This window comes from Ammospiza caudacuta, chromosome 12 (genome assembly GCF_027887145.1).
Source record: "Ammospiza caudacuta isolate bAmmCau1 chromosome 12, bAmmCau1.pri, whole genome shotgun sequence".
NCBI classification, from domain to species: Eukaryota; Metazoa; Chordata; class Aves; order Passeriformes; family Passerellidae; genus Ammospiza; species Ammospiza caudacuta.
Window position 1 is genome coordinate 4,037,011 of NC_080604.1, and position 135,206 is coordinate 4,172,216.

Sequence of the window (135,206 nt, forward strand, 5' to 3'; positions counted from 1 at the left end):
CTGAAATATTATCAATACAGAAGGATGTGTTTTGGTTTGGATCCTAAGGAATAATAGCGTGGCCTGCTTAGATCACCTAACTGTGGTGCTTCCATTTTCAGGCAAAACCTCATCAGTCAGAGATTGCAGGGCTGAGGTAATTCTGTGCCTTGCTGACATTTCCCTTGGCAGTCATGGTGCTTAGCCCAGACATGTGAGCCCTGGCAGGGAGCTGCAGCTGGAGGGGAAAGGCTGAGGTGCTTCTCATCAGCACAACTGCTCTGAGGCACCATTATGTCATATGAGCAAGTTCAAGCTGATGCTGCACACACCAGTGCTCTGCTACACTGCAGGAAAATGAGAAAGTTTGGTACTTGGGGTCCTTTGTGCATTTGAAGAACCTGGAACAGAAAATGTGCAAGGAAATTTTGCAAGCTCCCTGAGCACAGCAAAAATCCCCAGGAAACCTGGGAGCCACTAGACATGAACAGGGGAGCTGAGGCAGCTCTCAGCCTGATTTTTGTGGGGGAAACGAAGCTCCTGGGTGCTGCAGGTCTCCAGGGACAGCCTGGGATGAGCTGCACCTGGACATGGAGCTTTCAGCTTCTCTTGGGCTGGGCTGGAGCAGCAAAGGGCTGAAAGCTGGGTCTGGGAGCAGGAGCAGGGCTGGAGCTGCACACAGAGCAGGTTGGAGCTGCACACACAGCAGGGTTGGAGCTGCACACAGAGCAGGGCTGAGCTGCACACACAGCAGGGTTGGAGCTGCACACACAGAGCAGGGTTGGAGCTGCACACACAGCAGGGCTGAGCTGCACACAGAGCAGGGCTGAGCTGCACACACAGCAGGGCTGAGCTGCACACAGAGCAGGGTTGAGCTGCACACACAGCAGGGTTGGAGCTGCACACACAGCAGGGCTGAGCTGCACACAGAGCAGGGCTGGAGCTGCACACAGAGCAGGGTTGAGCTGCACACAGAGCAGGGCTGGAGCTGCACACAGAGCAGGGCTGGAGCTGCACACAGAGCAGGGCTGGAGCTGCACACACAGCAGGGCTGAGCTGCACACAGAGCAGGTTGGAGCTGCACACAGAGCAGGGCTGAGCTGCACACACAGCAGGGCTGAGCTGCACACACAGCAGGGCTGAGCTGCACACACAGCAGGGTTGGAGCTGCACACAGAGCAGGGTTGAGCTGCACACAGAGCAGGGTTGGAGCTGCACACAGAGCAGGGTTGAGCTGCACACAGAGCAGGGCTGAGCTGCACACACAGCAGGGCTGAGCTGCACACACAGCAGGGCTGAGCTGCACACAGAGCAGGGTTGAGCTGCACACACAGAGCAGGGCTGAGCTGCACACACAGCAGGGCTGAGCTGCACACAGAGCAGGGCTGAGCTGCACACAGAGCAGGGCTGAGCTGCACGCAGAGCAGGGTTGGAGCTGCACACAGAGCAGGGCTGAGCTGCACACAGAGCAGGGCTGAGCTGCACACAGAGCAGGGCTGAGCTGCACACAGAGCAGGGCTGAGCTGCACACACAGCAGGGCTGAGCTGCACACAGAGCAGGGCTGAGCTGCACACAGAGCAGGGCTGGAGCTGCACACAGAGCAGGGCTGAGCTGCACACAGAGCAGGGCTGGAGCTGCACACAGAGCAGGGCTGAGCTGCACACAGAGCAGGTTGGAGCTGCACACAGAGCAGGGTTGGAGCTGCACACAGAGCAGGGTTGGAGCTGCACACAGAGCAGGGTTTAGCTGCACACAGAGCAGGGTTTGAGCTGCACACACAGCAGGGCTGAGCTGCACACAGAGCTCTGATGGTGCTGTGCGTGTGTTTCTGTAGCAGACTGGGCACATCTTCTCAGCCCTGCACTTTAAACCCATCGCAGAACACATAAAAATATTCTCTCCCTTTTGTGACCAAAGCATTTTCCTAATTTATCAATCTGGGTAAAGGCCAGGCCAAGCCATTTGGGAATCCTACAAGACAGAGCTGATTACTGAAGTTGAATTGTGTTGTCCCAAGATACTCTGCTACATCAACACAATTTGTTTCCCTTTCCTATTCCTACCCCTCACATGATTTTACAGTGGAATATTGTATCCTTACTTACACATGGGTTGTGCTAAGCTTTGTTCTTCAGTGTGGATGCAGGATTTAAAAATATTTGAAATTTTATTGAATGGGCCAATGCAGACTGTGTCAGTTTGGAAGATTAGCTCTGAGACTGCTGCAGCTCTGCATTTCTTTCAATTATTTAGTGATGTAAATAGTTTTGTACATATCAATATGCTTTTATGTGAGTTAGAACAAATACAACTTCATAGTTCTGAAAAAAAATTAAGATTTCTTTTTAAACTGTTCTATTAAGAACCCCTGGACAATGACAGCTGAATGTGCCACAGTGCAGTGATAAACAAGCCTTATCTCCAAAAGCTGTAATTTAGGAAAGCCAGGAAAGAGCTGCACCATAGAGGTGTCTCTGCTTGATCAGAGAAGTGCCAAATCCCAATTTCATGTTGAAGTAAACAGGGAGGATCATTTGTTCTGCTCCAGAATGTTAATTTACCTTAGATGAAACAACTCTGAATCCTTTGTGGTTAATCATCTTAGCAGAGAGCTAATGGGAACACTTAATAAATGGGTTTTATCAATTCCTACTGCTTGTTGTCTGTTTTAGTACTGATTTGGGATTTTTTCTATGTTACATATAAAATAAATTAAAATAGTTTAGGGAATACTTTTAATTAGTATGAAAAAGCAGAGCAAACCCAAATTTTCTCAGTGTATGCTTTACTTTCAGGCTGGCTTGGTTGTATAAGTGGAACAATATTTAACTTGTGCATGGTGGAGGGGCAAAGAATCCCCACACAAGTGCTGGACGGGTAACATCTGTGTGCTTTTCCCTCTGCAGGCATTTCAGCAATTGTGAGATCCTCCAGTATAGTGCAGAGTGCTAAAACCATCCTGACAGCTGGTAAGAATGTGTGGGGTGTCTGTCAGTGTGGGCCTGCTGATTTCACACAGCAAAAATCTTACAGGGGTTTAAAGAATAAAATTTTTATGTGTTTCGCTAAAAGTCGCTGGAAAATAAAAGCAACATTTAAAGCAGAGGCTTTCTTGCAAAATTATAAAATGTTGAATGAGGCTGGAGTCTGTGTGACTTAAATTAACAAACCAAACAACAGCATCAGCTTTCATTTTCTCTGTTCTGGAGCTGGGCAGAGGAGATTTTGTGGAGCAAAAGAATTGGAAGAGAGGGATAAGACCCCTCCAGTGTTATTCCTGTTGAATTTAAGTTATTCCTTTAAATTCAAGGTGTCCCAGAGCCAGGTAAGTGCAGGAGTAGAACAGAAATGGTTAAACTGTGGGGTTATAAATCACCTCTGAGGCTCTTTAGCTCCCCTTGTGTGATGCACTCAATCACTGACACTCTGGGGAGTCCTCATGGATCTTTGAGTAACACTTGGCATTTTTATCTTCATTTTTTATCATTTTATCATCATTTTATGATCATTTTTATAGTAATTTTATTGTCATTTTTTATCATTCTGCTTCATGCACCTGAAATCAGTTCTTTGGGAGATGTTTCTATTTCCCTTGGTCTTAACTGATTTTGATTTGTATATAGTGGCTTTTTTCTCCTTCAAACAAAGTGTAGTTTCCTTCTAATCAGTTGTGTAGAGTTGCATGTAAAAACTATTTTCTACTAGTGGTTTTTGTGGTGCAAACATATTTTTGGGATTTGGTTTAGGTAGAGCAAAGCAATTTTGGGCCTTTGCCTCCAGCACAAGCCAAATTTAAGCAAGGAGGCTTGGGAGGGTGGATTTTTCTTACTTTTTCCATTATTTAGTTTTTGGGGTTTTTTGGGTTTTATTTTTTATGTATTTACACTTGTCTGCCGGAATCTGCTCAAAACCATGAGTGACAGAATTCAGGAGTGAAATTTCACTGCTCAAGGATGTCACCTCACTGTTTTTGAGGTGTGGTGTTGGTGTGATCTGCTCTGGAATTGAGCAGGGATGGTGTCCATGGCTTTAGAGTTAATTAGCAAAAACATTTTGCAATTTTTATATTTTTTAAAATATTTTTCTCCAAACGCTTATGAGTTTACATTAAATCTGCATTTATTTTAAATCTGTCCGTATCTCCTAATGAAGATTTTCTCCCAGTCATGGTTTCTTAATTTGAAATGCATCACTGGGGCAGCTCCTGGGGCTCTCCATGTTCATAGGATACAGAATTTACACAGAGAAATCAGGAATGTGGCTCCTGCATGGAAATATTTGCTTGACTCAGGCAAGGAATGTGTTTTACAGGGAAATGTGGAGCTTTAAATCCAGTCCCTAAGGATGCTGCATTTCTTTCTTTACTCTTTTTCCAAATCTTGTCTAATATTCTGTTCCCCCAAGACCTATTTTCACACTTTGTAGTAAAGACTTTAGGAATAATATAAGGCTCTGACCTTCTGCAGTGCTTATGTCAGGAATAGTAGCTTAAAATAAAAGAGAATGATGAAATCTGTGGCTCCATTGAGCTTTGACTTTTTATTGCTGTTCCTAATAACTGTACAAGTACTTTGTAAAGCTGCAAAAAAACGTTTTCATTAGCTGGCCATGACTCTTCTTGAAGTGTTCTAGGGAACACAGTCTGGTTTCTTTAGCTGATTATTTTATCTTAACACCACCAGCAAAGGTGAGATGCCTGCTCAGGGCCACAGCAGGGCAGTGCAATGTCCAGCATTTCTAAATTCAGAGGTAAATCAGCAATAGCTGTGCTCAGATGCCATGCTGGGTATGAACATTACTGGCAAGGAGCACAAGAAGGAATTTCAACCCATTTAAGAGAACTTTTCTCATCTTTCTCTGCCAGTGTGGTTTCCAAGTGGAGCCCCAGCTCTGTGTTTTTGTTTGTTGTTAAATGCCCTATTTAGTTTTTGAGAATGTGCCTGTGTGTTTCTTTGAGGCTGTGGTGAGGTTGCCTCTCTGTTTCCCATTAGAGATGGCACCAGGCTTGCATTTGTTTTCCCACATAGCCAGAGCCTGCCTGGGCTTTGGGAACTCACTCTGCAACTCTTATATTTAGCTCCTCTGAAAATGTTGATACTTCTTTAGCTTCTTTCTTCTTTATATTTCACTCAAGGAATGCTGCAAGCTTTGAAAATTTTTCTATAAACACAGTCTTACAGCATAAATCACCAATTGAAGCATTTGTCCAAGATATTTTTAAGGTAGCACAAATGTTCTGAGTAGCATTTATTTTCAAGAATTCAAGGATTTCCTTTTTTAAAGGAGCAGGTTTCATTTGTTCAAGATACTTTTAAGTTAGGACAAATATTCTGAGTAGCATTTATTTTCAAGAATTCAAGGATTTTTTTCTTAAAGAAGCAGGTTTCATTTGTCCAAGATACTTTTAAGTTAGGACAAATGTTCTGCAGAGCATTTGTTTTCAAGGATTCAAGGATTTTTTTTTAAAGGAGCAAGTTTGATTTTTTCAAGATACTTTTAAGTTAGGACAAATATTCTGAGTAGCATTTATTTTCAAGGATTCAAGGATTTTTTTCTTAAAGGAACAGGTTTCATTTGTCCAAGATACTTTTAAAGTAGCACAAATGTTCTGAATAGCGTTTGTTTTCAAGGATTTTTTTTTTTAAGGAGCAGGTTTACATATCAGATATTCAGTTTTTGTGATAACTGCTCTCTTCATCAGCTGTCTGAGCTGATAACTGCTGGCTTCAGTGTAAATATCTGTAAATATGCATACATCTGTGCATGCCACACTACAAATATATATATGATTTGCTCCACATGACATATATTTTACTCAAGGAATGCTGCAAGCTTTGAAAATTTTTCTATAAACACAGTCTTACAGCATAAATCATCAATTGAAGCATTTGTCCAAGATACTTTTAAGGTAGCACAAATGTTCTGAAGAGCACTTATTTTCAAGAATTCAAGGATTTTTTTCTTAAAGGAGCAGGTTTCATTTGTCCAAGATATTTTTAAGGTAGCACAAATGTTCTGAAGAGCATTTGTTTTCAAGGAGTTTTTTTAAGGAGCAGGTTTACATATCAAATATTCAGTTTTTGTGATAACTGCTCTCTTTATCAGCTAAAGTCTTGATTTCACAGAATATATGTGTCCTGTAAGAGGGATCCATACAGACAACTCCAAGAGCTACTTGGAGCTCTAGTTTGAATTCTAATTTGAATCCTCACATAGACCTATAGAGATTTTCTGTGACAATTTTCTCCCCAAACAGAAATTTTTAGGTCATAATAGCCAGAAAACTACCCAGATCTTGGGTGAAAGGCAAAAAAATCCAAATCTTTCCTTTTTCTTTCCTTCTGTATTATCAATCCACACTGTTATCCCTCTGTGTTCCATCACTTTAAGTGTTGTGGCATGACTTGTAGGCAGGAAGAGATGTGCTGGCTTCAGTGTAAATATCTGTAAATATGCATGTATCTGTGCATGCCACACTACAAATATAGAATTATTTGCTCCAACAAATAATTATATATTTGTCTAGCAGCACATCCATCCAAAGGCAGTCCAGGACACTGCAGCCAGGTAGTCCTAGCAGGACACTTTTGGGGACTCCCAGACAAACCCTGTCTTGCAAAAAACTCAGTGTGGATGGTTAAGTGAAACCAGACACGGGTTGTGTTTACACAAGCACTGTGGGCTCCGTCCCATGTGCATGAGGGCTTTGTTCTGTGTCCTCCAGTGGAAAAATCTAAAGGGGAGGTGCAACCAGCGAGTCACAGCTTCAGAGCTGAAGTAACAGACATTTTCGTGTGGTCCAAGTGCTTCAGATTCTGAGAGAGAGCTGTAATTACAGCCATTAACTTTTCTTGCAGCTGGGATTCATCGGCCTGAGGGCTGCTCTGGGGAGAGGCTGAGCGGGATGGACAAACCTGTGCTGGGCAGTGGTGGGGCCAGCAGCTCCTTCTGTGCCCTGGGTGGAGCTCTGAGGGATGGGAGGGATGTGCTGGTGGGCAGGCCAGAGCAGCGATTTATCTCTCTGCAGCTGAGAGCAGTGATGTCCCTGCAGTGCCTGCACCATTCCCTGCAGCTGAGAGCAGCAGTGTCCCTGCAGTGCCTGCACCATTCCCTGCAGCTGAGAGCAGCAGTGGCCCTGCAGTACCTGCACCATTCCCTGCAGCTGAGAGCAGCAGTGTCCCTGCAGTACCTGCACCATTCCCTGCAGCTGAGAGCAGCAGTGTCCCTGCAGTGCCTGCACCATTCCCTGCAGGCTGAGAGCAGTGATGTCCCTGCAGTGCCTGCACCATTCCCTGCAGCTGAGAGCAGCAGTGTCCCTGCAGTGCCTGCACCATTCCCTGCAGCTGAGAGCAGCAGTGGCCCTGCAGTACCTGCACCATTCCCTGCAGCTGAGAGCAGCAGTGTCCCTGCAGTGCCTGCACCATTCCCTGCAGCTGAGAGCAGCAGTGTCCCTGCAGTGCCTGCACCATTCCCTGCAGCTGAGAGCAGCAGTGTCCCTGCAGTGCCTGCACCATTCCCTGCAGCTGAGAGCAGCAGTGTCCCTGCAGTGCCTGCACCATTCCCTGCAGCTGAGAGCAGCAGTGTCCCTGCAGTGCCTGCACCATTCCCTGCAGCTGAGAGCAGCAGTGTCCCTGCAGTGCCTGCACCATTCCCTGCAGCTGAGAGCAGTGATGTCCCTGCAGTGCCTGCACCATTCCCTGCAGCTGAGGGCAGTGATGTCCCTGCAGTGCCTGCACCATTCCCTGCAGCTGAGAGCAGTGATGTCCCTGCAGTGCCTGCACCATTCCCTGCAGCTGAGAGCAGTGATGTCCCTGCAGTGCCTGCACCATTCCCTGCAGGCTGAGGGCAGTGATGTCCCTGCAGTGCCTGCACCATTCCCTGCAGCTGAGAGCAGTGATGTCCCTGCAGTGCCTGCACCATTCCCTGCAGCTGAGGGCAGTGATGTCCCTGCAGTGCCTGCACCATTCCCTGCAGGCTGAGGGCAGCAGTGTCCCTGCAGCTGAGAGCAGCAGTGTTCCTGCAGGGGGAGAGCAGGAATCTCCCTGCAGGCTGAGAGCAGCAGTGTCCCTGCAGTACCTGCACCATTCCCTGCAGGTTGACAGCAGCAATGTCCCTGCAGCTGAGAGCAGCAGCAGTGTCCCTGCAGGCTGCAGTACCTGCAGCATTCCCTGCAGTCCTGCAGCAGGGAATGGATCCTGGATCTCCCACACGCTGCACTGCACTTCCAGAAGCAGCTGGAATTCACTGCATTGGCAGAGCAGCAGTTCTCTCTCAGGGGAGCTGCATCCTGCAGCTTGGGCATTTCCAGAGCCACACTTACACAATTCTAACTTCTCTCATTGTGCTGTGCCAGAGCCCAGCCTGGCTTTGTGCTGCTGCAGGAATTGTTGCTCTGTGTGCAATCTCCATGCAGATTTCTCAGGCACTTGGTTATTTATTTGTTATTTGAGATGCTGCAAGGAAAAGCCTGTCATGACTTCATTAGTGCACTTGATTTTACAAAAACCTGGTAAATATGGAAAAGTTGGAGCTTGCACATGGGATACACATGGATTTGTCAGTTCAAAATACATGGATGGATGTGTTCCTACCCAAGGTGAAGCTGAGTTGATTTAAATTTCAGTTGGAGGCAAGAGAAGTGCAGAGCTGTTTCTCTGCAGTCTGTTTGTTATCAGGGGCTTCTTACTGTGCCACATTCCTTCAGAAATGAGTGTGCCCCTTTCCTTCTTGCTGCCAACTCATTTGTCTTCTTGCAACTTGAATTTGAATGCATCTATCACTTAAAATATTATATCTTTAATTGATTTCTTTCTTTCACTTTCCTTTTTCTTGAGGTCTTTCCAAATCAGGTTTCATTATACCCTTCCCACTCATCCCCCAAAAAATTAAAGACAGTGCAGCACATGGCTAAACTTGGGTTGAGGTTCCTTGTTTGTTGCAAATCTTTCCTTGTGTTCTGGGCTGTGATGTTGTGTGACTTTTGGCTAAATCCCTTGTGTGTTTTCAGTCAGTTTTGTCAGGTGTTCAATTAAATAAACATAGGAGAGATTGTAGTAAATATAATTTACTACACCTTAAATCTGTGCACGTGTCAAAATTAGAGCTTTCTGTGCATTACTAAAAAGTTGCCTTTTCAGTTCTGAATTTGTGAGGGTGTGATTAGACTGTGCTGTAATCTGAGCAATCACTCTGTGTAGTTTTGGGTTTATTTGTTTGGTTTGGGGTGATTTTTTAAACAAAAAAGGAAAAGCAAGTTGCTGCACTGGCTGGGATCTCAGAACCCCCTGAAATGCCAAGACTAACAGTGATTTGTTGTAAAATTTATAAATGCTCTGTGACTAAACCCAGCAAAAGGCTGTGGGTTTTTACTCTAGGTCTGTAAGAGAACTTCAGAAATTATTCCAAGGATACATTTTACAAATTTTGTAGGAGTCATCCTCGGTCCCATCATATCTAAAACTCATAAATGCTTGGAGGCCACAACTGCTGCTGCTCTGCAGATTGTCTGCCTTTATTGTATGCCATGGCATGGAATTTACCAGAATTCTGCTCTATTTGCTCTGCTTTGATGGCATTAAAAGTATTTTTGGTGGCATTATTTACTGTGCTGTGCCTGTGACAGGAAGGTTATTTGCATGTCTGCCTGCTGCATTAGGCTGTCATTCCCCCGGGGAAATCCTACATTTGATGCACTAAGCACCTTCTGCTAAATGTTGATTTTTTTTTTTCTCTCTTTTTTCTTCTTTTTTTAGGGGCAAAGAAATCTGTGATCTACAGTTTGAAGAAATTATATAAGATGGCAAAAGGAGAGTTAAAGAAGCCATCCTGAGTCTGTACATACTGTGTATGGGTAAATAAATGGTACTTTTTCTCTAAATGTTTTGCAGATGTGACTTTGCATACTTGAGAAGATTCCAGTGTATTTAAAAAGTCTGTTCTGATGATTTACATGCCCAATTTTCTTAATGAAATAAGAACTTTTTTAATGGAGGTTTGTTGGCAATAGGGCAAAGGAATTATACTCTGTAAATACTGAAATGAATTTTCCTGTGGATTTTGAAGAACATTAAGTAAAAAAGATTGATTGTACAGATGGATTAAAACCCAAAGTGATTAATTTTCTATGTGGTGGTAACTTTACTTCCCAAAATACCCTCAGAGTCTCAAAATGATCAATATCCCAAATTTAGTTCTTTCAGGGATTTCTAGAACTGAAGAATCCATTGAGATTTTAGTAGATATGAAACTGGCCTCTGACATTCCTGCCCTGGTTCATTCCTGCTCTCATTCCCCCAGGTTCATCCTTGGAATTCCTCTGAGGATGCTCCCTGTGGCATCTTGAATCCCAAAATCTGCCCCAGTGTGGGAGAGGGAAAGAGCAGCTTGGCAGGTGTCACATCCCTTGATAAGGATATTTAATAATGTTAATTAATAAGGATATTTAATAATAATAAATTTGTGTGTTCCTCTCGTGAGGCTGAGATGAAAAGTGCCCAATTCTTGGGCATTGTCATGAGGGCCAGAGTTGGAAGGAAAATCAGAATTCTATGGATCTCTTTAGGCAGACTTAAGCAGTATTTGTTGTTTGGCAGATTTCACCAAAACACTTGAAAATTTGGAATATTATGAACAAAAGCACAGCTTGGTTAATTCTTTGATTATCTTTTTTTTCCCCTTAAAATACTGCCCACAAAGATGAAACTTGAACTCCCTTTAAATGAGCTAAACCAAAGAGAATTGAAGTTTTACATGACTTGTTGCATTAATCATGCCATGGAAGAATGGACATGTCTGGTGCTGTAAACTGGGAGGATCTTTTATAAATAGAATATTTTTCACACTGACTCAGGTGGGTTTGCTAATTTGGGAAATTTTCCTTAATAGAAATAAACTCAGGTAAGGTTTCATTTTCCTTGTGAGACTGTCAATGATAAAAATAATTTAATGGTTAAAAAAAAGGAAATAAAATGTATCTTTCGTGATCAGCATGTTTGGGTTTTTTCCTTGTGTATTATGTGATCACCAGGGCCATCTCTCAAAGCTACATGTGATTTAGTGATCTCACTTTAAAAAATACATTATTTCAGTTGGAATTGTCTGATAATTGTTTCCAGAGAGAATTTCAGAGCATAAATTTAAGAAAGACAATAAAAAATAAATTGTTGTATGGAATAGGACTCATAGAGACTTGCTTTAATCACAGGGAAACTTTTAAGTATTGATTATTTTTAAATATTTGAGTTTGAAATTTTAACCCAGACTCAGGAAATAATTACTCTGAAATAGGAAATAAATAACTGGGAAACTTTCTAAGGTCAGAGGCAGGTTCCTCACACTTTGCATTATCCATTGGTGATAGAATGTGTGAAACAAATCCCCTCAAATGTCCCTTTGCTGATGGCACAACCTTTTTATGGGGGCAAAGAATGTTTGTATGGCCCTGGCATTCTCTGGCCCTATTAGTAAGAGGCCACAGTCCCCAGTTTGAAAAGTTTCTATTATAAAAAATGGAACTAGGGGATTTAAGCCATTTCCAGGTAAATCTGGAAATTTTAATGCTGCAATGCAGTTGGTAGCATTTCAAAGCAGCTTTCTTTTAAAAGGCCTTTGGAATACAGTTGAAGAGAATGTTCTGGATGTTAAAGCCACACTTAAAAGTGGGGTTTGGTGCTTCTGAAGGCTGCTGAAATGGAGGTTCAGAGCGTGAGAGGGCAGTGACACACCAGGCTGGTGACATGAGCGGGGCTCCCTGCCACAGTGAGAGCCCAGGCTCCATCCTGCACCTTGCTGCCTGAGCATTTACCCAGAAATAAAGTTCTTGTGGGGAGAAAGGAAAAGAGTGAAGCCCTGCTGGCTGTTTAGCAGCCAATTAACCCTTTTTATGTGCAGCAGATGCTGTGTGGAGTCGGGCCCAGCCCTGAGCTGTCACTGTCACCGTGCCAGAGGATCCCTGTGTCCTGCACAGGTGGGACTTCACTGCACTTCCTGTAACCTGAGCCGCCTCTGTTTGCCTTGTGTTGCTAGATACCCACAGCAGGGCTCGGCTTGGCTTTATGAACTCTGCGCACAGCAATAGAAGAAGTCATTTCTTGCTCTTTGGAGTGAGTTTTGCAAATCCCAGCTCGATAGTTCCATCTGTTGATGCACTGCCAGTATCCAAGACTGTGCGTTAAATCTTTGGGAGATGTAAAAAAGTCCTTCCTCCTCATCCATATGGGCTGAAAAGTGGATTCTGCTCTGTAAATCATTCATCTTGAGCTTTTTAAGAGTGGCCTACCTTTCCCCTCGGGGCCACTGGGCTTGAATGTATTTATTTTTCTGGCAGAGAGCCACGAATGAATCATAGCCCTGAGCAGCTCGTTGTGAACTCCTCACCATTGTTAAGAGACTACTTGGGGCAGTTGTTACAGAGCTTTGCTATGTAAAACTTTTAAGGGAAGAGAGATTGATTTCAGCCTTGTTAGCTGCTTTTGAAGTCCCCAGCAGTTGTGTGGAAATGATTTTTTGTGCTCTTACAGCTGTAATCCAGTAAAATAACCGGGGATTGTTGCACGGGAAGCTGGGACATGGGAATAAGTTACTGCCTCTTTGTCCTGATGAGGTGTGGTTGTTCTTTCACCAAAAACAAGTCACTTCAGCCTTTTATTCCATTTGTAACTTTCCTGTTTACACCTTCCTGCTCCATTTCCATACTTTATTGTTTCTCTTCTTGACTTGAGAATTAAGTCTTTTATTCTGTTCTTCAGACATCCCTCTTTTCTGCCTTGGCTGTTCCACCGTGGATATTGTTTCATGCTCCCTCCCCCTTTTTCCTGTGTAGCAGAGCTTTCATTAAAGGCAACCAGGCAGATGATTTATTTCTGATGTCTTAAAAGGCTTCTTTGTAATGAAGAGCCTGGACCCAATCAAACTGCTGAGGGTTTGTGTAGGTGAGTCAGCAGCATGGGCCTCACTGCCTCTGACATCCACAGTGCCAGGGGAGTGTGGAGCAGGGAATGAACTGGATGACACAGGAAGAGGAGGAAATCAAAAAATCCAAAATGTGACTGCATACATAATCATTTGGCTGCTCCTAAACTCGGTGTGGGGAGGGCACAAAGCTGAAGCACACAGGCTGCTGCCCTCCATCAGCACATGGATGATGTGTTCCTCACTGCCTGCACATTTCCCCTTCTCCATGTGCTGGAACAGGGAGTTTCTCCAGGTGCCTGACTGTGGGACCCTCCAAATTCCAGCTGTGAGTGCAGAGCCTGAATTCTCACCTGTGCTTCCCTGAGGCCTCTCTGTAGGTTTTGTTGATCTTCAATGGAGTCAACACTGCAGCCTGAGCACAGGGAAGGTGCAGCTGAGCTGGGATCCCTTCCTGGCAGAAACCCTTTGCAGCATCCCAGAGCTCCCTGATGTGTGCAGCAAACATCTGTGCCAGAATTGGGAAGATCAAGGTGGGCACAAAATCCAGGATTCCTGGCTGGAATTCCTGTTCTTCACACTGAGGTGCTAAAGCAGGAGCTGCTGCACTTGGGAAAGTTCAGAATGAGCACAGCCCTTGGTGAGTGTCCAGTGCAGGGGATCCAAGCAGGGCTGTGACTCATGCCTTTTCCCAGCAATTCATTTAAAAATAGAATTGAAGTTGAAATATGCTCTGAAGGTCAGAATATCAGGGCAGTGTGTTTCTGGTGATTTTTCCTGGGTAAGGTGTTGAGAGAGGACAAAATATTCTTAATTTTCAAATTCACTCTGCTGGCTGTGGAGTCTGTGTAGAAAATGAATTTTTTTGTATTCTTACTGCAGGAAAGAGACATTCCCTCCATGGAGCTGTTTTCTGCTCTGCTTTTTGTTTGGCTCGACAGTTGCTCTGTCACGTTTGCTACTGTGGTTTCACAGAGTTTTGTGACTTTATTTACCTGCTTTTCTAGATAAAAATCTCCACCACAGTTGCTAGCTGATCCTGAACTTTATTGACTGCCTTAGGGAGAGGCAGTAATCACCTTACTCCTGCATGTTTTAACCTCTTACTCAGCCTGCTTCAATCAGAAATGTTTAGAAATGGATTAAGTTTTACTATATGAACAGGAAGCTTCAGACTATATATTCTGAAATTATTCATGCAAATTCCAAATATTTTATTTACATCCTTAGTCTAAGAACTTCCATGCAGTTTTTACCTTCATAATCCAGCATTCTGCCAAGTCCTTTCCAGTAGTGGTGGGGACTGTTTGGATGGTTTTGCACAATTTTTTCTGAGATATGGAAGGTCTTGCAAAGACAGAATGAAAATCTCTACAAGTGTAGTGGGTATAGAGGGCTCTTCCTAATTTTAAATTTGATCTTGAGGAGTTTGCAGCCACAAGGAGCTGTCTTTAAAAGCCAAACAAAGCAAAAACTGACCAAGAACAACCACTCGGTGTTTTGGTTCCTTCACTTCCCTTTGTTGTACTGATACCCTCTTTAAAAGCCTTGAACCTGGTATTTAAGATACCTCCCCTACTCAATTAAATAAGCCAAGTAAATAGTAAAACATCTCATTATTGAATTAATTTGTGTTACTTCTCTGTATGGGATCTCTTCAGCTCCACAGTGCACTTGGTAAATTGGAAAGCTTGTGTTCCCACACAGTGATTATTTACTTAATCTCTGCCTGCTGCCAAAGCTCCTCCAAACCTCCTATTTTAAAATTCATAGTGAACCATGGGAGGGGAGTGTTCAGTGGGGGTTTCTTGGTTTTGTTTGTGGTTTTGGTTTTTTTCTTTTAATATTGCCATCCTTGAGTTGCCTTGCTCTCAGCACTGGTGGAGAGTCTGGCTCACTCTCTGTACTGCAGTGAGAGCCAAGAAGTTTTTCCCTTCCTAGGATGCTTCAAGAGACACAGAGCAGCTCCCAGTGTCTGCCTCACCATGCTGTCACACTGCTTTGGCTTTACAGCCTGGGGCAAAGCTTTTTAAAACCAGATTATTTGCACAAGAAATTCTAGACAATTTTTTTTTTTCTCTCTCTTTCTTTCCCCTCCCAAGTCTGGGGCTGGGTGAGCTTGTGCTCATCCTGCACAGCCCTGTTAACTCTGTCCCTGCAGTCCTGCCTTAGGTGCTTGCCAAGGAGGAGACTGAGTCAGCAGCACTTTGGCAGTTTGAAGGTGAGTTCCCTGCAGAAAAATCAGATGGATGATGAAATCCATCACTGCACTTCCAATTCTTACAGCGTTTTTAACTGGATTATATTTAAGGTTTGTATTTGCACAGCTGCTTTTACAGCAAGGATTGGTTTATTTTCCTTTATGTTTTTGTTGTTTAAAGAGTGTCTCCTCTGTTGTTTGTCTAGTTTATCTGTGACTAATTTTAGCAGGATAGAATTGAAAATTGGTGTGTTATTTTTATTAGAGAATCACAGGATAATTCAGGTTGGAAAAGCCCTTCCAGAACCACTGAGTCCAGGCTGTGCCCCATGCCCAGGAGTGCCACATCCAGGAATTCCTTGGACACTCCAGGGATGGGCACTCCAGATCTCCCTGGGCACTTACAATTCCTGAGCTCCCTTTCCATGGGCAAGCTCCTCCTGATATCCAACCTGAGCCTGCCCTGGCACAGCCTGAGCCCTTTTCCTCTGTCCTGTCCCTGTTCCCTGGGGGCAGGAGCCATTTGGAAAAAAAGCCCACCTGGAAAGCTGAGGAGATCCCACTTGTCCTGAGGAGATGAGTGAGCTGAGTGCAGAAAGCCCAGTCAGGAAGAGTGCCAAGTCCTCAGTAATTAGCCTGTATTAATTAAATCAGGCTGCAAGAGCTGCAGAGCTGGCCCCAGGAGCAGTGTGGTGTTTGCAGGGTGTGGCCCCAGGACAGTCAGGGTGCTGTTTGCATCCAGCAGGTGTGACTGGGCTTGCTTCTTGCAGAGAGATTCCATGGGCATCCCTAGCTGAGAGATGGACATTCCAAAGGGCTTTGGGCACCATTTGGTGCCCAGTTCCTCTGTCCAGTGACCTGCTGAAGGTGGCTTTGGTTTGGAAGGAGTCCTGGTGATGAAGAGCCTTTGCTTACAGCCTGCAAATGTATGGAAGTTGTGGAGCTTACCATGAATTGATGTGGAAATTCTGAAAATAACTTTGCATCTCATCTTGAGCTGCAACCTGTTTGTGATTTTAGTGATCCCACATGGTCTGAAGTTTCTGGTCCTATGTGAGAGACAGGATACAAATCAAATAGGGAGTGAAATCTGTTATGTGGATGTTTACTGCATAAGGAAAAGTGCATAATGAAGAGGTTACTCTGCATATTTACCTTCAGCTGCGGATCATTCACTGTACTGACCTCTCCTTCACACTCAATTTGCCATTTAGAGTTCTGCTCTGAACCATCTGTGGTCTTTTTATCAGTGCTTAACAAAACTTTAACAAATTAAAACCAGTGGGTTGTGGCCAGGGATTGCTTTTAATTTGTTAATCTGACACTCCTTTAGCATTTAATTTTTTTCAGCTATCTTGTCTGTCTCCATCTTATGGGAACCTCCATGGGGTGAAATCTTTTCTAGAACAAAGCAAGCAAAAAGTACCTGTGGTTAAATGTTCTGAAAGAGCAGAGTTGGTGGTGTTCATGTTCTGTGTGAGTCTGAAAGTATCTCATTGTTTGCTTGAAGATGATGCTGCTGTTCTGACCCTGCTCCAACTGAAATTATTCTGTCTCTTTTCATCTTCCTTGGATGATGGGGCAGACAATTATGAAGAGGGCAAGCTTTGTCTTGAAGCAGGTAATAAATAACCATCTCCATCAACTTACAGTTTGGATCGACTTGTCTGGCTGGAATTACTGCAATTTAACACATTGTGGTGTCATGAATAATAAACTATCTTCAAAAAAAAAAAGAGATCTTACGTATTTTGAATTTTGGGTGTGTTTTTATGTAAGGCAGCTTTGAGCTGCAGTGCAGCTGGATGTGGATTTTAGCAAGGAAGAGTTTTAGAATCAAAGTTTAGGAGTTTTTCATTGCTGAAAAGATGTTTGCTTCTGAATCCACTTAATTTGTGTGTGCTAAAACGTGCTTTGAGCTTGATTTTAAAAGCTGCTGTCACTTGGTGTAAAATTAACCTGTTTTCTGAAAGAAGGTGTGGATGGATGGAAGCATGCACTGTAATTGGACTGACAGAGATGGCAAAGCACTGCCATGCCTCATTAAACCTGGGACAAATAATGGAGAAACTGTTTGCTTTTGGCACCAACTGCATCGTCTTTGTGCACAGTTTGGTCCTCACTGAACTTCCCTGCAGGCTCCAGGGAGCTCCAGGCATTCCTGGATGGTGGAAGAGAAGATTTGTTGTATCTGTATTGAGAAATATTGAAGTATCTGTATTGGTGCTGTTTGAAAACCAAAATGGGATGGCAGTAACAAACCGGAAAAACTTCCATAAATTCATTTTTTTTACATGCAGTGATGCCAGCTGGCAAATTCCTTAGATGGGCACCTAAGGACAACAGAGCTTTTTGCAGCTCTACACTTGCACTGTTGGTTGAAGCCACACAGCATTTGCCCTCTTAGAAATGCCTGAAATCACTCAGAAGTAGTTCAGCAGGCCAGGTTTGGGTCCTGTGGTGGGGGACACTGCAGCCTGTCCCAAAAGCGAGGTGTGCCACTGCTGGGGAGGGAGAAACTTGCCCAGGGCATTTGTAACCAACTCTTACTATAGTGGAGATGCTTTATTTTCTTGGTTGGAACAGATGTCAGGCAATTCCAATAAGAATTACAGGATTAATATTGAGTAGGGGCTGTAGGATTACAGAATTCACAGAATGACTGGGTTGGAAGAGACTGCATGGAGTCCAACCCAGCCCCAACAGCTCTACTAAAGCCTGGCCCCCAGTGCCACATCCAGGCTTTGTTAAACACACCCAGGGATGGGGACTCCATCCATTCCAGGCCATTCCAGAACTTTATCACCTTTCTGTAAAAAGCTTTTTCCTGCTATCCAACCTGTATTTCCCTTGGCACAGCTCGAGGCTGTGTGCTCTGTTTGTGTCAGTGCTGCTGGAGAAAGAGCCCAGCCCCAGCTGAGCACAGGCACCTTTCAGGAGCTGTAGAGAGTGATAAGCTCACCCCTGAATATCCTTTTAGAGAGATTAGGCCATGGGATCTCCCTGCAGACTGCACTTTGCTAGAATATGGGGTTTTGCCCTCTGGTTTCGGGACCTTTTCTGCCTCTATACTGAAAAAAAAACCCAAAAAAGTCATAAAATGTTGTCCTGAGGCAGCTGAGATCCACAGCCAGCCACAATCTCAGATCCCTCACACAGGGGTTAAACTTCTGTTGCATTGGCCATACTTTGTGAAGAATGTGATTGGTTAATTAATTTTTGGTGATTAACGTGCATTTGGAACAGGAGTGGCATCCCAGGATTTGCATCCTTACCTGGGTGCTGAAGCACAGCTTTGATTTTAGTTCAGCCACAAACCCTCAGCTATCTTGGTGACTTTTGGGTTTCAGCAAAGGAAATTTTTGCTGCTATCTGAGTCAGCAAAGAGCCTTTGATACCACTGGGTTAGAACGTTCCTGCTAAATGAAAACCAAATTTTAACACCCCAGCAAAACAAAATGCAGCTCATCACCCAAGAGTGGGTTTGCTTTCCTGATGTGTGAATTTGCCTGGTGAGCAGCATGTGTTGAGTTCAGCAGCCCCAACAAGGATTTTTGTGCTGTGTTAAGATCTGCCTTCCAAGATTCCCAACGTTTGACAAGTTGCACTTCATTCTTTCTGGTTTTTACAGATGTTGTCACCTCCCTGCAGTGGAGTAGGGAATGCTCAGGGTCACTGTTCCCAGCCGGCTGATGCTCCTCAGGCTCCTGAGATGTTTCATAAATATCCTAAAACTTCTGCTGGGAGCTGCAGCAGCAGCAGCTCCAAAGGATCAAAAGCTGTTTTGGCCTCTCCTTTCTCAAGCTCCTCCTCATCCCAGGAGCTCTGTCTGGTTAAACAAAGAAAACCCTTCCCACCTCTTCCCTCCAGCACTCAGAAACAGGAGTGGCAGGCTTTTTTCTCAGAGATACATATTGAAAAGCCTTGTAATTAGTCTGCAGCAATTAATTCTTGAGATATGTTCCAATGTCTAGTTCAGATCTCTTCTCAGTGCCTGTGGTTTTGTTTTCCACAGTTCATGGTGTTTTTCTTGTCCAGTATCTTGTTTTCTCAAACAAGTTTTACATTACTGTTTTGACTACTTTTTTTTCCCAAATATTAGATCATCAAACTCCTCTTCTTGCTTGCTGGCAATGAAAATAATCTCCAGTAGTCTATTAATACAATATCTTTTTTAAATTATATTTTATAGATGTCACAGATGAAGGTTTTGCAACATGTATAAAATTATGTCCATGGTTGTTCTGACAGTACATGCATTTAATTTGTTTTATCAACTGAAGTGTTCCTATTAGACATCCTGAGTGTGTGGAGTCTAAATCTGGATTTAATTTAGGTTTGGAATGTGCTTTTGGCTAGCTTTTGGTGGCCTGGAGATCTCATGACCTGTCCTTGCAAGGATATGAAAATACTTCGGTGTCAGCATGATTGTGATGGACTTTGAGATGGGAACTGGAGAGCTTGGAGCCTTCAGGGCTCTGGATCTCTCCAGGAATCCAAGCTCAGGGTGTGTGGGGTCAGCCTGGCTGCTCCCTGCCTGCACCTCCCACAGCCCTGGCCCTGCAGCCCTGCTCCTGCAGCATTTCCTGCACCAATCCCACTCTAAAGGAGCCCTGCTGGCCCTGCAGCCCTGCTCCTGCAGCATTTCCTGCACCAATCCCACTCTAAAGGAGCCCTGCTGGCTCTGCAGCCTTGCTCCTGAAGCATTTCCTGCACTAATCCCACTCTAAAGGAGCCCTGCTGGCTCTGCAGCCCTGCCCCTGCAGCAATTCCTGCACCATTCCCTGCACCAATCCCAGTTTCAGCATCTAAAGGAGCCCTGCTGGCCCTGCAGCCCTGCTCCTGCAGCATTTCCTGCACCAATCCCACTCTAAAGGAGCCCTGCTGGCTCTGCAGCCCTGCTCCTGCAGCATTTCCTGCACCAATCCCACTCTAAAGGAGCCCTGCTGGCTCTGCAGCCCTGCTCCTGCAGCATTTCCTGCACCATTTCCTGCACCAATCCCACTCTCAGCATCCAAAGGAGCCCTGCTGTTCCCCAGTGCTGCTTTTCCTGGAGCAAACCCTGCTTTTCTGTTCTTGTGCATTTATTGTCCCGGCCAGGGAGGAGGAGCTCAGGAGAAATGCCCTGAGCAGAATTGCACACAAACGTTCTCTGTTTCTGCTGCCCTGTGCTCTTTTTGGGTTCCACCACAAAGCTGCAGCCCTAAGGCTCTTCAAGGGGCTCAGATTGATTTATTTTCCTTTTGTTTGCCTTTGCAATGCACTCCAAGAGGTGCCTGGGGCCACCTCAGGTTCTCATGAGGATTTTATGCCCCATTCTGGAACTGTTTGGTGTGGTGGTTTTCACAGGGGTCCCAGGATGAGGGAAGAGATGAAAATCTTGACTCCATGTTTCAGAAGGCTGATTTATTATTTTATTATATATATTATATTAAGCTATACTAAAAGAATAGAAAAAAAAGATTTCATCAGAAGGCTAGCTAAGAAAGGAAAAGAATAGAATGATAATAAAATCTCATGACTGACTAGAAAGTCTGAGACTGCTAAACTGTGAGTAGCTATTAATTAAAAACAAATGCATAAAACCAATAACAGATGCACCTGTTGCATTCCACTGCAGCAGACAATTATTGTTTACATTTCATTTCTGAGGCCTCTCAGTTTCTCAAGAGAAAAAAATTCTTAGCATAAAGATTTTTCATAAAACATGTCTGTGACAGTTTGGTGACTGATGCTCAGTGTGGCCACCAGGAGATCGCTGCAGCACTTTCCTGTTCTGGAACTCATTTCTGCAAGCCTAGAACAGCATTCCCAGGTTCTTCTTGGAGAAACCTCACCTTGGCTTTGGGGAAGTGGCTCCTCCAGGTGCACAAGCTGCCCAACAGCTTGATTTGGTATTTGGATTAATAGGGTACCTTGGAGAAGCCTTGCCCTGGCTTTGGGGAAGTGGCTCCTCCAGTTCAGTGTGGCCACCAGGAGAGCACTGCAGCACTTTCCTGCTCTGGAGCTCATTTCTGCGAGCCTAGAACAGCGTTCCCAGGTTCTTCTTGGAGAAACCTCACCTTGGCTTTGGGGAAGTGGCTCCTCCAGGTGCACAAGCTGCCCGACAGCTTGATTTGGTAAAACCACACTACTCTACATAGCCTCACCCTCATTAAAGCCTACACTCCTAACTATCCTGCCTATCCTCTCAGCAGCCCTGGGAGGATGAATAGAACTCAACAAAACACAAATCTGAAAAATCCTAGCTTTTTCTTCCATCTCCCACCTAGGCTGAATAGCAATCATTACCATCTACAACCCTAAACTCACCCTCCTCAACTTCTACCTATACCCTATAATAACTGCAACCGTTTTCCTCACCCTAAACACAATCCAAGTCCTAAAGCTATCTACCCTAGTAACTGCATGGACCAAAATTCCAGCACTTTTTAGCAAGACTTGCTCCTGAATTGATGGAAGTGGCACCCCTGGCATGGGCACTCAGGCATGATCCTTCCCCAGCATCTGGGGACAGGATGGAAGTGGGAATATTTCAGCTTTGTGCAGCAGGGCCGGGATGGAAAATGGGAATATTCCGGCTTTGTGCAGTGGGGATGGGATGAAAATATTCCAGCTTTGTGCAGTGGGGGGATGGGATGGAAGTGGGAATATTTTGCTTTGTGCAGTGGGGACGGGGTGGAAATGGGAATGGGAATATTCCAGCTTTATGCAGTGGGGCCGGGATGGAAATGGGTATATTTTTGTGCAGCGGGGTGGGATGGAAATGGGAATATTCCAGCTTTGTGCAGCAATGCCGGGATGGAAATGGGAATATTCCGGCTTTGTGCAGTGGGGATGGGATGGAAATGGGAATATTTTGCTTTGTGCAGTGGGGACGGGATGGAAATGGGAATGGTAATATTCTGGCTTTGTGCAGCAACGCCGGGATGGAAATGGGAATATTCCAGCTTTGTGCAGCAGTGTTGGGATGGAAATGGGAATATTCTGGGTTTTTGCAGCAACGCCGGGATGGAAATGGGAATATTCCGGCTCTGTGCAGTAGGGCCTGGATGGAAATGGGAATATCCTGGCTTTGTGCAGTGGGGCTGGGATGGAAATGGGAATAGGAATATTCCGGCTTTGTGCAGCAATGCCAGGATGGAAATGGGAATATTCCGGATTTGTGCAGAGGGGCTGGGATGGAAATGGGAATATTTCGGATTTGTGCAGCAATGGGATGGAAATGGGAATATTCCGGCTGTGTGCAGCGGGGCCGGGAGCTCCTGCCCTGCGGGAGGAAGGGACAGGAGCACTTTGCTGACCAGGAGGGCTCGGCTGTGCTCTGGTGACCAGGAGGGCTCGGCTGTGCTCTGGTGACCAGGAGGGCTCGGCCCTGCCCTCCCCCGGAGCCGGCAGCTCCTCCCAGGCTGAGTCACGGCGGGAGGAGGGCTCGGTAAAGCCCCGCTGCAGGGCGAGCCGTAAACAGGAAAGTGCCGGAGCTGCTCCCAGCAGTTCCCGTCAGATTGGGTGTGAGCCCGTCCATTCACGGCAGCTCTGACGCTCCTCACTCGTGCGTGTTTCGGTGTGCTGGGGACACCGAGCCGCTCTGTCACAGGCTGTGACAGCGTGCTTTAATTTGGAACGCGTTTCTGCTTTGTAAAAGTGCTTTCCTCTTTAGAGAGGGGTTTTGTTGTTTCCCTGTAGCTTTCCTGCGCGGGGAGCAGGGGTGCAGAGAAGCAGCGTTTTCCCCTCCCGTGCTCTCCTGTCCCCGGTGTCGCTGCCGGGTCTCGAACCCGCGACCCTCCGGCCCCGCGTCCCTCCTCCCCGGGGGCGGGGCCCGCGCGCTCCCTACCTGCGAGGATGTGACGTCAGCGCCTCATTACCCTAATTGCGCTGACGTCACGGGCGGGCGGCCAATGGGGGCGGGCGGCGCTCCCCACCTGCTCGCCGCAGAATTCCCTCATTCCTGGGATTCCTCGGCGGGCCCGCGCAGCCGGCCGAGCCGAGCCGAGCCCAGCCTGCCCCGGGCCCGCACCGCCGCCGCTGCCTCCGCCCGGCCCGGCCCGGCCCGGCCCGCGGGGCGCCGCGGCCGCGCTGCCGGCACCGGCACCGCCCGGAGCGCGGTGAGTGCGCGGGGACAGCGCGGGGACAGCGCGCACAGGTGGCCGCGGGGGCGGAGGGAGCGGCGCTGGCGGGCGGGACGGGGCTGGGACGGGAATGGGACGGGGCTGTCCCGGCCCGTCCTCTCCGCGCTGCGGGGCTTTCCCCGCCGGAGCCGCGCCGGGGCGGGCGCTGCCGGCGGCCGGGGAAGCTCCCGGCGGTGTCGGGATCCGGGCGGGGAGGGACCCGCTCCCCATGCCCGGAAAGGGAGCCGGTCCCCGTGTCCGGAGTGGGACCCGCTCTGTGCCCGTGGCCCGAGAAGGACCCGCTCCCCATGTCCGGAATGGGTCCCGCTCTCTCCTGGAGCCGGTCCCGCTCAGTGCCCGTGGCCCGGGGCCGGTCCCGCTCTCTCTCTCCCCGGTGCCGGTGCCGGTCCCTCGGGCAGCAGCTCCCGGAGCAGCCGGCCCGGCAGGATCATTCCCCGGCTATCCCAGCCCCGCTGTCGCTACTCGGATCTCCCCGCTTGGCTCCCGCCCCTCTGTTTCTCCTGCCCGGTGAATCCCCGGTGCCGCTCGGGCAGGGAGGTGAATCCTTCCCGAGCGCTGTGCCGGCTCCTGGCGCTGCAGCTTCTCCGTTCCGTGGGCTGGGGTGTTTCTGTAGCCTTCAGCGCCGTGCTGTTCCCCAGATGGGATCAGCTGTAATTAATTAATGAGTTAAGCTGTCCATGCTGGTGCCAGTGCATCCCTTTGCTGAGAGTGCATGAATGGGAATTTAACGCTCATAAAGCCAGCTCGCTTCCTTTCTCTGTGTTGGTGCTTCAGGATTATCAGGAACAAGAAATTTTTTTAATTACACCTAAGAGGACCTGGCTGATCAAGAGTTCCAGGATTTCTCCTGCAGGGTGATTTATCTGGTTAGTTTTACTCTTTGTTTAAAGAGTGTTCCTCCCAGGGAAGCAAACTGCAGTTTGGGAAACCTGAGTGAAACTCTTTGCAGGCAGTGCTGCTGAGAACGCTCAGATCCAAAACTGTCTAAAATTGGGCAGCAATATCCCCCTCCTGCCTTAATAATAAACTTTTCAAAGCCTTGAAGGCCCTTAATTTGTATTTTCCTATCTGTGAACTTGCAAGACTTCTGATGTGGAATGTGTTTTGCTTAAATTCTCTACATCTCTTCTTATCGATACACAGTTATAATCTGGTTTTTGGGGGTCAGGCTGTGAGGCTTTCGGGGTTCAGGTACAAGAACTTTGATTCACAGGTGAGATACAGATCTGACCTCTTAACTCTTGGCAGAATTTGGGGCTGCCTGTTGTACATTTGCATTTTCCCAGTTGTTGGTGGAATTTGGGCCTGCCAGATTTAGTTTAGTGCTGTTTCCCTGCACTAAACTAAATTTGCATTTTGTTTGTACATTTGCGTTTTGGGGGCAGGGGATGGATGGATGGATGGATGGATGGATGGATGGATGGATGGATGGATGGATGGATGTTTTGGGGCAGGGATGGATGGATGGATGGATGGATGGATGGATGTTTTGGGGCAGGGATGGATGGATGGATGCTTTGGGGGCAGGGATGGATGGATGGATGGATGGATGGATGGATGGATGTTTTGGGGCAGGGATGGATGGATGGATGCTTTGGGGGCAGGGATGGATGGATGGATGGATGGATGGATGGATGGATGGATGGATGGATGGATGCTTTGGGGCAGGGATGGATGGATGGATGGATGGATGGATGGATGGATGGATGGATGGATGGATGGATGGATGCTTTGGGGCAGGGATGGATGGATGGATGGATGGATGGATGGATGGATGGATGGATGGATGGATGGATGGATGCTTGGGGGCAGGGATGGATGGATGGATGGATGGATGGATGGATGGATGGATGGATGGATGCATGCATGCTTTGGGGCAGGGATGGATGGATGGATGGATGTTTTGGGGCAGGGATGGATGGATGGATGGATGGATGGATGGATGGATGGATGGATGGATGGATGCATGCTTTGGGGCAGGGATGGATGGATGGATGGATGGATGGATGGATGGATGCTTGGGGGCAGGGATGGATGGATGGATGGATGGATGCTTTGGGGCAGGGATGGATGGATGGATGGATGGATGGATGGATGGATGGATGCTTTGGGGCAGGGATGGATGGATGGATGGATGGATGCTTTGGGGCAGGGATGGATGGATGGATGGATGGATGGATGGATGGATGGATGGATGGATGGATGCTTTGGGGCAGGGATGGGTATTTTGGGGCAGGATGCTCTTCCTTCCCTGCTCAGGAACCCCTCTGTGGGGTGGGGTCAGCTTTTAGACCCACCCTAGAGCAGGAGCTGAACACCCAGGCGTGCTGCTGAGATCTGACAACCCGCTATAAAATTAACCCAGTAACTAAAATAGGATAGAAAAGATCTGTACAGACAGGTTAATTAGGAGCATCCACACCACAAACCATCAGTTTCTTATTTACACATGAGCAGCTTTGATAACCTTCTGAGCACCTCCATATTTCAGGGGTTAATTGGTTTGTTTCCAGACACACCTGGAAGTTTTCTGTTGGAAAAGGGAGCTTTGGTTCAGTTTTTTTACTGTGCTTAAATATTTCATAATATCTTTGCAGCAGATTGGGTAACCTGTAGGATGCTCTGAGTGGTCTTGTAGGTACAGGCCAAGGTCAGCTTGGACTTTCCCACCTTCAATTTCTTAGTTTTCAAAAATTACTGATAGTTTGCTTCTTAAAATGTTGTCTTGTTAAGGTGGATTTATGTAACAAGACAACAAAAAGCATGAGGTAAAATACCAAAGCTCTGTTTTAAGCTTATAATTTTCTATGTGATGAGTTAAATCCTTGTTTCTGGCTGAAGATTTGCCTGTTCAAACGCATTTTCCACATGCATAACAAGCATGGTTTAAAGAAACCCCAAAACAGGGGATAAATACATTTTAAAAAATAAAATAAAATTGGTATTTAGCCAAATAGGCTGAAATTACTCTCAAGATTTGGAGTTGTAAATAGGGAATGATCAGTGCTGCTTGGTAATCATGATCTAAAATGAGCACTTATACATTTTATCTGAAGAAATTTACGTCTATTGTGCTTATTTGAAAAAATTATTGATTACAATGTGCCTGTCATTGTTCTCATTCATGGGGCAAATATGCCTTACTCTCTCCTGTCATAAAAATAAACAGTATTTGCCTATTTTGCATCAAACTTCTGCTTTTTCCTCCATCCCTGTGTGGATTTACTGACTGTGCTGATCAATTTTGTTTGAATTTCCTCTTCAATTTCTCTCTCTCCCATTGAAATCAGCAGAGTCTGTTTCTTTTTGGCATTTCTGGGGGTGAATTTGGGCAGATTTGGGGCTGTCTCTCCCCAGGTGGGAGCTGCTTTTGACCACTCTTTTCAATTAACCTTGTTTTCCCTGCTCTTATGTTTACCCGCACTTTGCTCAATTGTCTTTTTACTCATGAATTGCCGTAATTAGTGGCCTTTGTTTATTAATCCTGCTCTTCTCCCTTCAGTGTTATCTGTGTGATTTATGCAGATGGGAATTCAGTTTCCGGGTTTTTCTGTCCCTCTCTCTCTGCTGGCAGGTGCAGCTGTGTCTCAGCAGCTTTGAGGCTGCTTTTGGTGTCCCTCAGGTGTTCTGTCTGTCCCACTGCCACCCAGGCAGTGCCATTTGTCCCTTGCTTCTCTAATAGTTTTGGTATTATGTGGGTAATATTTTTGCTGTTGCCATTGACTTCTCTTTGGGGTTCCATATCTAAATTGTACCCAAATTCTTCTCTTTTTGTGGTTCCTGCACTCCCGTCTCTTCTCGTCACCCACTTTTGGCCCCAGGTCTGTCCCAGACCCATCGTAGCTCTGTATGAGATCACTGCCCAAACATCACCTTTGCTTCTCTTTCCTTTCTTTCCCTTTGGCACTCCCTTTTTAAAAATAAAATGTGAAGTTCTTCTCTTTGTTATACTATTATATGATATGATATTTATTGTATTCACTGCATGATATTCACTACATGATATTCACTGCATGATATTCACTACATGATATTCACTACATGATATTCACTACATGATATTCACTACATGATATTCACTACATGATATTCACTACATGATATTCACTACATGATATTCACTACATGATATTCACTACATGATATTCACTACATGATATTCACTACATGATATTCAATTCCATTCTATTCTATTCTATTCCATTCTATTCTATTCCATTCTATTCTATTCCATTCCATTCTATTCTATTCCATTCCATTCTATTCTATTCCATTCCATTCTATTCTATTCCATTCCATTCTATTCTATTCCATTCTATTCTATTCCATTCCATTCCATTCCATTCCATTCCATTCCATTCCATTCCATTCCATTCCATTCTATTCCATTCCATTCTATTCCATTCTATTCCATTCTATTCTATTCCATTCTATTCTATTCCATTCTATTCTATTCCATTCTATTCTATTCCATTCTATTCTATTCCATTCTATTCTATTCCATTCCATTCTATTATATTCTATTACATTGTAATATTAAACTAATATTTGTAATCTCACTTCTCCCTGACATCCCCCCTGTGAACGTGAACTTTGGTTTAATTAATTAATTAATTGTGTCTGTGTTTGGGCTGAGTGAGTGGAGCTCCGGTGACCTGAATTTCAAGCAAGCAACCTCAGGGTTTGTCCCTTGCTGATGCTTGGAAGGTGCTGCAGAAATCCCTGAAAACACTTTCTAAAGTTCGTTTTCTAAAGCTTTCACTTCCCTAGAGCCTTCCAAAAAACAACAAAAAAAACCAAAAAAAAACCAAAAAACCCAAAACCCACCAAAAAAACAAAAAAAAAAAAAAATCAAACAAACAAACAACAACAAAAAAAACCCACCCAAAAACGACCAAAACAAACAAACAAAAAACCCCACCAAAAATCAAAACCAAAAAACCCCTCAAAATATTAGCAACTATTTGTAAAGCTGAGAGTACACTTTGTGTTTCCGAGTCTGGCAAAAATGTCAGGAGAAGGGAAAATAAAGTGGAGGAGAGGGAAAATGAAGTGGAGAACAGGAAAAATGAATTGCTGTTTCTTCACACTGATGGATATTGTATTACATTAAAAAATGACAGGTGGGTCAGGGTTTAGATCAGCGTTTCAGGCATCTCTGATTTCCCATTTTTTGTCTTCACTGTTTGCAGAATGTTTCTTTGCTGCTGTGTAGGGAGAGGACAGAACAGGGCAGTGCTGAGTGGGAGCAGTGACTGATAAATAAGAGCACTTTGGAAGATATTAAACTAATATTTGAAATAACACTAGATAAAAATGCTTGTGAAAGTGCTTTTGGCCGCTGCCTGCTGGGTCCAGCAGTTAAGACTTTGTAACCAGTGAGATTGGTTACAAAGGGATTTGTGAGATTTACTGGGAAACTGTTTCCAGGGTGTTTAACTCCGCTGCGGCCAGGGGAAATCCACATTTGTCCTGAGTTTCGCTGCTCCTGCCTTTCCCTTACTGAGAGCTCTGCTTTGCTGGGGACACACAGAAATTCCAGGTTGGGCTGTGCTGCGCAGACAGGTTTGTGTCAAACTGGGAATCAGCTGGGTTTGGTCAGGAATCTCCTTATTAACTGGTTTGGTTTGGGATTTTTTTTTAATTCTTTTTTTGTTTGTTTGTTTTTGTTTGGTGGTGGTTTTTCTGTGTGGTTTTCTGTGTTTGTGGTTTTTAATTTCCCCTTTCCTTTTCCCCCTTTTCCTTTTTTTCCCCCTTTTCCTTTTTTCCCCCTTTTCCTTTTTTTTCCCCCTTTCCCTTTTTTTCCCCCTTTCCCTTTTTTCCCCCTTTTCCTTTTTTCCCCCCTTTTCCTTTTTTCCCCCCTTTTCCTTTTTTTCCCCGTTTTCCTTTTTTCCCCCTTTTCCTTTTTTTTCCACTTTTCCTTTTTTTCCCCCTTTCCCTTTTTCCCCCTTTTCCTTTTTTTCCCCCTTTTCCTTTTTTTCCCCCTTTTCCTTTTTTCCCCCCTTTTCCTTTTTTCCCCCCTTTTCCTTTTTTCCCCCCTTTCCTTTTTTTCCCCCTTTCCCTTTTTTCCCCCCTTTTCCTTTTTCCCCCCTTTTCCTTCTGTCCACATTTCCAGACCTTGTCCTGCCCAAACCAGGGATTTAAACTTGGACTCAAGAGAGGATCCCTCCCTCCCTCCCTCTCTCGTGAGCAACCTGCATTTCTTTCCTGAGCTAGAATCACTGATTTGTCAGTCTAATTTAGAGATAAAGAGATATTTAACCCTATTTGGAGAACAATCTGGCAGTGTGTTGCTCCTTGCAGGTAATTTTCGTTCCCTGTTCCAAATAGTGCCAGAATATCTGGGATTCCAGCCTGGGAATTGCAGTTTTTGAATGTACACAAGGCCCTGATGCCTCAGCAGCTCTCCCATGATGTGAAGAATTTAATAATAGAATTTAATAATAGAATTTAATAATAGAATTTAATGATACACAAAGCTGCAAAGCTCTGTTGAGGCCACTTTTATTCAAGTTGTTTGTAAAGTGTCCAATTTCCTGAACTGCACCAAGGCTTGGTTCCTGTTCCCTTCTCCCAGTGTGGGTTTCTGTCACCAGTTCGTTCTTACTGGGAGCACAGGCTGGCAAGGCTTTGGGCATCTGCTACTCCCATTATTTAAAAATTACTGGAAAGCTGAAAGAAAAAAAATAAATTGAAACTCCATTAAAAATTGTACAAAAAAAATTCTTAACTACATTAAGAAAATTGATGTAGTTAAGTTTCTTAATGTAGTCGTAACTACATCAATTTTCTTAATGTAGTTAAGAATTTTTAACTTAATGTAGTCAATTTGTTTTTAATAAAACCTCTTACTATCCTTTACATTGGTCTTTATCAAAGCTTGATTATTTTTATCCTAAAGACTTGACCAAAAAATATCTGTATTATTGTCTTTTTGAAGTGTAAGATGAATTTAGCACTGAATCCTGAGTTATCTCGGTCTGCTGTAGCTGCATCCCCTGATCAGAAAAATCAAAATCATTTTTCCAACTGGATTTTAACTGAATTAGAGGAGTTTTTTGTGAGAGGGTCAGAGAAGCCCAAGAAAACAAAAAATCTGAAAGAAATGGAGCATCAGGGTGTGAGGGATGCAAGTGGATGGTGCTGAAGGGATTCAGGGAATTCCCTCTCCAAATCTTTGCTTTGTTTTGGAGGACGATGAGGCCAGGTGAAGGAAGAAATGTTTAATGAAGACAAAATAGTTAAATAATCTAAGATCCTGTGTTCTAGAACCTCTTCCCTGCAGGTATTTTCTTCAAATTAGAGTTAATTGACTTTATTTTAACTGAACTTATATTCTTGAGCAACAGCTGATTCTGGCAGGGAGGGAGGAACAGTTTTTTAATCCTCAATACACTTGGTTATTTCAAATTTATCTCTTCTTCTTACTTTGCTCTATGGAAATCCTACTGGATTTCATTATTTAAACTTAAAAACACAAACTTTAACCTTAAAAGTACATTTTCAACCTATAAATGCTTCATAATCCTTTCTCTTGTGCTTTAAAATCTTTGATTAAAGTCTGAGTATTTAGGAAGAGGGAGAGAGGATGGTGAGGTTTATTGTTTTAGTGCAAAGTCACGGAAATTGCTTCCCAAACATGTGCTTGTTGTTAAGGCAGTCTACATGCTGGACGTGTGTTTGACATTTCTGCAGTTGCCACTACCTTATTTTTTTTTAAATTTTTTTTAAGATCATACTGTAAAGTGAGTTACAGTAAACAGCTCTTATGAGAGAAGTTTTTGTGGAAAAACCTCAACAAAATTTAGTTGTTCTGGGTTTTTTCTCTTCCTCCATTTTGAAACAGTTCTGCCTGTGCCTTTTTATTTGAAACACATATAAATTGTTGGCCTTGTAAAAAACATCTTGACAACATGTTATTCTCTTCCTTTTCCTTCCATATTTTTGGAATTTCATACTGAAACATCTTTTTTTTTTAGTTTTGAAGTCATTCATGTGAAACTTTGAGGAGCTGCAATGCAATCCTTGGATTTGTGGGAGTTTTATTGGTGTAGTGCTGGAATAAGTGCTTTTAATGTGGTGGGAATTCATTTTTTTAACTAGAATTTATAAGGGGCAAAATCCAGGGAAAAGCAGCTACTGTGGTGTAGCTGACTGAAAAAAAAATTGAATTGACTGAAAAAAAAATCCAGTTCTGTGGTTTCTCACATACCCTGCGTTATCTATTTAGATATATAAATGTTTATATAAACATTATGAAGTACTTAGATAACGTTTATATAAATAAGATGAGAAATAATGAATGATAAATTAATTTTAATAACTAGAATAATAAAATGATGGAAATTTGCTGTTCTGCCGTGTTGGGTGGGAAAGGCAATGCCAGCATTGATTTTGCTGTTTCAGCAGTGACACTTTGCGCCTGTCCTGTGCTGGTGTAACGAGAAAAGAGCAGCACAAATTTGGATTTTTGGGTTTTTTTGCTGTTGTGCGTTGCTGTAATCTGGGGCGTGTGTGCTCTGGGTGCTCTCTGAACCTTGGTTGTGAATTTTGCAGGGTCCAGAGAGGGATGGAGACTCCCTTGGATGTGCTGTCCCGAGCAGCATCCCTGGTCCATGCTGATGATGAGAAACGTGAGTTCCCTGCCCTGCTGGAGCCAGCAGCTTTGTGTTTGCCCAGCTGCAATTTCCCTGAGCCCAAAATGTGCAGCAATCTCTCTTCAGAGCCACAGAGATCTGCAAAAAACCCTCCAGAGCTTGTTTTCCCCAACCCCTTGCATTTGAAATGGCCACTGGGCACGAGAGAATGACTGGATTAAAAAAATTAATGTATACAAACAGATACAAAAATATGAATTTCTGTAAAAATGTGTTTAATTCAAGGTGCCTCCCTTTTCCCATTTGCATTGTTGGCAGACAAGAAGTTGTGGTGTCAAACTCAGGCCAGGTTGAGGCTCCCAGATAATTTTGGTTGGATCTCATTTAAAAACTCAAAACTGGGTGGGCGCCAGGGGCTGTGAGGATTTCAGTTGATAAAAACTCTCAGGTTGATTTTATCATTGTTAATGAGCTCTTCATTTGCCCTTCTCTGCCGGCAAAATGGAACTGGAGCAGTTTAATACTCAGAGGCTCACGCTGATCATTATTTGAGTAATATTTTGGTAATATTTTTTGTATTATTTGGTAATATATTGGTATTATTTGGAAATATTTTGGAAATGGCTTTGGTATTATTTGGGTCATATTTTGGGTAATATTTTTGGTATTATTTGGTAATATTTTGGTTTTATATGGCTAATATTTGGGTAATATTTTTGGTTTTATTTGGCTAATATTTGGGTAATATTTTTGGTATTATTTGGTAATATTTTGGTTTTATTTGGGTAATATTTGGGTAATATTTTTGGTATTATTTGGTAATATTTTGGTTTTATTTGGGTAATATTTGGGTAATATTTTTGGTATTATTTGGGTAATATTTTGGTATTAGTTTTGGTATTATTTGGTAATATTTTGGTAATCATTTTTTATATTATTTGTGTAATATTTTGGTATTAGTTTTGGTATTATTTGGGTAATATTTTGGTTATAGCTTTGGTATTATTTGGTAATATTTTTGGTATTACTTGGGTAATATTTTGGTTATAGCTTTGGTATTATGTGGGTAATATTTTGGAAATGGTTTTGGTTTTATTTGGGTAATATTTTGGTAATAGTATTGGTATTATTTGGGTAATATTTTAGAAATTTTTGGTATTATTTGGGTAATATTTTGGAAATAGTTTTGGTTTTATTTGGGTAATATTTTGGTAATAGTATTGGTATTATTTGGGTAATATTTTAGAAATTTTTGGTATTATTTGGGTAATATTTTGGAAATAGTTTTGGTGTTATTTGGGTCATATTTTGGTATTATTTGTTGGTATTATTTGGGTAATGTTTTGGTATTAGTTTTGATATTATTTGGGTAATATTTTGGTAATATTTTTGGCATTATTTGCATAATATTTTGGTAATATTTTTGGCATTATTTTGGAAATATTTTGGTAATAGTTTTGGTATTATTTGGGTAATATTTTTGTAGTAGTTTTGGTATTATTTTAGTAATATTTTTTGTTTTATTTGGGTAATATTTTTGTAGTAGTTTTGGTAATATTTGGGTAAATATTAAATCATATTTTTGGTATTATTTGGATCATATTTTGGAAATAGTTTTGGTATTATTTGGGCAATATTTTGATAATAGTTTTGGTATTATTTGGGCAATATTTTGGTAATAGTTTTGGTATTATTTTAGTAATATGTTAGTAATATTTTTGGTATTAATTGGGTAATGTTTTTGTAATATTTTTAGTATTATTTGGGTATTATTTGGGCAATATTTTGGAAATGCTTTTGGTATTATTTGGGTAATGTTTTGGAAATGGTTTTGGTATTATTTGGGTCATATTTTGGAAATAGTTTTGGTATTATTTTAGTAATATTTTTTGTATTATTTGCGTGAATTATTTGGTAATATTTGGGTAATATTTTGGAAATATTTTTGTATTATTTTGGTAATAGTTTTTGGTATTATTTAGGTGAATTATTTGGTAATATTTGGGTAATATTTTGGAAATATTTTTGGTATTATTTTGGTAATAGTTTTTGGTATTATTTGGGTAATATTTTGATAATAGTTTTTGGTATTATTTGGGTAATATTTTGATAATATTTTTGGTATTATTTGGTAATATTTTTGCTGTTGCCATTCATGGTAAGAGTTCCAGATGGGTTAACTCTTGTTAGAGTAATAATTTCAAGTCTGCCAAGCTGCAGTGCCAGTTCCACAGATCAGATTGTTCCCTGCATGCTCAGTAAGAAATGTCCTGGGCGCTTTCTGAGTGGTGTGTGCACTTTGGGTATCAGCCTCAGGAGAAAAATGGCATTTTGGGTTTCTGACGAGAAAAATGGCATTTTGGGTGTCTGATGAGGAAAAATGGCATTTTGGGTTTCTGACGAGGAAAAATGGCATTTTGGGTGTCTGATGAGGAAAAATGGCATTTTGGGCTTCTGACTAGAAAATGGCATTTTTGAATTTCAAACTGCTTTTGCAAGTCACTTCTGTGCCTAAAATCACCTTTTCCTTTTCTTCCTTTGTTCTGTATATATTTTTGAAAGTGATTAGCCTTGAATATTGGATAAAATAATTGTTTTGCTGCTGCAGATCTGCTTTGTCAGGAAGGTTGGTTTTGCTGTTCTTGCATGTTCTCTCTGGAGAAGCTCCAGGTTCCAGTGGTGCCACTGTGGAGGGATGCTTTGGTTCATTTGCCTCAATTCTTGACCATTTCTGGTAAAATGAACAGCATTGAAACTCCTTGAGGAAATAATTTCAATGATTTTGTACCTGGGGGAGGGGGAATTCCTGTTGGCTACATTTAAAAAAGTATATTTTGTAATTTATTCTCTCAAATTTCTTGAGCTTCAATGCGTTCTTTTTGCCTAAGACTGTAGCTTGATGTTGAGCTCCACAGGGTAGGGATGCTGGATTTGGGGAATCCAGAGGAAGTCTGTGAGGGAGCCGATGTGGATCTGCTTCTAATTTACATTCCTTTGGTCTTTCCACTTAGATTAATTAGATTTATGCCACTCTGCAGCTCCTGGCTTGTGCTGTGTGCAGCCTGCCCTGCTCCCTCCAGCCCAGAGTGGCAGCAGCTGCTGGGAAAAAGGGAATGGGAGGGATGTCCTGGGCCTGTGCCTTCCTCTGGCAACTCCTTCTGGGTGAAAAAAGTCAGTTTTAATCTTGAGTTTAGCAGTTTTCCTTGAGCTTGTTCTGGGTAAGAAAAAATTAGTTTGAAATTTTGAATTTAGCTGTTGTCCCTAAACTCGTTCTGGGTAAAATGAAGTAGATTGCAAGCTAGTTTTAACCTTGAATTTAGCTGTTATCCTTAAACTTTTTCTGAGTAAAAAGAAGTTGGTTTGAAATCTTGAGTTTAGCTGTTATCCTTGAGCTTGTTCTTGGTAAAAAGAGGTTAGATTGGAAGCTAGTTTTAAATCTTGAATTTAGCAGTTATGTTTGAGCTTGTTCTGGGTAAAAAGAAGTTAGATTTAAATCTTGAATTTAGCAGTTTTCCTTGAGCTTGTTCTGGGTAAGAAAAAGTTAGTTTTTAATTTTCAATTTAGCTCTTATCCTTAAATTTGTTCTGGGTTAAAAGAAGTTCGTTTGGAAGCTAGTTTTGATCTTTAATTTAGCTGTTATCCTTGAACTTATTCTGGGTAAAAAGAAGTTAGTTGGAAGTTAGTTTTAATCCTGAATTTAGCAGTTATCTTCAAGCTCATTCTGGGTAAAAAGTTGTTGCAAGTTAGTTTTAAATTCTGAATTTAGCAGTTACCCTTGAGTTTGTTCTGGGTAAAATGAGGTTAGTTTGGATGTTAGTTTTAATCTTGAATTTAGCTGTTATCCCTAAACATGTTCTGGGTAAAAAGAAGTTAAGTTGCAAGTTAGGTTTAATCTTGAATTTAGCTGTTATCCTTGAGCTCATTCTGGGTAAAAAGAAGTTAGTTTTAAATTTTGATTTTAGGTGTTATCTTTGAGCTTGTTCTGGATAAAAAGAAGATAGTTTGAAATTCCAAATTTAGCTGTTATCCATAAATTTGTTCTGAATAAAAAGAATTTAGTTTGGAAGTTAGTTTTAATCTTGAATTTAGCAGTTATCTTTGAGCTCATTCTGGGAACACAAGAAGTTAGTTGGAAGTTGGTTTTAAATCTTGAATTTAGCTGTTATCCTTAAAGTTGTTCTGGGTAAAAAGTTAGTTGGAAGTTAGGTTTAAATTCTGAATTTAGCAGCTACCCTTGAGCTTGTTCTGGGTAAGAAAAAGTTAGTTTTAAATTTTGAATTTAGATGTCATCCTTGAACTTGTTCTGGGTAAAAAGAAGTTAGTTTTAAATCTTGAATTTACTAGGTACCCTTGAGTTTGTTCTGGGTAAAATGAAGTTTGGAAGTTAGTTTTAATCTTGAATTTAGCAGTTATCTTTGAGCTCATTCTGGGTAAAAAGTTAGTTTTAAATTCTGAATTTAGCAGTTTTCCTTAAGCTTGTTCTGGGTAAAAAGAAGTTAGTTGGAAGTTAGTTTTAAATTTTGAATTTAGCTGTTATCCTTGAGCTTGTTCTGGGTAAGAAAAAGTTGGTTTTACTCTTGAATTTAGCAGTTTTCCTTAAACTTATTTTGAGTAAAAAGAAGCTAGATTGGAAGTTAGTTTTAAATTTTGAATTTAAAGTTATTCTTAACTTGTTCTGGGTAAAAAGAAGGTAGTTTTAAATCTTAAATTTAGCTGTCATCCTTGAACTCCTTCTTGGTAAGAAGAAGTTAGTTTGGGAGCTGGTTTTAATCTTGACTTTAGCTGTTATCCCGAAACTTGTTCTGGGTAAAAAGTTAGTTGGAAGTTAGTTTGAAATTCTGAATTTAGCTGTTATCCTTGAGCTTTCAGTGAGGTTCTAGCAGTGGTACTGGAAATTTTGTGATTTCTTGACCTGTGGAATGATAAATGGAAATCTTTGGATGTCTCTGAACTTTGTCTAAACCAGAATTCTGCCGTGTTTCCAATATCCCAGTAATGACCAGGAGTGCAGCAATATCTCCAATATTTATGAATTGAATGCTTTGAAATGTGAAGGATCCACTGCAGGGCTGAGTAACACCGGAGTGTCTCTGTGTATACAAATCATGGGCTCTTTCAGACAAACACCTTTCAACTTAGCAGCACTTAAAAAAATGAATTTAACCTCAGCCAGCAACCAAGGGCCACACAGCTCCTCTCTTGCCAGCTCTGCAAGGACTGGAATCAGAAAAAAGGGTGAGGAATCAGAAAAAAGGGTGAGGAATCAGAAAAAAAGGGTGAAACCTGTGGGTTGAGGCCAGAACAATTTAATTATTGAAGTAAAATGTTATATTTATGATAAAGCAAAGAGAAAGGGGAAAGAGGGAGGAATAGACCCCAGGGCAGAGCCGCTGAGTGGTGCCCAGCGCTGGTGGATGGGTGATCCCCAGCTGATGCCCAGTTTCCATCCTGGGCAGTGCCAAGTTAACCCTGGGTGCTGCTTTCAGCCCCAGCTCTGCTTTAGCTCAGCAACTATAAACTGAATTTCAGCAGCTGAAATCACCCTGCGCTCGTTAGCAATGAGGATTTATGAAGCACATTTGTTTAGCTGCTGTGTCAGGGGAAGGATTAATTATGGAGCAGGAATGGCTGCTGCACTTGGGGATTTTAACTCCTGCCGCGGGGATGGAAGCACTTATTTAGGTTTATTCTACTTTAAAAAGCAGAAGAAGGCTGAACAAAAGACAGGCAACGATGTCGTTATCAGCCAGACATGGTCACTAATTTCTGGCTTGTCAATGGTGGAGGAAAGGCCATAAAAATCTGTTTGCCCTGATGAGGAGCTATAGGTGATGTGCAACTTCATTTATTTCCCCTCTAAATGGCACCTGGAAGGTTTTGCTGGGTCTTTTCAGGGATGGGGTTTAGAAGAAATAACCATCTCTGTGATGTGCACCCACGCTGGGTTTTATTGTTGTCACAGCCCTAAACCTCACAGAAGGTGCGTGATTGTAAACTTGATTTTGGCAGCTTCCAATGGGATTCTTTGCACTCGTTCCTCTTCCCTCCCTGCACTGTTCTTCCTGGGTTTGTTCTGGTTTCTCACCTGCTCAGGGCTCAGTTTGGCCACTTCTGGAAGGGCACAGGGTGAGCTGGTAGGGTTTGAGTAACTATTCAAGCAGTGAGGAGGATTATTTTTTCGCAATTTTTCTCCATTCTTTCTTTCCCATTCTTTCTTTCCCATTCTTTCATTCCATTTCCCATTCTTTCCTTCCATTTCCCATTTTTATTTCCCATTTTTATTTGTCTGGTATAAGGGGTTTGGGATCTGGTCTTTCAGGCACAAACAGAATTTTAAAAGCATAGTCGTGACTTTGAGAGAACAGTGAAGGAAAACACTGATCAGGACTTGTGCTTGCAGATTTTATTGTAAGCACTTTGTGTGTGTGGATTTACAGGAACACTTTATTTACACTTCCCTCCAGAATGTAAGCCCAGTTTAAAAATGTGGTAAAGAATGAGAAAAACCATGACTTCTCTCACTCTCTCAGGGTAATGTAGTGAAAAGGCTGCTGTGGGCAAGCAGGAGAAAATCTACATTCCTGGATTTAGCTGTTATCCCTAAACTTGTTCCAGGTAAAATGAAGTTAGTTTTAAATTCTGAATTTAGCTGTTATCCTTGAGCTCGTTCTGGGTAAAAAGAAGCTTGTTGGAAGTTAGTTTTAAATTTTGAATTTAGGTGTTATTCTTGAGCTTGTTCTAGGTAAAAAGAAGTTAGGTTTAAATTCTGAATTTAGCAGTTATCTTTGAGCTCGTTCTGGGTAAAAAGACGTTAATTTTAAATCTTGAATTTAGCTGTTATCCTTAAACTTGTTCTGGGTAAAAAAAAAGTTAGTTTTAATCTTTAATTTAGCTGTTATCCATAAATTTGTTCTGGATAAAAAGAAGTTAGTTTGGAAGTTAGTTTTAATCTTGAATTTAGCAGTTATCTTTGAGCTCATTTTGGGTAAAAGAAAGTTAATTTGGAAGTTAGTTTTAAATTTGGAATTTAGATGTTATCCTTGAACTTATTCTGGAAATGAAAGGTTTGGGAACAGCTCACAAATGGCACCACCAATTCCTGGGTAAAACTTTGCATTTTAATGCTTTGGACCGAATCCACACCTGCTGAGCCTTGATTTATGTTTTGCAAAACTGATAGAGAACTACATTAAATAAAAAACCCCAGAATTATCTTTGATGAATCCATGCTTTTTGCACATGTGCCATCAGTCTCATGTGTGCAGGGCAGCCTGGAACTGCAATTCCACCCTCCTTGCCTGTGAACACTGTGATTGTTTGGCAACAGTTGCTTTTATGTGGTTTAGTTTAATCCACTTCAAATAATTAAGCCAGACCATGCAGTTGATATTTCTAGTACAGAAGAATTATTGTGCTTTAAAATCCCTGCCCTAATCTGCTTTGTAATAAAATCCTGGTGTAGACAAGAGCCACCAAGCAGCTTTTACTGCTCCTCTCTGATATCAGGAGTTCATTAGGAGCACAGATTTTGTGCTGGCTGCCGCCCCCTGATGAATAAATATCCAATGATTATTTGTTTTGGATAGCTGAGCCCAAAAATTTCAAGGCTGGGTTGAGGAGAATTGATTATTTTTTAGCACTATTGAAGAAGATGGTGGCTCTGTGAGCTTGTTGATTTAAATGAAAACCAAGCAGGATTTATAGCAGAATTAGACTTGAGTGCTGTTATTTGTGTTGAAGATATTAATGATGAAATATTTCCAGCATCACCAGGACTTTCCACCCACTCTGCTGCTGCTGTTTGTTGTGTAAATTTGTGGCAAATGATGGGCAGGGTTTAAAATCAATGTTTGCAGGACCTTAAAGAGCCTCCATCCTTCTGTGGGAGCAGTTCCATCAGCACTGCAAATACCCCAGGTCTGAAGGGCTTCTGAGTGACTCAAAATGAGGAGTTGGATGGAATTGGATGATATTGGATGGAATTTGAAGGATTTTGATGGATTTTGATCTGTTAATGCAGTTGGTACAGGGGAAATCTCAAGGATCGTTTGCAGTTTGGTTTCAGAGGATTGTGAGGTTCGGCCAGCATTAGTTTGGTTCTGTGTTTTGGGGTTTTTTATTTGTTTGTTTTCCTCTGAGGCAGGATCTAAACTCAATGTTTGCAGGACTTGAAAGAGCCTCCATCCTTCTGTGGGAGCAGTTCCATCAGCACTGCAAACACCCCCGGCCTGAAGGGCTTCTGAGTGACTCAAAATGAGGAGTTGGATGGAGTTGGATGGAGTTGGATGGAGTTGGATGGAGTTGGATGGAGTTGGATGGAGTTGGATGGAGTTGGATGGATTTTGATCTGTGAATGCAGTTGGTACAAGGGAAATCTCCAGGATCGTTTGCCGTTTGGTTTCAGAGGATTGTGAGATTTGGCCAGTGTTAGTTTCGTTCTGTGTTTTGGGGTTTTTTTTGTTTGTTTGTTTTCCTTTTTTTTTTTTTTTTTTTCCCTGGAGATTCATCAGAAAAATGGGCAGCAGGACAGCATTTTTGCCCAGGTGTGAAATAGCAGTTTTGTGGCACAATCCTTGTGTGTTTTCTGTACACCATTCTGGGAGGAATTGTAGTGTAAGGACAGAAAATATTCCACACCAAAATATCACTCAAAACAAGGAAAGATTTTCAGCAGAAGCCAATCTTATCATGTGATGCTCCCTCTGCATTTTATTTGCACCTGTGGGTCAAAACCAGCAAATCTTGAGGCAAAGAAATAAATGGAAAAGGTCTTGGATCCTGAATTAAGAGATTTCAGTATTGCTGCTCATCCATGAACTTTTGCTTTGGGGTGGAGGGGAATCAAACTGGTTTAATAAGGGCATCCTGTAGCAGGTTTAGGGATCTTCTGACATTCAAAATAAGTGTGTGTCTTTCAAAATTCCTCACTTTGGAGAGTGCTGGGCTCTGTTCCTTTACCTGGGAGTCATTACAAGAACTGACAAAATCCCTGGTTTGGCATTTCCCAGTGAGCCTAAGTAAGAATTTACCTTCCCGTGGAAATGTTGGATATGATGCTTCTACTAAAAATCTCCTTTCCTGTGACTTCCAGGACTCCTCCAGTAATGAAGTTTTTTGTTTTGTTGGACAGTGCTTGCTGCAATCCTGCTTGGTTGAGGGCAACACAACCACTTGAATTCAGATCTTCATTTTGCATTTGTAGATAAATTTAACAGTGTTTTGTGTGTGTGTGTTTTTTCTGAGTGCTTTCAGAGTTCAGGGGTTTTTATTTAGGGTCTGTCAGCTCTTGGGTGTCTCTTATCAATGAACCCAGCACAAATTTTCATTCAGAGCTTGGCAACTTCTTCAGGACTTGGGTTGAGGGGAAGGTGAGAATTTTTCCAGGATAATATCTAATATGAATATGGATGGATTAACCACATGGATGTTTGGTTCTTCTTTTATGGCTAATTAAAATATTGATTTTAATAAGTCCTATTAATATTATTTAAGATTGATTTAAATAAGTCCTATTAAGGACTTATTTCAGTCGTTTTTATCCTCAGATTTGCCTCATCAGCAGACAATGGAATGGTTTTCCAGCAGTGCTCTGGAATTCCAAGATGTTCAGGTTGAGCAGTGTTGAAATTTGTGATCCTATTGTGCAAGGATCTGTCTTTGGGAGAATTTCAGGTTATATATTTTTTGCATTATATATATATATATTTTGCAGAATATATATGTATTTATATTTGCAGAATATATATATATAAATATTTGCAGAATATATATATATATTTTGCAGAATACATATATATATTTGCAGAATATATATATTTGCAGAGAATATAGATATATTTTTTCAGGATATAGATATATTTTTGCAGAATATACATATATTTTGCAGAATATACATATATTTTGCAGAATATACATATATTTTGCAGAATATACATTTTAGAATATATATATATATTTCAGAATTGATTTGGTCATCTTTTTGCCAGGTTGGTTCAGAGAAGAGGCAGATATTTGATATACACAAAAACCTGCCCTTAAAAATTAGGGGTGTGATCAGACTGGTGGTGCTCTGCGACTCACTTTAATACCCTGGATCCTTTAATTGTGGAAATTAATGTTTAGTTCAGCAATGGAACAATTTTAATGATTTAGCAACTGTGCTTGTTGTCAGAGCTTATCTGTGCTGTCCAGCAAAAGAGAAACTGAAGTTTCCTGGAGGAAAGTTCTCATTTCTGAGGAGCAGTGTCAGCAAAAATCTACATTTGTAATCCCTAAACAGCCATGAGAGGTGTTAAAAGTGCATTTATCAGTTTGTCATGTAAGTAATGCTTGATCAATGGTGGAGGGAGTCCAGTTAGTTCTGGAGTGGAATTTGTGACATAAATCATCCTTTTTTTTTTTTAATGGAAGTGGGAAAAGTATGGAAATGTGATGTTTGAGCACAGTGATAATGTGATGAAAAACCAGAAGTGATTCAGTCCTGGGGATGCAGCCTGAATCATCTGATGATGTATGAATACCAAAAGCTTGAAATAATAAAACTCTGAGTGAGACCACGCAGAGTGTTCTGCTTTTAAATTGAGCCCCACAGAAAATCCTAATATCTCCACTATTTAAAATATCAGTAAAGCTGTTTTTCAGTAAAATATCTGAATGGCTGAACTTCTGACCCTCTGCTTTTTGTCTTTCCCAAACCTTTAGCTGTTTGTATCACCCAGGGTCTCACAGAGCAGCTTCCTGTGAGTGCTGTCAGGGCCATCCCATTAATTTTAGGATTTTCTTGGAAGCACCAGTGTTACATAGGACAACTGCTTGCTTGGCTTGTTTTGTTTTAAAAAAACAATGAATTATTCTTATCCCCGGGAAGTTTCACCCCTTTTTTTTTTTTTTTTTTTTTTTCCCTCCGAGTTTATTGTAGCAAGAAAATAAAAGGATGTTTTCAACGTGTTAAATAGGCTGGAAAATGGGGCAATTGTGTGCCTGGCGCCTCGGTGTGTTTTAGGGGAGGGGAACCCCATTAGCAGAGCCGCTGGAGGGGTGGAAATTCCTGCAGGAACAAAGGGCCTGCGTGTTCCTTTGGAATTATTTTTATCAAAAGTTCAGCTGCCTGCAGTTTGCAAACAGTCACAGCATCCTTCAGGCTTCCCAGATGTTCCTGAGCAGCAGCAGCAGCCACACAATTGTGCCTTTTCTTCCTCACCCCCTTGCAGTTAATTCGGGATAAAATATGGGGGGGCTGCTGCCATTCCCCCCCAGTAAATGGTGTTTGCTGCAATTTTATCTCTCTGGATGTTGGAATTTGCCATCAGATGCCAAGCAGGGCTCTGGAAATCCCATCTGGCTGAATTGCAGGCTGCTGAGGGGATGGCGCATGGGCATTGTCAGTGCACAAATGGTTCCATTTCTGCTGCTCCCTGGTTGTCATTTCTCACATGCTGCCCTTGGGGTTTTACCAGTTATTGGTTTTTCTGGGTCTGGATTGAAGGCACTTGAATGGTAGTTCATGTTCAGACTCAAGTGTTTATTATTTCTTATCAGTAAAGCAGTCTCATTACGGTGAGTTCGGCAGCTTTTCATTAGAAGGCACAAAATGGCCAACAAGCTCTTGTTACAAGGTCTTTTAAGACTAAACTATCCAATTAAGAACTGACACCTGGATTATTTTCCCTTTTAACCCAATAACTGATCCCAAAGAGCTGCAATGTGGACTTTTTTGCCCAATTACAAAATGCCACCCAAACCCATGGAGAAGGAGGAAGAAGAAGCATGGAGAAGAAACCCAGGGTGACACCCTGTGCCCTCCATCTTGCTGCCATCCACAACACACTAAAAATCCCAAAACTAAATTTTTCACCAAGTGATACAACTACACTGCTCTCTATAATCTATTTCGCACTTTTGTGGATTCTGGTTTATCTTGAAGTCTGGGAAACTTTCTCCATGGATGAGGGTCAAAGTCAGAGCTTCCCTGGGGGTCAGGGCACCCCAGAGCAGACAGAGAAATATTCCCTGTGTGCCCTGGGTTTGCACAAGCAGAATTCCTGTTTGTTACAGCCTGAACTCCCCAACAATGCAGGGAAATTATTCCCTGATTGGGGTTTGTCTGTGCAGCTTTCTGCTGGGGATGGAAACTGGAATAGTGGCAATGTGGCCATTCTTCCCGTGGTACGCGTTATTTGGCGTGTTTAATTTGGTTTTAGAAAGGAAATAAAAAGTTCTTTGTTGATTAGAAGTACTACAGGGTGCTTTCCAGGATGTCCTTCAGGAGCACAGGGAGCACACAGGACATTCCTGGAAATGGCAGCAAGGCACAACTGGGGAGAGGAAAGGAGTTGAAATATTGCAGCAGGATTTGCATTTGGCACATTTACCACTTTCTCTACTCTTTTTTTATGTGTAGGTGCTTATTTCAGCACTTGATAAAGTGTCTGAAGGGTTGGAATAGAGCACTTTGCAACTTCCTTGTTGCCTCTAACAGCGTGTCTTAAACCAGGCTCAACATTATAAACCCAATTCTTTCAGCAGCAGTTAAAATTGCCTGTAAATTAAAAGTTAAAACTGAGGTGGTCCTATGCAACCTTCACTCCTTGCTCAGTCACACAGCCTTTAGTGGAACGATGATGGAAATTTTACAGTTCTGCTGTAAAAGGCGACATGCAAGCCCTTGGTTGATGAGCACCTGTTTGGAATTTCCATTTCTCCCTGGCTGGGAAGGCAGACTTTATTTACGGCGTGCCATTCAAACCCTGACTGGAGCAGGAGGGGGCTGCACACGGATTTTGCAGCCCAAGGTGAGTCCTCGGAATGGCTTGGGAAACAAAGGGAGGATGCAGTCAATTAATGCTCTGCTTTTCTGGCTCCTGCCTTTGGTTCTGCTCTTCCACAAGGACAAAAACCCAGCAATGCCTTGCTGCAGCCTGGACAGAAACTTATTTGTTCTCCAAGAAGCAAACACCAAAAGGGCTTGCTTTTTATTTTTTCCCTTGATGGATTATATGGTGTTTTTTTGCCTTTTTTTTTTCCCCCTTGATGGATTATATGGGGTTTTTTTGCCTTTTTTTTTTCCCCCTTGATGGATTATATGGGGGTTTTTTGACTTAGAGATGGGGTAACTGAGAGGCGTTTTAAAAACTTATTCTGTTTTTAGTCTCTTGTGAAAGGTGAGACAATGCTGATGTTATAATTCATGCCAGCACGATCAGAAGTTAGCTATTTTTTAATTACATTATATTTACAGTATATTGTAATAGCAATCAATACTTATTAATAAATAAGTAATAAAATTAATCTATAAAAGCTTTTCTATTTCTTATTTATTAATAAATAACTAGAAATTAAATAAATTAATTAATATTAAACCCTTTTATATTTATTATTTATTTATTTAAAAACTTGTTCTATTTTTAGTCTCATGTGAAAGGTGAGACAATACAGTTGTTATAATTCATGCCATCACAATCAGAAATTAACTATCTCTTTAATACAATATATTATAATTACAGTATATTGTAATAGTAATACATACTTATTAGTAAATACATAATAAAATTAATATATAAAAACTTTTATATTTATTACTTATTTATTTAATAATTAGTAAAATATAAATAAAATTAATTAGTTAATATATTAAAACTTTTTAATTTATTATTTATTTATTTAAAAACTTATATTCTATTTTTAGTCTCATGTGAAGGGTGAGACAATACAGATGTTATAAATCATGCTAGCACAAGCAGAAGTTAACTATCTCTTAATTACAATATATTGTAATTGCAGTATATTCTAATAGTAATAAATACTTATTACTAAATAATAAATTAATATTAAAATTTTTATATTTGTTATTTATTCAATAAATAAATATTAAATTATAATTAAAAATAATAAATTCATTAATATAAAAAACTTTTATATTTATTTATTTAAAGACTTTTATTCTATTTTTAGTGTCATGTGAAGGGTGAGACAATATAGATATTATAATTCACGCTAGCACAAGCAGAAGTTAACTATCCCTTAATTACAATATGTTATAATTACAGTATATTTTAATAACAATAGATACTTATTAATAAATAAATAATAAAATGACTATATACTCATCATTACAATATATTATATATTATAATATTTTTATCAGACTTTAAAAATTCTCTACAAATCATTTCTCACACCCTCTCTTTTGCTGCTGACTCAAAAATCAATTCCCTGTGGAAGCAGAATTCTGGGTACAGATCTGCAGGGCAGCTATAAACCATGTCACTACAGAAAATTCTGCCATCCGTGGGCTTAAAGAGAGAAATGCTTCTTATTTAGCAAATTGAACAGTGATTTATTACTCCCCTCTGATTTTTATTCCCCTTTTCTGTTCTGACTTTAAGTTTATTGACACATTCATTGAAAGATGCCCCAAAACCCTCCAGGGGTATTTTTGTGCATCCCCTGTAACAGCGTTGGACTGGGTGATGAGAATTGCACAGCACTGGAATAAACGTGCTTTAGATACACATTTACTGCTAATATTCTAAATTCTGAGGTTTAATTCCGAACATATTCTAAATTCTGAGGTTTAATTCTGAACAGCTGGGCAGGAATGGCCCTTTGTGTGCTTTCTTGTCTCAAATGGAACAATTTTAGCCCAAGCACTGGGGTATTTCTGGAGCCATGCTGGGAGCAGTAACTGCTTTTATTTTTTATTTTCTGGGTCATGGCCACATTTTTGTTTGGTTTGTGTGAGAACATCTGTGTGTTCCAGCTGTGGCTCCATCCCTGCAAATCTCCTGCCTTTATTTGCAAGGCCCACTTCTGGCCTTGCTGCTGCTCTTGCTTAGCCTGGAATGGGTTGGATTTTATCAACGTGCAAAACTTGGGCTTCCCATTTGAACATCCTCCAAATTGTGACATTTATTAAGGACTTATTTCAGTTGGTTTTAGCCTCAGATTTGCCTCAGCAGCAGACAAGGTGATGGTTTTCCAGTGGAGCTCTGGAATTCCAATATGTTCAGATTGGGCAGTGTTGAAATTTGTGATCTTGCTGTGCAAGGATCTGTTTGGGAGAATTTCAGAATATATAAATATATATAATTTTTTTTTTAGAATATATATATATATATGTATATGTATGTATATATGTATGTAAGTATATATATATTTCCAGACTATATGTATTTATTTATTTATTTATTTATTTTCAGAATGTATATATATATATTATTTTCAGAATATATATTTATATACATTTTCAGAGTATATGTATTTTTTCCAGAAGATCTGCATATTTTTCAGAATATATCTATTATTCAGAATGTATATATATCTTTTTTCAGAATACATGTAACTTTTTTTCAGAGTATATATCTACTTTTCCAGAATATGTCTATTTTTTCAGAATATATTTTTTTTCAGAATATATTTTTTTTCAGAATATATTTTTTTTCAGAATATTTTTTTTTCAGAATATTTTTTTTCAGAATATTTTTTTCACAATATATTTTTTTTCAGAATATATTTTTTTCAGAATATACATTTTTTTCAGTATATATATTTTTCAGGATTTTTTTTCAGAATATTGTTTTTTCCACAATACTTTTTTCAGAATATATTTTTTCACAATATATTTATTGCAGAATGCTGCTAGTTACTATAATGACACAATCTTATGCTACATTTATACCTATCCCGTTAATTCTTTTATTCCAAAGTGAGCTCCAGTTTTAGAAGTATATTTGAGTATTTACTTAGCTTTAAATACATCAAGGCTGATAGTAGTCCTTAACAGAATTATCAATCAATAATTTATTCATGTGTTGGATATTTATTTTAATAATATTTATTTAATTATTCATAATTTATTAATATGTTGAGCATGAATTTCATTGTTGTATAAAATAGGTGCACAGCTTATTTAAAATGTCATTTTTAATGAAGTTAATTAGCTTAGTGTCATTAAAAGCCCGTTTGAAACAGGTAACTAACCTTGTGTGTCCATGTTTGGGTATGAAGGAAGATAATGGGGCTTTGCACCGTTGTCTTCTGTGGAAATGAAGAAAAATTTGGAAAATTAAAAAAACCCTCAGATTTTGGTTCATTTCATTTTTAAAAGGACAGTTCCTGGTGTCCGTGGCAGCTCAGGGCGCTCGGCAGAGCCGGCCTGCCCCGATCCCTGCGGATGTTTTGCCTTTAAAGTCGCTGGGGCTCGGTGCCAGGCTGGCTCTGCGCGCTGCCAGCAGCAAGGAGAGAAATTCCCGGCATTTCTGGGGCACTTCCACGGGTCCCCACAGCCCCCCGGCCAGCTGGGAGAGAGGGACTGAAATGGGAATTGTGTGTCAGAGCAGAGGGGCGGCAGCAACCAGCGCTGCTGGGGCTCTGAGGGGCTCGGGACACAATCTCTGTGCTTTGAAGGGCTGCAGTTTGGCAGGAATTCAACATTAAATTGACCCTTTAGATATTGACCCATTAGATATTGACCCATTAGATATTGATCTCTTTGATGCTGACCCCTTTTTGATTGACCCCTTTTTGATCCCTTTGATTGATCCCTTAAATTGATCCCTTTGATTCATCCCTTTGATTGATCCCTTTGGTTTATCCATCAGATTGATTCCTTTGATTTACCCATCTGATTGATCCTTTTTTATTGATCCCTTTTTGATTGATCCCTTTGATTTACCCATCAGATTGATCCTTTTGGTTTACCCATCACATTGATCCCTTTGTTATTGATCCCTTTTTGATTGATCCCTTTGATTTATCCATCAGATTGATTCCTGGGGTCAATCAAAAAGGGATCAATCAGATGGGTAAATCAAAGGAATCACTTTTTGATTGATCCCTTTTTGATTGACCCCTTTGATTTACCCATCAGATTGATCCTTTTGGTTTACCCATCAGATTGATCCCTTTGATTGATCCCTTTGTGACCCCTTTTTGATTGATCCCTTTTTGATTGACCCATTAGATTGACCCAAGATTAAATTTATCCATCTATAAGTAGATATTTAGGCAGAGCAGAGGCAACCTGGCAAACCCATGTGACAACTGCAGTGTCATATTGGAATAAAATCTTGAATAAAACTAAATAAAAATTGTCATAGAGACTTGAATATAGTTATCTGCCTGCACTCTGATGTGTTCCCACTTGTTAAGGTTTGCATGCCTGTGTCTGTCTGATCATCTGGCAGCTCTACCCTGAATTTATTTTTCTTTTTCCCCCTCAGAAGCAGGGCCCAGTGGCACTGTGAGCTGTCCCTCTGACCCCAGTGCAGTCCCATTAATGCCACTTTCTCATGCTCAAATATTAATTAGGAACAAGAGGAAGGCTGACAACAGAAAAATGTGGATTTTTACCACTTCTTGTGGCTTTCCTCCTGCCCTACTCTGTTCCAACCTGTGCCCCCATCACAATTTCAGTTATTGGTTACAGCAGGTTCTGCTGGCACTCCAGGAATTCCATTAACATGTGTAAAGTACTAAAGGAGTTTTGTGGAAGAACTTTTATTTATGTCTCAGACTGGATTCTGTCCTGGGTTTGGCTGGAACAGTTTTTTCCTTCTGACATGACAGATTCCAAATATATTTTTACAAACTCCTTGTTTCCCTTTGCTCTTTGGATTCCTGTTCTTCATTAAGTTGGCAAGGGATCATAATTTTCCTTTTTAACTGGCTGAAATTGCATGTTCATTGAACTAAAGGGAAAATATTTATGCAAATGATGCTACCTTGTGACCTTTTTTTTTATTATTAAAGCACAGAGAAGATAAATAATTTCTCTGTAGAGTAACTGATGTTTCCTTTGAGAAACAGAAGCTGTAAATGAGGATTTTTTTTTTTAAAGGTCTCTTTCAATTTACTCTCTGTGTTCTCTGAGGTCTTATTTTTAATTTTCTCTCTACCTGCCATTATGAAGGCCCCGGTGGGTGGGTAATGGGTTGGAGGCTGCAAATGAGTGTGCAACTTATTGCTGGAATTAAGTTCATTAAATTCCATGGGCCAGCTATTTAATTAAATATTCCATTAATTAATGGCATCCTTGATTTTGTATGGCTGTAAGGAAACCCACACCATGTCACTTGTGAAGTAACAGAGATTATTTTGATTGCACAGAAATTAATTGTTATTAATGTAATAAAACATTTAATGTATTTAAAGCTTTTAAGCAATAGTTAATTTATTTTTTAATGAGAATTGCTTTTGCATTTTGTTGAAATAGCTAGGAAAAATTGGAAGGTGCTTTTGTTTCAGTTAGAGATTTGTGTTGTCAGCTTTAACTGAAATATTCTTCTGCAATTTGAGAGTTGCTCTTCCGAAAGTGGAAAATCCTAACACTAAGGTGGAAACACAAAGGTGGAAAATTCTAACAGTGAGTTAGAAAGAAGAGGTGAGAAAAGGTGAAATTGGGGCTGCAGGAAGGACAAGGCTGTCCTGTGCTCCAACATTTTCAGCACAATTTCTTTGCCATGGTGTGAATCATTGTTTTAGCCTATAATTCATAAGGGTTTAGATATAGAGATATTTTATAAGGTTTAATATCCAGGTGCTTCTGAAGTAAGTGTATGAGAAGGAAATTGGGAATTCTATAGGGAATTAAGCGGGAGGTTGGGGAGAAACGAATTGACAACTTAAAAGTTCCTTTAAGATCTGTAACTGCATTTCTTGGAAGTCTGCTACAATCATATTTTAGCCCATAAATAAAAAAAAAAAACATAATAAACATCATTTCTTGAAGTCTGCTAAATTATATTTTACCCCTAATTGCTTTTTTTCAGCCTGAGTTTGGGTTTGTCACTGTTCTGAGAAGGAGCTGTTGGAGCTGTTGTGATTTAAATCAGTGACAACAGTTTGTGCTGTGCAATGTTGGGATAAAATAATAAATTGAGGGATGAAATAAGAGCTGACAAATGCTGCTGGCATCAATATAAAAGCTTGTTCTCAGTTACAGGCTGTGCATTATCAATTCTCCTTGGAAACCAATTCAGGGAACAGCTTTGGGAAGTTCTCCTGGCCCAGCAGCACCAGTTTAGTGAGTTCACTGCTATGGTTAACAAAATAAAGCGTTAATATGGTTAATTAAAAAATTAATAATATAAAGAATTGTTATTGATCCCAATCTTTAGAGTTCCTACTGCAGTTCAGACAGATCAGACCAAGATTAATCTTTATATATAATACACTATATATATATATATATAATATATATAATATATAATCTTTATAATATATACGAGACGAGACATGTGAGTATGAGAAGGTGAGGATTTGATGTTTCTGTCAGGATCTGTGTGTGCTGAATGTCACCTGCTGACACCCTGCCCTGGGAGCTGTCTGTCTGCAATCACTGCTGGGCTGAGCTTATCCTGAACGGCATTGCTCAACTCTGGCACCCAGAGGCGCAGGGTTTATTTTCAACCTTTGTTACACTACACACCAAATGACTTGTGTTCCCATTTTAGAGTATTTTTGAAAATTATATTAAATACAGTATTATAGTATGTGTATATATATATATATACACACTATATATATACACTATATATACATATATATACATATATATAAACAGAAATAATGTATATGTATAATAATATATTTAATATATTTATATTATATATAAAATATTAATATGTATTATATATAATATAATTATATATACTTTATACTGTATATAATATATATACTATAATATTATATATTATATATTATACACAGTATTTTAGTATATAGTATATTCGTATATTTAATATATATCAATATGTGTTATATATTTTTAATGTATTGTATATTATATTATATAAATATATTTACTGTATATGATAGTAAATATAGTATTATAGTATATATAGTATGTATATTAATATAATATACTTACTATATATACTATAATACTATATTATATTTATTATGTATGATATATATTATTATACTATATTTACCATATATTATGCGAAATATAAAAAATACAAAAATAATCTTGAAGGGTTCTGGAGCACCTTTCCATGAATGTGTCATTAAATTTAAAGTCATAAGAGAAAAGGGGGAAAAAATCAGGGGGCAGTAATATATAGTTATAGTTAATATAATATATACATGTTATATGGAATATAGTACTGTAATATATAATATATATATATACATATAGTATATATACATAGTATTGTGTATATATATATAATATAGTATAGTATTTTAATAATAATTTAATAATATATATTATTAAATTTATTATTATTTATTTTATAGTATTTTTAATAGTATTTTTAGTGATTTTTTTCTGTGCAACTTTGCAAGCTGTTGGGTCTTTGATAACCTCTGGCCGTGCTCAGCTGTCACTCCAGCTGCTGAATCCTGGCGTGGCTAATTGGTTTCTTTGGGATTGTCTCACTGCACAGACACTCCTGACACAAACTCAATCTTCCAGCGAGCGGAGGAAAGCTGGATGGAGCAGGCTTTAGGCTGAGCTGCTTGAACTGTCTGGGAGTATAAAATAAAATCTAAATTAGCTCAACAGAAATGGTGTTGAAATGTTCTGGGCTGTGATGGTTGTCTCTGGAGTTGGTCTGAAACTTCAGAGACAACTGAGCACATTTTGAGAAACTTCAGCACATTTTGCCAGCACCTGTGAGGCTGACAGAGCTCTGAGGGCTCAGTTTGTGGAGAGCCTGAGGGGAAAGTATAAAAATCCATGTTTTGCCTAGCAGTAAATAAGAATGATCTGAGAATGGTGACTGTAGTGGGAGCAGCAGCACTGCCAGGCTGGGAAGGTTGGCTTCAACTTTAAAAATTCAACAGAGTATGTTGAAGGTTGGGCTTGTTTTTGTGTTTGGCTTGTTTGTTTGGGATATTTGGTTTTTTTGGTTTTTTTTGGTTTTTTTCTTTTTTTTTTCTTTTTTTAGGTGTGGTAAAAAAGAATATTAAGGTCAAATACTTTTGAAATAATAGAGAACAAGACCCTCAATTGGAAAACAATAGCCTTAGAGCTTGATTGAAATTTCATTTTAATTTTGAAAATTCATGTTCCACATGTACACAGAGGCAAAAAGGAGGGAAGGTTGAGATGGGATAAAGCTCACCAGAGCTGGATTTTCTTGGTGGCATGAAATTCCATAGAAGTAAAACTTCATGCAGAAGTTTTGTCGGGATGATGTGTGAGCGTTGTTCCACAGCTGATCTCCACTTTGTTATCAGTGACAAGAATTTACTGGTGCAAATGTGCTGCACCATGGCTGAATGTGAAGGCTGTGGAGCTGGGAGGGTTGTTTGCTGAGGAAAATCAGCAGGCAGCTGGTTTGTGTTGCTTTGGTGCTGCCTGAGGAGGGATGTGTGCACAGGGAGAGTCTCTGGGATATCTGATAGCCCTGATGTGAGGTTCCCTTTGTGGCTGATCCTGCTGCTGATGGCTCTGCCAGGTGAACTTTGATCTTGGCATCATCTGCTCTGCACATTTCTTCCTGGGGCTGCTGTCTTGCCAGGGCTCATTCCCAGGAACAGTAATTAATGCTAATTATTGTGAGCTTCGTGGATGTGGAGTCCTCATTCTTATATAGATCAGAGAAACTGTGCAAGGACACCTTCCTGAGCCCCAGGTCAGGCTGGGGGGGATTTTAGCTGAAGTTAAGGAGCAGATTGTGCTCACTGAGATGTGTGAAGGGTCACAAGGACCCCAGAACGTCCAAGATGTGCAACTCACCCAGCTTTTCCCAAAAGGTTTTGGGTGCTGTAATGCTGGGCTTGCAGTTGTACAGGCAGGAATTGGCTGCTTCTCTCTCATGCAGGGGGGAAATGCTTCACTTTCTGGTGAGATCAAACCTTCCTGGGAGAATCTGAATTTATATCCTCCATAGATAAAGAGAGGAGTTTGTGTGAGTCTTTGCTTCTTTTTTGCCAGGGATGGGATTAAATGTGTGAGATGGAATTTCTTGTTGTGACTCAGATGTTTGTTAGTTCTTATCTATGTCACAGTCTCACAAACCCTGGGTTCTACAGTACTTTACAAACTAAAAAATGGAGCTATGTCTCTCTCTACAAGGCCTTTTAAGGATAAACTGTCCAATTAAGAAATGACACCCAAATTATTTTTACCTTTAACCCAATAACCAACCACCCATGCCTATCCAATTACACAAAACCACCGAATCCCCTGGAGAAGGAGGTGAGGATGAAGGACCAACCTCTGCCCCAAAACTAATAGATAGTTTTATATCTATTACTATATTCTAAACCCTTAAACTCTGAGTTTACCAGCCTGTGGTATCACACACTTCTATTCAAACTCCACACCCACAATCCCCGTTCTGTCATTCCATTCTGGAAGCTTCTCCACAGCCTCAGGTCAGTGCAGTGTTCTCCTGGGGGTCAGTGGCAGCACAGAAAGTCTGAAATTCTCATTTTCCAGGGTTCCAACCAGTTTGCAGCCTGAGCAGAGTGTGGAGAAGGAGGTGGGTGTTCCACCAGGGTTCCTTTAATACCACTTTAATGAAGGCTGCTGCTGTTTAAAACCCATTGTCAGTGCATTAACAGGCCAGACAGGTTCTGCCTGAAAGGAATATCCAGAGCAGAAGTTCTTTTATTTGTAATTTTGAGCGTGGATGAAAGCAAGGTGTGGTCCTTGGAGAGTCAGGACCTGACTGGCTTCTGTGCCCTCAGGGAAATCTCATCTTCCTCCCTGATTTCTGCAGCTGCCACGGAGCTGGATCCTTGCCCCAGGTGAAAACTGGATGGATTCCTGTGTGCAGGGCTCCTTGCAGATAGAAATTCTGCACGCACAGTATTTCTAATCCATCATCTGTATGAAACGTTAGAAAATTCACCTTTTAGAAGTAAAAATACTGATCACATGGCTTCAGTTCAGGTGCATTTTTGTCTTTACATAGAATTAAAAATAGAATAATTTGTTCCATTGTGTAGTGGGTGCCCAAGTGTGTGACCAGGGAAAGCTCAAGATAGTGAATTTGTTCTGAGACAGAAGAGCTCAACATGGCTGAGTGCATTTGATGGATGGGACACCAAAGGAGAAAATGTATTTTGACACTTGGGACAGCCTTTATCCATCTATATTTTTAAAAAGTTATGTTCTGCCCAACCTAAAATATTTTGGCACTTCACGATCGGCCTTCAAAAATGTTCAGTTCAAAAGTTTCCTCTAATTTCCAGTTCTGAGCTTGTGGATTCACTTTGAGGCCTAATTTACGTGATTAAAAAAATATGTGAGATTCAAAAGCTGAAAAAAAGAAATTGTGTGCAATATCTTCAGGTGCCTATGGGAGAAAGGGGCCTTTAAGAGAAGCATCAGCATTGCAAAACTTTGCGATATGATGGAGTTGCAACGTAAAGAACCCGGAGAAAAAAAGGAGCAGTACTCTTTAAACATTTCTGTATTATAAAATAATACTTTACAATATTTATCCTGACAACTGATTCCTAAGACATGTAATGGTAAAGAGTAGAGTGTCTCCAGCTCAGGATTTTGGATGCTTTGTTAAATTTAGTTTATTAATAAATCAAAAACTGTTATAAAACATTTATTAAATTGTATAAAATTAATTTTAATTCATTTAATTATTTTGATAGTTGCATAGAAATTATTTTTATAGTTTATATTTACATATATATATATTATGGACATTATATATTTATATATTTATTATTAATTTCTAATTCTATATTTGTATATATTTATTCTTTATATTAGTGATATGATATATTTTTATATATTTAGCTATAATTTTATATTCTGTATGTTTATATTTTAACATATCTATAGTTTATACTATTTGTTCATATGTTTATTTATATGTTTTATAAATAAATATAAAATTTATATTATTTATATATTTTACATATAAATATATAAAATATTTTATTTATAGATACTTTTATATTATTTATATATGTATATATTTATTATGTATTCTATATTGTATATTATATATATATGTATTTTATGTTTTACTTATATATTTTATATAGAAAAATATATAAATAAAAGTTTAATGTATATATATATAAATAATTACTATTATAAATTTCTATTATGTATATTTATTTATTTATATAGTTTCTAGTTTATTAAGTGAAATGCTTTGCAGCCAACCTTTTTGCTGCTGATCTTTCCAAAGAGAAGGCCAGTGTGGGATTGGGAGCTCCTGGAGCAGATCCCCAGGGCTTCTGCCCCATGGCCAAGTATTGCTATATACTAAATTCAGTGTTTAGGTGGTCACAGCCCCATGGCCAATGGTGACACAAATTCAGTATTTAGGTGGTCACAGCCCCATGGCCAATGGTGACACAAATTCTGTGTTTAGGTGGTCACAGTCCCATTCCCAAAGGTGACACAAATTCAGTGTTTAGGTGGTCACAGCCCCATGGCCCAGGCTGACACAAATTCAGTATTTAGGTGGTCACAGCCCCATTCCCAATGGTGACACAAATTCTGTGTTTAGGTGGTCACAGCCCCATGGCCAATGGTGACACAAATTCAGTATTTAGGTGGTCACAGCCCCATTCCCAATGGTGACACAAATTCAGTATTTAGGTGGTCACAGCCCCATTCCCAATGGTGACACAAATTCAGTATTTAGGTAGTCACAGCCCCATTCCCAGGCTGACACAAATTCAGTATTTAGGTGGTCACAGCCCCATGGCCAATGGTGACACAAATTCAGTATTTAGGTGGTCACAGCCCCATTCCCAATGGTGACACAAATTCAGTGTTTAGATGGTCACAGCCCCATGGCCCAGGCTGACACAAATTCAGTATTTAGGTGGTCACAGCCCCATGGCCAATGGTGACACGAATTCAGTATTTAGATGGTCACAGCCCCATGGCCAATGGTGACACGAATTCAGTATTTAGGTGGTCACAGCCCCATGGCCAATGGTGACACAAATTCAGTATTTAGGTGGTCACAGCCCCATGGCCCAGGCTGACACAAATTCAGTATTTAGGTGGTCACAGCCCCATGGCCCAGGCTGACACAAATTCAGTATTTAGGTGGTCACAGCCCCATTTCCGAGGCTGACCAAACTCAATATTCAGGTTATAAACTGGCAGGTTTTCCTGGTGGGGCTCAGTGCTTTGTCAGGCTCTGGTGCTGCTGCAATTCGTGTTGGTGCATGCTGTGTCTCTGTTTATCACCCTTTCAGCAAATCAGTGCCTCACACAGGGATGTGACTCCTCCTCTCACTGTGCTGGCCCAGCCCCAACAATCATTTTCATGACACTTCAATTCCTCCAACTTCTGCAAGCAACAAGCCCAGAATTTTTGGCAATGATTTGATTTACGTAATTAGCCCAGCTCACCACCTATTTCTTTTTGGAGTGAAAACAGCAAAAGCCCAATGAAAAAAGCTAGTGTTGATTCCACTGAAAAATAGTTTTGGTGAGGAATTTTCAGCATTCTCTGGGTTTCATTTTTGGAAGGAAAATATACCTGTGGGATTGGAAATGGTGACTTTGATCCATTGGAAAAAGGATTTCAGTTCCATTCAGTGCCAGGCCTGGTCCTGCCTGGGGAGCAGCAATGTTGGAAGGGTGTGCTGTGGAACAGGGAGGGCTTTTGGCACTGCTTTTGTGAGGTTTTCCCTATTATTTCTCTATTTCTGAGACCTGAATTTGTACTTCTGGACAGCACAGGCATCTTCTGCAGGATTTAGTGGGATTAGGACCATTTATCACATTCCACTTGTGCCCTACAGAACCCTGCACACATCCATGTGTGTGAATAAATAATATGCAATTTTATATATTTATATACTAAAACATGCTATTCTTAATTAATTCTTTTTTTAATACTTTAAATAATGCAAGGGCATTGTTCTTTTTCTTGTTTTCTTCATTCTTTTTTCTTCCAATAATCCAGAGGACACCCCTCAGCATCCTGAGCAAAGGTTTTGGGTTTTTGTGAGCACTAAAATTTGGGATAAGTGAGAATGTGTTTAAGGTTGGGCTTGTTTTTGTTTTGGGTTTTTTGTTTGTTTGTTGTTTTTTTCCTTTTTTAAGGTGTGATAAAAAATCTTATTAAGGTCAAATACTTTTGAAATGATAGAGAACAAGACCCTCACTTGGAAAAGAATAGCCTTAGAGCTTGAATGAAATTTCATTTTAATTTAATGGAATAAGTTGCAAGTTGCATAATTGGGTTTTGCAATAGCTCCTTATTTAATATTTTAATGTTAAAATTTAGGATAAGTAATTGCTGTGATGTGTTGAAGCCAAAATTATTTCATTCTTTAAGAAAAGCTGTGATTGATTTTAGTGCATGGGACAGCATTGGGAATCCTGGTTTTATCTCATTTGCAAGGTGATTATAATTATTGGAATGTTCAGTCTGTGTGCCAGCAAGGTGAGCTGCACAGATTTACACATGTTAATACCTAAGCTCAATTAGGCCATACACATTTATATATATATATATATATTTATGTATTTATATAAAAAAGTGTATTTCATGTCTTGCCAAGCGAGCTATGAGGGGAAATGTTTTCAAAGACTTGAGCAATCTTAGAGCTCTCTGCTTTATTTCTAAACCCTGCAATTAGTGGCTTCTGGAGACTGGATTTGCTTCTTCCCAAAGCTCAGGGATACACTTGGTAATTTTGAAATCTAACCTCTAAACACGGTCTGGCTCCTCATTTTCCTAAGTTAAAAGTGGTTTAGATGCCTGAGCATCAAGCTGACTTAAAATTGCCTTTTTTTCTTTAGTAATCTCTCTTTTTTTAATTTTCTTTTTTTTAATCCTCTCATTTCTCCTAATTGAAGAATATAAAGTAATTTTTGCCCTGCTCACACAATGTCAGGACATGGCAAGGTTTGCACTTCACTGTTTGCATCTGGAGACTCTTTGTAGTTCAAGTTGAATTATGTTTGTGATTATCATCAACCCTTCAGAAATTTAAATTAGTATGCAAATAACAGAAAAAGATTATCAAGTTTTTAATTAGCACATAACAATTTTCCCACCCAGATAAACTAGATTTATCTGTTGTGTGCTTTAACTGTATTTTTGAAGTGTTCTCAGCCCAGCCTAAGAAAACAAAAAGAAAAACAGCAGCAAATTGAGCGCTGCAAGATACCAGTGAGAAATGGAAAATGTCCTCGATAAACCAGACAGCTCACCCAGGATCTTTGTGCCTGTTTTATATATTCACACAGAAATAAATGTGGTTTTTTGCAAAAAAAAAACCTACAAGGGAATCTCAGTGTGTGCCCTGCCTTGGATTCTGCCTTTCCTGGCCCGAATTCCCACCTGGACAAGGCAGTGGAAGGACAGCAGGTGTGTTTAGTTTGGGGTGGGAGGCAAATGATTCCTGCTGCTCAGGGCAGGTTTTCATTCACCAAAAGCTTTCAGAGCTGATAAACACCTTGGAATTTTCTGATCTGGTATGAAATAGCTGGTCCTAAATCACTCCATATTTACAAACAAGTGAGCTGAAGTTTTTATTTATCACCACGGTGAGATGGTGGTGAAATCGGTGTGTCTTTAAAGAAGTGAGTAGTACAGAATAAGAAATGAAGTACAGAATAAGAAATGAAGTACAGAATAAAAACTGCAGTACAGCAAGGCATTTAAAAGAAAAAAATTAAAAAGAAATTTAAAAAGTCCATCTTCCAGTCCAGACAAGCCATTCCCATCTCTTCCTGGGCCCTACAAGTGTTTGCAACTCCAGACACTCTGAGGCATCTCTGTATTTTTGGTTTTCCTGGCATTTTGTTCTCTGGGGATTCCAGTGTGAGTTACCCAGCACTTTGTGACACTCACACATTTCCTCACTAGATAATGCTGTGTTTGGGGTTTTTAAGCAACATTTTTAAGTTTAGGTTCTGACAAGAATGATAGGATACACAAACTCTTATGTTACAATATTGGGTGTAAGTTTCCTATTTCAGGCTTGAGAAGCTCCAGGGATAATTAAAAAAGCATTTTTTGTGTTCTGTAATGTCTGGCAAATGGTTGAAACCTTTAACTAGGGGACAGGTCAAACAGGAAGGCACCAGCTTGGGCTCAGAGATGCCCTACCTGATGGGGCTTTCTTTAATTATTAATTTATTTTAAGGGAACAGGTAGTTGTGATTAAAATCTATCTGCAATGCAACTTTATGATTAAGGAAAAAAAAGTGGAAGAATGCACATGGGAATGGTGTGTGTTTTGGTATTGTCTGTTCACTGGTGCTCAATGCTTTGTAAGGAGCGTGTAAAGTTATTTTTGTGGTATGTGAGTCACTGAGGGAAGAGTTGTGTTTGTGGATCTCAGAGGCACAGCTGGGAGATTGCTGCTTGCAGGGAACTTGAAATGTCATTTTCCTTGTCATCCATTTCTGGCCTTGCTGCGTGTCCAGTCCCTTCTAATTGTATTTCCTCAGCACACCTGAATGCATTTCAAAGCAAACACCCCATCCTGCTTCAAGGGGAATTTCTGTTTTGCCTTTTTGCTGTGCAATGCACTCTAACAAATATAAGAACAGGGATGTTGAGAGCAGCTTTTCCCATCCACTGCTGTGGAGTGTGTGGAAAAAGAAAAGCCTTTTCCTTCATCGCCACCTAGCAACCCTCACCTCCAATTTGCTCTTTTCTTAGGGCAAGAAGAAAGGTAAAACCTGTTTTGAACTGTTCTTGCTTTATTCCTCCACCTCCTCCTCAGTGTGCATTGAGGCTCCAGTAGGTGCCTGTCTGACCTGAGGAGCTGCAGCTGACAATTATCAGCTCAGAAATAATAATAATAGAGATTCCATTCAAAAATGGGATTATGCTGAGCACACAGACACAGCAGAGTGTGTCCCACCCCTACAGAGACTATGTTTTCTCTCAGTTGCAGAGCTGGTCACTGTTTCAATAGTTACTCCCTGCTGATGATCTTCGTGGGGGAATTTCTGTTGTGTCCCATCTGTGGGGTTGGTTCTCAGCCAGTGTTGCCCATTTTCCCCCTGGAAGATGATGTGGAGTGCAGGCACCAAAGGAATTTGATTTTCTCAGGCTCTTCAGCACTGCCTGAGGCAGCAGCACGTGTGAGAGAGGAGAGGGTTGAGGAGGGCAGAGAAAAGGCACAGAAAAAAGCAGCTCCCTGTGTGTTTGTAATGCTCTAAAGCAGCTCAGTGCTTGTTCAAATGCTCCAAAACCCATCTAAACTCACTGTCAAATCTGACATCACAGACCTGAGATATCAAGAGTTTTCCCTCCAAAAATCCAGGTGAATAGTACAGAGTTGCAAGGATTTACTTTTATATTAAGTGGTGATTTACAGTGGTGAATCACCTGCTCTTTTTGCTTTCCTTGCTTTGCTTTTTGTGTGCTCTGAGGTTGCTGTGTGCAGACTGGGTTTGCTTTCTGAGTACAAGTGAGGCAGATCCCTGGGAGGTGAAGGCTCTGCTCTGAGGGATAATCAGAATAAATCCCACGTCAATCCCACCCGAGCCTTTCCCGTTACCTCTAGAGGCTGCTGTTGTGTTAAATTAAAGTTCAGCGTGTTCCCAGCAGATCCCAGGGCTGGGATTCACTGCAGGAGCAGGGAAGGTGCAATCCCAGAGGAAATTCTGCAGACAGGGAGAGGCAGAGATGCCTCAGCTCGGCTCTGTGTTTGCAGATATCAGGAACTGATGAAAAACAGCCTTTTTTACCAGCCCCTGATTCACTGATTATTGGTTTCAGTTCAGTGCAAGGTCTCTGAGAGTGATGAGCAGCAATGTGAATTGAGAATTTGCTGACAGGAACCAAGTACTTTACAGTGACCCTGTCAGCATTTGAGGTTAATGCCTGCTGGACTTGGCTTTGTTGAGCTGATACAATTTTCTGTCAAAGAAAGTTTTCCTAAGAATGGATTTAAGGTTTAAAATGCAATGTAAGGGATATGTTTGCATTGATAATTCCCCTCCACTCTTTCACTAGGCATTGCCTTGTTTGCAGCATAGATATTTTAATTTAGAAGATATTTTAATTTAGAAGATATTTCAATTTAGAAGATATTTTAATTTAGAGGTTCAAAAAGCTCTTGGTGTTTTGGTACACTTTATTATTATTTATTGTGAAGCATGCTCGTTATGCAACATTTGACAAGTCCAATCAGAGTTTGTACTGAAATGCTGAAAGCCATTCACCTAACAAGGATCATTACTGCCTAAAATCCTGCACACCAGTGACTGCTGGTCTAATAAAGAAGAATTAACTCCTTTATTAGTGTCTGGACAGCACTCCTGAGTAGTCAGTGGTTTCTGGAAAGCACCCAACCATGCTTTTCCAAACAGCTTGAAGAAATCTGTAACTTTGAATATAGAGAATTCAAATTGGACTGGGAATTGTAATGCCCATGTGCACCCCTGTCTTGTAGAACACTGCTCTAAAGGAGTTTAAATTGTGTTTTCTTCCTCATCACCTGCACCTCCCACAAAAATCTAAGTATTTTAAAGTGAAAAAATCAAATACTTATCTTCTTGTCCTTCCCAAGCACCCAATAAATGTGTTGCATTCCTATGAATTCTGGGATGCTCTCTGTGTTATAAACTGTACAAATCAAAATATTGTCCCTAAAATTGGTGAGGAACTTGCATTTCATGCTGAAGGAACGGGCCTCTCTTTTTTTAACGTTGTAGGTGTGGGTTTTTATTGTTGTTTATATCTTAGAGGGCTCAGATTTCTCTTGCTGTCTTTATTAGATGGCTGTTTTAATTTGAGGGATTGGTGTAGAATATCTCAGGGTATGCACAATATGCAAAACTCCTTATGCCCTGCTTAAAAAATCACCATACACTACCCTTTATTAAAGATGTTGCTGTTTCTGGAAAATAGCATGGGCTGCTTTGGTCTGTGTGGTTGCAACTTTTGCAAAACAACTGCAACTTTTTATTCAAGAAATGTACTGTTACCTCAGCATTGTATATCTGAAGTGGGGAGATACTTTTTTATGTTCTAGGCAACCTTCCTTGGAATATTCAGCAGACACCAGCAGTAAATTTAAGCTACCTGTTCTTACTGAAATACCCAGAGCATTCAGGCAGTGACTCTCAAAGTGCCATCACAAAGTGTCTCTCTGGGAGTTGCTTCTGTCTTGTCATCCCTTCCCCTTCCTGAGGGGAGAAGTTCTTGTCATCTTGTCATCCCCTTCCTGAGGGGAGAAGTTCTCAGATTGGAAATTGAAGTTTTTTACTGGTGTGCACCATGAAGATTTCCCATCCTAGATGGGCAGGGATGAGCTGTGCTCCAAGCTGGAGAGGGCAGAGGGGAAATTAAGATTCCATTAGCTTTTTAAATTTCTCTTTTTGTATCAGCCCAAGATTTCAGGTGCTGATGAGCCACAGGAAATGCGAACTGATGCCACCTGCCCAGATGTTTGTTGTGCCAGGATGAGTGGCACACATCTGTCTGAGAGCTCTGGGCTGCAGAAAAGCAGCACATCCCGGGATGGGAGAGCTGCACAAGGGCACACAGATCTCGGGATGGGAAAGCTGCAGAAGGGCAGCACATCCCCAAATGAGAGAGCTGCACAAGGGCAGCACATCCAGGGATGGGAGAGCTGCAGCAGCACCAGCCTCCACCGCCTCTGTCATCTCAGCCGGAGCTTTGGCAGCTGCTACAGAGCCAGAGCCCGGAATGTTTAACCACTAATAGCCCTTAAAAAATCCGATCTGGCTGTGCCCTGATGGAGCTGTAGCAATGTGTGCGATGCCTGTTTATATGGAGAGACAGAGAAACCTTTTAAAACTAATTATATATAAACTACATGCGCGGCGCAATGGCCATTGCCTCACGCCTTTTGTCTCTCTCATTCCTGTGATTCCATGTGTCATTCCTGCCATGCCAGGCCGTGATTCCACGGCTGCTGTTGCTGTAGCAGCGCATTGCTGCTCGCTGTGAGGCGCTGAGGCCGCGCCGGGGAGCGCACAGAGGCAGGCTTGGTTTCAAACAGCAGCCTCAGCACCCGCCCGTGCCCGGAGGAGGCCCCTCAGCGCCGCTTCCTCCCCTCGCCGCCGCCTCCTCCTCCTGCTGCCGCCGCTGTTTCCTGTGCGAGCGGCTCTGACGCGGCCCTGCCCTCCCTCCTTCCCCCGCTCCCCGCCGGGCCCTGCCGAGCACAAAGCACCCGCGGCCGGCCGGCAGCGCCTGCGCGGGGCGGGCCGGGCTCTGAGGGCAGCGGGCTCGGAGCGGGGCCCGGCGGGCAGTGCCGGCCACTGCCGCTGTCAGCGCCGGCGCTCGCAGCAGGCTGCGCCCTCCTCCCTGCCTGCCCTGCCCCGCCGCCTCCGCTTTGCTTTTACGCTCTTATTTTTAATTATTATTGTTATTATTTAAAAAAAAAAAAACAAACTCGGAAGAAGCCCCCGCGCTGCTCGCTCGCTCCCCCCCGGCCCGCAGCGCGTTCCCCGGGCTGTCGGAGCCCGCTCCCCCTTCCCGACCCGCTCCAGGCTGGGCCTCTGCTGGGCTTTGGAAGCCGGGAGCGCCTCGGCACCGTCTGCCTCCCCCTCCCGGAGCCGCTCGTCTCCGCCAGCCCGATAAATGCTGTTTATGAGGATGGACCTGTTGAACTACCAGTACTTGGACAAGATGAACAACAATATCGGCATCCTGTGCTACGAAGGTAACAGCGCCTGGCCGCGGGAAATCAATCGTGCCTTCGCATGGGGTGGGGGACGGATCCCTCGATCCCTCGCACGGGGAGGGATGGATCCCTTCCAGAGGTGGATCCTTCCAGGGACGGATCCTTTCCAGGGATGGATCCTTGTCCGAGCCGTGCTCGCTGTTGTTTGTCAGCGGGGATGTTTTTGGACACCGCCGGTGCGGGACGCCCCGCGGGCTGTTGTCAGAGCTTTGTTACAGGGCAGGGGTTTCTTTCTTTCTTTGTGATTTTTTCCTGTTCTTTTTTACATTATTTTTCCCCCCACAATCCGCGTTTTGAGCGCCAACTTTCCTTTCCCTCTCCCTGGTGGCGCTAAAGGCGGGGGTTTGTCCCTCTGGGGTTTGTCGGTCCGTCCCGGCGCCGCGGGGCTGGGCCGCGGCCGGACACGCGTGGGCCCGGCCGGGGCCGAATGTCCGGCGCGTCCCCGCCGTGTCCCCGCGGGGTTGTGGCCATTGCCCGGCGTGTCCCCGAGTGTCCGGCGTGTCCCCCGTGGCCGGGTGTCCCCCGTGGCCATAGCCCCGGGCCCGCTGTGTCCGGCGGGGCCGGGGCTCGCTGCCCTCCCCCGGTCTCCCCTCAGAGCCCCGCTGGTAGCCGGGCAGGATGGCCCCGTTCGTGTGCGCCGAGTTCTGTACGTGCGGCTGCGAGGAGCGGCTATGGCTTGGCTGTGCCTGCACAGAAAGGCACCACTGAGCTAATTCGGCTTGGCAGCGGCGCTGCTTTTGCTCTAGCCACACACCAGCGCCGCGAAAAGCTGCTTGCTTTTTTTTTTTTTTTTTCTTCCTGATTCAGCTTTCCATGTTCGTTCAGAAAATAAACTTGCTGGAGTTGTCAGGGAAGAAACAATGAGGAGCGTACACAGGCCAAGGGGATATCTCTGCTCAGAAAAAGGCCAGGCCAGAAGGCAGACAGCTGAATCTCACTTTGGAAATTACAGTCCCTTCTATCCCTAAACCAGCATGGCCACTTTTCTTCCCTTCAGGAAGTGGAGGGGCTCCCTGTTGTACTTTCAATGTCTTTGTTTCTCCTTTTTTCCTGCTTTTTCTTTCCTGCACAAATATTAATTCGGATTAAGCTCTTTTACAGAAGATTGAGCTGAAAAATACGGAGCTGGAGTTCCATGAAGTTGACTTCCCAACTTCTTTCTTATGCCATGCTTTCTTTGTTAGAGCAAGAAAACTCTTTTAAAATAATTAAAAAAAAACTTTCAGGATCCTTTAACTTTTTCATTTCAGGGTCCTTTAACTTGTTCACTGCTCTCTGCAGTAATTAGTGTTTTCTTTGGAAGGCATTGGTAACTTCTGATGAAGACCATGAAATTTTATGCAGAGCTTTATTTACATAATTCATCTTTCTGAGCGTTCTGTTCACTAAGTTTTGTTGCTCTGTAGTTTTGGCTCATTAGTTCAATTCATTGTAATTATGCCTAATATTTATGGAATATTCTTTCCAGTCCCCTTTTTATTCCCCACCCCCTTCTCCAGTAATTGTTATTTAACCAAATCTTAGCTTTAATAGTTCAAAAGAGCTTAAGGAATACACTCCCCTGGAGCAGCTTTTGTTTAGGTTAACCATCTGTTGCTATTTTCCTCATTCTGGAAGTCAACATTTTTAACACTAAAATAAACACGCACAAAATGAAGAGAAGAAAAGCAAAACTTCAGTGGTGTTTATATCCCGATGGTTTAAAAAGTGTAAACACTGGCAACATCTGCTCAGAACTCAAAGGGTGTTTCAGAGATGCCTACAGATCCTCCTGGCCTCTGCCATGGGATTTATTTTAGAAGTGAGTTGTGTCAGCAGTGATGGATTTGTCTTTCCAGGGACGCTGTTGCAGTAGGAACTGCACTGACAGCAAAATGCCCTCTCACACTCAGTTAATTAGGATTTACTGAAGGCCACACTTGAGCTACTTATAAATTGATGCCTTCCTGAAAAGTGCTTCTGAAGATGCAGGATAAGATAAAAATAGGTTTGAAACTTCAGAGGCAAGAGTGATGGGCCTACAGGCCACAGGAAATAGATGGGTTCCTTGTGCCTTTAGAGTCCCTCTGGAAACATTTGGTTTTGGTTTGTGAGATGATTTCTATGCTGGTGAGCTATGCCAGCATGTTTTGATGCAGTTTACTGGTGATTTTACTCCTCTGGCACTGGAACTGCTGGATTTGCAACAGCCTGTGCATCAGAGATGTGTTGATACCCAAGAAGTAGGAAAAGTTCCTCCAGTGTGTGCACTGGCAACCCTTCAGTTGAACATGGAGCACAGGAGTGTGATTTGCATCCTGAGAGGAGCCCTGCTTTTCCTTGCCCAGCAAGAGTCCCAGATAGCAATTTGTTGTGTGTGAGCTGCAGGCTGCTGAGTTAATGCCAGCCCTGAGAGGGGCAGGAACCTCCCAGGAGCCTCAGCTGTGCCTTCATCTCACCCTGCTCCTAAATTGTGCCATCCGTGGTCACACTCCAGCCACGGAGCTCCCAGCATGGAAATATTGGGCTGCTAAGTTCATTCAACATCTCTGGGTTTGGAAACCGGTGCTGTTTAATTCATTAATTCATCACATCTCTGATTTTGTGAGAAGAGAAGAAATGGTGATAACACAGATGGGATCAGCCTTGTGGGCAGCAAATTGTGCTTCTGCTGGGGCTGGGCTGGGAGTGGGAGAGCTGGGAGTTCTCCCTTTAGCTGTCCAAAAGTGAGGCTGTGCTGCAGGTGAAACCCCACCTGGGGTTGGCTGTTTTCTCAAACATGGGGTGATTTCTTTTAGTTTTTGTTGTGAGGTTGGTGAGCCACAGGTTCTCCAGAGAGGCCGTGGAGTTTCCACCTTTGGAGATACTCAAATCCCACCTGAGCATCCCACCCTGCCTGAGGTTTTGAGCAGGAGGTTTCTAAATGACCTCCAAAGGTGCCTTTGTAGCCTCTTGGAAATTTCTGCACACTCATGCAATTAAAACAACCAGGAAAAGGATTATAACCAGAAATGAGGGGAGTTTTAGAAAAGGGATCCATAACTCTGAAGCACAGGATAAAGCCATTTCCTTTCCTCAAGGTTGTTGCTTTTACCCTGATTATTTGTGTCCTTGGAGGGTTTTCTTCATCTCATTACTACCTTTGAGCCCTCATGATGCCCCATGGTAATCTCAAATCCAACTGCTTTTGGAAGAAAAATGAATGTTAATGAGGTGGGGTTTCTTTTAACAAATTGCATAAAAAAGACATTTGGAAGAAAATTTTTAAATCCTTCAAATGGGAATGCTTGGAAAAGGACAGTTATATTAGCGACGATCAACCATTTCAAGCAATTTGTCGTAACAGTTTTGGTGCAAAGAAGCAATAATTTGGGAATTGTTGCCTTGGCATCTGGACTGGTGAGGCCTCACTTGGAGTATTGTATCCAGTTCTGGGCCCCTCACTTTAGGAGGGACATCGAGTCACTTGAGCGTGTCCAGAGGAGAGCAACGAGACTAATAAGGGGCTTGGAGCACAAGCCATACGAAGAGCGACTGAGGGAGCTGGGGTTGTTCAGCCTGGAGAAAAGGAGACTCAGGGGCGACCTCATCGCTCTCTACAACTTCCTGAAGGGTGCCTGTGGTGAGCTGGGGGTCGGTCTCTTTCTCCGGGCGACAACAGATAGAACAAGAGGACACAGTCTCAAGTTGCGTCAAGCGAGATGTAAGTTAGAATTAAGAAGGAAATATTTCACAGAAAGAGTGGTCAGTTACTGGAATCATTTACCCAGTGAGGTGGTGGAGTAACTTCATCCCTTGAAGAATTCAAAAAAAGACTGGATGTGGCACTTGCTGCCATGATCTAGTGAACAGTTAGAACATCGACTGGACTTGATGATCTTATAGGTCTCTTCCAGTCTTGAACTTCTGTGATTCTGTGAATACATCTGATACTCTTCTCCGCGGCATTTGCTGCCGGTTCCCAGCAATGGGCAGTTTAATGAGCGGCGCTTTCAGCTGATTGCTCCGTTCCTAACGAGCTCAGCGCCCTGGGGAAGCTGCCGGGAGCCCTGGCTGAGGTGCGGCAGCGCTCTGAGGGAGGCTGGCACTCCCCATCCGCTGACAGGGATCGAGGCTGCAGCATCTGCGCCTCGTTCTGTGCTGGAAGCTCGCTGAGCTGCAGCTCCGTGTTCCCTCAGAGCCCGCTGCTGAGGCAATGCAGTGCTCAGAGTGACACAGAGCAGAGCTCAGGTGATGCTGCTCCTGCACTCCGGGGCCGTTCTCCCGCTTTCCCACGGAATATGCACGAGGAGGAGCAGTCTCCAGGCAGATCCCTTTCCTTCTGGTGTTTGTCACAGATGGTGCTGGCTTGCAAGGCACATTTCTGCCTTCCTTCCTCTCCCTCTCCCTGGGTTATTGCTGCGTTCTCAGAGCTGCAACTGCTGTGCTGGGAAAGGTATAAAGAAATGCAATAAGATGCTAAGAAATCCCCCAGGCATGTTACTTATAGTTATGCAGAGTTCTCTGGATAGTCCAGAAGACTGGGATTTTAATTTTTTTTTTTAACGAAGAAAATTGGATCCAGATTTTAGCAAAACACCCCTTTTGGGTTGCAGGACAGCTTTTATTAGTTAGTGGCATATTACATAATTATTACTGACTTCCTGTGAGGCTGAAGTTCCTTGGCTTGCAGAGCTGGGTGTCCTCTCAGGGCACTCAGAGCATCCTGAAAATGTCTGTGCCTGCCCCAAAAGGCACTTCAGATCTTTGCTGTCAGATCCTGCTCACTTCATTTGCTTCTTCATGAAATGCAACATGTTTTCTTAAGTTCTAAAAAAGAGTTTCCATCAGCTCTCTCTGCTGACCTTGCATTTTTCTCTTTCTCTACCATCAGTTTCTCCGATTAACTGCAAAGTTTGGGTTAGTTTCTAAAGATGTAAAATGACTTAAGCACTATTCTTCTGCTGAGAATTGGATAAGAATCTCCTTCATGGCAAATTAAGTGTTCTTATTTGTAACACAGTGTAAAATTTCTGTTCAAAGCCATGGAAATTAAGATGCACCTACAGAACAGCTCCCCATTTATAGAACATTCTGTGGGTTTTGCATTTTCAATCTCTTTCATCTTCAGGAAAACAACAAAGAGCCCCAGCTTCACAGTTGGGCTTTTCTTGCTCATTTCCTCCTAGCATGAAGTTGGGAATATCCTCTTTAGGGCTGACATCAAAATTCAGTTTATTTTCTTCCTCCATCAAAGGCAGGATAGATTTAGGTCATACTTGAACTTTTTTTTTTCTTTTCCCCTGGAGTTCTGTTGTTCTCACCCTGGATGCTAGTTCAGCATTTGTACTGAGAACTCAAACAAGGAAATTAAAAACCCAAATATAATAGAGTGTTATCCCACAGCTTGCTGTAGATAAGATAGGCAGCATATTTTTTTTCCTGAGATAAAAGGTAGTGAGGTTTGTAGCGGTAAGTTGAAGTCTGTGTTAATGAGCAATTTGCTTAAAGGCTGTAACTTGTTACTCACAAGTCAAATTTGTTACAGTGCCAGCTCTCTTTGGATATAAATCCAGGGATTTTAGGAGACATTGAAAAAGCTTAAATTGCTCCAGAGTTTGAACAATGCCCCGCATTGTATGGAGAGCTGTTAGAGAAAAAATAAAGCTTCAACAACAGTCTTCATTGTGTGGCATCTAAAATTATGAATGAAAAAGTTCATCCATATGTATTGGCTTTGCCTTTTTTAAATATCTGCTTTGCATGAAAATAGCCTTCTATTAATTTCTTCTTGAGCTTTAATACAGATGGGCCTTTATATTTGATTTTGGCTGAATAGGCTGCAGAGTTTGAACATGCTGCACGCACACACGGTGCCAAGCAATTGAGCAAAGTTGTTTACACTAACAATAATCCAGCAGGACACAGCCGATCATTTCTCCCTGATAATGGCGTGAGGTAGTGCTGAGCACAAGTTCCTGGAGAAGTGTTTACAAGAATGGCTTTATGCTTCCTCAGCCTCGGAGAACTGGAGGGCTTTGGGCTTGAATCCCTTCTTTACGGGCAGCCAGTTTTTCCTGCAGCCTGCATCATCCCCTGCAAATTGCTCTGCAGCTCAGACACGGGGGCATTGTTTGTCCCTGCCTTTGGGGATGGCTGTGCCATGAGGCTGAGGGGCAGCACAGCAGCAGCAGTGCCAGCAGGCTCCTCTGCACCTCCACATCGCCCCTGGGCTTCATCTGCCAGCTCCTTCACACCTTCTCATTCCCAGCCTGCCTGCAGTGGGTGAGGAGCTCAGGGAGCACTGGGGGGTGTCCTGGGAGGGCTGGGGGCACATGGACACACAGCAGCAGTGCCAGCAGCCTCCTCTGCACCTTCACATCGCCCCTGGGCTTCATCTGCCAGCTCCTTCACACCTTCTCATTCCCAGCCTGCCTGCAGTGGGTGAGGGAAGCTCAGGGAGCACTGGGGGGTGTCCTGGGAGGGCTGGGGGCACTTGAGCTCTTAATTAGGGTTATCTCTGCCCACTTGTAATCCTCATGTCACAGATGGATGGAGCTGCAAGGGGTTTGCTCTTCATAGCAGGAGTAGCTGGCTCTGGTTGGAGGGTAGGGTGAGCTTGGGGGATTTCACAGAATGTCCTGAGCTGGAAGGGACACGTGGGGACCATGAGTCTGGCTCCTATCCCTGCACAGACCCCAACAATCCCACCCTGGGCATCCCTGGGAGCTCCTGGAGTTCTGGGGGCTGTGCCCATTCCCTGGGGAGCCTGGGCAGTGCCCAGCACCCTCTGGGGTAGAACCTTTCCCTGAGATCCACCCTGATGCAACTTGAGGCCATTCCCTTAGAAAAGGTCATTCTTGTTAAGAAACATCTCAGTGCAGCTTCTTGTGCAACCTTGGGGAGGCTGAGGGACCCAGCACCAACACAGCATTGGTTCCTGCCAAAGGGAAAGTCACCCAGAAACCTGGTGAGGTGATGGGACTTCATCAGAGATCCTGTTTGAATAGGAATGGCAGTCCCTAAAGTCACCCTCAAACCTGGGTAAGGTGATGGAGCTCGATCAAAGATCCTGTTTTAATAGGAATGGCAGCCCTTAAAGTCATGCACAAACCTAGGTGAGGTGATGGGACTTCATCAAAGATCTTCAGAGATCCTCTTTTAATAGGAATGGTAGTCCTTAAAGTCACCCAGGAACCTGAGTGAGGTGATGGGACTTCAGAGATCCTGATTTAATAGGAATGGCAGTCCTTAAAGTCACCAGAAACCTGGATGAGATGATGGGGACTCCATCAAAGATCCTGTTTTAATAGGCATGGCAGTCCTTAAAGTCACCCAGAAACCTGGGTGAGGTGATGGGACCCCATCAAAGATCTTCAGAGATCCTGTTTTATAGGAATGGCAGTCCTAAAAGTCACCCAGAGACCTGGGTGGGGTGATGGGACTCCCATCAAAGATCTTCAGAGATCCTGATTTAATAGGAATGGCAGTCCTTAAAGTCACCAGAAACCTGGATGAGGTGATGGGACTCCATCAGAGATCCTGTTTTATAGGAATGGCAGTCCTTAAATCTCAGGGTGATGTGGGTGCTGGGGACAAAAGTGTGTAACTGAGGTTGGAATCATTCCTTATCTCAGTTCCACAGCTGGTTGGTATCAGATTATTTTTAAACAGGAGTTTATAGAGTGTTTCCTTGCCTAAATTTCATGGCACTGTTTGGTAACTGTTTTTTTAAGTAACACTTTTCCCCTTTTCTTTTAAACTTGATTGTTGCCAGTGTTAAAAGCAAGAACTTGTTACACATAGTAGCACTTGGTGCAGTTCAGTTTTCCCCCCTGAAAGGTTGTGTGATACTTTGTGCCTCATTTTGGTTTTTAAGAAAAAGCTCACCCACAGCAGTGTTCATGGACAGAAGCAGATAATATTTGGGATAAAGTGGAATGTTACAGCCTTGGTGGCACTCAGGGAGGAAGGGAAATTGCCTTCAGCAGGCTCAGCTCCCTCCCAGAACCTATGGCTGCTGTCCTCTCCTGATTGCCCTCATTACCAGAGCCTGTGATGATTTAAAGCCATGTTCCTTCTCACTCCTGGTCTCTGGAGTGCTCCCTGTCAGCTGTGAGAAGCAGGCAGTTCAGTGCACAACTCTCCTCCTGTTCTTCCAAATGTTGCTGGCAGGTTCCAGGAAACAGATTTGCTCTCCCAGGGAAAGGCTGGAACCAGTTGTGTTTAAAAGCAGTAGATTTTCCTGGAAACCCATTTGACAGGGCAGGCATGGAAACCTCTCAGCACTGCACTTTCCTGCTTTAGGAGGTTTCATATTTACTTCTCAGCATGCAGAAATAGGGATTTTTGCATTTGAATATGGGTTGTAGCTAGATGTGAGAGAGATTTAGTAAATTTTTTTTTTCCCAGGGTAGAAATGACACTGTTGTATGGGAATATAAACCAATTTGGAACATTTATTATGTTTAGTTTTAACTCAAAATCTCAGATCAGCAGATTGGCAGTACCCTTTGTAGTTACGACCTACAAAGTGTCCAGCTCAGCCATCTTTTGCATGAGAAAAGTGAAACCCAAAACTGCCCAAATGGAAGAGTGAAACCCAAATGGATCTTTTTGAGTAGCTGTTGTTCTTTTGGGATTGAGTGGGGATTTATTTCTTTTGTAAATGGTGTCAACACACTGTGCTTGCACTTTAGAGATGATATTGAGGCTTTTAATTTTGTTATTTAATTGCTAATGTTTACTTCTGAGAGTAAATTAAGATATTTGTGACAGTAGCAAGTTTGGACACTTTCAGAGCAGAACCTTTCAGTAAAATGTGATTTCTTGGCTCCTGATTACAACATTGGAGTTGTTTTCTGTGATGCTCTGCTGATTGTAATTAAATATCCCTGTGAAGAAAATTAAACTGTCCAGGCAAAGGGAAACCATTTCTATGAATCTGAATGATCTGGGAAGATCAGTGCATGCCAAGTAAAATAGGACTATTCAGTGGTTCTGTTTATATTCTTTGGAAAGCAACATCTTTAAAGACAAAACTGCTCTTAGTACAGAGCAAAGCAGCTGACACAAGTGTGGCACCTCCTCTGTGGTGCTTTTCTGCAGAACATGAAATGAGGGAAGTGCTGCATGATTCATGTAAGGCAAGTCTGAACTCGGCCAGTTCCTTGGATTTAATATAAATATTTATGGCATTGAAGGGGATTTTTTTTTTTATTTTAAATTTAATATTCTTCCTCATGCTCTGGATCCTTTTTAGATGTGCTCCTCAGCCATCTGGTGAGCAGTGGTGCTTGTTTAACCCCCCAGGCTGGAGTTTTCCTGCTGTGCCATCTCAGAGCTCTGTGCTTGCTGTGGGCTGGGGCTCCTCAGGCGCTGCTGACCGAACGCTTTTCCTGCTGAACACTCCAAACCCTGAGGTGAACGCCCTGCTCTTGTCCTGCTGCAGGCATCACACTGAGCCATTTACCAAAGGTAGCAAAAATAGCAATTCCAGCATTAGCAGGGCTGTTCACAGTTAAACATGTTACCTGAGCCTTGCCTGGGTTCTCGAGCCTCAAAAACGCTTCTCTCACTGATGTTACATAATCCACATATTTAACTCAGCTCAGCACAACAAAGAAGTGTAAACATTTGTTATCTTTCTTGAAAAACTCTTAAAAGTCCAAACATCTAAGACTGAAGGTAGCAAAAATAGCAATTCCAGCATTAGCAGGGCTGTTCACAGTTAAACATGTTACCTGAGCCTTGCCTGGGTTCTCGAGCCTCAAAAACGCTTCTCTCACTGATGTTACATAATCCACGTATTTAACTCAGCTTGTCATGAAAAAAAAAAAGTTTAAAAATTATTATCTTTCTTGAAAAACTCTTTAAAGTCCAAATATCTAAGAATGAAGGTAGCAAAAATAGCAATTCCAGCATTAGCAGGGCTGTTCACAGTTAAACATGTTACCTGAGCCTTGCCTGGGTTCTCGAGCCTCAAAAACGCTTCTCTCACTGATGTTACATAATCCACATATTTAACTCAGCTCAGCACAACAAAGAAGTGTAAACATTTGTTATCTTTCTTGAAAAACTCTTAAAAGTCCAAACATCTAAGACTGAAGGTAGCAAAAATAGCAATTCCAGCATTAGCAGGGATGTTCACAGTTAAACATGTTAACTGAGCCTTGCCTGGGTTCTCAATCTTCAAAAATGCTTCTCTCACTGATGTTACCATAATCCATGTATTTAACTCAGCTCATCACAAAAAAAAAGTTTAAAAATTATTATATTTCTTGAAAAACTCTTAAAAGTCCAAATATCTAAGACTGAAGGTAGCAAAAGTAGGAATTCCAGCATTAGCAGGGATGTTTACAGAGCCTTGGATGGGTTCTTGAGCTTCAAAAATGCTTCTCTCACTGATGTTACATAATCCACGTATTTAACACAGCTTGTCACAAATAAAATATTTTAAAAATTGTTGTCTTTCTTGAAAAACTCTTAAAAGTCCAAATATCTAAGACTATGACTACTTTGAGGTATATTACATTAATCTTAAAACTCTTAAAGCATTACATTACATACATCCTAAAACTCTTAAAAGAATTTTAACTCTTAAAACATTACATTACTTACATCTTAAAACTCTGAAAAGAATTTTAACTCTTAAGACATTACGTTAGATACATCCTAAAACTCTTACAAGTCCAAATATCTGACTGTGACTCCTTAGAGGTACATTACATTGCATACATCTTCAAATTCTTAAAAGAATTTTAACTCTTAAAACATATTACATGCATCCTAAAACTCTTAAAAGAATTTTAACTCTTAAAACACTACATTACATACATCCTAAAACTCTTAAAAGTGCAAATATCTAAGACTGACTGCTCTGAGGTACATTATCCTTGCCCTAGCAGCTGATCTGTGGTGCTCTGAGTTGTTCTTTGCAGCACAGTAAATTGAACACTGCCCTGTTGGAGTTCCAAGTGTTTCTCAACTGGTGTGTTTAGCAACAAGTATGACAGCAAACGTTTTAATGCTCACATCTGCATAGATTTTTAATCCTCTCTGCACAATCCTTGCTCTCACAGAAGCCCAGTTAATGCAACTTTGTGAAATAAACACTGGCTGTTGTCCTTATTTACAGTGGGGAATAAAGAGCTGGAACTGGTTGAATTCACAGAAGTTTGGGATAAAGCTGACAGCAGCATTCCAAGTGCCTCCATTGGAATATTTTGTCACAGCTGCTAAACCTCACTGTGACCTCTGAGTAAAGAAAATTGCTTTTAGCTGTTTGAGATGTTCAAATAAAATGTCATTAATAAGCTAAGCAGGTAAGAACGATGATGGACTTGATCCTTCCATTGTGCTCAGCAGTCATGGAGGGGAAACAGGAGCTTCTGGACCCAAATCTTGGGACTTTGGTCCCTCTGTAGTGACCCCACCCAAGCTGAGGTGATGGAATCTCCTTCTGTGGATGCAGTTGAGACTTTTGAGGTGAGAAAAGGAATGAGGCCCTGCAGACAATGCTGGGGAGAATTTGAAGTTTCCCTGTCTGAGCCACAGGACCTCCCCAGGTCGGTTCCCTGAGATCAGAGCCTGTTGAGCTGGATAAAAGGAATGTGCCCACAGATGTTCATTTTTATATTCTCTTTGCAGGATGAGTTGGGATCAGAGACTCAATGAAACAGCAGCCCAGCTGTGCTCCTGCAGTGCAGGCCAGGCTGAGCCCATTTAAACCTTTTAATTAATCCTCAGTGTCTCACTGCCCCCAGCACTGCTCTTTGGCCCCATTAAAAACTTCACAAACTGCTTAATTATGGCGTGGAACACCTTGAATGTGTGATAAGGGGGTAGAGAGCTGCAGAAATGTTTTTCAAGTGAGATGGGGAAGGTTTAACAGATGATTCACTGGGGAATTACATCCCAGTGATGCAGTGAGAGGTTTGATTTCTCCTGTGGGAGCAGTGTGGTGTGAGTGGTGGGTCACAAACACACAGCTGGTTTTGTTACCCTTGTTTTACCAACCCATCTGCACTTCTGCTCTTTTCTGGCTTCTGTCAGGATTGAGGTGCTTCTGCAGCTCTGAAATAAATAGAGAAGGAACTGGAGTGGTTAAAAATGAGATTCAGGTAAGGACTGGTAGGTGTAGGGCAGCAAGACACAGCCCCAGTTAAAGGCAGAGTGTAACTTTGGTGCTGCTCACCCCTTCCAACCCCATGACTGTCAAGAAAACTTCAAAAACAAGAACCTCTGCTTGTTCTTGTTTTTCCAAGAGCTCTGGAAAACCTGTCCTCAGTGCCCAGAGAACTGTGAGAAAGGCTGTGCAGGCAGCATGTCATTTCTTGGGAGCGAGCACAGTCCCTCCCTCTGTGTGCCCTGCCTTCTCTTCCCCTTGGAGAGAGCACTGATTTGGAGTGGCCGTGCAGCCTGGCCCCACAAAGCAGCCTGTGCTTGTGAAACACCCAGCCAGGGCTGCCCAGTGCTGCCACCCCTCCTCCCTGACAGCCTCCGCTCCTTCTCCCTCCCCTGCCCTTCAGTCCTTCTGGGCAGGGATTCATTGTCCACCAGCTTTTGCACAGCTCAGCCTTGTAGTGGAGCAGCAGTTTGAAAGCTTTGGTGCTCTCTGGTTAGCTAATTTTATTTCTGTACATCTCTTCATAATTTTATTTCTCTTCATCTCTTCATTTTCTTTTTCCCCAGTAAAATCAATGTAGTTGTGCGTCATGAACCCAAGATTAAAAACTGCTCTGTTAGAGGCACAGATTGAGTTTTATCTTTTTCCTTAGTGGTGCTGTTTGTTTTGGAAGCCAGTCCTGTCAGGAACAATGGTGATATTTTGGCTTTTGTGTGTTTCTTTATACCAGAGAAAATTAGAAAATGGAGAAATTAGATGGAATCCTTTCTCTTAATCTAATGAGCTGCACTTTTCTAGAAGTTCCTGGATGATAAAACACTGCATGAGAGCGGCACCTGAGGGAGTGTTGAGCTGTACCTCACAATAACACAGATCAGAGGGCTGAAGGTCCTGCACTGGGCACCACCCAGGGCTTGTGCTGAGCTGAATCTGCTTTATTTTCCTGTCTGGGGCAGTGCCTGGGCCCTGTGTGAGCCCTGCCCAGGAGGAAGGGCCCGGCTGGCACATCTGGCACATCTGGCTCTGTGCCATGCTCCAGACAGAATCTGAAGGATAAGGCTGGCACATCTGCCCCTTTGCCATGATCTGAAGGGCCAGGCTGGCACATGTGGCACATCTGCCCCTGTGCCATGATCTGAAGGGCCAGGCTGGCACATGTGGCACATCTGCCCCTGTGCCATGCCCAGACAGGATCAGGTTCCCCCTGGAAGCCCCCCCTGCCTCCCTGAGGGTTCCCAGGTCCCCCTGCCCTGTGCAGTTGTCCCTGTCCCTCTCTGCTGTCCCTCTGCACCAGGGATTTTGGAGCCCCCTCCCTTGTGAAGGACAAAGAGGTTCTGTTCTCCTCAATGGATGCTTTGTGGGAGATGGGTTGGGATTGTTCTGCTCTCAGTGCGTTGAAATCTTGGATATTCTGTGCAGCTGGGCTGGAGGGGCTCAGTGTCCCTCGCGCTGAGACCATGGGGCTGCACGTCAGGTAGCAAAACCAAAGTGGAAATCCAATTTTTCTTCTGTTTGTGGGGCCAAATGTGATTTTTTTTCTCATTTCATTGTGGTTTAGGAATAGAATTTGGTCACTTGGATCCCTCAGGATCCTGCACAGTGCCCTGAGCAGTGACCCTGCTTTATTCCAGAGGCAGCACCCACCCATCCATGTCTTTTCCTCACATTTTAAATCCATCTCCTCCTCTGTTCATTTCTATCCTCTCCTGAGGGCTCTTTTACCTTCCAGGTAGGGAATCTGGGGAGAAATAAAATGGGAATTAAAGGAACATTGCTGGAAAGTGGGATATCACATTTCACAGCTCTTTTAGAGAGCTCATTTTCTTGATGATCTGAATTTTTCCACATGTAGCAAAGGAGGATAATGTGAGAAAAGGTGTTCAGAGCATGTTTATATTAAACTGCAATAAAAACCTGTAGTACTTCTAAAAATAGGCTGCAGTTGAAATAAGTGGAATATTTTTTTACCTTTCTATTGCACCTTTTGCTCCAAACCCTCATGAAGGAGAGTGTGCACAATTTATTGGATTCATTTTTAATGTGTGAACATCTCAGAATGAATATTTGGAGCATGTTTGTAGCACTGTGTTCACACCCACAAGGGACACTGAACACCCAGAATTTGATTTGTGTTACAGCCATGGAATATCAGCCATTGGAGCAGGGGGGTTAAACTTGAGTGTCCAGTAATAGAAATAATATTTAAAAAAAAAAATCCAAAACCAACCAAACAGAGGCAAGGTAACAAATATTTTCTCTTGAGGGGGAATTATTCAAATCTGAGCTTTCACAAATTGAATTTGTCTCTCTTTGCCATCACATGACAGCTCAGCTGTAAGGTAGGATTTAGTGAAATATTTATTTCTTGAAATACAGCTTTAGCCCAAATTTTGCACTTTCTTCTTGTGACCTTGCTGTGACTTTGATTTACTTTTGGAATAGATGGCAGGGCTTCTGGCTTGGATTATTTCAGCTGGTCTTTGATTAGTTTAACTTTGCCATATTTTATGTAACAAAGTCATTTAAGACTCTCAGTCTTGGTGAGGTTTCCCCTGGAAGGTTCCCCTGTTCTTTCTGGTGACCAAAGAAAGAACACCTGGATTTAAAACCACCTTTGGTCTGGGAAACAACATCTTCAACATGTTCCCTGAATTATATTTCACTCACAAATTTTTTTTTTGATAATTCTCTTACATTTTCAATAGAATCACATTATCACACGTGTCTTTTGCTGCCCAGTAAAGAGGAATGTCATGTTTGCTAAATAAAAATGAATATGGAATTGGCTGTTTTCTGCATGCAGTGTAGAAGATTCTTCTCCCTTTCTTCCTTCCTCCCCTGCTGTGTTTGGGATGCCCAAACTGCTGCCCTTGGCTGGACTCAGGAGCTGGGCTTGGCCCAGACCTTGGTTCCTCTCTGAGCAAAGACAAAATGATAATTGTGCAATTTTTAGTCCCTTTTAACTCACTTTGGGTGGTTGATGCAGGATTTTCCTGGGAGAGTGGCAGAAAGGCTCAGAGGTTGTTCCTGGGCTGCAGGGACACAAACCCATCCTCTGCCAGAGAAATCCTTTTCTGATATTGATGTTAACAAATATTGCAGCCAGCCCTGGTGTGATTTACCTGGAGATCAGTGCAGTTTTACATTGACTGCATCCAAATTGTGCCTGCCAGATAACCGAAATCTTGTTTTAGCCACAGTACAGGTACCCTGAGCAGAAAAATCAAGGCTTTTTTCAGTTTTGTAAGAGTTCCCTAAATGGGACGTGATCTTAGTGAGAGCTGGGAATCCATGAAATAATCTCATGGTCCAAAGTTAGAGCCAAGGCTGGGTTTATTGTTGGGCTGGAAGTGAGCACAGCCTCATGTCCCAGCTGCTGAGGTGTGAGAGCTGCACTTGGACAGAGGGAATATTGAGGAGCTCTGCCAGACCACAGCATTCAAATCTATTCCACGCTGCTTTCTTTGTGGCACGTCTGCTGCCATGTTTGCTCCCATGCCGTCAATCCTTACCTCCCTACCAAGGACACTCCCTCAGGTATTTTTAGGTACCAGGGAAAATACCAGGTTACCTGAACATTTTCAGCCATCGTGGAAGTGCTCAGCAAAGATTTTTTTATTCATCTTATGTATTTGTGAAGTAGTCTGTGGAACTGCAGCAGTTCCCCAGGCAAGGCAGCTGCTGTAGCCATGGCGTTTTGTACAGCTGTGCTTTTACACAAAACAACTCCTCACAAAGTGTGAGGAGAGACAATTTCAGATGAGTAAGGAGCAAATGGGGTGATGTTGGCTTGGGGGAGGCAAATTTGCCATTTTCAGCCCGTTGCACTGCAGTTTTTGGTACATAATGCAGCGTTTTCAGGACCTAATGAATAGAAATTCTCTCTAATTTTGATGAACAAGACATTTTTGGAAGGAGCCTGCTGCAGGCTGCCAGCGCTGCTGCCGCCACACCAAATTCTGGCTCCTTTGTGAGGCTTTTGAAGGGCAGAGGAGCAGAGTGGGTGGAGGTGATTGAATGCAGAGGTCACCACTGCATGTCCCTGTGAGCGGAACGTGTCCCTGCTTGGCAGGCAGGGCCAGCTGCAGGAGCCAGCCCAGAGCTGTCACTTCAATCTCTGCGTTTGGGTTTGGCCATGGCTTTTCTGGCACGCAGGTCTGTGCACAGTGGTAGCCAGAGCTCGCTTCCAGGAGTAAGTGCTGCTCATACGTTTTGTAAACGGAGGAGAAGAGGCTTTTTGCCAGTTTTTCTCCACATGTGTATGTGACTTTTTGGTTTCCTAAATTAGCTTTTTGTTATCGTGGCAGAAAGTCAGTAAAATATGTGGCAGATAAAGGAATCAGTAGGTTGGCTGCTGCGAGAAATCTGTCAATTATAATAAAGAATATTTCCAAGATCTGATGTCTCAGCAGCATGTTTTAATCAGGCTGTTGCCATTAATACTTAATTTTTGTTGTTCTGTACTTTGCTGTTTTATTATGCTCTCCAGATAGGCCTGTTTAATGTACTCTGAAGGAAATACAGACTACTGTGGCTCTGTTTATAGTGGTTGATCTACTGCTTCCCAGAATTAAATCTTATTTAAGCTCATCTTAAATCATAACTTCTGTAGAAGCAGCCCTGAAATGAAGTAGTGGTGCAGAATGCTGGGTTTGGGATAAAGGATTTTGTTTGAGGAACTTGTGCTGCCTTCCCTGCGTGGTATTTGATAGCTCCAGTCATGGGGGTTATTTTTATTTTCTGCATCAATTGGAATTTTTATGCCATTTATCCCAATTTATGTTGGCATAGACTGATTTCAATGTTTGCCATAGTGGAATAAAACCTTCCACATTGCCATAGTGGAATAAAACCTTCAAGTTTAGAAATTTGTTCCAATCTATTTGTTATTCAACCTCCTAATGATTTTTTAGAACATAGTGGTAGAAAATCAAATAAATTTTGTTTTATAGTATCTTTTTCACATCTGTATTGCTTTTGTGAAGATTGACTTTTCAGAATATTCCATAGTTTAGAAATTTGTTCCAATCTATTTGTTATTCAATCTCCTAATGATTTTTACAACATAGTGATAGAAAATCAAATAAATTGTTTTATAGTGTCTTTTTCACATCTGTATTGCTTTTCTAAAGATCTTTGCTTTTCAGAATATTCCATAGTTTAAAAATTTGTTCCAATATACGATTATTAGAACACAGTGATGGAAAATCAAGTAAATTTTATTTTATAGTATCTTTTTCACTGTATTGATTTTGTGAAGATTTTGGCTTTTCAGAATATGCCATAGTTTAGAAATTTGTTTGAATCTCTTTGTTATTTAATCTCCTAATGATTTTTAGAACACAGTGATAGAAAATTAAATAAATTTCATTTTATAGTATCTTTTTCACATCTGTATTGCTTTTCTGAAGATCTTGGCTTTTCAGAATATTCCATAGTTTAGAAGTTTCTTCCAATCTATTTGTTATTCAATCTCCTAATGATTTTTAGAACACAGTAATAGAAAATAAAACAAATTTTATTTTATAGTATCTTTTTCACATCTGTATTGCTTTTGTGAAGATCTTGGCTTTTCAGAATATGCCATAGTTTAAAAATTTGTTCCAATCTACAATTTTTAGAACACAGTGATAGAAAATCAAGTAAATTTTATTTTAGAGTATCTTTTTCACATCTGTGTTGCTTTTGTGAAGATCTTGGCTTTTCAGAATATTCCATAGTTTAGAAATTTGTTCCAATCTGTTATTTCATCTCCTAATGATTTTTAGAATATAGTGATAGAAAATCAAATAAATTTTATTTTATAGTGTCTTTTTCATGTCTTTATTGCTTTTGTAAAGATCTTGGCTGTTCACAATATGCCATGCAAGTAAATGTTGACCCTGAGTCAGTAGGAAAAGCTGCCCTTGAAGGTCTTCATGCACTACTGTTTCCTGGGAATTTGGCTTTAGGAACATGAGGCAACTCCTCTCACTAATGAGAGTTTGTCTGCAGGTATTGGAAAAGGTAATTAAAGGTGTGATGCTCATTAATTGAAGTCTGTTTAATGCTCTTGCCCATGATTTTTTAATTAATAGAGTGGCCTGAGGTCACAGTAATTCAATCGAAGACCTTGATGACAAACACCACAACTGAAGAATTCTAAGGGTTTGGTTTTTTTTTCCTGAAAGTTAATAAACTTGTCAGGAATTTACCCTTGTGGATAAATCCATCTGTCAGACACAGAACAAAAAAGGGGTGATGTGGAGGGATAGAATGTAAGAAAATAATGACAGTGCAAAGGTAGTCTCACACCTGAAGGGTTTCAGCTGTACTAATCACAAAGATTAATAACAAGCCTGCCCTTAATAGGCCACAGCTGTATCCAATGAGAAAATGAGTGCTACAAAAGAGTGGGTTAGGGAGTTGTGCTGTGGAGAAAATTGAAATTTGTTGTTTGTACTGTGAGGAAGGAAAAGTTAGTGCTGTGAAGAGCTGTCTATGCGAAATCACTGAGAAGGTACGGGAGCTTTTGTGATAAGATGACAACAGGGTGAGGGCGGTGCTGAGATTTTCTTTTGAGGAGTTTTAGTCTAACCTAAGGTTGGAATAGGTGCAGCCAGACCTTGGGTGCAGCCAGAGCTCTGCAGGACAAAGGCACGAGAGGCTTTCTGGGCTCTGATTAACGCTCACACTGTGCGTTACCAGAGGAAGCTGGGAGGGGGGACAGGATGTGGCAGCCCTGTCCCTGCAGCCCGTACCGAGCCACAGGAAGGAAGCTTGCCAGAGCAGGGTATATTATTTTTCTCCCGGTCTTTGGTGGCTCCTGGAGCTCTCAGCCAGATCTCAGAGCCCTCTGGGGTGTCTCTGGCAAGGCACACTCGTTCAAACACCACTTTTGCTGTTGAGGATGTTCCGCTGGGGCCAGAGAAAGGCAAACAGAGCTGGCCATCCTCTGTTTACACAGAGCTGTCCCAGGGCTGGGGAGAGCCCTGCCGGCCTGGCAGGCATTGTGCTGACTGGAAACACTTGCAGCAGGCTCCTAAAGGGTTAAAATAAAGCACGTTCCTGCTGGCTGCATTGGCTGGTGTCAGGCCAGAGCAGAGCTGCTCTATAGGCAGACGCTACGTCACGGAGTTATCTTTGTTTAGCTTGTCTGTGCTTTATCACGATGCCCAACAGTTTTAATAAAAAAAGAGAAGGAGGAGGAGAAAAAGAAGAAAAAAAAAAAAAAGCCTAGTATGAATAGTTGTAAGTAGAGGTATCTGAAAGCAGCAGATCTGGAGTGCCTTCCAGCAGCTGCTGGCTGAAACAAAGAGGAGCATTATGAGAGGCACAAGAAATGTGTTTGCTATCTCTGCTCTCAGTTGCAGGGCAGACACAAGCCGTCACAGTAATGAATTTTGAAGCCTGGAGTTTGGACTTGGGGAATTTCTAAAACACAGTTGTTTTATCAGAGTGTGTTGCCTTGCCAGCTGTGTGATGGGAGTCTGGTTTCCATGGAGTGTGGTCAGCTGGGGGAGACAAATCGAGTCCCTAAAACAGCACTTGGGGCCATAGTCTCCTCTGTGGTTTCTCTCTCTCTGCTTTAAATTCATGTTTGGTAAGGAGGAAAGTAGTGGGGGAGGAATGTTATTTAAATGAAGAGCACTTTTAGCCCTAATCAAATGTGCAGGCCCCATGAGAACTCGGGGAGCTGTGCAAAACTAGTATAGGAATTTGCATTTTATCCCTCTAAACAATGTAAAGAGATTTTTTTTTCTTCAATTTTCCTTGTTATCTGGACTCTTTGGCGTTGTTCTCCTGTCTGGTGTGGGCAGGAAGAGCTGTACAAACTGAACTGTCCTGTAAGAGACTCTCACTGCTGCCCCCCTATTCAAAGTTTGGTTCATTTGATTAATTTTGGCCCAGTGGTGCTGGTCAGATACCACAATGTTTAGCTGAAGTCTTGGTGTTCCCTGCATAATCAGGAAAATACATTTTTATATTGGATAGGCTTTCTTTAGAAGCCCTTCTTTGTTAAACTTCTTAAAATAAGTTTCTTCAAGCATTCAATAGCATTTTAACCAGGTTTTATACTCATTCTGAATGTTAATGTATAAATGCTGTTCTTACCACACATAGAAGAAATGAGTATTTTAGTTTTGAAACAAAAAAGTCCCAATTTTGGTAACTGTATAGTAACAATGTCCTGTTTAAAGGAAAAAGGGCAAGTTTCTGATTTACTGGATTGAAGAATGCCTAGAGAATTTTGGTGTTTTGTAACCACCCAAGTTAGCTTTACCTGGGTATTTCAACTGCCCAGGGCACTTAGGAGCTGCTCAGGAGTCAGTGGGGGTGAGGTGCCCACGTGGAATCTGTAATTGCTGTTGTGGAATTTTGTGCTGGAGTCCCCAGAAGTGATGGGAGGTGGAAGAGTGATCGTGCATGGGTGGGAGGACACAAGCTCCAGCCTCAGGTGCTGAAAGCCTTATCTCTTGACATTGCTTTTAGGTTATTCCTTTTCAAAGGCACGAGTGAGGGAGATTCCTCATGGAGAGGAACTGCTGTGTTGTGGTTTGCTTTGAAAGTTTAGAACGTGAACGCTCTGTAGGTGGGGGTTTCTATTGGCAAAATACAAAGGAAAAATGCACAAATGCACCGATCTGAAAACAATTCCCAAAAGATTTTGTGTGGATAAAAGCTTTTTTCGTGGCACTGGGGTGGTTGTGGGTGCTTCTCAATTAATGTTAGGTTGGAACAGGAGAGCTCTGGGTGTCTGTCCCAGAGCATTTAGCAGGGCACAGTTTTTGCTATTTAGAGCTGAGATGGAAAGTTCCTATTTAGATTTGGTGCCAGAGTCTTTAATAGAAATCATGGCTTGTGGTGTATTATAGGTCAGCGTATATTTGCTAGTTTATATTATGCTGACTAAATTGGCAGAATGCTTATTTTTACTGGTAAACATTCAGGAGGCTTTCTCCTCGCTCCTTCTTTTTCCAACAAAATGTTATTTGTCGTGTGTAGGAATTAAGGCAGCATTTTATAAATCATCTGCCTCGGTGATGATGTGAAAATGTGTGGTGGCACACAAAGATTTCCATTGTCAGGTACCACAGGGCTCTAGATGGAGTTAACTTCGGCCTAATTTTAGGTCTGGAAATTATGGCTGTGCAAAAAACAAAATGCTTCTGGCAGAGTAGGAAAAATACAAAGTCTAAACTCCAGCAAATGCGGCTATTTCAGGAATATTACCAGAATAGGTAACCCTGGTTAATTTAGCTCCTCTCCAAGCCCCTGATGGAGCCCCAAAAGCACTTTTTTTACATCTTTAAATCCCTATGAGGTCTAAATCCGACCAGAGGATGTGAGTTCCAGTAAAGTCCGTGAAGTGCAGTACTGTGCTCCAGGCTATAGGAGTAGTGAGACATTTAATGGAAATGGGGAAAGCCTGGTCACGCTTTAACGCCTGCTTAGCAAGGATGTGTCCTGTGCTCTGCCCAGGCAACTGTGCCATCGCTGGAGTTACTGACACAGCTCCCATATTGCAGTGGCTTTTCTGGGAACTGTGAGATTATATAAGAACTCACCATCTACTCAGCCTGCCCCAGCTGGAAATTAGCATTTCTGTGATTCCCTGCTGAAGAATTGTGCTTTTTTGTTCCTGGGTCCAAACATATGTTTAAAGTATAGAGAAGGACGTTTAGGGACATATTTAAAAGTTGAATCAGCAAGTTCCAGTTTCCCCCCTAATTCTTCCCTTGCATACTTATACCAGACAAGCTTGTTTTGGACAGCATTTTATAAAGGGAATCATCTGAGAATGATTCCGAATCATTCGAACGTTTATTCAGTTTTAGATCTGGAATATTTGGCATTAACGTGAACTGTAGCCCTGGAATTTATAACCACGACTGTAAGAAGAGGAACAAAGCTTTTATTTCTCTGTGAATAGTCATGGTTTGCAGAGTGAGGTAATCACAGCCCGGCGCTGGGATTGCAGCCTGCCAGGGGAGGAACCTGGGTGAAAAAGCTGAGGGGGGAAACCTGGCTGGAAAAGCTGAGGGGGGAAAACCTGAGTGAAAAAGCTGGGGGGAAAACCTGAGTGAAAAAGCTGGGGGGAAAACCTGAGTGAAAAAGCTGGGGGGAAAACCTGAGTGAAAAAGCTGGGGGGAAAACCTGAGTGAAAAAGCTGAGGGGGAAATCTGAGTGAAAAAGCTGAAGGGGAATCTGAGTGAAAAAGCTGAGGGGGGAATCTGAAAAAGCTGAGGGGGGAAAACCTGAGTGAAAAAGCTGAGGGGGGGATCTGAGTGAAAAAGCTGCTGCAAAGATGGTTTAGTTCAGCCTTTGAGATCATCTGGGGTGAGCTACCCCTCTCCTGGTGCCTTTTCTCACTGCTTGTTCCAGCATAAAGTGTGGCTTGGGATGCCTTGTCCATTCTAGAACCGCATCCCACATGTGCAGTCTGGGAGGTGTCACTGAGGAATTTCAGGGGGTGTCACTGGGGAATTTCGGGGGGTGTTTGTCAGTGTTGTCCCCGTGGTGTGACCCCTGTCGTGTCTCCCCGGGCAGGTGAAGCGGCGCTGAGAGGGGAGCCCCGGATGCAGCCCCTGCAATCCCCCGCGCTCAGCAACCACCGCACGGGCCCGCCGCCCATCAGCCCCAGCAAGAGGAAGCTCAGCATGGACCAAGGGGACGAGGAGCTGGACTGTGAAAACGACCACGTCTCCAAAATGAGCCGCATGTTCAACCCGCATCTGTAAGTGCCTCGTGTCTGTCCCTGCACGGAGCTGAGCGCTGCCTGCTAAAATCTGCTAAAATCGTGTCCTGGCTCCAACTTTGCGCTCGGTTTTTCCCCTTTGTTCCAGTTTGTGTGGGAGATCTGCACAAGAGCCGCCGCGATTAGATGGGTTTTCATGTTTTCTTTTGTTTTTGTACAGCGTGAAGTAACAGGAATTAGCTCAGCCTAACTATTTATAGCAAGCCATACGTATTCACCTTGCGATTCCTGCAGCATTGTTCCCTCGCTCTTTGTAAGGCGCTCCTTTCACTTCCCCCCATTCTCAGGCTCTCTGGCTGGGGGTGGGGAGGCAGCAGCAGCAGCAGGAGGAACACGAGTGCTTTGCATTTTTCCGAGGCCAGCAGCTCCGAGCCAGCTGCTTCCTGGGCTGCCTTGACAACTGGGCAAGCTGCAGTTGTTGCTAAACATTCCTGCTCTGACAGTCAGGTGTGGAATGTGCCGGCCAGGTAAGGCGTTGATGAGCCGTGTTGGGCAATCAGCAGATGCCATTGCTGGGAATGCGAGCCTGGCTGGCACTGCTGCAGAATTCCTGGCATTCCTGCCTGGAGGAAGCGATGGATGGAGCTCCTGTGGCTGCTGCCTCAGCTCCTGCAGCCCCGGCATTCCGCGCATTCCGCAGTCATGGGATGTGGACTGAGGGATTTATCCTGCCATAAATCACCGCAGCCTTACTCACAGGCTGGGCCCGCAGTCTGCAGCCTTGGAATTTGTTACAAATCGGGAATCCAGCGCTGAAGTAATGCAAAACAATGAAAGCTCCCTTCTCATTTACAGCATACCTCCTCCTCTCCCCGAAAAATTAACTATTTATAGTCTTGCTCTGGGGCCAGGAGGGCTTGGAAAGAACCCTGCGCTGCATTTCTGGATGCATGACACAACTGAGGGGCTTTATGGCATTTTTGAAATGTTATGTAACTTTATGGGGGAAAAGTGTGATTTTTTTTTTTTTAAAGGCTCATTTTCTACTGATGAAATAAAACACAGCTGGCAGTTACGTACATTATAACACTTTATATAGCGGAGGCCATAAAAATAATGAAGTCTGAATCAACAGACTCATGTGCAACCAAGGCTCAAAACTAAAAGATGCAGGCAGTTCTTTCATGTGATCTCTTAGCTATATGTCAGAGCTAATATTTTCCAGTGTGGTACATTTTTATGGTTTTTTCAATAGATTCTTTCTGTGATTTTGTGTATGAGACATTCATCTTTTCTTCTTGTCATAAAAAGCACAGGTGTTCTGCCCAGGGTTCATGTGAATTAATCTGTTTCAATTAAACTATCTGCTGCAGATGAATTAGAATCTAAAATAGCATCCATGAGGGCATTTCTTTTTCTACTTGATTTTGTAAGTTTGATCTGGCCACATTAAAGTTTGTGGTTCATCTAAAATTCCTGGATTTCTGTGTATTTCAGATATATCAGAAAAGTTCACAAACATTCTCTGAATTTTGTTCTCATTTCCCTGTCACTGCCTCAAATGGGGTTTTTTTTTTGGTTGTTTTTCATATTTTCCATCTTTTTCTGATTCTGATGTTCTGGTTTAACTGTAGAATTGGATTACTCAAGCCCTGTGGATCTGTGCAGAGAATTTGAGTTGGGAGATGAGAATGTGTTGTGGAAGCTTGGCTTGTTCACACCCAAGAAAACATGGTTGATTTGGGGAAAGAATTATTTTCTGGAGCATGATAATGGCAGCCATTGTAGTGACTTGGAGATTCTGGAAGTGTAAGGTTGACAAAGTTCAGTTTAGAAATCCAAATGTGTGAGAGATGTGTAGTGTGGAGATCAGGTGCCATGGTGTCTGTGGTGTCAGACATTTCTGTGACTGGAACTGTAAATATTAGTTTGAGGCTGTGTGTTTTGAATTTTTCAGGGCCAAGTTCCCTGAAAGCACAGGATGAAAGTGTTCCTGACACAAAACCTGGGCACAGCTGACAGAAGTCTTTATAACCTCCAGCAGCAGCTCTTGTTTGGGCATTTGGGTCTTTGTGATGGTGCTGGTAGAACTGGGAAGCAGTTGTGTGTTCATTCTCTTAACACCAGCATCTTGTGACTGGAAATGTAATTAAATAGGCCAAGAATTGTGTGTTTGGTTTGTTATAAATGGTGGAACCTTTTCTGTAGCAATTTGATCCTTACTCTGAGGTAGCAGCACCCCACTGTGCTTCAGCAGGAATGAATCCATTGAAAGGCTTTGGATGTGTTGTTAGAAATCCAGTTACGTCAGCCTTTTGTTGGGAAATGGAGTGCTTGGAGACATTCCCTGCTCAGGTGTAATTCCCTGAAGGATCATTTGTGAGCTGGACTCGGGTTTGTTTACTTTTATTGTGGAAAAACACAACTATTGGAGTGCAGTCTCTGGAGCAGAGTGAATCAAATGCCCTGGCAAGCCTAGCAGGATCCTCAGATGTGTAATGGAATGAATGTGCAAAGAACACTTTATCAAATGTGCTTTTTCAAAGGAGAGAATTCTCAGTGCTAGGATAATAATATACTTGAGAGCCTGTGGATTAATTAAAAAAAAAAAAAAAAAAAACAGCATGTGACACTGCCTCTCTTTCATGTACTTTTATAGCTTCTGTGTTTTTGTTGTGAAAGAAGTTGTGAACACCCATAAACTCCTCGGCTGGGAAGAACAAATACTTCCTAATTAAAATATAGTCTTAGGTAATATAGAATTGTCTTATTTTTCTGGTGTGTCCCTCAGGTGTTTAACTTTAAATGCACTCTCTGAAGTTAAGTCTTGCTGAAGTAAAAGGTGCTTTTGGCTTTGTGCTGCTCTGTGGAGAAGGGAGCTTGTTTTGAGGCTCGGCTCGAAACATGGCTTTGTTTTCCCGTGAATTCATTATAACCACCGTGGTTTACAGCAAAGTGATTGGGAAATAGGATTACACGGGAATTGTGTGCGGTGCAGGGGCGGCTGCCTTCGTCCTGACCGTCCGGGGAGCGCTGGGGCAGCGCGGCCGGGTCTGGGGCCCTCATGCTCGGAGCCCTCCTGCCCGAGCTCCGGCCCTCTCTCCCTCATTCCTGAGCTCCCGCCTTCTCTCCTTGCTGCCCGAGCTCTCTCCCTCTCTTCCCTCCTGCCCGAGCTCCCTTCTTCTCTGGCCCCTTCCCTCTCTCCCTCATTCCCGAGCTCCAGCCTTCTCTCCTTCCTGCTCCAGCTCCCTCTCAAGCTCCTGCCCTGTCCTGTTTTCCCTCCTTCCCGAGCTCCTGCCTTCCCTCCCTCTTTCCCTGGCTTCTTCTCGAGCTCCCTCCCTCTCAAGATCCTTCCCGGGCCCCCTCCTTCCCTGGCTCCCTCCCTTTCTCCTTCCTTGTCTCACTCTTGCTCTCCTCCCTCCCCTGTCTCACTCTTGCTCTCCTCCCTCTCTCCTGCTCTCCTCCCTTCCTTCCCTTCTGCTTCCCTTTTCCTCCTGCTCTTCTCTCTCCCCTTCTCCTTCCCTGTCTCACTCCTGCTCTCCTCCTTCCCTTCTCCTTCCCTCTTCCCCTTCTCTCGTCCCTCCCTCTCTCTCTCCTTCCCTCTCTCTCTCCTTCCCTGGTTCCGTCCCGCTCCCCTCCCTCCCTCCTCCCCGCTCTCCTGCTCCCTCTCCCTTTTCTTCCCTCCTCCCTCTCTCCCTCCTTCCCTGCCGGGCTCTGTTTCCCTCCCCGGTGTCTCTCCTCCCCCTGCCGTCCCTCCCGTTCCGCAGCCCGGCACACAAAGGCCGCCTTGTCCCGGCCGCCCCGCCGCCCTAAGAGTCCCCAGCGCGGCCAGCGGGCACGGTGCTGCCCCTTCCAAAGCAATGCCCTTTGCAATTCAGCCGGGACCATTATTTCTGTTCCTTGTGCCGAGCACGTCAGCCTGCAAGCTGGCGTTTGGGAATTTTCCCCTCGTTCCCGTTTGGTTTGGTGGCGTTAGGATTGTGATGGGAATTCATTTCTGTGTAAAAATCTTCCTGTGGCTAAATGTTCACAGCTGTGAAGTCGAGGGAATAATTGTTTCTTGGTTTGTGTGATAAATAATTTGGCTTTTTCTGGTAATAAAAAGTCTGCACATGAATAAGTTACTGTAGTGAGTATCATATAAAATGTGTAGTTTCAGACTCTTCAAATTCTGAGCTGTCTTAGTTTTGTTACACTGAAGAATGATGGTAATCCCACCCAAAACACTCCTGAAGTTTTTTTACCATGAATATCCAATGCCATTTGCTCACTTTAATGACACTGTGATAGAAATTAGTGGGGAATCCTTTAAAAAAAGTGTGCTGTCACCTTTATTTGAAGACTGTGGAATAATTCAGGTTGGAACAGACCATTTCATCCAACCTCCTGCTCACAGCAGGCTCAGCTGCATCTTCAGTGAGTTTAGAGTTGCTCAAAGGGAGAAATTTTGAGTAAGATTTGAAATATTGAGTAAATAAAGTTCCTCATCAGAGCATTTTTGTCACCTTCCTCCTTAGCTTGGCTGAGAGCACAGGGTGGAAATGTTCTGCAGAAAATCAGGGCCCTGTTGTGGAGGAACGTGGCTCCAGCAGGGCTTGAAAAGATGCAGAGCTGGCTCCCAGAGGTAGCGTGGGAGTTGTCAGAGAAGCTCTTTGCTGCTCTTTGGGTTCCAAACTTCATGTGGTATTGAGAAATATGTTCCCACTGTCATTTATTGTGACAAATTGGAGTTGGGAAAAAACCCCAGTGCACAGCTGAGAACACCCAAAGTGTCTCTCATGTGCTGAGTGAGGCATCTTCACCCAGTGCTCAGCACAGATGTGCCCCTGAAGGATTTTGGGGTTCACCTGGGGCTCTCAGAGCAGTCCTGCTGGAACTGAACTCCTCAGTGGAACTGAACCCATGTGGCTCTTGTTGATTAAGTGGACAAAGGATCACAGAGCAAATTTCAAACTGCTTTTCCTAATTTTTTTTCCTTTCCTTGTCTGCGTTGCTTGAATGATGGAGTGAATCAGACATTTTCTTATTTATTAATGGAGATCACACGCTGCACAAAATGAAATTGTTCTCAAGGAATATATGTTCAATGGAACCTTCAGAGGCAGACTTGAAAGAGCCACCATATGTGAGTTAATATTTAACCCAGAGTTGTGCAGTTCTTAGCCACAGGGGAATTTCAGAGAGCACTCCAGTCCCTTTCAGTTGAAGCACATGTGAAAGGTTTGTTAGGAACAGTTTCAGGGCTAAAAGCAATTTGATTGATAGCTTATCAGTACTTCACAAAAAGACCTATCTGTCAAAATTTGGGGAGATGTTGAGGCACTTGAAAAACCAGGCAATGTTAGCTCAGGTGTCTCCTCCACTTGCAGACAGAAGGGGTTTGTTAGCCAGCTCCAGATTTCTGCTTTGATATCGTGTTTTCCACTTTCATTTTCCATCTTTTGTGGAGGAGCATGACCCTTCCCTGGTGTGGCAGGGCTCCAAGCTGCCTCTCGGGGCAGAGCTGTGTTAGTGTTGCACAGAGGGGTTTGATCACACACTTAGGGAGGGCATTTGGGGGGCCCTGTGCACTCAGGGGTGCAGTGGGAGCCACAGAATCACAGAATATTCTGAGCTGGGAAGGACCCACAGGGATCATGGAATCCAACTCTTCAATGAATGGGGAATCCCTCGAGCTCTGGTGTTGGATTTTTACCCCAGAGTAAAAGCAAAATTTTACATTGTGTGAATCAATTATGTCTCCATGGGGTGAAATTCAGCACCAATCCAAAATCCTGAGATCTTAGAAAGAAGCAAGAAAAGAGCCAGCAACCTTTGCAAACATACTCTGGATGTATATCCAATCCCATGGAAACAAAGGTTTCATCTCACTTCTTTCTATTTAACCATTTTCCCAGATGTTTCCTGCAGTTTGACAGATGTGCCTTTTACTAGAAAGTTGTGCTCCTGAGAACGAGAGTGTTATGGACACAGTTGCTATAGACAATGACTGTGTGAGGGGAAGGTTTGGAATAAAACCTTACATTAATTTCTGCTTGAATCAGTAGTTCTGTTCCCCAGGCTGGCAGTGCTGATGCTGTGGGATAGCAGGCACAGCCTGGCAGGTTTCACTCCTTCCTGCAGCATTGCCAGGTGCTGGAAATCCCAAATAGTGAGCTGGAGGGGGAGGCTGAGGGATCCCAGGGAATCCTTGAGCTCTGGGGCTGGCTTGGTTTGGGGTTTATCCTCAAAGAAAGAAGGGAATAAAATGACTTTGCTGCCATTGGTGTCTGGAGGGTTTGGGGTCCCTTTGCCAGTGGGAATTCTGCAGAGGTGGATCCCATGGGGGGGATCCTGGTGTGGGTGAGTCCCCAGCTGGGCTGGTCCCACTGTGGGGGGGTTACAGAGCCCCAGAACACTGTGAGTTCAAAAGGACCCACAGGGATGATCAGGGCCAGCTCTTCATTCAGTGCATGGGCATTGAACCCACAGCTGGGGTGGATCAGGTGTGGGTGGATCCCACGTGGACATGACTGACATGAGTGATGTTCTGCTGCCCAAATGATGCTTCATAAACCTTTGTCACGTTTTTAATCAGTAACTGTCATGATTCACAAACCAATACCTTCAAAAGGGAGTAAGCAAAGTCCCCAAACATTTTTGCTTTTCTAAATTTTCCAATTTTCCCCTAAACCAGCAGCTGCTGTGGGAGGAGACTGTTGGCTGCACAGTGTGGGGTGCCTGAGCTGCAGAAATGCCCTCCAAACACTCATCTGGTGCTGCTGGGGTCCATTGGTTACAGCTTTCCAAGGAAATATTTTACTAGATTGGTCTGAATGGTTGTGCAATATACAATGAAGCTGTTGCTGTTTTTATAGTGCTTCTAGAGCTTTCAGTAATTCAGATTTTATTAGCGATTACAAACAGTTTCAATAAACTTTTAATGAAATCTTTATTCCTTCTTTAAAACAGCCTGTGAAAAAGTCTAATTTCTTGAAACCAGTTGTTTAAACACTGCTCTTGGTCTGAAGGCCTAAAGAGCCTGGGTTTTTTTAAAAAAATTTTGACATGTCTGGAAGTGAGTTATTGTAATTTCTCAGCTTTTCCTGCTTCACCTCAGCTAATGTTACAGTGTGTATCTGATGGATAGAGACCATAATTTGTAAGTTTGAAGGATTTCTCTCTTATTAGACCCAGTGAAGCTGGAAGGGAAGGCTGTGCAGTCCCATTTCCTCCTGATGATTTGGCGCAGTCAATTCCAGCACTGTGACCTTGTTTGTGACCTGGTTTGTGTTGTTAAAGCTCTCACCAAATTCACTGGCCATGCTCATGCTGTTGATATCTTTTACTTCCCCTGTCATCTATTTGGAGAAAATTATTAATCTGCTCCTCTACTGTAAAATTCAACCTGATGCAGGATTTTAGGTGCTGGAACTGGGGGAAATCCTACAGACTTGTGAGAATTTGGGGTTCTTGGATTGATTCAAGATTTGACTTTTACAAAAACAGTTCCATGGCAGGCATTGGGTGATGATCAAAAGTACTTTTTCCAAATTAAAAAAGTGAAAAGTATTGCAAGGAACAGCCCAGTAAATCCAGCACTGTGACCTTATTTTCAGAGGCTGCTTTGTGTTGTTAAAGCTCTCACCAAATTCACTGGCCATGCTCATGCTGTTGATATCTTTTACTTCCCCTGTTATCTATTTGGAGATAATTATCAATCTGCTCCTCTGCTGTAAAATTCAACCTGATGCAGGATTTTAGGTGCTGGAACTGGGGGAAACCCCACAGACTTGTGAGAATTTGGGGTTCATGGATTGATTCAAGATTTGATTGATTCAAGATTTGACTTTTACAGAAATAGTTCCATGACAGGCATTGGGTGATGATCAAATAAAAAAAGTAATCATTGGGTGATTTTCCAAATAAAAAAGGTAAAAAGTATTGCAAGGAACACCCCAGTAAATCCAGCACTGTGACCTTATTTTCAGAGGTTGCTTTGTGTTGTTAAAGCTCTCACCAAATTCACTGGCCATGCTCATGCTGTTGATATCTTTCACTTCCCCTGTTATCTATTTGGAGATAATTATCAATCTGCTCCTCTGCTGTAAAAGGTGATGGAACTGGGGGAAATGCCACAGACTTGTGAGAATTTGGGGTTCTTGGATTGATTCAAGCTGGTACCAACTTTTACAAAAACAGTTCCATGGCAGGCATTGGGTGATGATCAAAAGTGCTTTTTCCAAATTAAAAAAGTAAAAAGTATTGCAAGGAACAGCCCTGTGAATCTTGTAAGAGAACATAACTGGCATTTTGTGTTTCCTCTAACACTCCTGGCAGGTTTCAGCAGTGAGTTTGGGCACCAGCAGCTTTTCCCAGAGCCTGCAGCCCAGGCTGCAGTGCCCATGGCTGATCCCGGTGCCCTGGGCCATGACCCACTGCAGCATTGGATGTGCAGCCTTCCCCTGACACCGGCCCAGGGTGTTCTCTGGGTGACCATAAATAGTTTTTATGGTATTTTCCAGTGACTGGTTGCATGTGCCAAGTTTGACTTCAGAAGGAATTAAGAAGCTGCACGTGACCCCTCTGATGGATGGGTAGAGTGAGCCAGAGGTGTTTGGGTGGGCACTGCAGGGGTACAAGTGAATCCCCTCACACCCTCTGACCTTGCAGATGTTTCCATTAAAGCCTCCCTGCTCTTTCCCTGCACTCAGCTTTTCCTTCCTGCTTGTTTGAAATGTGGAGTATCTCTTGTACCTCATGTTTTTATCTTTGCTCTCCTGGAAGTTCTCCCCTCCAAGCCTTTGGCACTTGAAGCAGCTCAGAATTCTCCAAGGATAGTTTTCCTTTCCCTTCAGCAGTGATTTGCTGTTCTGGATCCCATCCTGTTCACCTCCACTCTCTGCCTTGCTCCGCTCCCTGTGCTTGCCCAGCTTTGTCTGATGCCTCAGGTGCCTCAGAGCAGCCAGGCACTGTGCTGCCTTCTGCAGGGCTCAGGATCAAAAGCTGCAGCTTGGAGGATCAAAAAGTTTCTCCTCTTGCACTGATGGCGTTGGTGGGAGGCTGAGACTTTTGAGCTAGAAGGGAAACCTGATTTCTGGGCTGGGCTAGTGTCAGGAGCCAGGACATCCCTCTGGCTGCCCTGAGGGGGCTCAGAGACCCTGGCACAGAGCCCAGAATGCCCCTGTGGGTTTGATTATGCCCCATGGAGCAAATTACCAACCTCAGATGAAGATCTGCAAGCCATGACAAATTAAGTAGAAGGATAGTGAATTTATCACAGGGTGGAAAAGTAGATTTTGGGGTTTTTAGAATGGAGGTCCAGGGGGCAAGATGGAGACATCTGGGTGTGTCCTGCCTTTCTCCTTCTTCCTCTTGGCCTCCATCTTCTGGGTGATGTTGGCGCTTTTGGATTGGTTTAGAGTAGAAGCTCACTGTCTAACACAGGTGACAGGTATTGGGAAGTGATTGTAAATATTGTATATGTAGTTTTTAGTATAAAAAGACAACACCACCCTGGGGGCAGGCAGAGTGCCTCTGTCTGACAGAGGCAGGTCAGAAGAAAGAATTTTATAGATGAGATACAATAAACAACCTTGAGACTGAGAAATGAAGAGTTCTGACTCCTTCTTGGAGTGCTGGGCTGGGAAACGAGACATTCTAACACATCTCAGGCTCACTCTGACAAGCTAAAGATCCCAACAGACTGGCAGCTGTAGGATGGAGTTCCTGGCACACTTTGATGTCTCTGAATTTTGCTGAAACTGCCATCTAAACAAATTCTCTCCAAAGTGCAGCAGCAGCATGTCCCAAGCACAGACCACATCCTCTGCAGGGCTTTCTCAGCTTCCCAGCCACTCCTGTCTCCTGCTCCAGAAATCATCCTTCCATGCAGCATTTTTCTGGTGTGCACTGCAGCATTTTCCAGAGGCAGCTGGAGCTCCTGTTGTTCTTTGAAGAGAGAGTTATGGAGGGGTGGCTGAATCAGATCAATCCCACACAGTTGGTTGTTTTTTCTTTCTCCTTTCCAAGGGCTGCTCTGCTCCTGGGCAGGAGTTGGGAGAAGGAAGGCAGAGATGCCCTGCTGCAGGTTAGGGGATCAAAAAGTTTCTCCTTTTGGACTGATGGGATTGGTGGGAGGCTGAAACTTTTTGACTTTTTGTCCTCAATCCTTGAAAAGTAAGTTGGATCTGATGGGAGTCAACAGCTGGTTCCCACCTTGTCAGAATTAAACAAAACTTTGAAGATATGGAGAACAGTTATATTTATTGTCCAGAAATCACTGTGCATTTTGGGAAACTTTGATTGCAATATTCACTTATACCTAGACACTTTTTGTGGTAACCCTGAAATCTGGAGCTTTCTCTTGTTCTAGCTCCACTTTTTGAGCTATGCATGATTTCCAAAATTTTCTTTACAGTCTAAATTTTGTACCTCAGTAGAATTAATGACATTGGTTACCATTTCAGAAGTTTCCTGGGTATTTATTATAAGTTAAATTCCTGTGTATTTATTATAAGTTAAATTTTTGTTGTTTGTGTCTCAGGAATGGCCTCACATAAAGGCTCCTCAAAAAATGCTGGAAATTTAGAATGAGCCATCAAGTGTGCCAGCAAAAGAGAAGCTGAACACAGGAGTTGGAGTAGGTTTGGAGTTGGAGTATATTTGGAGCTGTGCAAGGCAGCAGCAGTGCAGGACAGAGAGATTAGTGAGACATTTTTTCCCTTTAAAAAAAAAAAAAAGTTGAATTGCAGGTAACCTGCAGTCTGTACCCATTGCAGTCAGGTCACTTTGTCATTGTTTCTGCTTTGTATTTGTACACATGTTCCAGCAGTGACAAAACTTTTAATTTAATAAATCCCTGAGTTTTGCTGTTATAAAGCAACCAGGCTGTCTTCTAAAACAATCCTGAGTGTTGGAGCAAAGATGGCCAGCCATTAAAAAAGAATCCTGTGAGAAAAATGAGTAGGATCTGAGATTGTGTTAATTGATTTTACTGTACATTAGATTTAGATTTCAATTCTGTGCCTTTGGCTTTGCAGTGAGCTCTTATGTCAAGCAGTTCTCTTGCATTCTTTCAGACTTGTGAATATGAAGGCTTCAGGAAGGGAAATTCATCTGAATCTGAAGATTTGTGCTCGGTGCTGTAATGGGACACTCCTTTGTGCATTTCACAGTTTATTATTGGTTGATTTCTTCTACCGTGAAATCTGTTCTCCTGGTTGATTCCATTTGCAAGTAACTCTCTGGTCCAAGGTTTATCTCTGAAAAAATCCTGTTTTGGTGAGGATAAATACAGAAATCTGGCTTGTGTTTGTTTATATGAGATGATCCCATTTCTTTTTAATGGTTTTTTCAATGGTTTAGACTTAAAGGTCTTTCCTTTGAGGGAGAGTATTCATTATGTACCCGGTTCTGTGGCAGGAGTGATTCCTGCCACAAACAAGGATCTCTGCAAGTTTTGGGATGGAGTATTGAGCCAGAAATGGAAAAGGCAGCTCAGAGGAACTGGGAAGCTCATAGCTGGTAAATTGGGATGGAATGGGGCTGTACATTTAGGTGACAGTCATTCAGGAGGGCATTGGGCTGCTGGGGGTATTTTTTCATGTTCTGAATACTTCAGATAATTGGCTGAGACTCAGAGCAAATTGCTGCTGCTTTCAGGTTTTATTGGGGGTTTTGTGTGTTTTATTTAGTGATTTTGTATTGCTTAATTCTAAGTAAGGAACTCTTAGGATTTTTCTCCTTGGATGTATATAATCCCATTTTGAAATACCACTTTAAATTCTAGTTTTCCCACCTCACAGTAACAGAATTAAAGTGTGCCAGGAGTTACTTTGCAGGAAATTATGCTCCTCATGTGGAGCAGATATTCTGTATCAGCGGGTTAGAAATCCTTAACAAAATAATTTATTAACAAAAGCAGCTGCCCTCTTTCAGACCTAGTGAAGATGATGGAAAACAAATATCATAAAGATGCTGAAAACGTTCAAATCATGTTGGAATTAGAATACAAGTTTGCTCTCCAGCCAGGCCCTGTGTGTGTGTGAAGAGAAGGGGGTGCTTGTTCTTTGTGTTCAGTGAAACTCTGCAGCTCCCATTTGGAGCCAGCGCTCAGTTCTGCCAAAGGCAGTGAGAACCGTCTGGGATCCCTTGCCTTGGAGGTACAGTAATGCTTTTGGCAGCATTCCTGAGGGCTCTGCAGCCTGCCAGTGAGTGCAGGCAGCTCTGGCCCCTTCGTGGGCCTCCTTTTTCCCTTCTCCTGCAGCAGCTGCCAGGGGCCGCCTGTTGCTGTGGGCCGGCTGTGAATTCCCCCCTGGCGGTGCCAGCCGGCAGAGCAGCCTGGGGTGAGGGCTCTGCAGCACAACACCCTGGGAACAGGGGGTTACCCACCTTGGAGCACAAAACCCTGGGAACAGGGGGGTTACCCACCTTGGAGCACAAACCCCTGGGAACAGGAGAGTTACCCACCTTGGAGCACAAACCCCTGGGAACAGGAGAGTTACCCACCTTGGAGCACAAAACCCTGGGAACAGGGGGGTTACCCACCTTGGAGCACAAACCCCTGGGAACAGGGGGGTTACCCACCTTGGAGCACAAACCCCTGGGAACAGGAGAGTTACCCACCTTGGAGCACAAAACCCTGGGAACAGGGGAGTTACCCACCTAGGAGCACAAAACCCTGGGAACAGGGGGGTTACCCACCTTGGAGCACAACACCCTGGGAACAGGAGAGTTACCCACCTTGGAGCACAACACCCTGGGAACAGGGGGTTACCCACCTTGGAGCACAAACCCCTGGGAACAGGGGGGTTACCCACCTTGGAGCACAAACCCCTGGGAACAGGAGAGTTACCCACCTTGGAGCACAAAACCCTGAGAACAGGGGAGTTACCCACTTTGGAGCACAAACCCTGGGAACAGGGGGTTACCCACCTAGGAGCACAAAACCCTGGGAACAGGAGAGTTACCCACCTTGGAGCACAAACCCCTGGGAACAGGGGAGTTACCCACCTTGGAGCACAAAACCCTGAGAACAGGGGAGTTACCCACCTTGGAGCACAAAACCCTGGGAACAGGGGGGTTACCCACCTTGGAGCACAAAACCCTGGGAACAGGGGGGTTACCCACCTTGGAGCATAAAACCCTGGGAACAGGGGGGTTACCCACCTTGGAGCACAAAACTCTGGGGACAGAGGAGTTACCCACCTTGGAGATACTCACTGCCACGGCTGTGCCTTTGGGGACAGCCACCCCAGCACGTGATGCTTGGTAAGTGCTCTGATTCACTGGGGAAAAGCATGGCTGGGATTTAAGGATTGGAGAAATTCACTGAGGGTTGGTGGGAGTATGTCTAGTTTTGCTAAAATAAAGCTGGAAGTAGTTGGGATAGCTGTGATGTGCTGCTCATGGGCTCAGGGTTGGTAAAATATGCTGATTTTTAAGACCAGGATTGGAGAAATTCCCTGGAGGTTGGGATTGTGTCTAATTTGGCTCAAATAAAGCTGGAAGTAGCTGGGATAGCTGTGTGAGCAGGGAATGGGGGTGATGGGCATGGATCCCTGATCTTGGGTCTGCTCTGGGCTCACCCATGGGAATTTCTGGATTTTAAACCCTGGAATTGCTGGATTTTAACACTGGAATTGCTCTGGTATCCCCTCACTGCTCATGGACTCGGGGTTGGTAAAATGGGCTGATTTTTAAGGCAAGGATTGGAGAAATTCACTGGAGGTTGGGATTGTGTCTAATTTGGCTCAAATAAAGCTGGAAGTAGCTGGGATAGCTGTGATGCACTGCTGATGGACTCAGGGTTGTGATGTTTAAGACAAGGATTGGAGAAATTCAGTGGAGGTTGGGATTGGAGAAATTCACTGGAATTTGGGAGTGTAAATAAATTTTCTAAGATAAAGCTGGAAGTAGCTGGGATAGCTGTGTGAGGGAATGGGGGTGGTGGGCATGGATCCCTGGGCCTGGCTCTGCTCTGGGCTCACTGGATTTTAAACCCTGGAATTGCTCTGGCATCCCCCCCACTGCTCATGGATTTAGGGCTGGTAAAATATGCTGGTGTTTAAGACAAGGATTGGAGAAATTCATTGGAGGTTCGTGGGATTGTGTCTAATTTTGCTCAAATAAAGCTGGAAGTAGCTGGGATAGCTGTGTGAGGGAATGGGAGTGGTGGGCATGGATCCCTGAGCTTGGGTCTGCTCTGGGCTCACTGGATTTTAAACCCTGGAATTGCTGGATTTTAAACCCTGGAATTGCTCTGGCATCCCCCCCACCGCTCATGGGCTCAGGGTTGGTAAAATAAGCTGATTTTTAAGGCAAGGATTGGAGAAATTTACTGGGGGTTAGGAGCATGTTTAATTTGGCTAAAATAAAGCTGGAAGTAGCTGGGATTGCTGTGATGCACTGCTCAGGGACTCAGGGTTGGTAAAATATGCTGATTTTTAAGATAAACTGGAGTCCAGGGATGGCAGAGCTGTTTGGACAGCTGGGTTTGTTTGTAGTATATATTTTTAAGTTCTTTTTTGAGCTTGGTCAGAAATTCTGCTTTGTGATTTTGGGTCCTTATGTTTAACTTGAGAGATGCATCTCTGAACTTGGCCAGAGTGTGGGGAATGTTTGAGCTTGTGGACTTCAGTGAAATATGATTTTCTTCACACACTTACCTTGTGATTGCCCTTTCAGATAAAATATTTAATAGCAAAACAAGAATCATCATGGTAAATATTTATTATTTATTATAAATAATAAATAAATATAAATAATCTGCCAAATCTGTAGGATTTGCTGTTTCTGTGTGAACAGGAGGGGCTCACAAATGCTGCTGTGTTTTCACAAGGACAGAGCTTTCATGGCACCGTCCTACACAGTGCTGGTACATTTCCAGAAGAAATATCTGATGTGGAAGAGAAATTTCAGATGTTTTTTAGTTTTCCCAGAGATGTATGAGGTGAAGGTGGATGAAGTGAGGAGAGGATTTTTAGGGAGAGGATCATAAGCAGCTCCCTGCCCGCAAGAGGAGTTGTTCTAATTTAAGAAGAGAGAATTATTTGCCTGCAGAAAGGCCTGGGGTGTGGTCTGCTGACATTGCTGAGATAACTCAATCATTTTAGGTGTCTTTAGGGAAGGTCTGCCTGCTGGGCTTGGTCCTGGAGACAAACTTATCCCATTGCCCAGTTTTTTAGTCTCTTCTTACAAAAGTTTTCAGGGAAAAATTTTGATGTGTTTTTCTGTCTTATAATTTTTGTTTGGATTGTGTTTTTGTTTGGGGTTTTTTTGTTGTTGTTGTTGCTGGATTGGTGTTTTTTTGGCAGAAAAATTGCCAATTCAATAATATTTAGGGCTGTGACTCTTCATTTAAGGGGAGGATGAGTGAAATAAGCGTTGTTGTGTAAAATGGAAAGTTTATTTTGCTTGGGAATTTCAGTAAGTTTGTTCATCAGTGGTCACTTGACAGCCCCACCCCTCAGTAAATGCACACTAATTGTTGAAAAGAGAGTTCTAACTCATAAAACCCCAAACAACTGGTGTAGGTACATGTTTTATTTAATTTCATAAGCATTTATTAGAGAGTAAACAAAAGTTTTGCTTTGAAAATCACCCTGTGCTTACTAACACAAAACAAGAATTCTGAGTAGAGATTCTGTTTGAGGCAGTGAGAATCTCCTGGAGCTCTTGGTGGTTTTGCAGCTTGCAAATTGTAATTTTAATTGTAGAAGCCCAGCTAATATTTAGTTGAGAGGTGAGAATTTGGCTGCAGCCAGAGGTTGTGCACTGCAGCACCAAGAAGGAGCATTTGCTGAGCAGTGATTTTAGGTGGTTTTGGGGGTTCCCAGCCTTTGTCCAGGCTGTGTGTGAGGTTCTGCCTGTGTGCTCAGGGCTGGGGTGGGATCATTCCCATATCCAGGAGCTGTTTCCATGCTGTAATCCAAGAGGAGCTACTGTAGGTTAAATATAGAGCCCCTTGTGCTGCCACCAACTCACATTTGCCTCAGTCATCAGCTCAGAGCGCTGCAATTCCAAACTTTCCTGCTGGAACTCACTGGGACAGTGCTGGGACACTGATTCCTGGGGAATTGGGAGCTGCTGCTGAGATCCAGCCTGGAAAATGGGCTTGGAGAACACACAGGAGCAGCTGGGAAACCTCCAGGGTTGGATTTTACGGTGGATTCTCCTAATCTGCAGCTGCTAATTTGTAATTAGTGAAAAGGGCCAAGGGGATGCAAAGGGTTACAGATTGTATTGTTGTGCTCTTGGCTCTTCCCTCTCAGGCTGCCAGGGGAATTTGGCACAGAGTCCCTGTGTCCTGAGCTTCCCAAGTCACTGGTTGCCTGGCATCGTGTTAACCCAACTTCTACCGTGATAAATGAGCTGAGATTTGATTCAGGAGCAGTGATTTCTGTGCTTGAGCACTAATTTCTGTGCAGGAGCAATGATTTCTGTGCAGGAGCAATGATTTCTGTGCAGGAGCAATGATTTCTGTGCAGCAGCAATGATTTCTGTGCAGGAGCAATGATTTCTGTACAGCAGCAATGATTTCTGTACAGCAGCAATGATTTCTGTACAGCAGCAATGATTTCTGTGCAGGAGCAATGATTTCTGTGCAGGGGCAATGATTTCTGTGCAGGAGCAATGATTTCTGTGCAGGAGCAGTGATTTCTGTGCAGGGGCAATGATTTCTGTACAGCAGCAATGATTTCTGTGCAGGAGCAATGATTTCTGTGCAGGAGCAATGATTTCTGTGCAGCAGCAATGATTTCTGTGCAGGAGCAATGATTTCTGTAGAGGAGCAATGATTTCTGTGCAGGAGCAATGATTTCTGTGCAGGAGCAATGATTTCTGTACAGGAGCAATGATTTCTGTACAGGAGCAATGATTTCTGTACAGCAGCAATGATTTCTGTACAGCAGCAATGATTTCTGTGCAGGGGCAATGATTTCTGTAGAGGAGCAATGATTTCTCTACAGGAGCAATGATTTCTGTGCAGGGGCAATGATTTCTGTGCAGGAGCAATGATTTCTGTGCAGGAGCAATGATTTCTGTGCAGCAGCAATGATTTCTGTGCAGGAGCAATGATTTCTGTGCAGCAGCAATGATTTCTGTGCAGGAGCAATGATTTCTGTGCAGCAGCAATGATTTCTGTGCAGCAGCAATGATTTCTGTGCAGGAGCAATGATTTCTGTGCAGGAGCAATGATTTCTGTGCAGCAGCAATGATTTCTGTGCAGGAGCAATGATTTCTGTAGAGGAGCAATGATTTCTGTGCAGGAGCAATGATTTCTGTGCAGGAGCAATGATTTCTGTACAGGAGCAATGATTTCTGTACAGGAGCAATGATTTCTGTACAGCAGCAATGATTTCTGTACAGCAGCAATGATTTCTGTGCAGGGGCAATGATTTCTGTGCAGGGGCAATGATTTCTGTAGAGGAGCAATGATTTCTCTACAGGAGCAGTGATTTCTGTGCAGGGGCAATGATTTCTGTGCAGGAGCAATGATTTCTGTGCAGGAGCAATGATTTCTGTGCAGCAGCAATGATTTCTGTGCAGCAGCAATGATTTCTGTGCAGGAGCAATGATTTCTGTGCAGGAGCAATGATTTCTGTGCAGGAGCAATGATTTCTGTGCAGGAGCAATGATTTCTGTAGAGGAGCAATGATTTCTGTGCAGGAGCAATGATTTCTGTGCAGGAGCAATGATTTCTGTGCAGGAGCAATGATTTCTGTGCAGGAGCAATGATTTCTGTGCAGCAGCAATGATTTCTGTGCAGGAGCACTAATTTCTGTGCAGGAGCAATGATTTCTGTGCAGCAGCAATGATTTCTGTACAGCAGCAATGATTTCTGTACAGGAGCAATGATTTCTGTACAGCAGCAATGATTTCTGTGCAGGATCAATGATTTCTGTGCAGGAGCAGTGATTTCTGTGCAGCAGCAATGATTTCTGTGCAGCAGCAATGATTTCTGTAGAGGAGCAATGATTTCTCTACAGGAGCAGTGATTTCTGTGCAGGAGCAATGATTTCTGTGCAGCAGCAATGATTTCTGTAGAGGAGCAATGATTTCTGTGCAGCAGCAATGATTTCTGTGCAGGAGCAATGATTTCTGTACAGCCAAGTGGCTCTGGAGCAAGCTGAGGAGCAGCACAGAGGAATTGTGAGTAGTTCAGCCAAACTGCTGTTCCTGATTCCAGCAGAGATCTGGATCCTCATCTCCAGGAAGGAGGTGGATTTTAGCTCTTGCTGACAGAGGACACAAAGATGACAAGGATACAGGTTTTATTTGAACAAGCTTTACTGGAATAAAATCTTGTTGGAGAGATGAACTTGGGAGTTCAAGATGATGAGAGGGGAGCAATGGCTTTGTCTCTCTCCTAATTCAGGAGTCAGGGCCAGGGCAATCCAAGCCATTGGATTTTAGGTTGAAAAGAAACAAAAAGAGCCTGTGAAGAAAAGGTACTTTAAAAAGTACAAAGTTTAAAGCCTGGAGTCCATGACCAGGGGATGTGGGGCTAAAGGATTTAGGGCTGGGCAGGATCACCATGGGACATCCCCACACCCCATGTGGGTGTTTTTGGGGCTCCTTGTTTCCCTCCATTGGCAGGACTTTTTTATCTCAGCCTTGTGTGTGGAGAGACTTCCTCAGACATTGAAATAAGCAGTAGCTTCTGGTCTTGTAACTTATTTCGGCATTGAATATTGATTCCTTCTCTCTGCCTTTCATCAGAGCCTTTTAAAAGATTTTCCTGTATATTAATTTGCCATGATAGGCTTTAAAAAACAGGAGAAAAACAACCCTGAATTTCACACACTTATAGACAGGACACAGAAGGTGTTTCACTGATACTAAAGAATGATCCAAAGACAGGTTGTTATTTTTATTTTCCATGGAGCCAGAGGTCTCCTCTGGTGCTTTTGCAGCTGGAATTTGCAGCTGACTCCAGGCTGCTGGGGATGCCCACATTCACCTGCTGATAAGAAAAATGCTTTTCCCTTCAGTCACTGGTTTGCCTTTAATGACAATTCTGTTGCAGTGTGGAAGCTGAAATCCCTCATCCACAGATACAAACCCAGCTTTCTTTTCATTGCAGTGAATGATGAGCTCATTATGTGAGCACAGCTACAGGGATTTATCAGGAGTAGCTGGAAATTAGTCTTTTGATAGAGGAGTTGTAAATAAAAGATTCTGAGATAACTGCAGTGTAATTTGCTCTTCTTTCATTTTCTGCTCTGAAAATGTTGCTTCCTGCCTTGATTCCCTGCATTTTTGCTGATATCAGCCATGTATTTTCAGTAAAATAAACTTTTCTTGGGCTTCAACAGTGCTTAGGGAATATTGCAGTGTTAGATGGAGTGGGATTAGTCTGATATTTGGAAAAGTTGTTTCTTGGTGCATGTGGATGAGTATCTGAAGGAATCCTAGGCTGAAGAGAGATGCTGGTTGGTCTTGGGTAGCTGTTGTTAATTCCTGCCCTGAGATGAGCAGGATGTCTCTGTTTCAGCCTGCACAGCTGAAGAACGAGTCTGGACTCTTCATTTTTCAGCTTTGAGGTTGTTTATTAATTCTTATCTATAAAATTTTCTTTCTGCCCAGCCGAGATCTGCTCAGCAGGGCAGCCACAGGCACTCTGTGTTGTCCTTTTTTACTACAAACTCCATATAACATATTTACACTTAATTCCCAATACCTATCACCCATGTTAGACAGTGCACTTCTACTCTACGCCAATCCCAAAGTGCCAACAGCACTGCAGAAAATGGAGAACAAGAAGAAGAAAGGCTGGACACGCCCAGGTTCTTCCATCTTGTCCCCACAACCCCCATACCAATAAAGTCTACATTTTCACCCTGTGATAATTGGATTATTATACTGTTCAAACATGTGTGACTTTCAGGTCCTCATACAAAGTTGGCAACTTGCTTCAGGGGTCAGAGTCAAATCCTCAGGTTTGGGGATTTGAGCCAGGGTCTCTGAGCCCCCTGGCTACTGTGGCCTCCTTGGCTACTCTGGACGCCCGGGGGGATGCGCCGAGTTCTGACAAACCTGGCAGGTGTGGGGTGTTGGGGGGCTCCCCTGGCAAGGTGCGCTCCTGCCAGACCTGATGGAATGAGATGTCTGAGGCCAGCCCGGAAGCACACCGACCCCTTGTCCCCGTTTGTCCCCTGCAGAAGCAAGCCTGCCAACGGGGATTACCGCAAGGAGCACCGCGAGCGCAGCCGCAGCCCCATCGAGCGGGCGGCCGCCCCCACCGTGAGCCTGCACGCCAACCACATGTACGCCTCCATCCCCAGCCTGAGCATGGAGCAGCCCCTAGCACTGACCAAAAACAGCCTGGATGCAGCCAGGACAGTGGGCATCTCCCCCAGCCTGAGCGGCGTGGAGCGGCAGCAGGTACGGCGCTGGCGCCGGGCTCGGCACCGGGATCGGTTCGTGGGCCGTGGGGAGGGCTCTGGGGACAGATACAGCACGAGGAGAGGCTGCTCCGTGGGCAGCACGGGGTTAAAAATGCGCCCTGAATGTCACAGGGTCATCGTGGTATTCCTTGTGACGTTCCCAAGCTTGGGAATGCAGGAGTTGTGTTTGGGAATATTTGGGAATGCAGGAGTTGTATTTAGGAATGCATAGGTTTTATTTGAGAATGCAGAAATTGTATTTGGGAATGCATGCATTGTATTTGGGAATGGGTGAGCTTTTATTTGGAATGCATGTGCTGTGCTTTGGAATGCAGGAATTGTATTTGGGAATGCATGAGTTTTATTTGGAAATATTTGGGAATGCATGAGTTTGTATTTGGGAATGCATGAGTTTGTATTTGGGAATGCATGTGTTGTATTCAGGAATGCATGAATTTCATTTGGGAATGCAGGAATTGTACTTGGGAATGCAGGAGGTTTATTTGGGAATGTGTGTGTTTTTATTTGGGAATGCACGTTTTGTATTTAGGAATCGATGAATTTTATTTGGGAATGCAGAAGTTGTATTTAGGAATGCAGGAGTTGTATTTGGGAATGCAGGAGTTTTATTTGGGAATATTTGAGAATGCAGGAGTTTTATTTGGGAATATTTGGGAATGCAGGAGTTGTATTTAGGAATGAGTGAGTTTTAATTTGGATTGCATGTGTTGTATTTAGGAATGCGTAGGTTTTATTTGGGAATGTAATAGTTGTATTTGGGAATGCATGTATTTTATTTGGGAATGCATGAATTGTACTTGGAAATATTTGGGAATGTGTGATTTTTATTTAGGAATGCATAGGTTTTATTTGGGAATGCATTAATTTTTTTGGGGGATGTGTGAGTTTTTATTTGGAAATGCATGTGTTTTATTTGGGAATATTTGGGAATGCAGTAGTATTTGGGAATGCATGAGTTTTTATTTGAGAATGCAGGAGTTTTTATTTGGGAATGCATGAATTTTATTTGGGAATGCAGGAGTTTTTATTTGGGAATGCATGAATTTTATTTGGAAATATTTGGGAATGTGTGAGTTTTATTTAGGAATGCATGCATTGTATTTGGGAATGGGTGAGTTTTTATTTGGGAATGCCTGTGTTGTATTTAGGAATGCATGAATTTTATTTGAGGATGCATAGGTTTTATTTAGGAATGCAGGAGCTGTATTTCGGAATGCATGCATTGTATTTGGGAATGGGTGAGCTTTTATTTGGGAATGCATGTGTTTTATTTGGGAATCCATGAGTTTTATTTGGGAATGCTTGCACTGTATTTGGGAATGCATGAGTTGTATTTGGGAATGCATGTGTTTTATTTGGAAATATTTGGGAATCCGTGAGTTTTATTTGGGAATGCATGACTTTGTATTTGGGAATGCACAAATTTTATTTGGGAGTGCATGAGTTGTATTTAGGAATGTATGTATTTTATTTGGGAATGCAGGAGTTTTATTTGGGAATGTATGAGTTGTATTTGGGAATGCATGTATTTTATTTGAGAATGCAGTTGTTTTATTTGGGAATGCAGGAGTTGTATTTGGGAATGCACAAATTGTATTTAGGAATGCACAAATTGTATTTGGGAATGCATGAATTGTATTTGGGAATGCCTGAGTTTTATTTGGGAATATTTGGGAGTGCATGAGTTTGTATTTAAGAATGAACCAATTGTTTTTGGGAGTGCCTGAGTTTTTATTTGGGACTAGCTGTGTTTTCACTGGGAATTCAGAGTGTGGTTGGTTCAGGGAGGCCCAGCACCTGCCAGGCAGTGCCTGGGGACGTCCCCTGAGCCCCTCCTGTCACCCTGTCCCGGCTCTCCCCACCCTCAGCAAGGGGCACAACACCAAAGGGAGAATTTGACTCTGGGGGATCTTAGTGCTTTTAGCCAGCCAGAAGCATTTGCTGTGTTGCTCAGAGCAATGTTGTATCACTCATTCCTTTTTCCTAAAGCATTTTCTGTGTTGTTCAGAGCAGTCTTGTACCACTCATTCCCTTTTCCTGAAGCCAAGTCATTCTTTTTGATTATTTTATGCTGATTTCCATGTGCTGGAGTGGTTGTTCAGGATTTTTTGTTGGTTGTTTTTGCTTTGCCATCTTGCACGTGGCATTTGTTTTGCTGCAGCAGTGCAAAGCTGAGCCATTTCTGTAGGCAAGAGCAGTTTCCTCATGTGCCAGACTCCCTTTTATCCCTCCTGCAAGTGGAGAGACAAAGCAGAGAATTGAGCTGTGATGAGCTGCAGCACTGAGAAATTAAACTGGCTCCTGTACCCAAGCTCTGCCTTCCCTGATCCCTCTCTGCTCTATTTTGAACCAGATTACAATCATTTTTTTGGGAAAACAGGATGTTGGGGCAAGGCCTTGCTAAGAGCACAGAGTAGGAATCATACAAAATAAAATGTGTACTGACAAAAATAAATAATCCTAGTTTGATAATTCCTTTTTTGGGGATTTTTTTAACCTTAACATGTTGAATGAGATTTTATTTCTAATAAAACAGGTAGGAGAAGAATACCTTATTTGCAGCAGGACATGTTATTCAGCTGATATAGTTAGTGATTATGACTAAATTCTGAGTTTATCTCAATATTTTTATAAAAGTTTCTATATTCTATGCACACAGAACCATAGCAGAGGTTAAGGAACCCTTATTGGGTTCTCAAGGTGTTGGCATGTGCATTTCTGGTATTATTACCTGTCTCTCTGCCCCCACCTCCCGCATGTCCAAAATACTCTTCTGAAGAGAATTAAATTCATGCCTTTCTCAAAAACCACTTCTGAGAGGCACAAAATCCTCACCCCTACAGAAAATAATTACTCCCACATGTGAACTGTTTTCAGAAAAATCAAATAATTCTTCTGTTTTTCTTTATTTACTTTTTTCTACTTTGCTGCCAATGCAGTAAGAGGTAAAAAACCTCATTGCTGTTTTGTCCTGGCAAAAATGATGTTAAACTTCCCTGGAAAACTCAGCTCTTTTATTTTACTGGCCTTGCTCTTACTCTGCCTAAAGTACCACCAAAGAAGGGAAATTTCTTCCTTTCTCACTGACTTTTTATGGGAGTAGGTGATTTTTTGTGAGTAAAATTTTCAAGGAATTCAATTCCATCAGTTCTGTTAATCTTTTGAACTTACTACTTAATTTGCATTGAGTATAATGGACTCCTTGCATCATCAAATATATAGAATTTATTCCAATAGCTGTTTTATTTCCCTTCAGCCACCTGGAGAAACTGGGACATTTCTTTTCCCAAGGCTTTGTGTAAATGTCCATAGTAAACAACTCTGAAAAAAGAATTTTATGTTACACTTAAAGTACAGATGGAGGAGTTCTAATGTCATGCAGCTGTGAATAGACATTTTGGGGAATTTGCATGTGCTGAGAATGACAGTGAAGTTAATTAAGCATTAAGTATTAATTAATTCACCTGCTGGAAAGGCAGGTGAGTTCCAACAAGAAGGGATCTGTGGTCCAGACAGGCTCAGAGTTCTTCATATTTATTGTACATCCCATGGGATTAGGATGCACTGTGGGATAGAGGTAGGGCTGGGAAAACTCAACTTCTGAATAAAAATTATAACACCCAGACAACAAAAACCTGGAAAATCTGCAAACCCCTTGTATGTGTGGCCACAGAATGAAACCAACAGTTCATGTGTTGATATGGAGCTCAGGGAGGTTGACACAATCACTGTAAAATCACTTCAGAGTTTTGCTTTCACGCTTCCATTTTTCTGTTCACTGAAATAACAAGAACCTCAATGGAAATGCAATGGATTTTTAAAAATGGACTTTTATTTTTAATTTTTAATCAAAGAAACAGCTGGATATTTAGGGGCTTAATAAGAATTAGATAGTTTATGGATTTTTTTGCTGTGAAGTTGCAACAATCAGTGTAAAATTATTTTTAAGATTCACTTTTACACTGCCCTTTTTCTGTTCACTTGCATAAGAACCTTTGTGGAAATATGATGTGGATTTTCATTTTTAATCCAAGAAACAGCTGAATATTTGGCAGTTTAATAAGAATTAGATAGTTTATGGATTTTTTTGCTGTGAAGTTGCAACAATCAGTGTAAAACTATTTTTAAGTTTACCTTTGCACTGCCCTTTTTCTGTTCACGTACATAAGAACCATTATGGAAGTGTGATGTAGATTTTCATTTTTAATCCAAGAAACAGCAGAATATTTAGGGGTTAATATGAATTGGATAGTTTATGGGTTTAATTGCTGTGAAGTTGCAACAATCAGTGTAAAATTGTTTTTAAGATTTTCTTTCCCACTGCCCTTTTTCTGTTCACGTACATAAGAACCGTTGTGGAAATATGATGTGGATTTTTATTTTCAATCAAAGAAACAGCAGAATATTTAGGGGATTAATATGAATTAGATAGCTTATGAATTTAATTGTCATGGCTGTGAAGTTGCAACAATAAGTATAAAATTATTTTTAATGTTTACCTTCACACTGCCCTTTTTCTGTTCACATACATAAGAACTTGTGGAAATGTGATGTAGATTTTTATTTTTAATCAAAGAAACAGCTGAATATTTAGGGATTTAATATGAATTTGATGATTTATAGATTTAATATGAATTGGATAGTTTATGGGTTTATTTGCCGTGAAGTTACAACAATCAGTGTAAAATTATTTTTAAGTTTTACTTTCTCACTTTTCCTTTCTCCTTTTTCTGTTCACATACATAAGAACCACTGTGGAAATGTGATGTGGATTTTTATTTTTAATCAGAGAAACAACTGAATATTTAGGGGTTTAATATGAATTAGATAATTTATGGATTTATTTGCTGTGAAATTGCAACAATCAGTGAAATTATATTTAAGATTTACCTTCACACTGCTCTTTTTCTGTTCACTTACATAAGAACCGTTGTGGAAATGTGATGTGGATTTTCATTTTTAATTAAAGAAACAGCTGAATATTTAGAGGTTTAATATGAATTAGATAGTTTATGGGTTTAATTGCTGTGAAGTTACAACAATCAGTGTAAAATTGTTTTTAAGTTTTACTTTTACACTGCCCTTTTTCAGTCCACTTACGTAAGAGCCATTTTGGAAATGTAAGGTGGATTTTTATTTTTAATCAAAAAACCAGCAGAATATTAGGGGGTTTAATTTGATTTAGATAATTTATGGATTTATTTGCTGTGAAGTTGCAACAATCAGTGTAAAATTGTTTTTAAGATTTACTTTCAGAGTGCCATTTTTCTGTTCACGTATATGAGAACCATTGTGGAAATGTGATTTGGATTTTCATTTTTAATCCAAGAAACAGCTGAATATTTAAGGCTTTAATATGAATTGGACAGTTTATGAATTTAATTGTCATGGCTGTGAAGTTGCAACAGTCAGTGTAAAATTATTTTTAGGATTTACCTTCGCACTGCCATTTTTCTGTTCACATACATAAGAACTGCTGCGGAAATGTGATGTGGATTTTCATTTTTAATTAAAGAAACAGCTGAATATTTAGAGGTTTAATATGAAATGTATAGTTTATGGTTTTAATTGCTGTGAGATTGCAACAGTTATTTTTAAGGTTTACCTTCACACTGCCCATTTTCTGTTCACGTACATAAGAACCGTTGTGGAAACGTGATATGAATTTTCACTTTCAATCCAAGAAACAGCAGGATATTTGGTGGTTAACATGCAAAGGGTTGAATTGCTGCGCTGAGCGTGCCCCTGTGCTTGTGTCCCCCCAGAACCGTCCCTCTGTGATCACCTGTGCCTCTGCCAACAACCGCAACTGCAACCTGTCCCACTGCCCCATCGCCCACAGCGCCTGCTCCGGGGCTGCCTACAGGAGACCCTCCAGCTGTAAGTGCCTGCCTGGGCTTGCACGGGACAGGGGGCTGCTGAGGGGGGCAGGAGCCTCCCCTGAAATGGGAAATGTCAACCCCTTCCCTCTGAATTATCACAGTTTTGGAATTAAGGGGCTCCCAGGCAGAGATGTGGGAGTAGGAGTAACAGTTATTGACTAGGGGAATTAAAATAAAATGCAGTCATACAAACCAGCAGTGCCAGAGTCAGAATAGGAACTGATGCTGTGGGTCAGGGAGGTGTCCCAGCCCCATCCCATGGGGGCTCAGCCCTCCTGTAGTGCCAGCTGTGGCTTTGGTGGAGCAGGGATCTGTGGTTCTGCTTCCCAGGGATCCTGTACAAGGGGGAACTTTTCCGCTGAAGGTCCCAGGAGAGCTGCTCCAGTGGGCATGGGAACAGGGCTGGATGTTTCCACAAAAGATCTGTTCCTGTCAGGTGAACAGGTGTCTGTGCATGACACTTGGGTTTCTTTTAGGATCAATTCCTCCAAATTATTCTACTTTTGAAATTAAGGGGCTCTCAGGCAGAGATATGGGAGTAGGAATAACAGTTCTTGACTTGGGAAATTAAAGTAAAATGCAGTGTTACAAACCAGCAGTGCCAGAGTCAGAATAGGAATTGACTCTGTGTGTCAGGGCGGTGTCCCAGCCCCTTCCCATGGGGGCTCAGCCCTCCTGCAGTGCCAGCTGTGGCTCTGCTGCAGCAGGGATCCTGCACAAGGGGGGAGTTTTCCTCTGAAGCTCCAGGGTGCTGAAGGTCCCAGGAGAGCTGCTCCACTGGGCATGGGAACAGGGCTGGATGTTTCCACAAAAGATCTGTTCCTGTCAGGTGAACAGGTGTCTGTGCCTGACACTTGGGTTTATTTTAGGATGAATCCCTCCAAATTATTCTAGTTTTGAAATTAAGGGGCTCTCAGGCAGAGACATGAGGATAGGAATAACAGTTCTTTATTACGAAAATTAAAATAAAATGCAGTGATACAAACCAAACCCAGTGCCAGAGTCAGAGCATGCCCTGACCCCCTGTGTGTCAGGGGGTGTCCCAGCCCCATCCCAGGGGGGCTCAGCCCTCCTGCAGTGCCAGCTGTGGCTCTGCTGCAGCAGGGATCCTGCACAAGGGGGGAGTTTTCCTCTGCAGCTCCAGGGCTGCTGGGGATGGGCCTGGGCTCCCTCTGGCCATGCAGGGCAGCAGAAAGCTGCTCCTCTGGGAATGCAGGGGGCAAAGGCTGCTGAGGTGTTCCTAATCTCTGATTCTATCTGGTTTGGAATGCTCGGCTCCTCCCCTGGGCGGAGCTTCTCCCCATGGGATGATGGAATTTTATCAGCCCTGCAGGGACACTCACTGGCCCATTAACAGAAAATATCTCCTGGAAGGAGGATGGGTTTGTGGGAGAGGTAAAGAGAACTGCCCGATGAACAGAACTGTCCCATCTCCAGGAGCTGGCAATAGAACACACACCCCCAGCACACCTTGCACTGCACCCCAAGGCAGTGCCACCCTCCAGCCTGCCCTCACTGGGGTCCCAGCAGAGCAGAGTGGTCCCCACTGTGCCCACACTGACAGGGAGAAAAGGAGGTGAAATGATGGTCACCCCTTTGTCTGCTCCTGTGCCATAGCTGGAGGTACTGCTGCAGAACTAGGGAGGGAGAGGTGTTCTTTCTTCTTGCATGGAAAAGTTTATTTAAAAACATAACAAAAACCAAGCACCCCACACAGACAAATTAGTCATTATGTTTATTTTAATCCAGCTGACAAACAGCAGCCAGGGCCAGCAGACCCCCCCACGCTGCTTTTTTAGGAGCTGTAGTTTCCCTGCTCTCTCAATGGCCAGGAGACTTTTGTGATTCAGCTGCACTCACAGAAATCTTTCCTGCAGCCACAAACACCCTCCCGACGCCTGGGCCCTGCACCCTGCTCTGCATGGAGAACACAAAAACCTTTGGAGGGCAGTTGCTACAGCAACCCAAGCAGGGAGCTTTAGCTTTGTGCCTTGATGAAATCTGCTCAGGCAGCACTGGCTGGGAGAGCTGGGCTGTTCCTGCTCCCTCTCACTGCACACAGAGCACAGGGCAGCTCAGCCCTTCCCCTGCAAGTCCTTTAGCTGCTGGGCAGAGCTTTAACTTGCAGGGCAGGATGTGTCCATGGAACAAAACCAGCATGGTGGAGGCAGAAACCTAAAGCCCACAGCAGGGTAATTATTAGTATTTTTTATAAATAGTAATTTTTGTATTTTTATAAAGATCAGTATTCTGTTGATAACTAGAACTGGGAGCTGAAGGAGCCCCTTAGACTCTTGGAGAAATCAATCATTGAGGATCTCAGATGTTAAAAACTCACAAACTGGTGCTACTGGTCCCAGGAGAGCTGCTCCAGTGGGCATGGGAACAGGGCTGGATGTTTCCAGAAAAGATCTGTTCCTGTCAGGTGAAGATGTGTCTGTGCATGACACTTGGGTTTATTTTAGGATCAATCAAGCAGCAGGGCTGTGCCATGGATCCCAACAGTTCCGTGTATTTTTGGAAAGACAGTTCTTATTAAGACACACAAATACTGATTCTAAACTGCAAAATTGCAGTGCTCTTCTATTTAGTCTGAGGAATTACTACAGTTTTTGGTCAAAACCTGCCTTTTAAGGCTTTTGTAACAGTCTTAGAGCACTTACTGCAGTGCTCCTGATTCATTTAGCCCTGACTGCTCCCAGCACAAGTGTGTGGAGTGAGATGAAAGCCTGAGCCCACTTTTGGCATGCTGCAGTTTAGGGTAAGCTCTCCTCACACCTGACTGCCATAAGCAGGCTTGGGAGCTGATTTTAAACAACTCTTTACATCATTAACTCCATTTAAGCCTAAATATAAATTCTGTGTGATTGTTTTGGGAGAAGGTTTCCATAGAACTGGAGCTGGAGCTGTTAGTTGCCTGAGGGAGAAATACAATTACATATAAATGCTCACAGAAACATAAAAGTATTTAATTTAATTGGTTTTTTTTCATTTTAACTCTTTCCTTCCCACCTCATTGCCCACTCCTAGGTCTGTAAGGGTGTGAGGAAGGTCATCTTAGTGATGGGGACTTGTAGTGACAGGGCATTAGGCTACAGGGGAGATGCTTGGGGGTGGAGCCCCTGTGCTCTGGGGACAGCCTGGAGAGGAGAAGGCCCTGGGGAGAGCTCAGAGCCCTTCCAGATCCTAAAAAGGCTCCAGGAGAGCTGAGGAGGGACTGGGGACAAGGACCTGGGGTGGTGGGAGAAGGGGCATGGCTTCCTATGGCCCAGAGGGCAGGGAAGGATGGGATATTGGGAAGGAATTGTTCCTGTGAGGGTGAAATGTGTAAAACTGGGGGGCTTAGGAGTTGGGTTGGTTTTTCCAACCAATATCAATTGAAAAACCAATATTGGTTTGGTTTTTCCTTCCAATATCCCATCCAACCCCGAGGGCAGGGATGGATGGGATATGGGGAAGGAATTGTTCCTGGGAGGGTGGGCAGGATTGGATGGGATATTGGGAAGGAATTGTTTCTGTGAGGGTGAAATGTGTAAAACTGGGGGGCTTATGTATTGGCTTGGTTTCTCCAACCAATATCAATTGGAAAACCAATATTGGTTTGGCTTTTCCTTCCAATATCCCATCCAACCCTGAGGGCAGGATTGGATGGGATATTGGGAAGGAATTGTTCCTGAAGGGGTGGGCAGGCCCTGAGGGGAGGGTTGGGTGGGATATTGGGAAGGAATTGTTCCTGGGAGGGTGGGCAGGATTGGATGGGATATTGGGAAGGAATGGTTCCTGGGAGGGTGGACAGGGATGGATGGGATATTGGGAGGGAATTGTTCCTGGGAGGGTGGGCAGGCCCTGAGGGGAGGGTTGGGTGGGATGTTGGGAAGGAATTGTTCCTGAGGGTGGGCAGGGTTGGGTGGGATATTGGGAAGGAATTGTTCCTGAGGGTGGGCAGGGTTGGGTGGGATATTGGGAAGGAATTGTTCCTGAGGGTGGGCAGGATTGAGTGGGATATTGGGAAGGAATTGTTCCTGAGGGTGGGCAGGCCCTGGCAGCTGTGGCTGCCCCTGGATCCCTGGCAGTGCCCAAGGCCGGGTTGGATGGGCTTGGAGCAGCCTGGAACCCTGGAAGGTGTGGTTGGGGGTAGTTGAGGGTTGAGCTTTAAGGCCATTCCAAGATGTGTGAGACAAAGCAGGCTGGAAATGCAGATTGTGGGCGCAGCGCAGAGTCTGAAGCGCCCCTGTGTGCTGCTGTCCCCACAGCCACCACTGCGTGTGACCCGGTGGTGGAGGAGCACTTCCGCAGGAGCCTGGGCAAGAACTACAAGGAGCCGGAGCCGGTGGCGAACTCGGTGTCCATCACGGGCTCGGTGGATGATCACTTTGCCAAAGCCCTGGGGGACACGTGGCTGCAGATCAAGGCCGCCAAGGACGCCGTGGGCGGCAGCCCCGAGGCGCGGCGGGGCCGGGCGTCGCCCTCCTCACACATGGTCAGCCACAGCCACTCGCCCTCCGTGGCCTCCTGAGGACAGAGCCCTTCCCGCCGGCAGCTGCGTGCTCTGACTGAGCTCGGAACAAGTGCTTCACTAGTGCTGGGGAGGGGAGGTCAGTTCGCAGCACACGGTTTTGTGTACTCGCTTTGTTGGTTTTTTTGTTGTTTTTTTTTGTAAAAGGGTGCCGTTAAAGATGATAGCAGGAACTATTTCATAAAGATTCATACGATGTAGCATCCTTTTCTTCCTGCCTCAATTACCAAAGAAACCTCTGATGCAAATCTGCTGCCCCTTAAAAAAACAATGCACGCTAATCCACAAAAGCCATTACACTTAGTTGGTTGACCCAAGTGCTTTTTTTGCTTCTCTTAGCTTTTCTCAAGACTAGAATTTGTCTGGTTTGCTTACATTGCTTTTTTTTTTTTTTTTTTTTTTTCCCTCTGTGAAGTAATTTTGTATGTATATACTTGAAAAGAACTGTCATGTATGATTTGCACTATTGGAGGAGGACTGAAGTTGCACAGCAACTTTCTGGAAGAGGCTAAATATTTTGAGGGCAAACTGCTGAAAAAAGGGTTTAAGGATGACATTTCTATCAGTTTGATTTTTTCTTAGAGCAAAACAGCTTTGGAAGGGGAAGTCTCATACAGGTTATAGGTCTTTCTCTCTTTAGATTTCAGGTGCTTAGTGCTTGCAACTGGACTGCATAATTTACAGAACACGGGCATTTTTTCCTAAACACTGCAGTTTGTTAGAATAGAGCTGAGGTTGGAGGGTTCCATAGTGCTTAACGATGCATGTTTTATGAAAAATAGCTGGTATCTATTAATGTATAGACAGTAAGAATCATAATACTTATTAGCTTCTCTTCAGAATTAGTTTATTTTTGTCAGTAACAACCCTAGATATACTTACTGCTGGTACAGTTGTACTCTATGATATTTGTATTTGCTATTCACTTTAGTGGCAGCAGCACCGAGGGCAGCTCAGGACAGGCCTCGTGCAGCACTGCTGCTTCACAGGGATCTGCTTCCCAACCCCCAGTCTGTGTAACCCACCCTGAACTAGCTGCAGGAACTGCTACCCTTACACATCCTGGCTGGACAACAGATTGTTACAGTTTGTGAAAGATGATCTTTCCCTTTGTTTCTTTTGTTTTGGTTGGTTTTTTTTTTTTTAAAGCCTATCCGTCAGCCTACGCCGAGTCGCAGCATACATTCCTCCAGTAGGTTTTATACAGGTATTACTGCATTTATTATCATTTGCTATATTAATAGCTACTAACTAGAAATTAGGCAGTAGAGGCAGGCATAAAACCACAGCTGTGCTAGTGCTAAGAGCTTCTCTTTCTTCTTGTTAAGTGTAACTACTCTCCCCAGTACATTCCATCTTCCAAGGACAGTTGCAGCCAGGGCTTGGTTTTTATGCTGGGCTCCCTGAAAGGATGGGCTCAGTGTAGGAAGTGAGAACTGGTTGGAAGATGAACTCCACGTGATGTATTAAGGACTATGTTACAGTATTGGGTCCATTGTGGCTTTTATTTTATGCTTTTGTTTTGTTTTGGTTTGGTTTTTTTTAAAGTTAAGCTATTTAATTTGGAAAAGGTGCAGGGTAGAAAGAGATCGGGAGATTGGCTCTTACTCTTGGTGAGAAGGTGGCTGCTCAATTTTCTGTAAAAAAATGAAAAAAAAAAAACCACAAAAAAACCCCAACCCAACACCTAAGCCCCCCAGTTTTACACATTTCACTACCATCTTACTGGGTAGTCAATGCTTCCTTGCTTTGGCATTCAGTACCCTACTCTCTGTAGGAAGATTGTTAAAAGAACACTTTTTTATATAGGTAACTTTAAGACCATCGTTACGCTGTGCGTAAAGAATGTACAGAGAAATTTGTAGGTATTTTTTGAGGAACAATTAATTTGTTAATGATATGTAGCTATTTAATTTTTCCCTTTTCCTTTATTGTAATCATTCTTTTTTTTTTTTTTTTCTTTTTTGTTCATTTGTTTGGAGAAAAAAGTTGATCTTTTTTTTTTTTTTTTGTTGTAGATTTGTCTGTAATACAGTAAAAAGTGCAGGAACACAGTTATTCTATGAGGACACTGCATTAGCATTAATAGCCACTCGTTTGTTATTGCTACAGGCTACTGAGCAGTATAACAGTCAATACTAATACTGTAGATGGACTCTGTGGAAAATGTGACTCCTCTATTTCTTTGTAAACACAAGATAATGTTTTTTAAAGCTAATATTTTCAATAATAGCTGTTTTACAAGGTTACATTTACTTATCTGAGATAGGTAAATGGATTTGAGGGCAATAAAGTTTAATGTGCTACGTCCAGTAAAGCAAACACTGGGCACAACAATGTCACGAAAGCCAAAGGGTTGGGGGGAGGTGGAAGGACACAAAACTGAACTCATCATCATCTTCTTCACAGAGCCAGGTTATCTACAGGTCAGTTTGAAAGATTCTCTCTGTGTTTGTAAATCTGTAATATACCATTCTTTTGTGGCCTTGTTTCACCTGGAAAAAAAAAAAAAAAAAGGTTTGGCAGGCCATCTTTTTTTTTTGTACTTAAAAGTAGCCTTAAAGAACAATAAAGTGCTCTTAAATCACAGGTGTGTTCCTAAGCCTCTGTATTGCCTGCTGAGACAGGAATTGGTGTGTGTGAGGCAGAAGCAAACCTCTGGCCATGTCTTGTCTTCCTTCCAAGCATCCCTACCTTTTTTAGGACCATAACCCCAAGGAAATCCTTTACAGCAATAAAAACCCTGCTGCTGCATTTCTGTTCCTGAAAACACCAATTTTGTGGCATTTTGTTTGTCCCTCAACTTCTTCAGGGAATCTCTCTCTGGTGAAAGCAGCTGAATTTCCAATATCGACACCCACCATGCTCTGGTCCAGGTGAGTGACATTCCAATACACTGGAGGTGGTTAATTCTCAAAAAGTGGTTGCAATCACCTGGACAGGCACTGGTTTGGAAAACACCAGCTGGTGCTGCATTTCTGTTCCTGGAAAGACCAATTTTGTGGCATTTTGTTTGTCCCTCAACTTCTTCAGGGAATCCCTCCCTGGTGAAAACAGCTGAAATTCAAATCTTGACATCCACTGTCCTCTGGTTCATCCACTGTCCTCTGGTCCAGGTGAGCATTCAAATGGCACTGGAGATTGTTAATTCTCAAAAAATGGTTTTAATTACCTGAGTTTGAGAAAGCCCTGTGAGCCAGGGCAAGAAAGGGGCTCCAAAATTTAAAAAAAAGCCCTAAAAGGAAGGAGACACAAAGTTCCTGTTGGCTCAGCAGGTTTGGGAACATGGCTCAGGGTGAGGGAGATGCCATGAGAACACTTCAGCAGGGTTGGTGGAACACAGCTGGAGCATTTCCCTGCTGAAGATCCCTGCGAGGGTGTGGGAGGCAGACCAAGGACACCCCCCAGGCCTCCAGGGAAAGGGAAAATGTCCCTGCACCCAAAATCTGGGGGCTCCATGACACAGGCCAGGCTCATTGCTGGCTCCCAGGTCAGTAACTCACAGCAAACTCCATTTCCTGCATGAATAAAGGGCTTTTCCAACTGGCACCGTGGAGGAACCACCAGACACTCAGTATTTCATCAAATGTCTCGGTGTTTGTAGTGGCATCTTCTGGGAGCTGAATGAGAGGCACCTTTGCTGATTTCAGCCCAACCATTTCCATGTTGGGTTGAAATCGGGGAGTCAGAAAGCAGAGCTGGCAGCACAAACACCCAGCTCGGGCAGTGCCCTCTCCTGAGTGTGCTCTGGGTGCATTTCAGGCTGGTTTGGGTGTGAAAATCACCTGTGCAGGCAAATGCGTCCAGTGCTGGTGTGCCCTGGAGTGGTGGCACAGGTGCCAGCCCTGTGTGGCTGCCTGGGCCCCACGGCTGTGCCCAGTGACACTGAGTGCCCACAGTGAGCCCTGGGCTGCCCACCTGGGCTGAGGGCACCTCAGTGTCCTGGCAGTGGCACTGGGGTGGCACTCAGTGGCACTGAGGTGGCACTCAGGAGTGTGGCAGTGGCACTGAGGTGGCACACAGGACCTGGCAGTGGCACTGGGGTGGCACTCAGGAGCCTGGCAGTGGCACTGGGGTGGCACTCAGGACCTGGCAGTGGCACTCAGGGGCCTGGCAGTGGCACTCAGGGGCCTGGCAGTGGCACTGGGGTGGCACTCAGGACCTGGCAGTGGCACTCAGGAGCCTGGCAGTGGCACTCAAGGGCCTGGCAGTGGCACTGGGGTGGCACTCAGGACCTGGCAGTGGCACTCAGGAGCCTGGCAGTGGCACTCAGGGGCCTGGCAGTGGCACTGGGGTGGCACTCAGGACCTGGCAGTGGCACTCAGGGGCCTGGCAGTGGCATTGCTCAGGCTCCCTGTCAATGGAGACTCCTCCAGTGTCCCAGCAGTGCCACCAGCTCCTGTTCTCAGTGTGCCACCCCCAGCAGCACTTCCAGTGTCATTTCCAGTGCCATTGGTGCTCTCCCCAGGGTGGCACCCTCGGCCTTGCCCAGGGCTGCTCACACATCTTTAGATCCTTCTAGAAATTCCAAGCCCTCTGCCTGCTCCTGGTCCCTGTCCCAGCCCCAGGTGTGCTCCCAGTCTCCAGCTCTGCTCCCTGGGCACACAGGGATTCCACAGCTGGATTGCAAGGTAGGATAAAGCACATTTATCCCTGAGCAGCTCTTGATGGAAGTTATATCCATTTAATAATTATATCCATTTAATTATATCCATTAATAATTGTTTTCACCTCTTTTGAAATGGGAGCATTCTGCCCCTCTCTGCAACAGCTGCCTCAAGTGCTTGCTTGGGTCTAAGACGGCCAAAATCATGTAAATGTGGATTTTTAGGCTGTAGTGGGACCAGTGGCCAGCAGGAGCCCATTCCCAGCACATTCCCAGCTCCTGAGCTGCCCTTCCCTGTGGTGGGCACTGTCCCCGTCCCAGGCAGCGGCACCAGAGAGGGAATTCTCCTTTGGGAAGGGTCAGGAGCCCAGTTCAGCCAACAAGGCCAGTTCAGGCGTCTGGAGCTGCTGATTGCTGTGGCACTGGGACATCCACAGCCAGGGATGTTCCTCTCTGCTGGGAATGCTGGCATGGGATCAGTTCCACCTGGATATTCCCCCTGGAATGCATTTGGAAAAACCGGAATTTCTTTTTCCACAGGCTCATTTCCCACCGTGACAAAGCAGTTCCTGCCTCCTCTCACTGCAGGCACACGAGATCCTCTCAGCCTTTCCTTGCTCAGCCAGTTTCACTGCTGCTCTGCTCAGCCAAATTTCACATCTTATTTTGCTAAGCAGCAGCTTTCTGAAATGCCAGGGAGAACATCTGTCTTCTCTCCATCACAGGGAGGCACAAAGGCATCTGTCAACACCAAAACCTGCTACATTTCAGAGCCAAAATCTGCTTATCTCCCAAGTGTTCACTCACTTTGGGGAAATTCTCTGCACACAGAGCCCCTCTGAGAGCCTCTGCTCCTGGGGAATCAAAGTTACCTTTTCTAATGCAGGAAAACACAAAGCTGTCATCTCCAGCTTCCTGAAAACAGCAAAATACTCTGGGTTGTGTTAATGACATCTGGCTTGTGTGATAAAATATAAACAATGTGTTTATATTTTATTATATTATATATTTGTTAAAATATAAACAATGTACAACTGGGGTTAGAGTAGTTCTAGGGAGTTAAAAATACAGGATTGTTTTTGCTTTCAGAGGAAAAAAAATTTTCAATACATTTAAAAAATAATTTTTCCCAAGATATATAATATAATATAATATAATATAATATAATATAATATAATATAATATAATATAATATAATATAATATAATATAATTAATATAATTATATTTCCCTGCTCTCACTGCCACACTGCAATATTCACTTACCTGGTTTTCTAGCGGGGGAAATAGAGATGAAAATAGTGGGAAGAGCTAACAATACTCACAGATCAAAGCAAGAGATTTTCCTTTTCCTTTTCCCTTCCAAGGGGTGAATTCTTGGGCTCCTGCTAAAAAAACCCTACAGAAAATCTCAGTTTATCAACTTCCCCAGAGGAAAGTGTGGGTGGCTTCAAACAGCCCCCCAGGGAACAAAGGCTTTTCTCTTGATTTCCCTGACATACCTGGGCTGAGGTTGATGCAATTTTTCAATTTTTACTGCCCTGTCCTGTTCCGTGCCCTGACACAAACACACCTCAAATCAGAGCTGCTAAAAACGAAGTCACCCTCTGCTGTGAAGCTTTTCACCTTAATTCCAACCTTTTGGCACTCGTCTCTCCTTCCCAGTGGCTCTCATACCTCCCTCAGTAATTGGAAAATCAAGATTAAAAGAGGTCATTTATTAACCTGCAGGTCCCATGAATAAAGTAACAGCAATGACCAGCAGACCTGATTGTTAAATGCAAGCAATATTCTCATTTTTCCCTAGAACTCAGCACATTAATACCCAGTTACATAAAAAAGAGAAAGCCCCAAGGATACATCAGGAAAGTGCCCAGAGGAAAACAATATCTGAAAGCACTGCAGATATTTTCTTTGCTCTGATCAAGATGTGACAGGCTAAGGACAGGGTTCAGAATCAACCCCAGAAAGGTAAAATGCACTTCAGCTTTTAAAAATGTTGCATAAATTGTCCCATTTCAGAGCACTTTGTTGTGCTCCCCTCCTCTGACAGCTAATTCAGCCTCCAGTCCCTGGTCTGGTCAAAGTAATTAATGGAATTAACTCAAACATGGAGTTTTCAGGTGGGAAAATGAAGAAAAGAAAAAAAAAAAAAAAAACCAAGAACTGCAAAGCCATCATTGAAAACAATCCCAGGGCTGGTTTGAAAGATTTTCACCAGATTTCCTCACAACAGAAAATAATGCTTTGGTTGCTGCCAGGCTGACAAATGCAGGCTGTGAGTCAAGCTCTGACCTTTGAGGATGATGCAAAATCAGCAGCAGTAAATCAGATCCTGCCTTTGCTGACACGTCTGTACCTCTGAGTGGTGATTAATCCAACAAATAAACAATTTCTGCCTGGAAATGCAGGAAGAGGAGTGTGGGATTCTCCTCCTGCTCTGCCCTGTGGCAGCTGATGCAGTTTTGGTCCCAGCAATTCTCACAGGAAATGTGAATTACACTGGGGCAGAGGCTGAGGATCAAACCCAATGCAGATCCACCCATCAGGGATCATTACAGACAAAGTGGAGGCAGGAAATATTCTTTGTTTAGAGGAAAATGTTGCTGCTTTTAGCACTGCCCCATGGCAGATCCATCTCCTCTCCATTCTGGGACACATCCCCAAACAAATCCCATGGATTTCCCTAAGAGAAATGTCCATTTTACCATTTGACCATTTGACCATTTTACCAGCACAGCTAAATCAGCTCACACATCACTCTGCACTATGGAGACTTCTTTACACAATTCCCCAGCCATCCAAAAATTGTTTTTTTGCCTTTTTAATGCTAAAGAAAGATACAGAGCATTGCTTTTATATTATATTATATTGCTTGCACAAATCTCCACTGCTCTGTGGCAGCTTGTCCTGCACAGAACCAGGGACAGCAAACAGAGAAACATCAAAGTGCTGCAGGGCCTGAAAAGCTTTTTTACCATCAGATATTTGGGATATAACTCATGTGATCAATTCTAGAAGATATCTCACAACTGTTTTGTGCACTCCCAACACTCAGAAAATATTTCACTCCAATATTTCACTCCAATTTTTCACTCCAATTTTTCACTCCAGTTTTTCACTCCAATATTTCACTCAAATTTTTCAGGAGCAAAATGGAAATCAGGTTATTCTGAATGCTGACATTTGGAGTTAATTCTCTTCTTGAGGCATTTAGCTTCACATTTTCAAGCCTTTTTTGACACGGCCACAAAACAGATGGGTTCGTTTTGAAATGGAAGAAAAAAAAGAAAACAGATCCTCGGGAATTGGAGGAGCACAAAAGAACAAAACCCCAGCTCTGGGAGAGCAGCAGCATTCTGAGAGTTGGGAAAGCTGCAATTTCCCCAGGCTGGTGAAAAGCAAAGCTTCTCCCCTCAGGAAACCTGCACTGCTGAGCTCTGCATCCCAAAGTGGGAACAGCTCCAGCCCAACCTCAAACCCAAACAGAGCCTGGATGGGGATGGGGATTGGGAGCCCAGGGATTGCTCACTGAGCTCCAAAATCACAAATGAGCCCTCCAGAACGGCATTTATTGACTCAGCTCAGGGCTGGCGACTCTGCTCAAGCAAATCTGTGGCTTTAATTTCTCTGTAGATACAAATTCAGAAGATTCCTGTCCTTTTAGAGAGCACCAGAGCTGGGTAACAAGAAAGAAATTGCATTTCATTTCTGCTCAGAGGAGCTGAGAGCTGCCTGGGACTCTCCAAAGCCTCACAGCCGCTGCTCCTGTAGCTCCACAAAATCTGGAAACCCCAAAAGAAAAATAAAATTGATGCTGAGGATCAGGAGAGCTGCCCAGAGACAAAGAGACAAAGGGATGTGCCAGGGCTGGGGGATGAACTGGAGCTCCACAAGGAAAGCTCCAAACTGGGCTCCTTCCAGCTGCTTTTCCTGCCTCTCCTCCAGGTTCCTCCTCCTCTTCTGCACCTCCACATCTCCCACGTAGAGCTGGAACAAGGGAGGGAAGGAGAACATGAACATGGAATGACAACAATAATTGCTGGAGTTTCGCTGCAGCAGAGATTTGGGGCAGTGGGTGAGGCTTTCAAAGGATTTCTCAGCTCGTTTGCTCTTCTCTCATAATGGAAGTTTTGTATTTTTTTTTTAGTGAAAAGTTTAACTGGTGAAAAGCCAATGACAACATTGGGAAGGTTTGTAAAACACAAAAATATCAGTAACACCCCTGTAGAGCCCAACAAATTACAGGTCATGGCAACTTATTTACACTTTGTACTGAGTTCACTCAGGGGGGGAACAAACCCCCTTTTTTCCTCTCCTCTGGTGTATATTTATAATATAGGATCAGCATTAAGAAATGCTTGTTAATTAAGAATTATTTAAAAAAAACCCAAGCCAAATTATTTGTTTCTGAATTCTGTTCCATTACCAAAGTCAAGGCACCAAATGGATCCAAAGCTTTGGCTCCTGGGGACAGAAACTGCAATGCCAGCCAGGCCTGGGAGGGCTCAGCCTCCATTCCCTGCCCTCTCAGCCTGGGTTTCTGAGCACCCCAATTCCAGCTGAGTGTGGATCCCAACCCCCTTGGGATCACTGGGACAGAGCCAAACTCCTGCACTGAGATGGGGAACAAACACCACGAGCCTCAAAACCAGAAACTCCCTTTAAACAAGAGCATGAAATGACATTTCCCTTCTTGATGTTTGTATTCCATAAGAACAGCAAAGCTCTTTGGGGACTCCATTTCAGCTGATTTGTCCCACAGAGCCCAGAACACACCTGCAGGGAAAAACCAAACTCAGAGAGCAATGACAAGGTAAGAGCGGCTTTATTTATTTATTCCTCTTTCACACACAGAACTCTTAAAAATACATGCTTGGGGGAAGATTGTCTTGACATTTGACATCAGACTTCTCTCAGAACTCTGAAACCCAGTTTAAGACATGATCAAGGAGCATCCCAAGCTGGGCATCCAAAACTGAGGCCAATGAATTCCAGTAACTCTGGAGCAGTTGTCCCAGTGCAGCTGCAGGGCAGTAACAGAGTGAGGGGGAGGCAGAGCTGCATCACCCCCACAATCTGCATTATTTATCCTCTTGCCCAGTGCCTCCATGAGCTTGGGCTTGCTGTGCCCAGCCCTCTGAAGCTGCTCAGACTCTCAGGGTTTTCCTGCCTCTCACAGCCCAGGCAGCTCTGGACAGACAAAGAATCTCCTGTGGCAGCCACAGAGAGGACAGAGGTGCTTTAAATAGCAGTGTTTTCAAAAAACCTCAGTAATTCATGACATTGCACTCCAAACTGTGACACCTTGGCTTAGAAAATGTCTGAATTCACCCTCAACTAAAGGAAGGGAATAACTGAGAGCAGAGCTTTGGTCATGCCCTGAATCGTGCTGTGCTGCACGTCCCCATGTCCTGAGTGTCACCCCCTGCGACATTTCAGTCCCATTCTTCTCCAGTATCTGACATCAACAGGTATTTTGTTATTCTCTGCTCCCACAGGAATTTTAAGAGTTGCAGTCTTGAAGTTGTTATCTCACTGAATCTCTTAATGAAATTTCCAAATACCATCCACAGGAAAAGGAATGAGCAGATCCCATCGTGGCTGGGAGTGAAACCAGGATCTGTCCAGCCCCAGGGCAAAGCTGGGACTGCTCCATCCCTGCCTTGAAAATCAGGGCTAAAAAACCCTGGCTTAAGTTTGTGGTGTTGCTAAAGACTGAGTTCATAGGGCAGAATTTACAGCTCAGTCCTCCCAACTACTGCCCCAGAAAACATCACAAATGGGGCCTAAATGCATGCAAGAGACATGCAACTGCAAATGTTTTAATTAGAGGAAAATTGACTTTTTGTAGGTAAATAGTGGTGATGGTATCACATTCACACCACCTGCATCTCAGTGTCCCCAGCTTGGTGCCAGAAATGAGAAATCACTGGGATGTAGAAATAGGATCAATCCTCTGGGTGGGACTTCAGTGAGAGCTTTATGTTAAAAGGAATTTATAAGGTAATTTAGAAAATAAAGGACCCAAGCAGCAGGACTCAACAGCAACTTTAGGAAGGTGAGATGTATTAAAAAAAATCTGAAAAAGTAGAAAGAGATGCAGAAGAGATCCTTTTTAAAAAGAAATTTGGCCTAACGTGTCATCTGAAAAATAACCTTAATTCATAATAGAGCCAGAGTCTGGCATCACTGGAAGAAAGCCCATGACCCAGAGCAGCCCTGAGCCCATTTCCCTTTGAGTTCTGCTTTAAATGCCAGCACAGAGGCTCTGCCTGGGGGCTCCCACGGGGCAGGCAGAGCCCCCCAAAGGCTGCAGGGCTCTGCCAGCCCCCAAAGCTGCTGCTGCCCCCGGCAAGGGCCAGGCACAGGAGCAGCTGGGTGATGGCCTGGCACTCACACACATCCCTGCCGAGGGCAGCACCCCTGCCCTGCCTCCTCTGCAGCTCCTGCTGCGCTTGCATTTCCGTACACTGAGAAAAGCAAGACACAACTTCCCAAGAAATTTCTGGGATTCACATTCTCTGAGTCTCAGAGGAAGAAAATTCTTATATCATTTACTACTCTGTTGTTCACAAGCAGAGTGCATTGTGCAAGATTTTCTATCTGAAGGGAATTAATAATTAGATTCTCGTGTGAGTGTTGTGGTTCATTGGCCAATTGAATCCATCTAAGCCAAGGTGTCACTTCCCAAGAATATTCCTGGGATTCACATTCTCTGAACGTGAGAGAAAGGAAAATGATTCCTATCTCATTTGCTGCTTCTATGTTGTTCACAAGTGCATTGCATTGTGGAAGATTCTTTACCTGAAGGGAAATAAATAATAATAATTAGATTATTAGATTACATTCTAATAATTGGATTCTGGTGTCAGTGTTTTATTCACTGACCAATTAAATCCAGGGGTGTGTGTGTCAGGACTGTGGGCTGACTGTCACGCAATTCTGTGCAGTGCAGTGCTTGGCAGATTCAGTGTAGATGTAATATAATGTAATTTAATATGGAATAATACAGTGTAATGAAGTAATTAATTAGCCTTCTGGTAGGATGGAGTCAAATGCATCATTCCTCCCTGACATCAGGCAGAAATATCACCAATACTCCTGTTGCAGCGGCAGTGACAGTGACACAGTGACAGTGACAGTGACAGTGACACAGTGACAGTGACACAGTGATCCAGTGACACAGTGACAGTGACACAGTGACAGTGACAGTGGCACAGTGACAGTGACACAGTGATCCAGTGACACAGTGACAGTGACACAGTGGCAGTGACAGTGGCACAGTGACACAGTGGCAGTGACAGTGACACAGTGAAAATGACAGTGACAGTGACAGTGGCAGTGACACAGTGACATTGACAGTGACGGTGACACAGTGACACAGGGACACAGTGACAGTGACAGTGACACAATGACAGTGACACAGTGACAGTGACAGTGACCCAGTGACACAGTGGCAGTGACAGTGACACAGTGACAGTGACACAGTGACACAGTAGCAGTGACACAATGACAGTGACACAATGACAGTGACACAGTGACACAGTGACAGTGACACAGTGACACAGTGACAGTGACAGTGACACAGTGACAGTGACACAGTGACAGTGACACAGTGACACAGTGACAGTGACACAGTGACAGTGACAGTGACACAGTGACAGTGGCAGTGACACAGTGGCAGTGACAGTAACAGTGACACAGTGACAGTGACCCAGTGACAGAGTGACACAGTGACAGTGACAGTGACACAGTGACAGTGACAGTAACACAGTGACACAGTGGCAGTGACACAGTGGCAGTGACAGTGACACAGTGACAGTGACAGTGACAGTGACACAGTGGCAGTGACACAGTGGCAGTGACACAGTGGCAGTGACAGTGACACAGTGAGAGTGACAGTGACACAGGGGCAGTGACACAGTGGCAGTGACACAGTGGCAGTGACAGTGACACAGTGACAGTGACAGTAACACAGTGACACAGTGGCAGTGACACAGTGGCAGTGACACAGTGGCAGTGACAGTGACACAGTGACAGTGACAGTGACACAGGGGCAGTGACACAGTGGCAGTGACACAGTGGCAGTGACAGTGACACAGTGACAGTGACAGTGACACAGGGGCAGTGACACAGTGACACAGTGGCAGTGACACAGTGGCAGTGACACAGAGCAGAGCTGGCAGTGCTAGAGCAGAGCCAGGACTGTGCAGGGAAGCAGCAGCTCCAGGGGACGCTGTGCTGTCAGGGCGTTTATCGTGGCCTGACTCACAGGTTCCTGAGGAAGTGGCAACACCTACGGAACTGCTGGAGAAAAGGCAGCCCTGGGAGCACAAAATGAAAATAAAAACCCTCCCAGACGAAGGAAAAACCTCAAGGAAAATCGTGCCTGCTTTGGAGAATCCCTCCCTGCTAATGTGGGGGAAGTCTGCCACTGGAAATGGAGATGGATGGGAATGGAGACGGGAATGGAGATGAAGGTGGGAATGGAAATGAACTGTACATTCCAGTACTTTATTCACAGACAGAATAATAAAGTACTGGAATGCTCTTCCCAGGGAGGTGGTGGAATCACCATCTCTGGATGTGTTTTATAAAAGCCTGGACACTGCACTTGGTGCTACACTATAGCTGAGGTGTTAGGGCATAGGTTGGACTTGATGATCTTAGAGGTCTCCTCCAACCTCATCCTTCTGGGATTCTGTGAACTGGGAATGGAGATGGACTGGGAATGAACTGGGAATGGAGATGAAGTCACTGAGAGCTCCCCTGCAGGGAGCCTGCAGCACTGGGGATGTGGGGAGAGAGGGAAAAGAAATAAAAAGAAGAAAGACAGGACACCAAAAGCCACCAAACCCCAGAGTTCAAACGCTCTCAGAGCACAGACATGGAAGCTTCCCTCCTTGTGAGGAAACAATCCCAGCAGCTCCGCTCCAGACACTGAGAAGCAAACCATCCCAGCAAGGAGCCTCCAGCCTGCATTTCACGTGCCTTGAGCCTGCAGGATGCACCAGTGCAGCTCCTGAGGGATGAGTCAAGACCATCAGAGGACCATGAAAACCTTTAGACCAAAGAGAAATGAAGGCAGAACCCTTCAGCTGCCCAGTTTAATGTCTGTCCTGTCCTGGTTCCTCAGTGCAGAGCGGGATTTCACTGACAAACCCAACAATGAATCATCCTGCTGGGACCTCGCACAAGTCCAGGTCCCAGTGCCAAGGCTGGAGTTCCACACGAGCCAGAGTTTTTGCATGCTCAGACTACTGAAGCAGCCAGCCACAGCCAAGGAATGCAAGAACAGAAAGGAACTGGAGGGAAATGACAAGGAATCAGTTTTGAAAACTCTTTCTTGATTTGGAACAGCACAGCTGCTCCTGTGCTTTCCTGTTAGCTCACTACAATATTTTGTTAAGAAGCAATTTGACATTTTTTTACATTGAAAATGAAAGGCACGTGTGTGCATGTGACCTTCACTGCAGAGACAAAGCCCATTGTGCTTCCTATCAGTGTCCCACACAAACTTGCAGCAGGAGCAGGAGGAAACAGGCATTTAGGGACATGGATGGAAGGATTGGTGCTCCCTGCCAGCCAGGAAACACAGCCCAGGCTGGTTTTAGAAAAAAAAAAAAATGTTCTTTTCTCCCTAAGCCCAAGGAGCAAGAGAGTCTGGCTTGATTCAGCAAAAAGAACCTGTGCTGGTTAAATTCTGATAAATAACTGGTGGGTTCTGAAAATCTCTCCTATATAATCCCAGTGCATTTGGGAAAGTGCTAAATTAAGTCACAACAGGCTGATAATGTAATTAGTGAGGCTGCAATTAAAGCTTTAATTCAAATACAGCTGGAGCATCCTGGGCTGGGAAACGAGGTGAGCAAAGTGCTGCCCCAAGCCATGGAATAGCTGAGGGTGCCTAAAGCACTGCCACTGCAGCTTGGAGCTGCTCATTCTCCTGGGAGGAGCTGAAATAATCCCCAGGTGCCTCATCCAGGGATTCCTTTCCAGCTGGACTGGTGGAAGGATGGGCATTGCTGGGTGGCAATGAAGGAAAGGGGAGCAGGAGCCACAGCCTGGTTATTGAGCCTTCAACATGGCCACAAAACAACAGTTCTGAGCCAGGGAAACTGAGAACAAAGCTCAGAGAGATTATTGACAAATTAGCAATAAAAGTAAAATGAGAGATTAAAAAATATCAATAAACTGTTAGGGTATTTTTACTTCCAAACCTGCCAGGTGCTGCAGAGGTAAGAAAATGAACTTTCCACAAATTATTGTACTGGGAAGCTGAAGAGGCAGCAGAGAGGGCAGCTCAGATGAATTTCAAACCTAAAGCATGGCCTGAATGAATTTCAAACCTAAAGCATGTTTCTGGGCTCTGCAGAAGGCCAGGAGAGCTGGAAATGGGGCAGGGTTTCCATGGGTTGGGGATTTACACCCTGGCACAGTCCAAAGTCCTCCCAGTGTAGTGTTTGTACCTTTCCTAACAGTTAATCCAGGTGCTCTGCAAGGGCAAAGGTGCACAACAGCCTCTGGAAAAGGAAAGTTTCATCCTGGCAGGATGTGCACGAGCACATCAGCTGCACTGAAAGTGAAATAAAAGAAAAAGCAAAAAAGGAATTAATGAAGCCAAATGGTAACAGGCTGGAGACATCTTCCAGACTCTGCTTCTTATGAAGCCAGCTAAAATTTCCCATGTTGCAAATTCTTCTTTAATGGCTCTCTTTGGAGTATAAGTGCTCACTTGTTTCTAAGAAAAGCCTTGCATTGTTATTTCAAGAAGAAATCCAAAATCTGGCAGTAAAGTCTCACCACTGAGCTGCTCCTGCTCTCTCTCCCTGTGTGCACCCTGAATGCAAAGTCCCAGAGCAGCAATCAGGGACACCAGAGTGGCCTGGAGCACATGGAGGGAGCAGACAGGCTGGGGCTGTGCCAGCTTGAAATGGATTTCCTTCTGCAGGAATGTGACAATCCTTCCTATTCCCACCAGAACTGAGAGCTGGGATTCACCTGGAACTCTTTAAATTTGGTTCTTCTTTGAAGGGGAGCTATATAAAAATAAACTCATGGGTTGTGTGAGAGGCAGAGTGTCCTTGAGCAGTGATCTCACCAACCCTGGCCCTGGTGAGAATCCTGCACAGCAAAGTCTGCTCCCAAAAACCATCTCAGGATCTCACTGCTTTTATGGTGGGGCTGGAAAAAAGGGAATAAACTCAAAGGGAAATTGGAAGCTGGGTAAACTCTTTGTGGCCCAGAAGAGCCCCAGAGCATGGAGAGCTGGAAGGGCTGCAGGACCCTTGGCCTTGGTGATCAAAGGGTCTTTTCCAACCAAATGCTTCTCTGGCTCCATGTTGAAGATTGCCATGCAGATGTTATCCATTCCCATCTGTATGGCAGATTCCCTTTGCCAAGTGGGCAGTTTGCCTTATCTCTCTCTCTGAGTGACCATATTCACACCTCCCTCAGGAGGGGACATTGCTGATAACAGCTACTGAATGTCACTGCATGGCTGATAAGAACTACAGCATCCCATTGGGAGATGTGAGCCCAGAGGGAGGAGCCAAGCATTGCTACCCAGATATAATCCAGAGGGAGGAGCCAAGCATTGCTACCCAGATATAATCCAGAGGGAGGAGCCAAGCATTGCTACCCAGATATAATCCAGAGGGAGGAGCCAAGCATTGCTACCCAGATATAATCCAGAGGGAGGAGCCAAGCATTGCTACCCAGATATAATCCAGAGGTTTCAGACACCAGCACGGCTTCTCCACGGGATTCCCCAGAGGAACAGCAGCTGTCTCTCCTTCCACTGGATCTTCAGAGGAAGAATGCATCCTTCTCTACAGGATCCCTGCTCCAGCAGAACCACCCCTGACACTGCAGGAGGGCTGAGCCACATTTCCAATGGCACTGCCACCAACAGCCTGACCCACAGGGTGTCAGGTTGGGTTCTGACTCTGTCAGTGTTGTTCTAGTGCACTGCATTGTTCATTTTATCCTTTATTCTTTTTTTCCTTTCCCTATTAAAGAACTGCTATTTCCTGCTCCCATATTTTTGCCTGAGAGCCCCTTAATTTAAAATTTATAGCAATTCGGAGGGGAGGGTTCACATTCTCCATTTTAGGGGAGGCTCCTGCCTTCCTTAGCAGACTCCTGGCTTTCCAAACCAAGACACTCCATCACCCACCCCAGTCAGGCAAGTTAACAGAGATTCAGGAGGAACTGCTTCACTAAGAGGCAGAAACAAGAGTTAGCAAATGGTTCCACAGGGCAAAGCTCAGAAATAAACCCCATCTCAGTGAGTTTTCTAAATAAGAGCACAAGTGAAAAACTAAAATAAAGGGATTGTAGATGGCAGAGTCAGTCCATTTTGCAAATACTTCTGTTGCATCTGTTTAAGGTGAGCAGCCAGAATTTATACATGAAACAAGATTAGAGTCACATATTCTTAAAGGATTGGAAAGGGCCTTGAAGATGATTCAGTGCCATGGGCAGGGACATGCAGAAAGTTGGATGAAAGTATCCAAGATGACAAAATGGGAATTTTAGTTTACCTCAGTGGGCTTCTCTGAGGACACAGGGAAGGGCAAACATTTTTCCAAGCTCAAACTCCATGGTTTTATGGCCTGGAACAGCCACTGCAGTTTGTGCCAAAACACCTTCTGCT

General features: G+C 43.2%; 2 protein-coding genes across 3 annotated transcripts in view; both read left to right on the forward strand.

The window, feature by feature from the left end:
- TAMM41 (TAM41 mitochondrial translocator assembly and maintenance homolog) overlaps positions 1-11,003 on the forward strand; it is a 20,839-nt gene extending 9,836 nt beyond the window's left edge. The window contains exons 7-9 of one of the 2 annotated variants that reach the window (XM_058812983.1): positions 2,887-2,949; positions 9,733-9,841; positions 10,676-11,003. In XM_058812983.1, the coding sequence (XP_058668966.1) occupies positions 2,887-2,949; positions 9,733-9,809 (140 nt within the window). In that variant the 3' untranslated portion in view covers positions 9,810-9,841; positions 10,676-11,003. Of the gene's footprint in view, positions 1-2,886; positions 2,950-9,732 lie in introns of both variants that reach the window. The other variant, XM_058812982.1, reaches the window with a different exon arrangement.
- A 53,059-nt stretch (positions 11,004-64,062) lies between these two features.
- VGLL4 (vestigial like family member 4) lies at positions 64,063-118,314 on the forward strand. Its single transcript, XM_058813023.1, has 5 exons — positions 64,063-64,368; positions 87,005-87,191; positions 107,297-107,519; positions 113,308-113,422; positions 117,678-118,314. Exons 1-5 carry the CDS (start codon positions 64,287-64,289, stop codon positions 117,938-117,940), a joined length of 870 nt encoding a protein of 289 aa, XP_058669006.1. The 5' UTR covers positions 64,063-64,286; the 3' UTR covers positions 117,941-118,314.
- Positions 118,315-135,206: the final 16,892 nt, after the last annotated feature.

What these genes read in the sequence shown, in the direction of transcription:
- VGLL4 (XM_058813023.1), top strand. Translation starts at nt 64,287, where the DNA reads ATGCTGTTTATGAGGATGGACCTGTTGAACTACCAGTACTTGGACAAG. An exon ending in GCGGCGTGGAGCGGCAGCAG is followed by an intron (nt 107,520 to 113,307) that starts GTACGGCGCTGG and finishes GTGTCCCCCCAG; the next exon opens with AACCGTCCCTCTGTGATCAC. An exon ending in CTACAGGAGACCCTCCAGCT is followed by an intron (nt 113,423 to 117,677) that starts GTAAGTGCCTGC and finishes CTGTCCCCACAG; the next exon opens with CCACCACTGCGTGTGACCCG.